General features: G+C 38.4%; 10 protein-coding genes, 1 long non-coding RNA gene and 1 pseudogene across 20 annotated transcripts in view; 4 read left to right on the forward strand and 8 right to left on the reverse strand.

Annotated features, from left to right (window-relative positions):
- LOC147483882 (uncharacterized) overlaps positions 1 to 625 on the forward strand; it is a 6,486-nt gene extending 5,861 nt beyond the window's left edge. For all 4 annotated transcript variants that reach the window (XR_015204442.1, XM_086577178.1, XM_086577176.1 and 1 more), the window contains 2 exons: positions 1 to 30; positions 121 to 625. The exon at positions 1 to 30 is cut by the window's left edge and continues 104 nt beyond it. Coding sequence is in view for 3 of the 4 variants with exons in the window: in XM_086577178.1 (XP_086433304.1) it covers positions 1 to 30; positions 121 to 268 (178 nt within the window). In the remaining variant the exon portion in view is untranslated. The remainder of the gene's footprint in view (positions 31 to 120) is intronic.
- A 17,259-nt stretch (positions 626 to 17,884) lies between these two features.
- Positions 17,885 to 18,841, reverse strand: LOC147483883 (serine/threonine-protein kinase AFC3 pseudogene; annotated as a pseudogene).
- Positions 18,842 to 26,940: 8,099 nt separating this feature from the next.
- Positions 26,941 to 42,421, reverse strand: LOC147483884 (retinal-binding protein). Of its 2 annotated transcripts, none has more exons than XM_086576297.1 (15): positions 42,219 to 42,421; positions 41,943 to 42,070; positions 41,739 to 41,871; positions 40,613 to 40,769; positions 39,934 to 40,012; positions 39,088 to 39,128; positions 38,864 to 38,980; positions 38,649 to 38,729; positions 37,220 to 37,282; positions 37,030 to 37,078; positions 28,543 to 28,617; positions 28,053 to 28,100; positions 27,825 to 27,860; positions 27,668 to 27,742; positions 26,941 to 27,270 (listed from the first exon to the last, which is right to left on the reverse strand). In XM_086576297.1, exons 1-15 carry the CDS (start codon positions 42,376 to 42,378, stop codon positions 27,199 to 27,201), a joined length of 1,314 nt encoding a protein of 437 aa, XP_086432423.1. In that variant the 5' UTR covers positions 42,379 to 42,421; the 3' UTR covers positions 26,941 to 27,198. The 2 variants fall into 2 exon arrangements, with proteins under 2 accessions (XP_086432423.1, XP_086432424.1); XM_086576298.1 differs by having other exon boundaries at positions 40,613 to 40,791; positions 42,219 to 42,418.
- A 5,388-nt stretch (positions 42,422 to 47,809) lies between these two features.
- LOC147483885 (uncharacterized) lies at positions 47,810 to 52,128 on the reverse strand. 3 transcript variants are annotated; one of them, XR_015204684.1, is made up of 7 exons: positions 52,013 to 52,128; positions 50,157 to 50,702; positions 49,990 to 50,052; positions 49,766 to 49,841; positions 49,590 to 49,670; positions 49,138 to 49,208; positions 47,810 to 48,145 (listed from the first exon to the last, which is right to left on the reverse strand). It is a non-coding gene; the product is annotated as an uncharacterized LOC147483885 (long non-coding RNA). The 3 variants fall into 3 exon arrangements; XR_015204683.1 differs by having other exon boundaries at positions 50,142 to 50,702; XR_015204682.1 differs by having other exon boundaries at positions 49,990 to 50,702.
- Positions 52,129 to 66,073: 13,945 nt separating this feature from the next.
- LOC147483886 (uncharacterized) lies at positions 66,074 to 67,189 on the reverse strand. Its single transcript, XM_086580032.1, has 2 exons — positions 67,011 to 67,189; positions 66,074 to 66,669 (listed from the first exon to the last, which is right to left on the reverse strand). The coding sequence occupies exons 1-2, from the start codon at positions 67,120 to 67,122 to the stop codon at positions 66,164 to 66,166; spliced, it is 618 nt and encodes a 205-aa protein (XP_086436158.1). The 5' UTR covers positions 67,123 to 67,189; the 3' UTR covers positions 66,074 to 66,163.
- A 1,228-nt stretch (positions 67,190 to 68,417) lies between these two features.
- LOC147483887 (uncharacterized) lies at positions 68,418 to 71,019 on the forward strand. The gene is made up of 5 exons (XM_086580031.1): positions 68,418 to 68,701; positions 69,144 to 69,371; positions 69,740 to 69,958; positions 70,099 to 70,188; positions 70,585 to 71,019. Exons 1-5 carry the CDS (start codon positions 68,510 to 68,512, stop codon positions 70,795 to 70,797), a joined length of 942 nt encoding a protein of 313 aa, XP_086436157.1. The 5' UTR covers positions 68,418 to 68,509; the 3' UTR covers positions 70,798 to 71,019.
- A 2,109-nt stretch (positions 71,020 to 73,128) lies between these two features.
- Positions 73,129 to 76,605, forward strand: LOC147483888 (C2 calcium/lipid-binding plant phosphoribosyltransferase family protein). The gene is given in 2 exon segments (XM_086576388.1): positions 73,129 to 74,888; positions 74,891 to 76,605. Coding segments are annotated over 2 exon segments (3,126 nt in total). The 5' UTR covers positions 73,129 to 73,276; the 3' UTR covers positions 76,405 to 76,605.
- LOC147483889 (blue copper protein 1a-like) lies at positions 76,543 to 77,497 on the reverse strand. Its single transcript, XM_086576390.1, has 2 exons — positions 77,255 to 77,497; positions 76,543 to 77,008 (listed from the first exon to the last, which is right to left on the reverse strand). Exons 1-2 carry the CDS (start codon positions 77,421 to 77,423, stop codon positions 76,698 to 76,700), a joined length of 480 nt encoding a protein of 159 aa, XP_086432516.1. The 5' UTR covers positions 77,424 to 77,497; the 3' UTR covers positions 76,543 to 76,697.
- Positions 77,498 to 80,951: 3,454 nt separating this feature from the next.
- LOC147483890 (uncharacterized) lies at positions 80,952 to 82,651 on the forward strand. Its single transcript, XM_086579669.1, has 3 exons — positions 80,952 to 81,738; positions 81,932 to 82,419; positions 82,469 to 82,651. Exons 1-3 carry the CDS (start codon positions 80,952 to 80,954, stop codon positions 82,649 to 82,651), a joined length of 1,458 nt encoding a protein of 485 aa, XP_086435795.1.
- A 26,491-nt stretch (positions 82,652 to 109,142) lies between these two features.
- LOC147483891 (blue copper protein 1a-like) lies at positions 109,143 to 110,080 on the reverse strand. The gene is made up of 2 exons (XM_086576389.1): positions 109,814 to 110,080; positions 109,143 to 109,591 (listed from the first exon to the last, which is right to left on the reverse strand). Exons 1-2 carry the CDS (start codon positions 109,980 to 109,982, stop codon positions 109,272 to 109,274), a joined length of 489 nt encoding a protein of 162 aa, XP_086432515.1. The 5' UTR covers positions 109,983 to 110,080; the 3' UTR covers positions 109,143 to 109,271.
- A 4,071-nt stretch (positions 110,081 to 114,151) lies between these two features.
- Positions 114,152 to 115,098, reverse strand: LOC147483892 (blue copper protein 1a-like). Its single transcript, XM_086581514.1, has 2 exons — positions 114,804 to 115,098; positions 114,152 to 114,603 (listed from the first exon to the last, which is right to left on the reverse strand). Exons 1-2 carry the CDS (start codon positions 114,970 to 114,972, stop codon positions 114,284 to 114,286), a joined length of 489 nt encoding a protein of 162 aa, XP_086437640.1. The 5' UTR covers positions 114,973 to 115,098; the 3' UTR covers positions 114,152 to 114,283.
- Positions 115,099 to 115,815: 717 nt separating this feature from the next.
- LOC147483893 (5-methyltetrahydropteroyltriglutamate--homocysteine methyltransferase-like) lies at positions 115,816 to 120,034 on the reverse strand. 4 transcript variants are annotated; one of them, XM_086581510.1, is made up of 12 exons: positions 119,849 to 120,034; positions 119,156 to 119,509; positions 118,978 to 119,065; positions 118,609 to 118,736; positions 118,128 to 118,519; positions 117,878 to 118,041; positions 117,675 to 117,755; positions 117,413 to 117,579; positions 117,217 to 117,322; positions 116,817 to 117,067; positions 116,531 to 116,732; positions 115,816 to 116,439 (listed from the first exon to the last, which is right to left on the reverse strand). In XM_086581510.1, the coding sequence occupies exons 2-12, from the start codon at positions 119,503 to 119,505 to the stop codon at positions 116,071 to 116,073; spliced, it is 2,298 nt and encodes a 765-aa protein (XP_086437636.1). In that variant the 5' UTR covers positions 119,506 to 119,509; positions 119,849 to 120,034; the 3' UTR covers positions 115,816 to 116,070. The 4 variants fall into 4 exon arrangements, with proteins under 4 accessions (XP_086437636.1, XP_086437638.1, XP_086437637.1 ...); XM_086581512.1 differs by having other exon boundaries at positions 119,156 to 119,512; positions 119,849 to 119,966; XM_086581511.1 differs by having other exon boundaries at positions 119,702 to 119,942.
- Positions 120,035 to 144,179: the final 24,145 nt, after the last annotated feature.

Raw genomic sequence — 144,179 nt, forward strand, 5'->3', positions numbered from 1 at the left:
AGGAGTGTTTTTCCTCTTATTTCACATCAGGTACGTTCAAGCTTCTGATCTTCTTCTCTAAACTACCTACCCTTTCTTTTATATTGTAGTCACGTGGATTCTTCTCATTCATTGTTACAGGAGGACCAATGGTAGAGAGAAAATCAATGAGATAAGTGTACCTTCGACACAAGTTGGGAAGACAAACAATTGGGGGACATCCAAAAAAACTACAGAACCTAGGGGTAGGTCTGGTGGCATTTATCCTGCTGAAAATCTGAGGTTTTAGGAATTATAACCAAGAAAAAGATAAACGTGCAGGTGAATACAGGTTTAGGTGTATACATGTATATGGCAGAAGATAAGTTTATATGTAAACTAGGGAGGTACCAGTGATATTAGACTATTAGTGAATGGAGTAGGATAGATTTATTGGATTAATACAAACACCTATAATGCAGCATACTTTTTGTACTATCACAAGTTTGCACTAGAAAACGTTGTCCACACTACTGTCGAGCAAGTCTGTCGTTGGAAGTTTACTTCTAGCTGTAGATTATATGAATTTATTATTTAATGCATGTAAAGTATTTCACATGTCAAGATGTCTCATAATAACTAATACCAACAATTCGATTCGACAAAATTCTTGGAATTTGATTGTTTTTTCTGATAATATCTAACTTTTGGGGAATCTGACCTATCAGCAATGTCGATATGGGCTGTGCTTGGTTACCAGCAACAATTTCCAGGTCGTATTGGACTGAAACAACTAATGAGAGTAAATGAGTAGTGGTACACTACTTAGTAGTTTGAAACAAGATTCAAATGATATTGCGTAGGAATTTCGAACTAGCAGGATTTGAGTCAATTAATAACTATTTATGGTATTTGTGTTAGTGAACAAATGTATTTTTTTTTGTTTGATGATTAGTATTTCCATTTTTATCATGTATTTGATGATTTTGAAGAACCAATAATTCTCAAGTTTGGCATGGAACTAGCTTGGTGTTTGATACCGTTGAGAGTGGTAGATTCAGTCAATCTTAGTATTGTAGAAATGTAATAGGCACGTTAAATATTTTTTCCAAAAGGTTTTGATTGGTTTTTATTACTCATTTTGCTCTTGATTGGATTCTATTTACTGATTGGGTTTTATTTTTTTATTTTTAGTTTTGAATATTGAATCCAATAACAGGCAAATCATTGCAAAGCTTCTGTCGAGATTTTACATTTTCTATTTTCTATTTTGTACAATGTTAGTCTAACAGGTAAGTTTGTGACTTTCATTCTTTAACAAGTCAACTATTCAATGATGATCTTCTAAATTTAATCCCTTAATGTCACCTCTAACAGGTCTGTTATTGAGTTTGATTAAAAATGTTGTAACAGATAAACAGGATGGTCGTCATGTGGAAGGTTTCATGACCATGAACCAATGTGAAATCCAACCGCTGATTGGATTTATAGATGCTATTATCACTTGTGAATTTTAAAATCTAAAGTAATCTATTTCACTGCCTTTATATGTGTTAACTACAAGTTGTGTTTTCATCATACATAGTATTTTTCGTAATGAATTAGGTTTTTTAATTCTTTAGTTTTCTATGTGCTATAGAGCAAGAAAGCATGACTTAGTGACTGACTGACTGCCCACTTTCCGATTGCGTTTTTATTGTCAAATTTTGTTTATCTTTTTGTTTTGTGTGTTGGTATAGCCCTATAGAGCAAGAAATCATGACGCCAATCTATTCATTTAGGCTTTGTTGTGAAGGTAAAAGAGAGTTAGTTGTAAGTAATGGAAAGTAGAAAATGACGTCATATATATATTATACAACCAGTATGTTTGTAGAAAATCATTTTTCATTTGCCGGCCTATGGTCATTAAATGATTTTTGTAATACTTTACAATCAGCATGTTTGTTTTTCGTAATGACTATATAAGCTATATTACTATATACAAAAAATTACAATCAGCATGTTTGTTTTTCGTAATGATTTGGAATTTAAGTATTCTAACCATGGGTCCCAAAAAATTACTGCTATGTACAGTCATTGACACTCATTGCATGAATATTCATGAAAAGATATAAAACTATTAAATGACGTATTAACATAAGTTTATAAGAACCAATCCTAATTCTAATGCTAACGTGAGATTTCTAGACAATTTTCATCATATGAAAGGAAACAAGACATTTATTACTAAATAAGGACTAACTATTTTTTATTTTATTTTTTTTTTGAATTTTTTTAGAAAGAAAGAAAAATGAATAACTTGAAAGTGCCTAATTTTTGCAAAATGTTTATCTCCCACCCCCAAACAGATGGATGCTTTGTCCTCAAAGTATCAAGAGAGATAGGGAAAGAAATTACCTGAGAAACGTGAGCAAAAATTCGGCTGAATCTCTATAACAAAAATTACAGCATGCATGCAACAAGAAAATTGAAAATAGCACACCAATCAAGAAAAACAACCAAAATACACACACATATATAGACATAATAATTTAGGTCGTTTATAGTCGATTCCTAAGACTTTTATCAAATATAAGGGTTTGTAGAAACCCTTATCATTCGCACCAGAATGGTGGAATGATTTAGCAAATACTGATTATTAAGCTAATATGTTGAACAAATAAACTCGCGTCGTTGATAAACATTACCTTACCACCCATCAGGCCGGTACTAAATTGAAATACACGAGTTATTTGGACGAAGGAACCGACGCTTACAACTATCTCTCCAAATAGAAGAGCGCGGTTACCTTATTGTGGTGTTACTTGAATGTAACGGAAAATGAGTCATTTAAAGTCAGATACTCAAGACTTTATGTTGGGTCTTTTTAAGTCAGATTCCCGAGACCAGATATGTCAGATTCCCCTAGACTATGCACACCCCCAAACAGGATGAAACTGGGGTGTCATATTTCTATATCAACTATTAGGTAATAGTTGAAAGATTTGGGGGTTTAGCGAGTACCCCCAAAAAAATGGTATTTTTACATACCCGTAATAGAAAAAATTGCATTAGAAAGTGTCCTTCATGAAGCTTAGATTTGTAAAATAGGACAACTAGCATTTTGAAGATGTTAGGTTGAAAGATTGGTCTCAATAACGGAAATGATTGATTTATCTCTTGTATGCAAGGGTAAAAGTTTGTTACTGCTTAGGTATGTCTACATTTTGAGTTACCGAGATGGTAGGAAATTTAAGCATGGAGGAGATTCCCTTAAAGTATATTCAAATACCGATATAAAAGCATGTTTTCAAAGTTCATTATTTTGGCAAAGTTATTAAGCATTCATTAAAAAATGAATTTTAATCATGCTCGTTAATTCTAAACAGGCTGTCATATCATTTCCAAAATAGGTTAAGATTGATTATTTATTTATTTTTTTTGTTTTTTTTTTTTTGTTTTTGTTTTTGTTTTTGTTTTTTTTTTTTTTTTGAATAGCCTAAAAATGTTTGAAAATTGCATATAACCCATTGACAGGAGATTCAAGGGAGAGATAAAAGATAACGTACCTGCCCAAGTTGTGCTTACACGCACTTGGGTCGAAGATGACTTGAGTGGTCATTGATCCGTTGACATTCGGGGGTCAATGTCACTCACTGTTATTCGAAAATTATTACATACAAATAGAAGCCCACAGACTAGCCGAAATGAGGCACAAGGCAAATAAGTTACAGAATTTGCCTTCGAGGGCTTGATTACACGAATACATTTACAAAAATATAAACAAACAACTAAATTATTTACATGAGCTAAAAAAAATCTATAACTAAATATTTAACACTTAAGTAATTAATTTTTTTAATTTTTTTTTAGGTGTGGTGCTAGGGCAAATGGAAATCAGTGTCCACAGTCCATATGCTTTCGGCACAATCAAACGTGGGATTAGGCATTAGGTGCAGTCCCCAAATCATTTAGTCCAAAGTCCGTTTGGTTTTTAAGCGTAAGTCCTAAACACACACACAATATTATTATTGATTTATTTACTATTTACATATTATTATTATTATTTTATTTCTTTTTTATTATTATTTCTTTTTCATCTTAATTGCTTCGGATAGGTGCAACCACAAAATTAACACTCACAACTACCACGTAGACTTTTAGTATTGCTTCGGTCACCTGCTCAACATTATCACCGTCACTCTAACTTCAACAAACACAACTAGTTTCATGACTTCCATCATCATAGCAACCACAAGGCAGGTGTACGCAGCCGGAAGGACAAGGCCCAACAGTAGAGCACTAGGCAGTTCCTGCACCACCAAAACAGCCATCACCTCTAGCAAACCCAACCACCAGCACTTCGCCAAAAAATAACCACCGAACATAACCAAGCAATCAGCACGACACTCCATTCGTATCCAGAAGAAGAAGAAAAAGAATGGAGTCGGAATCGTTCTTGAAGCAGTGCTCGGAATCGGGAGATGCAGCATACAGTGCGCTCAAGTCTCCCCTGGAGAAACTCGAAAACCCGAGCAGCAAAGCCGAAGCTCTCATCGTCTGCTCCAATATTCAGAAGCGCTTCCAAGAGGACGCACTCCAGTGTTTCCAGACGTACCATCACAACCAGCAACAGACATTCAAAACAACACCCAACCACCGTGAGTCACCCCATACAGCACCACCGAAACAGCACCACCAACATCAGCCATCCCCAACTCACTCATATTGAGCCTCGACCTCCATTCATCGCCCAACAGCACCTTCCAACCACCGTGACTTCCAACTCGCAACCGAAATCAGCACCGTCTGCTTCAGTTCAAACACCACACCGACCGCCATTCGCAAGAACACCTCCAGCAAACCCAACCACCTTGTCCAGGCGCCTCCTTCTTCAATTCAACTGCAACAAACACTCAGAGAGGAGACAAGTCAGAGAGGAGATAAAGAAAAAGAAAGAGACGAACAGAAAAGAAAATAAGAGAAAAAGAGACACAGAGAAGAAACGGAGGAGGAGAGTGGAGAGAGAAAAGAAAAATGAAAAGAAAGAGATGGGTGCGGTTTTTTTTTTTTTTTAAGGCCCAAAAACAGGCCCATAACCACAAAATGGTTGATTTTGTGGTTTTTTTTTTTTCTGGAAAATAAAAAAAATATGGAGAGGAAGAAGAAATGAATTTGATTGATGTATATGATCAAATTAATTATTTTGCTAATTTTACTGAAAACCTTGCCCGGCCATTGATCCGGGTACAGTAAAAACAAATTAAGGTTTGTCATTTTCGTTCACATTTCAATAAAATTGCAAAATATTTCATCTTAATGATTTTAATAAGTTTTGTTGTTTGATAAGTTCATTTTATTCTTCCTAGAACTCATAGACAAAGTCTAATAGAAAAAAACTTGATCCCTAACATGTATGGCTCATCTCTAGCTTCATACACGTCTTGCAAGTGGAACCAAAGATGACTTATCTCTCTGGCTCATCACTTTGATCCCTAACTAGACACTTACACCAACTATCATTTTGGGATAGGATGTAGGTCTAGTTGTTCTTCCTAAACAACTTACCAAACCAACAACGAAGATTTTCCCTCACATGAGTTTTATTAACTCCCCAAACGGATATAATTCTCACTTTCGGTGAGTTTACGCTCTGAGATCACATAACTAAAGTTTTATTCTAATTAACGAGAAAATAAAACTGAATTAAAACATTTTAATTAAAAACGGAAATTAAATTCTTCATTACACTGTAGGAAAGCGAAGAAACTACTCTACTCCTCTTGATGGAATGCTAACCATTCCATGAGAAAAACTAAAACTAGACCACTTTCTATTTATAGTTGAATGGGCCGGTCGTGATCGAATCTCAAATCGATCCAACGACTGAGATTTGATCACTATTCAAACTTTTGACTTTAAGGAATAGTAATCACTATTTGACACTATTCAACATTATTTGACACTATTCGAAACTATTCATCTTTTGACTTTACAAAAAGTTAAATAATAAAAATCTAAAATATCTACGTCGTCTTGATGAATAGTGGCGTGCTTGGCTTTTTATCTCGATTTCAAACCATACGTCCATTTTGTAAAAGCAATATACCGTTGTGTAGAGTTTTCTGCGCGATCATTTTGATAGGTCATATGCTTCAATCGGAGTTAAATTAGGAGGCGGAAGATGTCACTATTTGAACTTTCTCGATTTTGATTGTTACAAGTCGGGTTTGACCAAGTCTTGACCCAAATATGACTCCTTTGGCTAGCTTCGGGGAACTCAAGTTTGGATTCTTCAACTTGTTTCATGGTTCTCTCGAGTCCAGGAGCTTTTTTTTGCAGATTGGAGCTTTAAATGAGCTAATACTAAAGATTTCAAGTCCAAGCTTTATTCTACCATTTCATGTTAAAACGCAGATTACGTGTGTATTTTATCGTTATTTGTTGAAACCCTCGTGAAAACATGAAAATACAATTAATTTACATTTATTAAACACATAATTGACCCAAATGTAATGTCTCTGCGGGGTTTAAAACACAATTTTGGGTACTTATCAAGTAGACTCCATAGAATTGAGTAACCAAGATCGAACAAGCTGATCATTGGAAACCCAAATTTTCATATTCGGCATCATCAATGGCAGGACATACCTTTGCATCATTAATGAATCCTAATTTCCTCTTTCCACCAAGCGATAGCGAAACCTCCCTAGACCAAGGTATAAAGTTCGTTCCATTCAAGAGAACTGATGACAGCTTCCAACCAGGATTAGAATCAGTCTCTATTGTAACAGCAGACTTTGGGTTTGGATTTGGATATGACATAATATATTGTGTTTATCTAGATTGATTTAGAGAGAGATTAAGCGCTCCGCTCTGATACCATGTAGAATTAAACACCTAATTAAAGAGATAAAACACAATGATTTATAGTGGTTCGGTACCAATGCGACAACCTACGCCCACGAGAGAAGAAAGAGATATTATTGCTTGGTTGATTTTGTTTTTGTGTTACAGAGATGTTTATATAGCACAACATGAGTGCATATTCGTGTCTATTGTTTCCAAAAGAGTTGGAGACTTTTCTTTATAGAAAACATACGAATCTGGCAAATCTCTGTCAAAACCTACTAGGGCGCGCCCCGCGCTCCAATTAGCCTAGCTCAAGGCACGACCAGCGCTCTTGCCTTGATCGACCTCCAGTACTTTTAGTGTGACCCGCGCTCGACTTGGCCTTGTCCAAGGCGCGACCCGCGCTCCTCCCTTTCTTCTCCCACAGATTCCTACCTTGATGTTGTCCCATCTGTAATATCAAACGAAGAGAATCAGCAGTTACTAACACCGGTAACCGATAAAGAGATTTTTTCTACTCTTAAAAAGATGGGTCACTTCAAATCACCAGGTCCTGATGGATTTCAGGTAATATTTTACCTTAAATACTGGAATATTGTGGGTGCCCAAGTATGTTTCATGGTTAAATACTTCTTCTCACATGGTACTTTTGCTCAAAATATAAATCACACTTTTTTGGTGCTCATCCCTAAGCTGGAAAATCCCCTTACACCTGACCAATTTCGTCCAATCAGTTTAGCAAATGTTACTTATAAGATTATATTGAAGATTATCTCAAATAGAATCCGCCATCTTCTCAGTAAGCTGATTGGACCAAACCAAAGTGCTTTTTTGCCAGACAGAGATATTCATGACAATGTCCTTTTAGCTCATGAAGCTTTCCACTTCATCCACTCTCGAAATAACAGGAAAAAGAGAATATATGCTCTTAAAGTTGATATGCAAAAGGCATATGATTGAATTGAATGGAATTTTCTAAAAGTGCACGCTGTATTGTTGAGATTCGGTTTCCATGATGATTGGGTGGATAAAATAATGTTATGTGTTTCTACGGTGTCTTTTTCAGTTTTACTTAATGGGTCTTCTTTCGGGTTCTTCAAGCCAACTCGTGGACTTCGACAAGGAGACCCACTGTCTCCCTATTTGTTTATCTTATGCTCAGAGGTCTTATCACTCTAGCTTCACCAAGCTCATGCAAGTCAGCAACTCACTGGCCTCAAATTGTCTCGGCAAGGTTGTTCCTTATCACATTTAATGTATGCTGATGATTTATTGTTGTTTGGGAAGTGTGATTTACAGTAAGCCCATACCTTGAATGCTGTGATTGATAAATATTGGGAATTTTCTGGTCAACAAGTAAACCGTTCTAAGTCACAATTTATTCACAACAAGCACCTCCCTCGACTGTTCAAGAATGCTTTATCCAGGATATTAAAAGTTCCAGCAATGACTCAGTTCCCCAATTATTTAGGGGTTCCATCTTTATTGGGGAGATCCAAAATAGATAAGTTTCAACCTCTTATTGAACGGTTTCAGTCTAGACTTGCTGGCTGGAAAGCAGAAACACTTTCAAAAGGAGGAAGGCTAATTTTATCACAGTCAGTACTATCTGCACTCCCGGCATATTTGATGGCTTGCACTCTCATTCCTGCAGGTGTGCTTGATCAGATGGATCGCACAAGACGAGCTTTTTTATGTGGGCATGATACAAGTCAACATAAATTCCATTATTTTAATTAGGAGCTCGTATGCACGCCCAAGTCTTACGGAGGTTTGGGACTATGCAATATCCAACTGCAGAATTATTCTTTGTTAGGTAAGAAAGCATGGCAGATAATTGAACCTAATTCTATTTGGGCCTCAAATGTTAAGGCTCGATATTTTCCGGCGTCGTCATTTATGCTAGCTAGATTACCATCGACTACATGCATCACCATGTTTAAAAAATATTTGGAAGATGAAACCTATACTCAGTCATGGTCTTATTTGGAAAGTTGGTGATGGCTTGTCCATAAATGCATGGAAAGACAGGTGGATACCTTCTTTAGATTCCAGTTTCACTCTACCTCCAAGACCACCAGAATGCATGTCTGAAAGAGTGGCAGACTTTATAAATCCCCAAACAAGACAGTGGAATTGGTCAGTTGTGTCAGCTGTTTGGCCTCCGGGTATTCTTCCAAAAATCCTCTCCATTCCCCTCAAGTTTCAATCCCATGCAGATAGACATATTTGGGCGCCACATAAGTCTGCCAGCTATATGGTTAAATCTGCATATGATCTACTATGGCAACTTAAGAACAGAGACAGAAATGAATTTCCGTTGACAAAGTTTATTTGGAAAATAAAACTCCCATTCAAAATTCGGTTCTTTCTCTGGCAGTGTTGCAAAGGACTTGTTCCTACTTCTGAGTTACTCGCATCCAAGGGTTTCGTTGTGGATAGCTCGTGTTCATTGTGTAATCATGGTGATGATTCTCAATACCATATATTCTTGCAATGCCCTTTTGCACGGGCTATTTGGCTTCAACAGCAACTACATGCCTTGGTAAATATTCAAGCTCTGTCTTTCTCCCAGTGTTTTCAAAATGTCATGAAGTCTCTTCTATCCTTAAGTAGACACCAAACAAATGATTATATCATCAGGTTTGGAGCATCTTTATGGTGGATATGGAAATGTCGAAATGAAAGTCGGTTTGATGGTTCTCAACCTGATACAAGACGTACTCTATGTTCGATTAATGCACTAGTATTGAATGTTTAAAATTGGACTACATATTCAACGAAACTCAAGAACTCTTCTTCCAGTATTTTGGAGTTTTCTAAGGAATGGATGGACAAAAATAAATACAAATGGGTCTTCGTTTGGTAATCCTGGTCCCAGTGGAGCTGGTTGTTTATTTCAACGAGATGATGGTTCTTTCATTTTGCAGGGTCTGTACCTATTCCTTATGCAACATCTTTGTTGACTGAAACTATTGCTATTTGAATAGCACTACGCTTAGCTTCACAACTTAGAATTCCTCTAATAGTTGTTGAAACGGATTCCAGTTTCCTATGCGATCTCTTTAATCATCAAAATAGCCAAGTTCCATGGGAAATTAAGGAAATTGTGGAAGATATATGGGAATTGATAAGTGGAATTATGTTGCGAATAGGACAATGCGGAAACAACGTTATCCACAACAAATAGATCAATCCTACACAAAGATCAATCCTTCTCACTAGACAAGACTTCAACACCCTCCAAGTAATATCCCAACACTTCTCAATATCAAATAACAAGCATATAAAGTAAAATAATTAATGTAAAGGAGAACAAACCACAAAACACGGATATATTGTGGTTCAGCAATTTGCCTACGTCCAGACTGCGAGTTCCAAGCTTTACTAAATGTCCGGAGTAACAGATTACAAGATCTCTCAATTAACTCACAAAGAATGAATACTCAACTCACAAAGAATTACTCCCTTATAATCTCTCTCTTTCTTGGTTTTGGTTAGGTTAGGTTTTTACAGAAAAAACCTATATTTATACTGTTTCTGAAAACTTCCGAAATTAGTCAAATTAAATGTTTGAAAAAATGGTGGAGCGCTGGCCTATTAGCCAAACAAAAGTCGGCCTGAGCGCACGCCAAAAACATTGGAAGTCGCCAAAGACATGGCGGCGTCTTGTTCCCTTGTTCAGATACATAGGGCGCTATTATACCAAAAGAGAGAAAAAACGTCTTTTTTCTCTACATTCTCCACCTCGGTGAGATTTTAACACATAAAACCGAGTCAAACACATCCAACAAGAACACATCCATCCGAAACTTACAGTCAACCGCCCCGAAGGGCTATGCCCATAAAGGGCTCTTTCAAGCATGTAGGATTTGGAGCAAGTCCAAACAGTATTAGAACTTAACTCCGATGATAACCTTTGTCAGCATATCAACAGGATTGTCATGGGTGTCCACTTTCTCAAGTGCTACATCACCATCCTCAACGACATCCCGTATAAAGTGATAACGGACATCAATATGCTTGGTCCGAGCATGATGAACCTGGTTCTTTGCCAAATGAATAGCACTCTAACTATCACAATACAAAGCAACACTGTTCTACTCAAGACCTCGAAGCCATAGTGCCTCTATCACTGCCTCTGCCACGCCATATACTCTGCCTCAGTAGTAGATAGAGCAACTGTAGCATGTAGCATATACCTCCAACTAACCGGTGCACCATGCATCATAAACACATAAACACATAACCAGTAGTCGATCATCGACTATCTAGATCGATCACCTATATAATATGAATCCACATACCCATTGATATAACAAGTGTCTCCACCATAAACTAATCCCACATCCAAATTAAAGTACCCTTCAAGTACCTCAATACCCATTTCACTGCTTCCCAAGATTTGTCATATACCTGCTTACAACACTAACTGTCTATGAAATGTCTGGACGTGTGCACACCATAGCATACATCAAACTGCCCACGTCACTTGCATAAGGAACATGAGCCATATATTTTTGTTCCTCTACCGAACTAAGAGAGAACTTAGCTGAAAGCCTAAAATGCCCAGCTAAAGGTGTAGAAACCGACTTTGCATTCTCCATACCAAAATGAGAAATTACTTTCTGAAGGTATTTCTTCTGAGATACAACTATCCGTCGCTCCTTCCTATCTCTGTCAATCTCCATGCCCAATATCTTCTTGGCTCCACCTAAGTCTTTCATCTCAAACTCAAAGCTAAGTTGAGATTTCAACTTGTCTATCTCCACCATGCTTTTGGAAGCAATAAGCATGTCATCCACATAAAGCAGGAGATAGATGAAGTCATTACCACGAAGCCTACGAAATTAAACACAACAGTCATACTTACTTCGGGTGTACTCATGTTGCATCATGAATGTGTTAAAGCGTTTGTACCATTGCCTTGGTGATTGCTTTAAACCATATAGTGATCTATTCAACTTGCACACATGATCTTCTTTCTCAGCAACAACAAACCCTTCAGGTTGTCTCATATAGATCTCTTCCTCTAAGTCCCCATGCAAGAAAGTAGTTTTCATATCAAGTTGCTCTAACTCCAAGTCGAAGTGAGCAACTAAACTCAATAACATACGAATGGAAGTATATTTGACCACCGGGGAAAATACCTCATTGTAGTCGACTCCTTCCTTTTGTGAGAAACCCTTTGTTACCACTCGCTTTTGCCTTGTACCCGATCGCCGTCGAGTCGAAAGGACCTCTTTCTTTCTGAACACCCATTTGCTGCCGATAGTCCTTTTGCCCTTTGGCAATAAAACTAGGTCCCATGTGTGATTTTTATCAAGAGACTCCATCTCTTCTTGCATAGTAACCAACCAATCTCTGTAATAAGCATCTCTAACAGCTTCCTTGAAACTATCTGGCTCATCATCTTCGATATTCAGTGCATATATCACTAAATCCACATGACCATAGTGTTTCATCGGCTTCTCATGCCCATACTTGTGCACTTCTTTAACTTATCTCTTTGGCATAGGGTCAGCCACTACAAGTTGCGGATGCTCTTGCTCTTGCTCTTCTTCCTGTTGCTGTATGGTTCTATGATTTGGTACCTCATCATGAACTAACCAGTCATCTACTGCATTAGACAACTCAAGCTCAGTAGCTTGAACTTCTATAGACTCACCATTCTGCCCAACTCTTTCCAGCTTACTGAAAGATACCATAAAAGTCTCATCAAAGGTAACATCTCTGCTGACTAGGAACTTGTGGTCTTATAGACACCACAATCTATATCCTTTTACTCCATTTGCAAAGCCTAAGAATATGACTTTCTTAGCTCTAGGATCTAGCTTACTTTTCCTCACATGGTAGTAAGCAGTCGATCCAAACACTCGCAAAATACTATAATCAGCTTGGTTACATTACCACACCTCATAAGGTGTCTTGCAATCTATAGCTGGAAATGGTGACCTATTATACAGGTAACACGCCATGGACACTGCATCTGCCCAATACTCTTTGCCTAGACTAGCATTAGATAACAAACATCTCGCTCTTTCAAGCAAGGTTCTATTCATCCTCTCTACTATTCCATTCTGCTGAGGCATTCCCTTGACTGTCCAATGTCTGGCAATTCTCTGTTGCGCACAAAACTCTTGGAAAGGCACATAGGTATACTCTGTACCATTGTCAGACCTTAGTGTCTTGACTTTCCTATCTGTGTGATTCTCAACCCTTGCCTTCCACTTCTTAAATGTCTCAAACACTTTATCTTTCGTTTTCATCATATACACCCACACATAGCAAGTATGATCATCAATGAATTAGACATAATAATGGTTACCTCCCTTTGAAGCCACTCTGGAGGGTCCCCAAACATCCGTATGCACATAGTCAAGTATGTCTGTTGTCGTGTGCTTGCTTGACTTGAACTTGAACTTGACTGACTGCCATAGATTCCATAGATGCAATGCCCATACCCCATGCCTTCTTCAAGTCCTTCAAAAACCCTCGCTTGCACAACTCAGACAAACCCTTTTCACTTATATGCCCTAGTCGCATATGCCACATCATAGTACATTCAGAATCATCACTACATGCATGTAACCACTGCTACATCGTCTATCACCGTACTACCCATCAAAGTATACAAGGTTCCATGTCTTTGACCCTTCATAACAACTAAAGAACCACTAACAATCTTTAAGACTCCACCTTCTCCACAAACTTGTGGCCTTTGGAATCCAATGTACCAAGAGAAATAAAGTTTTTCTTTAGCTCAGGAACATGCTTCACATCGGTTAAAGTCCTCACTACACCATCATGCATCTTGACCCGTATAGTTCCAATTCCTACGGTCTTACAAGCAACGTCATTACCCATCAAAACGGAACCACCATCAATACTCTCATAAGAAGTAAACCACTTTCTATTCGGGCACATATGGTAGGAACATCCGGAATCAAGAGTCCACCTTTCTGCCATATAGTCTTGTGTGGACACACAGAGACTCACATCGTCCCCTTCAGAGCCTGAAGCAAAACTTGCCTCAACTTTAGGCTTACCTTTTTTCTTAGCATTGTACTTGTTATCTTTCTTCGGTGAGGAAAATTACTATGTAATGTCATTTTTCATCGCAATTGTGGAATTTCACATGTGTCAAATGCTTCTTTGACTTGGACCTAGAATTCTCATTGCTTGTAGAAGCCTTTTCATGCATGCGACCTTCCTCTTGCCACTAGCCCCTGTCCTGCATCAATGATATTCTCTACACGTGTCTTCTTCATCGACTCACAAGAAAGAAGTGCACTCGGAACTTTGTCAAGATCAACATCTTCTCTTTTCATAAATGTAGTCATTAGATGCTCATAGGTTTCTGGCAAAGAGAATATTAAATATGTCGCTTGATCCTCATCATCCATCTTTATGCCAACATTCAAATAATCCGCTAGGCGTCGACGGAACTCACTAACGTGCTCTTGCATTGTTGAACCATCCACCATCATGTACCGATAAAGACGCTTCTTAAGGTACATCTTGTTCGTCATGCTCTTGGTCATATACATAAATTCTAGCTTTAGCCAAATACCGGCAGTGGTATTTTCTCCCATCACACTATGCATGACCTCATTAGCAAAACAAAACCAGATTGATGAACAAACCTGTAGATCGAACTCTTCCCAATCATCATTACTTATACTCGCAGCCTTTTAGTTAATCCCCTTTAAAGCCTTGTGCAAACCTTGTTGGATAAAGATGTCCCTTACATGGACTCTCCAAATCCCAAAGTTATTATTCTCATTAAACTTTTCTACTTCAAACTTAGTATTTGACATCTTGGGATCCATTTTTCAAGTCACACACAATAACCTAAAAAAACAATTTCACTTCGGAATTTTATCGAACACCTTGTCTACACAAATTTTGAGCACTATGGTTCTTTACCAAAACTCAAAATCCTAGGTCGTATACCTCACTTTAATACCAATTGTTGTGAATAGGACAATATGGAAACAACACTATCCACAACAAATAGGTCAATCCTATACAAAGATCGATCATTCTCAGTAGACAAGACTTCAACACCCTCTAAGTAATATATCAACACTTCTCAATATCAAATAACAAGTATATAAAGTAAAACAATTAATGTAAAGGAGAACAAACTACAAAACACGGATATATCGTGGTTCGACAATTTGCCTACATCCACACTGCGAGTTCCAAACTTTACTTGATGTCTAGAGTAACATATTACAATATCTCTCAATTCACAAGGAATGAACACTCAACTCACAAAGAATTGCTCCTTTATAATCTCTCTCTTTCTTGGTTTTGGTTAGATTAGGTTTTTACAGAAAAAACCTATATTTATACTGTTTTTGAAAACTTCTGAAACTAGTCAAATTTGTGCTGAAAAATGGTGGAGCCGGACGCGCCCTTGGCCAAGCAAAAGTCGAGCGGGGGCGCGCCAAAAACATTGGAAGTCGCCAAAGGCATGGCGGCGTCTTGGCATCCTTTGTTCATATACATACATAGACGCGCGGCATTTTAATACCAAAGAGAAAAAAAAACGTCTTTTTTCTCTACAAATTCCACAAACTTTGATTCAACATTGTTATCGTGAGTGTAACTCTGGTGCAAATTGTCTTGCAAGAATGGGATCGGCACGAGCTCAACAACAAACAGATTGGTCATCCTCTCATCAACTTCATAATGAAGACTATCAATTTCTCCCTGTTTATAGTGAACTTTGGTTCTCCACACCTCCATCTTTTCTATGTAATATACTTAGTATGGACGCTACTAGCAGTGTGTGTAGATACCGTTTGGTGCAATTAACTAATTAATAAATTAGTTTGGTTAACAAAAAAAAAAAAAAAACTATTTGACAAGATAGAGTCTTCTTCAAGCTATATAATCATTTCTCTGCTGGGGCATTCATATGTTCTTAAAGCGTTATGAGGAGCCGGGGGGCCCGTGGATACATGCGCTCACCCTCAATTTCTTCCAAAAATGACTACTATATATATGAAAATGATTTTGTTACTAAACCCTCACTGTAACTAACCAAAAATAAAAACCCCCTTCCCCTAACTAACATAAGAAAGCTCTCCATTTCTAATTTTATGTATTTTGAGAAACAACACTTTTGGCAAGTGTTTTTTCTTGTTTGGAAAAACAAAAAAGATGAAAGAGAAAAAAAGAGTAATAACATTCTCAAATCTCAGTCCCAATAATTCATATGTATGTTTATTGGTATGTTTTCTAAACCTTAATTCCCCAATCTCTTATTTTTTTAGTTTTTTTATAATAAATTTTATTAGTTATAATTCAATTTTGTACGTAATGAATTCAATCCATCGATTACTTGAGTCCATTACAATTTTAATTTGTTGCATAAAATTGTAGTAAATTTACTTTTGAATCTACTTAAAGCATTGATTGGAATTTCGGGATTAAATGAAAACGAAAACAATTAAAATAAATGCTAAAATGACCACAAAAAAAATGTACTGGTGTCTAAACATGTACAGTTTAAAACAATGGTGGGATCATAAACCATGTTGGCGCAACAAGCTAGTTTGAAAATCCAAATTTTGCTTACCCACTATATATTTTTGAGAAAGCGTAAACATGAGAATTATATTCCCAATCCAGAATTTGTAAACACTTTGTAAGTCTGTAACACCATTTTTTGTTATTAATATTAATTACCCTTTAGCCAAAAAAAAATGTCTAAACATTGTATAATATTTTTTATTGCGCCTATGTGTTTATTTTTTTTCCTAATGCCTTTTGGACAATTTTTCTTACAGTTCTAAAGAATTCATTGTTTTTTTCATTTGTGGAATTTTAAAGTGGTTTCCATAAGCATATATATTTGTAAGAAACATATATTTGTAGGCACTTTCTTCTTAAGTTCCTAATTTTCTAAAGCTAAATATCCGTGTAATTTTTTTTCTCTCCTAAATCGATCTATTAAGCAATCTAGTCTTTTGTAATTCCAAAATTTACATATCTTTTGTGATGGGATTCGAATTGTGTTTTTTTCTTTTTAACTTTTAAAAAATATGCAAGGGAAAACAAAAATTCGACAAATTGAGTGTTATCTTATTTTAGTTTTTATATAGTGACTAGTTGTGGCTCACCCTCACCCAATTTCCTGGCTCCGCCACTGTCTGAAAGCCTTTCGGTTTCTATAATTTATTTGCAGAACTTTACGAACTAGTGTGCAACTTGTAATTGCTAGACTTTACGAACGACTTTAGAGGTATAAAGACTATAACTTGAAACAGTTCTGTTCTAGTTCAAAACTATCCACTGTGCAAGCTTAAATTTACATGGAAAAGTTTACAAGTAAAACACGCAAAGCGTAATTATAAGTTTGTGGCATAGGTACCAAACCAGTGAACCACTTAGCAATTAGCAGCAACTTAGCATCATATAAAGCTGCCTCATTAAGTATCGCCTAAAATTCCATTGTTCATTTTTATTTCAGCTATGAGAATTGGATCACAGTTACTTTTTCTGAAAATATATGTATGTATTGAAAGCCAAAAAAGAGATAAATGCTAAACGTAAGATAGTCCCTAATCTACATTCATAAGATAACTTAACACCCAACACAAGTCTTCAGCAGTAAATAATATGTGACCTTTGAACACAATGAACAATGTAAAATATCCAAAACCTGACACGTACTCCTCCGATCTTGTTAGAAGAAATTTAATTACTGTAATGTCATCTTACAACTATACCACAAGAGTATGTGTTGAAAATCCAACTTAAACAACCATTCTCGTATTGTTTCAGGAAGTTTGTTGAGATTTGCGGCCATTTAAGTACCATCCACATTGTACATTGCTGTAGGGGGAAATCTTCTGGAATGAGTACGTAACACCATTCTAGTACTAAAGATTTCAAACAACTGCCTACACCTACCAAAAAAAAAAAAAAAAAGACCAACAAAACAAAAATCAGAAAATCAAAAACCGACTCCAAATAGTTGAGAATGGCTTGCCATCATATAACGTTTCATCCTATACCAAGGTTGTGTGCACTCCAGATCAATATGAAGGATAAATCCTTTTAGAGAATTAAGTTTGGTTTAGTGAAAGAAAGGATGCTCAAGCGCTTGGCGAGCTGTAATACGTTCTGATTGATCAATGTTCAACAATTTGTACAATAAGTTTACAAAGGTTCTATGGTGTCGCACATGTTCGTCAACCAGAACTTCTAGATAATCAAGTTTTTTTACAGTTCTAATACTCTCTCTTGAAACTGCTCTTTCAGGCCAGTTCAACCTCTCCCTCTTGAAATACTTCTTAGCACCACCTTGACTACCTCTTTCTGCCATGTGCGTCGGTAGAGGTCCCAACACCCTTTCCATCATAGCTAGATGTTCCAAGTTATCATGTGTATTGAACAATGATTTTCCAGTGCACAACTCGAAAAGTATGCAACCAACACTCCATATATCACAAGGATAACTCCATCCTAATCCTAAAATCACCTCGGGCGCACGATATTCTCTTGTCGAAACAATAGAACTATGGTGTTCATCCTCAAATATAGAACTACCAAAATCAATTAGCTTTATCTTACTCTCCTTTGGTTCCCACCTTCCATTGTAACGGGAAGAAATCCTTACATACTCAGAAGACACAAGCAGGATATTCTCTGGCTTCAAATCAGTATGAACAAGTTTCAAATCATGCACGTATGCTACAGACTCCAAAAGTTGACGCCCAAACTCCTTAACAAGATCTATATGATATGGACAACGATTGTTTTTACGTTGAAAATCATATAAACTTGGCCCAAGCTTCTCAAAAACAATACATACGTGGTTGTTATATTCAAACCAAGATCGAATCTGGACACAATGCATATCACTGTCTTCATGCTTACCAAGAAACTCAAGTATATTAATTTCCATCATAGCTGCATCCCGGTATTTAGGAATACTACGAACAACCTTAACTGCTACATAATCTTGCCTTTCACGATCCCAACACTCTAAAACTTGCCCAAATGTACCTTCACCCATCTTGTCCAGGATTTTATATCTTCTAGTCAGATTTTCTCCAAGATTAAAATCATAATGACCTTTACCATCTTCACCCGAACGTGTTCTTTTTCTAGATTGACTATCCATATCTTGTATGCAAAAACTTACTTGTAAAAAAAAATATGAAATCGAACAATAGATTCTGTACGTCTACTGTAATGCGACAAGTGATTTAGGTTGGGCCTTTTTCCACTTATATAGCGAAAGTTTTTGAAAATAATAGTTGGAGTTCGAAATGGAAACCAAACCCAATTAGGAAAGAATTACGGATCCGGTTTTGACACTTTTGAAGTTTTGAGTCCAATCCCAATTGGGAAAGACATTTCCTTTATCCTATTATGTTGGGGACCCAAAAAAAACAATTATTACAAATGTGTTATTGGTCCCAAAAAATCCAAAAAAAAAACAATTATTACACGTGTGTTATTGGTCCTAAAAAATTGAATTCTAAAACCCCAATCTCAAACCACCAAATGGAGTGGTTTATTGTATGGCCATAAACCCAACTATATGGCTTAACGACATTTTGGGACTAAGTCCCCAAACGACTTAGTCGTTTGTAAAACGATGTCTTGCCTCGAGTGCCAAAAACATAACTTTATATTTTTTTTTAAATTCAAATCTCAAACGGTGTGACCATATCGTTGGGGACTTGAAAAAACAAAACCAGTTTTGGGATTTTCCCAATTTTTATGACCCGATAACACCTTGTAATAATTTTTTTTTACTTTTTGAGACCAATGGGGTCTCTCAAACCATATACCGCGGGGACTTAATTTTTATCCAAAACGGTGTAATAATTATATCGTTGGGTTTTTTTAGCCGCAATGAACAACCTAGCCCCAACGTTTAAGTTTGGGATTTTCCAATTCAATTTTTTATGACCAATAACACACTTGTAATAATTATTTTTTTTTTTAAGACCAATAGCACACTTGTAATAACTGTTTTTTAAGGGTCTGCACAACACAATATGGGTCTCTCAATAACAAATACCTTTTTTTTTTTTGCTCCCAACTGTCTTCCAGTAAAAAAAGGAAATAATGAAAGAGTGTACTCTCGAGCCTGTTCCATCTTCTTTTCCAAACGTCTTGGGCAGGGACGTAGGGTAGCCACTAGCCAATGATAAGTGTCCCAAAGTACCATTTCTTTTTAAGGTCTATTTGTTGAAGAAATTCTACTGTCTATGAGCATAAGGCCCAAAATTTCGATATCGGTTCATATATCGGTGTACTCAGAAACCGATATATATCGAATATATCTATTTTTTTAGTGACCAGTCTAAACTATTTAAAATACTAGCCATGCAGCCCGACCTGTGGCCGAGCCTGTTATTCTTAAACCCATCATGTCTGGGCCTATATTTAAGAGAAGCACTTTGAAGTTTAACATATCCATATCCAATAACTAATCCATATCCATATCTATTAACTAATACATATCCATATCCAATAACTAATACATATCAATTAACTAATCCATTGTTTTTTGGAATTTTTTTTTTTTTTATCCCATGCGTACATTTGAAATAATGAAATAATGCGTAGCTTTGTTTTTTGTTTTAGCATAACACATGAAAGGACAATTTTAATTTATATTAAATTAGAGAGCAGGCCAAATTCAGGGTTAGTTTGGTAAGAAGGCAAGTAATTATTTTTCAAATAGGGACTATTTTAAAAACTTTGCTGATGTGGTTCACTATGAGCATTTTGGGAGAAACGGATATTAATATAGGTAGGACCCGACCTGTGGCCGGGCCTGTTATTCTTAAACCCATCATGTCTGGGCCTATATTTAAGAGAAGCACTTGGAAGTTTAATATATCCATATCCAATAAGTAATCCATATCCATATCTATTAACTAATACATATCCATATCCAATAACTAATACATTGTTAGAAATTAAACCGATTTGGAGAAAACACCACACTAACTTAACATTAACTTAACATGTAGATTGAATAAAAGAGAGAGAGAGATAATTCTTATTCCTTCAGGTAAAAACTAAATGGGAGGAGGTTACCTTTATATACAACTAGGTAACCTCCTTACTAAGATAAGGGATTAACATGATAAACAGTAAGATAGAGGATGATCAGGATAAACATCAAGATAGAAGGTTATCAGGATAAATACCAAGATTAGGATAACACATATCAATGGTGGGCATCCACATAAGCCCATGGATTTCATAACACTCCCCCTTGGATGTCCACCATTCTTGTGGAAATTATGGTGGATGCATCTTTTGTAGCATTCTTCTGGATGCTCTATAATTATCCAATGACAGTTGCCTCATTAAAACCTTGCTAAGGAAAACCCAGTGGGAAAAACCAAAGTGAAGGGAAAAAGAGTACAACATTACTCATAATCATTGTGACTTGCTTTATACTGCCTCATTAAAACCTTTACTAGGAAAACCCAGTGGGATAAAACCTAGATAAGGGAAAAGAGTACAGTGCATATGTCCTGGGACACATTCTTCCAGGATGCTCCCCACTTTCTACTACTCCCACGATAAAGACAAGTCTTTATATGGTGTGGTGGTGAACTTCTCATGCCGATCCCATATACAAGCTTGTATGCTTGGTAGTGATTTAGTGAAAAGATCGACAAGGTTGTCAATTTTGGAACGAACTTGCTTTCGACCTTAATCTGCTTCTCCTTTTGAGTGTAAAAAAATTTTGGCGCAATGTGTTTTGTCTGTTTCCTTTTATAAATCCTTCTTGAATCAAACGCTGCATTATCCTCATAAATAATATTGGGAACACTTGTTATAGAAGGTAATTAACAAGAACTACTTAATATGCCCAATTAATAACCTTAGCCATACACATTCACGACTAGCTTCATGAAGAGCTAAAATTTGAGTGGTCGAGGAGGAAGTTGCCACTAAAGTTTGTTTAGTGGAATGCCAACAAATAACAACATTACCACTAAGAAATACATACACGTTTGGGAGTGACCCTTTCGATAGATAACCAAAGACTGCATAGCCAACTAGATCATAGTCATTAGTGGAACCATAAGAATAAAATAGTTTCATACCAGTTATTCCATAAAAATATCTCAATATGTGTTTGACATCATTCCAGTGTCTTTTAGTAGGCGCTGAGCTGTACCTGGCTAACAAATATACAGAAAAAGAAATGTCCGGTCTAGTGCATTGTGCTAGATACATTAATGCACCAATTGCACTCAAGTATGGTACTTCAGTACCCAAAACTTCTTCATTTTCTTCTTTGGGGCAATATGGGTCTTTCTCTATATTCAATGACCGGACGACCATTGGGGTACTTAATGGATGTGCCTTGTTCATATGAAAATATTTCGAAACATTCTCGGTGTAATTAGTCTAGTGGACTAATACACCACTAGAACTTCTCTCAATCTGCAAGCCGAGACAAAGTCTTGTTTCCCCAAGGTCTTTCATCTCAAATTCCTACTTTAGGTATTGAGCAGTTATCTCGAGCTCTTCCGGAGTTCCAATCAAATTTATGTCATTCACATAAGTGGCTAGTATTGCAAATCCATTTAAGGATTTCTTTATGAAGACACATGGGCAAATTTCATTGTTTGCATACCCTTCCTTAGACAAATATTCACTAAGACGATTGTACCACAATCTTCCGGATTGTTTCAAACCATACAATAAATGTCTTAGTTTAATTGAGTGCGTACTCCTTGATTTTGCTTTCACAAAACCAAATCCTTCGGGGATTTTCATGTAAATATATTTGTCTATGTCCCCATACAAGTAGTCACCACTACATTCATGAGTATGATTCTTCATAATCAATCCTGTGTTTCTCAAAAACCTTGTGCCACAAGACGTGTCTTATATTGAAAATTTCATTTTTCTCGTTTAGTTTCGAACAAACACCCATTTGTAACCTTTAACACCTTTTGGGGTTTGTACTATAGGTCCAAATACACCACGTTTATTGAAAGAGTTTAATTATGCTTGAATAGCAAATTCAGTTGGCCAATCTTTCCTTTGTCGACAAAACAAAACCGTGGCTCATTTATTTTTCATCATTGTCCTATGATGTTCCAATAGCTATACCATAGCTAAATATGTCATCTATGACAAGTGCTTTCCTATCCCACAATTCACCTGAACATGCATGGAATATTGAGATCGATCTCTTTATTTTCAGGTAAAACCATATATAGGCATTTCAAATTTTGGATATTTGCACATTTTCATTATTTGTTTATGGAGCTCCGGCCATTACGGCTATTGTTTGGACAAGATGGTTCCTCGGTTCTCCTCTCACAGGAGCACTCTCTTTGGATCCTATAGGTCTACCACGCTTTTAGCGTCTGATGGATTCATTTGCCATGCCATGTTTGGACCCGTCCCAAATGGAACATCAATTATGGTTCACATTCATGGTTACTTTTACCATATCATTAAATGCTTAGGCATTTTCTTTGCAACCGCTTGCAAGTGTATCATTCTCCTTATCTCTTAATGAGAGCAGGGGCGTGATCCAAGTTGCTTCACGTCGCCCTTAGAGCAACCATTGCTCTTCTCCCCTAACGACGGGAATACTATCTCATTAAATTGACAATTATGTAATCTGGTATCTAAGTGAGCTTAAAGGCTTCCAACGTTAGATATGATACACAATGTCTTTCTCATTTATGGGTATAGTCGACCAAACATATATCCATAATACTTTTCTCCATTTATATATCCATACATTTCAACATAAAAGCAAAATAAATTTGTAAAGATTGATACTAGTGCATTGTGATAGAATAAATTCAAAATAAGGAAATTCAAAATATTAACGACAATCCTAGCCTAGACTGTCCATGAATAAAACAATATTAACGGTAAACGTTCCATGAATTGGTAATAAAAATATAATTAACTAAATAAATCATTCCAAAGATGAAAGTTTGCTCATCAAACTTTCCCATTCTTGATTGGTAGTATGACCATCTTCCTCGTGATCATACCTATCCTTCAGGGATTTCCAAAGACCTACTGGGTCTTCCTCTATTAGGTACTCATTCTTTAAGTCGTCATGAATATGATGATGTAGGAATATGAGAATTGTGGCCTTTAACATATATGATTTTAGAACTTCAAGTTCTTGAAAACAAAATAGCTATAAAAATGAATTGGGCCTACATAAATGACCACTGTAATGGGCCAAAACTGGACCAATCCTTATGGGTTGGACCTGACCAAGTCGATATAGTCAACCAGACGATTTTAGAACTTCAGGTTCCTAAAAATTGAATCTTTGGAACTTCAGGTTCTTAAAAATATATATATATAGATTTTGAAACTGCAGGTTCCTAAAAATTCGACTTTAGAACTTCTGGTTCCTAAAAATTAAATCTTGGAACGTCAGGTTCCTAAAAATAATAGATCTTAGAACTTCAAGTTCCTAAAAAAAAATAGATTTTAAAACTTCGGGTTCCTAACAATTTAATTCTTAGAACTTCAGGTTCTTAAAAAAAATAGATCTTGAAACTTCGGGTTCCTAATATATCGTAAAACTTTAGGGTCTGCATCATTGTTCAGAAGTGTCTTTCTATTCCGAATTTTGAAACTAATGTTATAAGATGGGTTTTATTAACTTAAGACCCAGAATCAATAAAACATATGGGCTTTGACCTTTAAAAGTTATTAGGCCCTTTATCTAGCAAAATATAACATGTTGTCATCGTCTTCTTCACTGGTTATTAGGCCCTTTATCGAGCATTATTGTTGTTGTTGTTTTTTTTTTTTTTTTTAATAATCTGAAGATGGTTATTAGGAATAGTTTTCTACATTGAAACATATGCCGGAGATCAGAAGAGTAAAATCTCTTTTGCTCTTTTTCATTGATAAAGCTACAAAAGTCAAATATATTATACAACAACCATGACAAACTTTAACACTGTATCAAGAAAACCAGCTCACTATCCTAACCTGAGTTTCTAGTCTTCTACTATTTAATCAATAATTTATTCCATTCTTATACTAGATGACAAGGAAAGTAGAAATTAAGTCATCGACACGATGCTAAAATTGATTGAATAGCGAGTTGCAGTGGCACCTAACAATCCATAACTATTTTCTACTCGCACACACAAGCACTATATCACCTGACACACTCAATATCAACTAAAGTTAACACATACTATACTTCGTAAAGGATAAGAAGAATCTATCTGGCCTTCTCGATTATTTGCAATCAATGATTATTTGCAATCAATAATACAACATATGCCCAAATTATTTATCAGTATTCAATAAGAGTGGACTCCTGCATTTCAGGAACCAATTCGAGAAGGTATAGTTGATTAACAGTAAAGTAAGTATGTTCCCAACAAAGAAATAAAAGAAGGTCGCGAATAGATTAATAGTCGTGAATGGTAAAAATTTAAAAGATAAACGCCAACATAACATACCCGTGACTTAAAACTTTAAATTCGATAGTAACGAATTTAATACCAAAATACGAATTTAAATTCAATAGTATCGATTACAATTTATAACAACAAGTTAAACACATACCTTTAATCGTAAGTAAAACACATACCTTTAATCCAAAGCTAGAGACTATCGTGCTGATAACGTGTTAGAAATTAAACCGATTTGGAGAAAACACCACACTAACTTAACATTAACTTAACATGTAGATTGAATAAAAGAGAGAGAGATAATTCTTATTCCTTCAGGTAAAAACTAAATGGGAGGAGGTTACCTTTATATACAACTAGGTAACCTCCTTACTAAGATAAGGGATTAACATGATAAACAGTAAGATAGAGGATGATCAGGATAAACATCAAGATAGAAGGTTATCAGGATAAATACCAAGATTAGGATAACACATATCAATGGTGGGCATCCACATAAGCCCATGGATTTCATAACATACATATCAATTAACTAATCCATTGTTTTTTGGAATTTGTTTTTTTTTATCCCATGCGTACATTTGAAATAATGAAATAATGCGTAGCTTTGTTTTTTGTTTTAGCATAACACATGAAAGGACAATTTTAATTTATATTAAATTAGAGAGCAGGCCAAATTCAGGGTTAGTTTGGTAAGAAGACAAGTAATTATTTTTCAAATAGGAACTATTTTAAAAACTTTGCTGATGTGGCTCACTATGAGCATCTTGGGAGAAACGGATATTAATATAGGTAGGATTAGAAATATTAGATATATCGGAAATATAATATCAGAAATATCAAAAACATATCGGAAATATATTGAAAATATCGGATTTATATTAAAAAATAGTCAAAAAGTCAACCGATATATATCGATTATATTGAAAATATCGATTATATCGGCGATATAAAGTTTCATATCGGAAATTTTGATATATATCGGAAAAAAAAAGAGTTTAATATTCGGTAGATATATATCGAAAATATTGATATCGGTGTACCAATTTACCGAGATATATCGGCGATATTTTGGGCCTTGTATGAGCATTTGTTTACTTTGACTGCAACAATCTCTCTGCACATTTGAAGTTCAAATGTGAAATATCTCTTCTATTGCACTTGCTAAGATTGACAGCTTAATTTGTAATTATTCAGTTTAACCACTATATAACTTATGTAATTTGGAACAGGAAGAAAGTTGTAATCAATAGCTCTTGCTTTAGCATTTCCAACAAGAAGCGGCGACAATAGGCTTTGATTTCCAATGAAGAACCAAGCATCCTTTTATCAAACAATCAATTATGGTTTGGGCTTTGATAATCTATATGGGCATGACTAGTCTTCGATGTGTAATACGTATATTAACATGTTCATATCTTAAATTCTTAATACTTATAGCCTAGGTAGTTTAATAACTTTTCATTGAATTGAAAGAAAAGTGTGGTTCAACTTGCTCGACATTGCTGCAATAAGTTTGCAATATGCTCATAATATTGTTATGCTATGACGCCGCTCATTGTTCCTTCAAACAGTCCCTATTCCCAAAATATATGTAATCAGCAATCCAGCGTCATACGGCCAGATATAGGCGTAGTATCTGGTCGTGGCATCATATAGACACGATCACATGCTACAACCACAGTTCAATATTAGAAGTCCTAAATTAAAATAGAAACTGAAATTAGTAAAAATACAAATACATTTATAGCCCAGGGAACGATACCAAGAATGTGAATAACCTTTTTAACTTCAATCATTCTCCTAACAGCACCCCAGAGGGCCAGAGAAAACAAATATAATACATATAATGCGAATTTCTTTTTTGTGTAACCAAAACATTGAATGCATCAGAAATCTTCAATAAACTCAAATTATCCTCTGATGGTTGGGAACAAATTCAATCTAGAAGCCTGCAGCCGAATCGTTGACAGGACTTCACTCATTCTTCCTCCTCGTTCAACTGCACTGGCTCAGCTACCGGGGGTATGCAATCCACTTTGTAACGTAGATTCTGTCAAAAATTGGAAAAGTTTATAATGTTGGCGAATTTCTATTCCTGATTGAAATGTTAAAATACAAAGATTATTTGGTCTTCACTGAAAGTTCTCAAGAATTATGCCTAGTGTCATCATATAGCTACGAACAATTTTGAGAGGAAGACACTTTCTGTCTGAGAATATTCTTTCTCACTCATAACTTGTACACAAATCCCTTGAACAACTCACCCCATGTTGTAGACCTCTGTATGTTTGGCACACTTATATCTATGTATGTATGCCTAGTTGTATGTATATGATGCATGTATAAATGTATCCAAGGTGGTTAAACATGTAAGATAAAGCACAATATGTCAATATTCTACTAGCACAGACAACTAATAACTAAAGGCCTCAATTAGTGTCCAGTACCTTTTTAAAGAAGGATGAATAAGAATTGTCCCAAATTAGTTTGTAATTTCCAGCGATGACTGTACAAAAATTCCCCTGGGAGGCAATGTACAAGGTCAAAATATATACAGACGTGAAACAATATGAAATTAATGAGGCGCAAAAATAAACAACTCACCTGATTAGAGTCGTAACGCCGATAGGGTAAGATCATCTGAAACCAGAAGTTACCCAATCAAAAAATATGAAAATATTGAAAATCAAGAAGTTCTAATAAAACTTATGAGATCGCTAGTGTTCATCAACGATCAGAGGAAAACTAGAGACGTGTTATTTTCAAGCAAATCAACAACTGAAAAAAGAGTTGTAAATTCTGGTTTCAAGGGCGAATAAGTAGACCACTTACATTAACTTCCCCAGACGGACTAGTATACTCCATGCTAAAGCCCACATCCTGTTCACAACAAAGTCCAACTAGTCAAAATTTCTGACAATTTGACTAACATTCAGTTAAAATGTTGTCAACCATAATACAAAGAGGAAATATTCCCAAGCACATTGACACCAAAACACATGTCGGTGTCTGACACGGTGACCTATACGAGGTAGGACAGAAAACCATTACCATTCTTTAGTTACACCACTAATCCTTGGTTCAAGACCTTAGTAAGTGCCTCCTTACAAATAATTAACTATGGAAGTGGAGTATCACGGGGTCGTAACTATGTTAATGGATTATTTTCTTAGTCATTTCTATACCTAAACAACCCTAGTTTGAAATTGTAAACAACGTATCCAATTGTCCGACACAAGTGTCCAGGCGTCTGTGTCAGTCACGAATTTTTTAAGAATAAATGATATATAACACAGCAGCGAGGGGTATTTTGCGACCATACCATGTTCATTTTTCCCTGTGCCAATGAAAAATCCCAAGCAATATATGAGTTCACCGATTCCACTGTCAATGAGACCTGCAAAGGACAAGAAATCGAGAAACGTAATGATTTAAGATAACAGATGCATCTGATTCCAAACCCAAAGACATAAGATCATGTTGCAGCAAAAATAGAGATGACTGATAACTGTAATGAGACTCACGGCTCGATGGATAGAGAAAGAAAGTAACTTAGTCAGACCCCAGACTTTTTTTTTTGCTTGGAAATAGGGATAGAGAACTGTTAAAAGTTAATAACTCAATGCAAGATATTAAGTTCAGATCTATGAATGGGATGAACTGATGGAGAAGCTTTCTGACCATAGGCCGTTTCTTTGTAAATGGTGTTACTGGCGTAACAAGAGCAGAGATTCAGAAAATCTGTATAGATTTGATAGTCTTAATGGTGCCGTGGGAGCAACGATGAAGGAATTTTAAGTTTTTATGAAGTTGGTTTAAGTCGTTTTGAGTTTTGACCTAGATGAAGGATACATTTCCATTTTTTACAGAAAGCCTTACGGGTTATACAAGTAGGAAGGGTGGGTTCAGGTACAATGACCCCCTAGTCGCACCTACTGAAGACAACCTCCGTAAAGATTAGGAAATTACTAAGTTTCTAACTGCTACTAATGGACTTCCCCATATAACACCCCTATTTTTATTTTTATTTTATTTAAATATATATAAAGTTAAATAATAATAATAAGGGTGTTATAATATACACACCTTAAAAGAATCTCGTCTCGAGATTCTAGGAAAGAATGTAGATTCACCAAACAAACACTACGCCAAACAATAAATCTTTACAGAGTCTAAAGTTAACAGATTGTATTTTAACAACTAAGTACGCCAAACAATAAATCTTTATAGAGTCTAAAGTTAACAGATTGTATTTTAACAACTAAGTTTTAAGAAATAATCTAAAACACAGTATAAACATTTATTAAACACGTCATTTACAACTTGCATCTAGAATTCAAAATAAGCATATATCATAAATGAGATATAGATGGATACCAAAGTATACACACCTTACATGTGGACATACGTAAATTAAAACCACGTAATCAGAATCACCACTTTATACGAAAATGCAGAATACCAAAATTCAAAACGGGAACAAAACAAATTTGAAAACAACAAGAAAACTTAACACCACAAAAACACTCCTACTACCCATTACCACAATTTGATGATCACCTAGACCTTCTTATTCTAAAATAATCTAGGCTTTGATACAAAACTGTCACATCCCGAATTTCCAAATAATTAAAATAGAGAATTATTCAAAATATAAATATCTCAATCGTCACCCTATTCAATCATCTGAAAATCAAGGGCTGAAACGAAAACCTAATATTAAAATCAGAGATCAAAAGAACAACTCTTCATTCATGAATTCATAAATTACTAACCAACTCTATTACATCTGTTTCAAATCAAAACTTCACATTTCATAAAACTTAAACCAGTAAGACTCCAAGAGCGAATCCAAATCAAGCATCGTCATCCACTGCATTTTACCATCTATGTTTCCAAGTACACACCCACGTTGCAAAACAAAGCAAACATAGGTCAATTGGTATGAGTAAGACTAAATATAAAATAGCAATACGTTCATATCTTTCGAATAAAGAAATATACTATTTCAATCATTTCAACTTGGAAGACAATTTAGTTCTGTTTTCTCAAAACAGCATATAGTTTCTTCCCAAGTAAGATTTCAATCCCAATTTACATTTCCAAAAAATCTCATATAACAGTACTCATCATTCTCACTTTCCAAAATAACTCATAACATAAATATCACCTGTTAATTACACATACGATAACTTAATTAAATATGAGTTTGATACACCTTACCTTTATGTCAGTCAAATTTTCATTCATAATCAAACCTCATTTAAGACATTGAAGTCTAATTGATAAAACATGGTTTGTCTCGCATATTTGGAGAATATCACTTATCATAGCACTAACCATGTCATTCATTGAATATTCAATGAATACCTTGGGTCATTCCCGCCACATTCAAGGAATACCTATCACAACACTAACAGGTCATTCACGACATATTAAATGAATACTTTGAGTCATTCCCGCCACATTCAAAGAATACTCATCACAACACTAACAGGTCATTCATGGCACATTCAATGGACATCTTGGGTCATTTCCGCCACAATCAAAGAATACCCATCACAACACTAACAGATAATTCATAACACATTCAATGAATACATTGGGTCATTCTCGCCACATTCAAAGAATACTCATCACAACACTAACAGGTCATTCATAGCACATTTAATTAATACCTTGGGTCCATTCTCACCACATTCAAAGAATACCCATCACAACACTAATAGGTCATTCATGGCACATTCAATGAATACCTTGGGTCATTCCTGCCACATTCTATAAATACCCATCACAACACTAACAGACCATTCATGGTATATTCATTGAATACTTTTTAAACAACTACAATAACATACACAATTAAATATTAACATTGTATACGTATAGTTATCACAAAAACTAATATATAATAATATAGTGGCTTCACTTTTGCTCAAAGCTGCTTATGTATCTAAATCTTTCAAGATTGGAATCAAGCATTCATAGTTCTTATCAGCCACATAGTCAAAGGCAAAGAACAATAAGAATTCATTTCCCTTTCATACCTCAATATATATATATATATATATATAAAACTCAAACTTTAATGTAACATGTCACGTATTATAACATACATTTATATTAACATTTAATGTATATGCAACAATTATACTTGGAATATAATACAAATGTGAAATTAAGCAATCAAGATTTAAGACACCCATATATCTAAGTACAATCATTTATCTCATTACAAAAAAAAACTAACTAGAGCTCTCCTTAAAAAAAGAAAACATGGTAGGTTATCTCGGTAACTTGCCAAAATAATAACTTTTCATACAGTCATCCAAATGATGCACTACTTAATTATTTGACAACTAGGAATCTAGGATATTTACACTTACATTTTCATGTAGAACTCGAAGTCTCAACTTCAGCCCATCTAGAAGAAAGCTTAGGTCGAAAACGGTAAAAATTCTAATTTTCAGCAAACTAGATTTCTGACGGACTATCTTCCGAATGACACAACTTCCATAGGTATCCAAATGCAACGAGGCTTTTTGCGTTTAAAAGCTAACACACAAAACTTACTTTCTTATATTTTACAAAAATACTCAATCTCATTCTAAATGTGAAAAAACTAGGCTCAAACACAGTGCGCAGAAACTGATTTATGACAGTCAAACTTCCAGACGCCATAATTAATTCCACGGCCCCGGAATGTGACGAGGCCAATTGGGTTGGACAAAAGACTCTAAAAACTTACTTTTTCCTATTTTCCCGAACACCTAACTTTCTTTCCAACTATATAAAAATTGGATTGTAATACGGTGCACGTAAACTATTCCTGAAGAGCAAATTTATGACACACAGACTTATGGAGCTCATCTTTCTCCACACACCCAAATGATCTGATCATTGGATGTGTTTCTTTTACATGTCTTATATCTACCATAAAAATTTCAAATAATTGGAATACGGAAAAGTCGGTCAACTAGCTGTTTTATATCAGCATGGCAGATTGAGAAGAAAACAAATAGTTCACTTCATAAAACCATAATATACATGAAATACCAAGAATATTCAAAATCAAAGTATAACTTAAGAATTCCAACAATGATTAACCAACAGATACAATCAATTTGGTATATTTATCTTAAATCAATCAACAGGAATATAGAATAAAAGAGAGTAGAAAATAACTCATTAAACCAAACATTTATGATCAAATCAATTATTGTCGATGTCATCATTCCAATATCTAGAATAAACACATAACTAAAATAAATCATGGTAATCAATCAAATTTTATATATAAAGTTTAGTCTACTCACTTTTTATTAACCGAACCGATAGATTACGAAAACAAAAGAATCCGAAAAACGAAAATCGATTGTCGGGGCGTTAAGTGATTGTCTTCTTCTTCCACTCTTTTGTTTTTACTCTCAAACACTCTCAAGCAGTAGGCTCTTTTTTATTTCTCTCCTTTTTCTTTTGCACGTCCTTGTTTTTCTTTTGTATTTTCTTTTTTGAAAAACCCACAAGAATAGGAAAAAGGGAGCAAAAGAGGGTTCATTTGTAACCACTTCTCTCTCCCCACATTTTGTCTCTCTTTTATTTTTATCCTTTTTATTATTATTATTTAACTTTATATATATTTAAATAAAAAATAATAATAAAAATAGGGGTGTTATAATATACACATCTTACAGGTCTAGGAAAGAATGTAGATTCACCTTAAATAATAATAATAAAAAAGAATAAAGATAAAAGAGAGACAAAACGTAGGGAGAGAAATGGGGTTACAACTGAACCCTCTTTTGCTCTCTCTTTCCTATATTGTTCTGGGTTTTTCAAAAAAGAGAATACAAAAGAAAAAAGAGACGTGCAAAAGAAAAAGGAGAGAGAAACAAAAAGTTTTCTTGCTTGAGAGTGTTTGAGAGTAAAAAGAAAAGGGAGGAAGAAGACAATCACTTAACTCCGACAGTCGACTTTCGTTTTTCGGATTCTTTTGCTTTCATAATCTATAGGTTAGGTTAACAAAAAGTGAGTAGGCTAAACTTTATATATATGATTTGATTTATTACCATGGTTTATTTTAGTTATGTATTTATTCTAAATATTGGAATGATGACATCAACAATAATTGATTTGATCATAAATATTTTGTAGCAAATTCATGCTTTAATGAGTTATTTTCTACTCTCTTTTTATTCTATCTTCCTGTTGACTGATTTAAGATAAATATACCAAATGTATTGTATGTGTTTTAATCATTGTTGGAATCCTCAGGTTATACTTTGATTTTGAATATTCTTGGTATTTCATGTATACTATGGTTTTAGGAAGTGAACTATTTGTTTTCTTCTCAATCTGTCATGCTGATATAAAACAACTAGTTAACTAACTTTCCTGTATTCAAATGATTTGAAAATTTTATGATAGATATAAGACATGTAGAAGAAACACATCCAAAAATCAGATCATTTGGGTGTGTGTGGAGAAAGATATGAGCTCCATAAGTCTGCGCATTAGAAATTTGCTTCAAGAACAGTTTCTGTGCACTGTATTACAGTCTAATTTTTATATAGTTGGGATGAGAGTTAGGTGTTCAGGAAAACAGGAAAAAGTAAGTTTTCTGAGTCTTCTGTCCAACCGAATTGGTCTCGTCGCATTCCGAGGCCTGTGGAATTAATTATGGCATCTGGAAGTTTGACTGGCAGAAAACAGTGCGTCATAAATCAGTTTCTGCGCAGTGTGTTTGAGCCTAGTTTTCTCAGATTTAGAATGAGATAGAGTATTTTTGTAAAACATAAGAAAATAAGTTTTGTGTGTTAGCTTTTCAACACAAAAAGCCTCGATGCATTTGGATAGTTGTGGAAAGAGTTGTGCCATTCGGAAAATAGTCCGTCAGAAATCTAGTTTGCTGAAAATTAGGATTTTTACCGTTTTCAACCTAAATTTTCTTCTAAATGGGCTGAGGTTGGGACTTCGAATTCTACATGAAAATAGAAGTGTACATATCCTAGTTGTCAAATAATTAAGTGGTGCATCATTTTGATGATTGTAGGAAAAGTTATTATTTTGGCAAGATACCGAGATAACCTACCATGTTTTCTTTTTTAGGAGAGGTCTATTTAACTTTTCTTTTTGTAATGAGATAAATGATATAGTTGAATGTTATAACACGTAACATGTTACATTAAAGTTTGAGTTTAATATATATATATATATATATATATAATTGAGGAATGAAAGGGAAATGAAGTGTGCAACCTTAATGCATGAATTCTTATTGTTACTTGACTTTGACTATGTGGCTGATAAAAACTACGAAGGCTTGATTCCAATCTTAAAGATTTGGATATGTAGACAGCTTTGAACAAAAGTGCAGCCACTATATTATTATATATTATATATTAGTTTTTGTGATAACTATATTTGTACAATATTAGTATTTAATTGTGTATGTTATTGTGGTTGTTTAAAATATATTCATTGAATGTGTCATGATTGACTTGTTAGTGTTGTAATGGGTATTCTTTGAATGTAACGGGAATGACCCAAGATATTCATTGAATGTGTCATGAATAACCTATTAGTGTTGTGTATCCCTTGAATGTGACGGGAATGACCAAAAGTATTCATTGAATGTGTCATGAATAACCTGTTAGTGTTATGATGGATATTCCTTGAATGTGGCGGGAATGACCGAAGGTATTCATTGAATGTATCATGAATGACCTGTTAGTGTTGTGATGGATATTCTTTAAATGTGGCGGGAATGACTCAAAGTATTCATTGAATATACGATGAATGACCTATTAGTGTTGTGATAGGTATTCCTTGAATGTGGCGGGAATGACCCAAGATATTCATTGAATATGCCATGAATGACCTGTTAGTGTTATGATGGGTATTTATGGAATGTGGCGGGAATGACCTAAGAGCATCTCTAAGTGGTAGTATCACCTGTCAAAATCTTCAAATTTGAAGAAAAAATTCGGAATTTCCCAGAATTCCAACTCTAGGTGGTAGTATATCCGGTCGTATCACATGTCCGTTCACATTTTTGTTCACAAATTTGGCAATTTGGATGCGGATGCGGATGCGAAGCGACATTGGTAATGTCGCACGCCATTGCAAATGTCGCCTAAATTTTTTTTTTATTTTGACAAGCACCACGCGCCAGTACCCGCGCCAGTACTAACGTCGTGCAAGTTTTTTTTTTACTTTTTCAATTTGGTGCGATAGTGGGAATGTCGCGTGAGTTTTTTTTTTCAACTTGGGGGCGACAGTGGTAATGTCGCGCGACAATAGTACTAGCACGCGCCAGTACCAATAGCGCGCGTGGTAGGGTCTACAATTGCATTTGTGGTCGATATTTGCGACCAGTTAGAGTTGGTCAAAATTTGCGACCAGTTTCTTCAAATTTGAAGAGTATACTACCACCACCTAGAAATGCTCTAAGGTATTCACTGAATGTGTCATGAATGACCTGTTAGTGTTATGATAAATGTCCCCGAATATGCGGAACAAACCATGTTTTATCAATTAGGCTTCCATGTCTTAAATGAAGTTTGATTATGAATGGAAATTTGACTGACATAAAGGTAAGGTATATCAAACTCATATTTAATTAAGTTATTATATGTATAATTAACAAGTGGTATTTATATTATGAGTTATTTTGGAATGTGAGAATAATGAGTACTGTTATATGAGATTTTTGGAAATGTATATTGGGATTAAAACCTTACTTGGGAAGAAACTACATGCTGTTTTGAGAAAACAAAACTAAATTGTCTTCCAAGTTGAAATGATTGAAATAACATATTTCTTTATTTGAAAGATATGAACGTATTGCTATTTTATATTTAGTCTTACTCATACCAATTGACCTATGTTTGTTTTGTTTTGCAATGTGGATGTGTTCTTGGAAACATAAATGGTAGAATGCAGTGGATGACGACGATTGATTTGGATTCACTCTTGGAGTCTTACTAGTTTAAGTTTTCTGAAGTGTAAAGTTTTGATTTGAAACAGATGTAATAGAATTGGTTAGTAATTCATGAATGAAGAGTTGTTCTTTTGATCTAGTTTGATCTCAGATTTTAATATTGGGTTTGATAATATGTTATTATGTTTTCGTTTCAGCCCTTGGTTTTCAGATAATTGAATAGGGTGACAATTGAGATATTTATATCTTGAATAATTCTCTATTTTAATTGTCTGGAAATTCGGGGTATGACACCCGGGTCCTTCACATCTAGGTTGGTGCACACTGCATTTTTTATTTTCCTAAATAACATATTAGGGAGTTTACCACACTTCTTCGGGTCAGAGTTTACGATTAGCTGACCACAAGCAGAGTTTCCCAACTTCCTTACTTCCAATAAATAGCAGATGTGCATATGATTGGTCAGAGTGTAGGGTGCCTACATAAGATTACACGACTCAAAATGATGAAGTCCTTCCTACTGTACTTAATTAGTAACTCTTGCTCACTTAAGAAAAGGAAAGACACTGAGAGGCAGAGAGGGATAGAAAAGGAGAGAAAATTAATAAACCATTCACTCAGCAAGAATATATAGACATAGCTTACACAAGGAGTGCAGTAGTAGAAGTGAGTACATGTCTAATGTATTTGAAGCGGGTTGATTGGATTAAATTCTTATGATCTTATCATTTATATGTATGCCTCTTATCAGTAACAAGTACTAACAACAACAACTTTTTGTAGAAAACAGTACACATGAACAAAAAAAAAAAAAAAAACTTCGGGCCCAAAAAATACAAAAGAGGCTACATTATGAATAAAGCAAACCTCAAACGTTTTCCCAGCAGGAATAGTGGTCTCTTTGTAATCAGTTTCCCTATACAATAATTACAGTAAGCAAATTTCAATTGATCATAGAACTAACAAAAATTTGATTCTGATGGTTACTGTGAAAAAAAATAAAATAAAAAATGTAAGGAACAAGTGAAACCCAACCCAACCGAAATATGGAACATACCTTACATCCACACCACCAACATCCCTTGCTGATATAAAGAAGGGAGAATTTGCAAAGACCTCACTATAAAAAATACACTTATTAGTGAATAACATATACCACTACAATAGAATACCACATAAACCATAGAATAGTCTTTGAACAACCATAGAATATACTGGGACACGGCCTTTTCCACAAGATGAGACAATTGTTGTTCATGGAAACATTTGTCATAACACAAAAATATAAGAGAACCATGAACACTAAATGAGCAATAGGTGGTTTGCCCTCACAGGGAGTGTATCTATTTATAATTAATATCATTGTTTAAAAAGGCAAAAGCAAAATAAAATAAAATAAAATAACCAATCCTCTTAGAGGCTTAAGCCTCAAAGGCAACTGAAGTGTAAGCTCTCAACGTCCAAAAAGGTGCACTTACAAAATCCAGAATATATAAATAAGTTTTTATGTTATGAAATACAACATGACATATGAATAAAAAGCTTATAACAAATTACACCATATAATATGAATAAATGAATTACATACACTTAACAGAAGTTGATCATCTTGCAATTCCTATGCCTCTGTGCGATTTTAGTCGTGAGGCTTTGGGGCAATCCTCACGAAAGCCTTGATGTGTTTTTTTTTTAACATTGAATAAATAGTTTGTATAAAACTAAGTTGATTGATGGACCACACTCTGTGTTACACAGGTACTTCAAAATGGAAGTCGTACCCGTGCAACACAGGACCACAGTCAAGTGTCCATAAAAACTGCTGACTCAAACTGTAGATCAGACTACTAATAATTAATAATATTATCCTCATTTTCATATGTTCAAGTTTTAACTAACATCTTTTTTTCTTTTTTTTTTTTGGTAAAATGCATTCTATTTATTCATTTACCGAAAGGTACGAAAAGTACAAGTAGCAGCCGAGTCATTTAACAAAAGACTAGTTACAAACTTAGGTGGCCTATCACACCAAATAGAGGTAACACCCAATTGCATATGTGAAAGCGTATTGGGTAAGTTTTCTCGAGTAACCATGGGATTCGACCACCAAGCTTGATCTGATGCCTAATTAGATCCCAATTTTGCAAAATAATCTTTCTGAACCTATAATATAAATATACTTTTCCACAATTGAAACTTCTCACTTTTGTACAATGTTATAACGAAAAGTCCCCTTTTAATAATGCAAGTATATTAATAGCATGCAAGTGCACATCTTCCTCTCTTTTTTTTGTATTTTGTTTTGTTTTGTTTTTTTGTGCTAAGTGAGAAGAAGTTCTATAGAGAGAAAAGAAAGGAAAAAAGGGGGAGGGGGGTTAAAAAATTTATGGTACACATTTTAGAATTTAGTGAAAAATTTTCTATCTAAAAATTAAATGAGGAATTGAAAAAATAAGGAGAATCTTCAAGAGGAGAATCGGATGATATACCCAATAAACTTGAGAAATCTTTCCATCTCAGAGGTGTAAACATCCACTGCATGCACTAAGATATCAACTTTACTCTTTTCTCTGCTCAACGAACAAAATGAACAATTAATGAAGTAAATAAGTAGATAATAAAAACAGGTGAGAATACATTGTCTACGAATTAACTGACATTAAACATTACAAACCATGAAACAAATCAAAACAAGATTCCTCACAATTTTTTGGCTTCAAACCGGCCCCAAGCGAGGACAAGAAACAGTCGAATAGCAATTGCCATCTTTGTAAGACTGTATAAAGATGGCCCATAACGTTCTCGCTGCTCCTCCATAGGCCTAATTATTGATAGTTTTAGTATCCATTCAAAGATTGCAAATACATCTTAAAGCGACGCTTGACATCGTATCTTATTTTAAGAGATTAAAAAAAGAGGAAAATGTACCCATGATCATCATTTATTTGCCGTATAAAATCCAGTAAAACCTGCATGAAAATTAAGTATTTAAAAAGCCAAAAGCCATTCAACTCTAACAGCCAAAATCCACTAAAAAGGCACCATAAGGTGCAAGTCCTCTCCCTAAATAACAAAGAGACAACCATCTATCTTAATGATCGACATAAATACAAGGTGATTATCGGGTACTCGCATTAGCATGCCCACCCCAGAGATAATGATATTTTTTTACTTCAAATTCTTGAAAAATTGTGTCAGACAGACACGTGTTGGACACAGTTGTGCATATGATTTCATACTAGGGTTTTTTTCTATACCCTAAAAAAACTAAGAAAATACTCCATTATATGTCACTTTCATAGTTATTTCTTTGTACTTTGTATGGAGGCGCTTTGTAAGGAATTGAGCCCACGAATTAGTTGTGTAACTAAATAATAGGAATAGTTTTCTTTACAATTAGCTATGCTCCCGTGTCCTACGACATATATGCCGCCGTATATACGTCGTCGTGTCAGGGTTCCGTGTCAAACACTGACACGCGTATCCGTATCAATGTGTCTTAGGTTTTTACCTATAAATCACCTTAAACCGATATTTTAATATAGAGAAAGGAATAAAAGTGCGAAAGGTAGAACACATCTTTGGTTAAAAGAACCGTCCAACATGCCACCACATGATCAGAGATCCATGTTTGCAATCACAAATGCAATGCAAAATGGAAAATATCAATGTTTTTCCAGTAAAAGGGGGTAGGTGTAAATGGAATGGATGCCCAACTACTGATGATAATCCAAAATTAGGAGGCAAGTTTTCTACACAAAAGAGTGTGCACACCTGTGGTACTCCAACCAAATACTTAACCAGTGTCTTATATACACCAGTTGCAGAACCAAGCTGGGCTAACTGCCTCCTCCTGAAAGGGAAACATCCATCAAAACACAAACCGTTCAAAGGCCATGTCATAGTTGCAAACTGCAAAAGCGAACTAATTTCATGTCTTGGCATTAAATGGTGTACGTTAATCAGAGGGTGTTGCAAGAGCTTCCAAAGAGAATTTCAAAATTCAAATAAAGCTTTTCTGGAGATTTGTGCAATTGAATCCAATAAAAATAATATACTATCAGAATCGAAAATGTATATGAGCTGAAAATTAACACTGCCAAAGAATATCACTAAGATGTACTACTTGAAGAAACACCTTTATTGAGAACTCATATCTACTTTGGAGTAAAGAGAAAACCATTGGGAGCTCTACTATAATCAAGTCACTCCTGTGATCACTTACTTATCAATTCAACACCATTATCGCAATATAAAGTTTCAATTTATCCTCATACGAACTGTAACAGAACTTGACCCTGTCGACCAAGTCGGACAAACTTGAGGTGATTTTGGGTGAATGAAGAATCAACCTCGCGCATCTGGACTTGGAATTGACACTTGAAACTACAAGAGCAAGGAGCTCATTTTCCTGATTCCAGTCAAATGCCAGAGTTACAAAATAGGAAATCACCTTTCCATTTGTTGCTTCCACAATAAAGCATATCGTTCACGAATTCCTCCACCAGAGTTGACCACAGCATCAACCTCAGCCTGCTTATTTCTCTCTGAACGGTCTCTTTGCTGTCTAATTAGAGTACCTCGGAAATCTTGAGGCATGTAAGTCATAACTGCAAATATATTACAAACCCCCTGATCAATTGTCAAGAAAATATCTTAGCAATGGGCATAGGTATTAAGTGCCAAAATACAATAAGTCCTAGCAAAACAAAGCTAATTATTATTATTATTATTAAACAAAGAAACAAAGATAAGGTGTTTTGTATTACTCATGTAATCATGTTATTAAGAATGTCCGGCAAAACACAACCTCACCCACCATTACATAAATTGCTTTTACAAAGTCAAGAAATGACATCACTGTTATGCACACAAAAGAAAATTAATCAAAAAGTTGCTTACAAACTTGTAATAAATCTCCTTTTTAAGCAGTATACATGCTTGATGCTTCCAGGATCATACATATTGAAATTTAGTAGAGTCGTGTTTCTTTGGCTATATCTGTGTTCACGCTAAATAGGGAGACTGTCAAATGATGGGATGGTATAAACTATGGACATTTCAATTATTTTCTGCTGAAAAGCTGAACTTACCGATCGAAAGCATCATAGAAAAGCAAAATGGTAGACCAGTTGAATAAAAGGGAAATTACACCAATAATTGTTTGAGATACAAGTAACTTGAACATAGGAATTCATGGTGAAGCTTATGCTCTCTATGGAATGTTGCATTTGGAAAGCAAGTGCAGAGCATTCAAACAGACATCACAAACTTGGAGGAATTGGTGCATTGTAATATAGTTGCTTTCGGTGTTTTCAATGTCACTTGTCAGCAAAAATAAGAAAAAAAAAAATACAAGAAATACCTACTGGATATTTACAAGTTAGGTATTCTATTGCTCCATATACTAAACTTAGGGGCTTACTCCCCAGGATAAAATCTTAGTTTAAAGTAAATAAGTTTGAAATGGTGTGGCATGGTAGCAGCAATTTATACATCATGGTCTAAAGTCGAAACAGAAGCACAAAGAGTAACTTAAAGGTGCAATAGAAGGAAAGAGTGGAAAACTAAAAACAGACCTGTGTTAAACACATTATCGGAATTCTTGGTGTGGAACACTTCCAATACTCTCATAGTTGTTTGCAGTTTACTCTTGAGATCTCCGAGAATCGTAGCTATCTCAATGTCTTCAGGTGTGGAGTGTTGTTGAAGCTGCATGGTTTATCAAAGTAAGTTATTAAAGCTGTATATGTGTCATCCTAAAAACAGAAAAATAAACATACTGATTGTGGCCAATTTGGTTTGTCCAATAAAAAGAGTGTTTCTTCAATATGCTCTCTATTCTTCCACATGTTTTCATCTATTTTATGCGGAGGCTCGCAATCCGCTTCATGTGCCAAAACACTTTCGTCTGGGGACAAAAACATAAACACTTTGAATACACATAAAAAATAACACTTGCTTTCATAACTACTACTCTTGACTCTTAACTGTATTTCTGGTGGATTTAATAAAACCAATGTACATTTTAAAAAAAATCTCAAAAAACATAAAATTACCTGGAGTGGGTGGGATTTGGGAGATGAGATCTTTAGAAAGTGAAATAAGCTGGGAAGAAAGTTGAGAAACGTCAGAGGAAAGAGGGGTGAATGGGTAATTGTCATAATAATTTGACAGGAATGCCCTTGTTATTGGAACCAATCCCTCTGTCGAAGCCATTTTTCATACACAAGAACTAAATTTATATTTATATATAAATAGTGATCCAGATTTTTGAGTTGATGAGAAGAAAAATGAGGCGACCGTGTGGGTACCACCACACCATATAAATAATTGGGCTTTTTTCTTGTAATGATTATTTGGGCTTTAAATACAAGCGCAAGCCCAAACCCGAGCAGGTAGGTTGGAGTCATAATAATCTAAGAGTCCTGTTACTGACAGACCCTGATTTGTGTTGGGTCTGCCAATTGTGTTGGGCACAATTTGGAACTATACACCCCCCAACCAAAATCGAGTTACCACCCTTCACCTTTCGTCAAATTCACAAAAAATCGCAAACAAACCTACCAAAACCAAAAACAAAAAATTGGCTCATCGAATTCACAAAAAAAAACCCTACCAAAAACCAAAAATAGCGCGGGTGTTCTCCCTCTCAAACAAGCTTCTTCTTCAAACAAGCTTCTTCTCGCACTTTCAAACAAAGGTTTTTTCATATTGTTTACTCGTATTTGATGTTTTGTTTTCTTTATATGCAGGTATGTTGATGTTTTGTCTTCTGTTTTGCATAGTATGCAAGTTTAAAGTCTCAATCACCCGATATTCATTTTTGAAGACTTAATATCGCGTGTTTTCTATTGCAAATATTTTTTAGATTCTAAATGTTGCGGAAAATATGGTGTGGATTATTTTGGACTAGTTTAGTAGGTTTCTAAAGAGAAGAAAAAGAACATTGTTGTGTAAGTTAATGCGGTTCTTCTTGAAGATGGATGAGCAATTTCATCTCATTGTTTGATTAACCTAACATTCTCTCATTATGTGAATTAAAGAAAGTACTTTGTGGAGGATAATATGTCAATAAGGCTCATTGAGTAACTATTTTTATTGACTATAAGAATTATATTACTGGTTAGCCTTTTAGATTTGTTTGTTCACACTGTCTATATAAGAAGTAATGAGGACAAGTTTCTTAGAGTCCTGAATGTTTCTGTCTGTACACATAACTCAATAGCAAGCCACAGCGAAATCACCATGCTTTACCCGGTGTGATATTATTCTTTAGCTTATTATAGGACCAATTTAATTGAGAAGATCAACCTCCGGATGGACCTTTTACCTTGGTATTAGGATGAAATGTTTGGAGTTGGGAATATATTTCCACATCTGACTTAAGCGGATATATAGCAAAATCTACTTGAGGGTCCATATGTTAGGAGGCAATAGTAGTTACTTCCTTGAGAATCAGGCACACAAGGTTGTGATATATGCAAACTACCCTAGCCCACGCCCCCACCCCCACCCCCACCCCCACCCCCACCCCTGGAAGGCAAAGCTTACTCGTTAACCTTTTTTTCTATTTACCTTGACTGACAAAACAAAAAGATCTCAGGATAGCAACTAGAATAAGTTCCTACGGCCACGGCCATACAGGCTACATTGAGTGGGCTTGATATGATTAGGATCTAGCTATTTGTTTATGAGTTTTCCTTATCAATATTAAGTGAGGAGGCATGAGATGTGAATTTATCATGAGTACTGTTTTGATTTTCCCCTGAGTTTGCTCATTCCCTCAAGTACGGGAAGTTTACTTACAATCTCTATAACCACAGCTTGCTCATTTTGGTCAAGTAGTTATCATATCAAAATACTTTTATTTATTTATTTATTTTTCCAATTTACTTATTATTCATTTATTTGGGTATTTTGTAATAATGCCTCGAACAAAGAATGTGAATGTGAAGAATATAGCAAAAATTGTTTTCATGGGTGCTAAGAAGTTGTTAGGTGGGGGGAGTAGTAGTTCGGGTCGCGAGGAGCCTGAAAAAAAGAGAGAAAGGGCAACAACCACCTCGACATCAAATCAGGTAGAGGGATCGGAAAGTGGATGATCCCAAAGAATGTAGTAAGTGGTGTAGAGTTAGGGAATCAAAAGAGAAGAAAGATTCAGCCCGAATGATGTAGATGTAGATGTAGATGTAGATGTAGATTTAGATGAAGATGTAGATGTAGATGATGTAAATATAGATCGTGGAAGAGTGTAGCTGTAGGTAATGGTGAAGAAGATGATAGTGAAGAAGATGACGAAGAGGGTGTTAATGATGTAGAATAGGAGAATGACGAGGAGGATGAGGAGGAGGAGGAGGAGGATGACGAGGAAGTCCCTGTACCTGAACCTCCAGTGAATATTGTGAGAAAGTCCAACAATGACTTGGAGTTCCAGAGAGGCATTTATGGAGGTGGCCCTCGTGTGTCACATATGTTGTATGACTATGCGGTGCACATGGCTCGCAATGTTTGGGAGGGGCAGGTAATATTATTATATATTGTCTATTAATATTTAAATTTTGTATTATGAAACCTTGTGCATACATTAATACTGAGTTTTTGTTGTTTTAGGCGGAGCGAGGGGTGTTGAAGTGCCATGGACACCTAAACAAGTTGGTACAATGGGATATTGTCGGAGAGTGTTCAGACTGTTATAATTTTCATGTGGAGCTTCAAAAGACCGGCTTATGTGCTCTGGTCTTAGGTGTATACAGGCATTAGGATCCTGTGTTGGTCTCTGCGTTTGTGGAGAGGTGGCATCCAGAGACCAACACGTTTCATATGCCGTGGGGAGAGATGACAATCACGTTGGACGATGTTTCCCAACTCTTAAGAGTTTCGATCAGAGGCAAAAAGTAGTGGATCGGGGACACCGATTTGACCACGAACGGAAAAAATACTCCACCACAAAGGTCTTGGCATACCCATGGACAAGATAGATGCGGAGATGAAATCCAATAAGTTCACTTCCAAAGTTAGGATGGATTTCTTGATGAAGCAATTTGCTAGGAAGGTAACGGATGAAGATTTACAGGGATGAAAATGGGGTTGTTGTGAAGAAGGCGTCAACCCAAAAAGAGTTGCAGCTTGCTGTGAGAGCTTATATGTTATTTTTCTTTGGATGTACTACCTTCACCGACACGTCTGGAACTGCAGTTCCCGTTTGTTATCTAAGACTGCTTATGAAATTTGCCGAGATCAGAGACTACACGGGTGCAACCTTTTACCGGGCTTACTTGTACAAGGGTTCTTGGGACTGCCACAAGTGCCAAGGTGAAGGGTGTTTCAGGCTATTTCACTCTCCTACATGTATTAGTTTTTTTGTTTTTCTTTTCAATGTCAATTTTATCTATCTATTACAATATTAATTGGGTGTCTATATTAATCTAGGCATGGATTTATGAGTACTTCCCGGTGTTCAAGTCATTCCCAAACGATAACTATCAGTTGAGCATGTCGCGATGCTCATAGGTACTCAGTTACTCAGTCTTTTTATGCTAACACAACAACTGCATTGAAGCATACCCGAGCGAAGATTGATAATATTACTTGTACCGATGTAAGCATTTTTGTATATAAATAGTTTTATTTATTAATTGATATTATTAGTATGTGGTTAATGATTAATTTCCTCAATCATATGCTATTTGACAGGTTGAATGGTATCCTTATGCTGGAGTTCGAGCTACACGGCCGGTGGATGAAATAGCATTTTTTGAGGGATTTATATGCTTTATTGATAATGTCGAGCAGTACAATGTTTCGAGGGTTGTGCGTCAGTTGGGTCATATGCAGTTTGTACCCTCAGATCCCCCAAGACCAAAGACCTCGACGTGAACTACTTCTAGACGCAGGTACGATATGAAATTTAATATTGTGGCTTCCTACTGGAGTAAATGACAGAATCACTTGATACAACTTGAACATCGAGGACCCATTCCGTCTTGTCCATGGGAGTGTGTTAGTAGATACATGAGTTGGTACGAAAACAATAGTCATATTCGAATGATAAACCGTGATCATTCAAATCACTACTCCCTACAGAGTCTTTCATATCATAATCTGATGAGTTAATACCTTACAATGTTAGTTTTTGTTTTTTTTTTTGTTTTGGTATTTTATAAATGTATATACTAATGTAGTTTTTCGTTTTGGTATTTTACAACACCCCATGGTCGATAAAGTTTCTCGCTTGCTCAATCAAGGCCTGCAATTGGGTGGGACTGCGATTCTAGACGATGCATGGAAACGAGTTCATGGAGGCATACAATTTGACCCGGTGCAAGTTCATTAGCGGACGATATCGTGAAGGAGCATAGGTGAAGAAGCAGCTTGAGCATTGATCTCAACTCTGGAGTTATAGTTTAGATTGTTTTTGTTGTAAAGAATGACGTTGTGATATCTGTTCCCAAATACTTGTTTTTGTCGTATGTTATTTCAAAATATTATTTGATGTTATGTGAATTTGGTTTTGATGTTATGCGATTCCATTTTATGTGTTTGGTTTTGAATTTGGAAGTGTTAGAATTGTTGGAATATGGAATTTGGAAGTGTTAGAATTGTTGGAAGTTGAATATGGAAGTTAAGAAAAAAAAGAAATCAAGGTTCGGCAAATTTCAGTCCCAAACGACATTGCCACACCGGTCAAGAGGCAAAAAAACAGAAGTTTGTGATTTTTCAAAGTTCAAATCCCAAACGACATGGCCACACCGTTTGGACTTAATCCAAACGGTGTGGCCATGTCAGTCCAAACGGTGTGGCCATGTCATTTGGAACTTAATCCAAACGGTGTGGCCACACCGTTTAGACTTAGTCCCAAACGGTGTGGCCATGTCGTTTGGGACTTGAACTTGGAAAAAACTTAGTTATGTTTTTTTGCCTCTTGACTGGTGTGGCCATGTCGTTTGAGACTTGAACTTGGAAAAAACTTAGTTCTATTTTTTTGCCTCTTGACCGGTGTGGCCAAATCGTTTGGGATTTGAACTTGGAAAAACATAGAGTTCTATTTTTTGGCCTCTTGACCGGTGTGGCCACACCGTTTGGACTAAGTCCCAAACGACTTGGCCACATCGGTCAAGAGGCCAAAAAACAAAACTTTATGTTTTTTCCAAGTTCAAATTCCAATAATACAAATCATTCAAATCAAACAAACACACATCCATCACTACACCAAAAAAGGCGTTTACCAACAACTATATCTGTTACTTATATTTTTACTAACGGTTATATCCGTTAGTTCTGGAGCGACACTGTCACTTAGGCCAAATTTAGTAACGGATACAACTGTTACTTATATTAATTTTAGTAACGGTTATATCCGTTACTATAATTCTTTGTAACGGATAGTCAACTTTGGCGCCGCTTCAGTTACTTTTTAGCGGGAAAACAATTTTCGTATGTCACGGATATATCCGTTAGTAATATGTGTCACTTGCTATTAATAACGATTTTTGTTACGGAAATATCTGTTACTAAACTTTTGTTAGTAAAATAAAATTAATTTTTTTTCCCCGGTCAAAATTTTTCCACCCTGCACATCTAGCTCTAGCACATATGAATACTCCATCTTATAGAGATAACACATCCCACAAACTTAACTAACATATAATAACAAGAAACAAAAACATTAATCAATTAAACATTATTATAAAAACATAGACGTACCAATCCAAATCCCAATTTACAAATCAAACTTATATAGAAATGACTTCAGTTAACTTAATCTTGGGATGTCTAATATATTGTCATAAAAGATCCCATTGTATTGGTCATCACTGCTCGTCTGTTATTGCTCTCTCAAGTGTTCCTCAATCAGTTTCAGGGGTTCACTTGATGAACTGCCCCTGGCCTTGTCTAGCTCATTTATGTGCTGCTCAAGCCAATGTTGGTCAGAACATTAATCCGTCTGTATTCAATTGGTGCAATCCATAAGCACGAGCAACCTCTTCATGAGTACATGCAACATACAAGTAATCGATTAAGACATATGCAATTAAAGGAATAAAACCAAGTAACAAGTGAATAACATGAAAAAAAAAACATCTAAATTCAATACTAAAGGAATAAAGACACAATCCAAATCCCAATTTACAAACCAAACATAATTAAAAATAACTTAACATAATCGTATCCATCTAAAGTTACATGACAGGAGAAGACAAACACTAAAAATGTCACATTGGTCTCAACAATACAGAAAAGGGCAATGAAACATAAGGGAACCAGTGTCCTTGAACCTAGAAACTAAGCCACACAATGGAACTACGGAACTAGTGCCTGTCAAATGGATTCTCTTGTGATTCAAATGTGAATATATTAATATAAATATAAAGTTACACAATAAAGTTTCCACCATGAGGAACAAAAGGGGATCTTACTACACTTTAGGGAAATCTAAAGTATAACTGATCCAGATTTTCCAATTTTGTAACAAATGTTGGTCTTTCATCACTCCACACAAAATCATACGGATTCTCTTGTGATTCCACTAGCATATTTGCAAGAATCAAATATCTACCACAGAGGAGACAAGAAGATGGCACAACATAAGGGAAGATCAACTTATGACAACAATATTGTCTTCCTAGAATGAAAGTAGCAAATTTGGAAAATGGAATGCTAGAGCACAAAGCCAAAGTGCAACAAATACTTGTAAACATTCTGGACTACGAGATAGCTTGACCTGTTTGTTGGCTCACACATATTTAGTAAATATTTAGTAATTAAGTAAAACATTAACATCCAGATGACACAATTCAATAGTAAGTATAATCCTTAGCCACTTAATACAACAACATACCCAACATATGAGGAATATGATAGGAACAACCGATTCCTATTTTATGAACCTAGCATGCATCAAATGAAAATGACATTCTTTTTAACATAAAGGTAACGAAGTTGAAATTAAATAGCTAGATGGGAAAAAAAATTTACCAGGGATTTTACTAATTGCTCCAAATATCTCTTCATTATCCAATTTGGTTGTTGCCATTTGCACCACAATCCTACATACAAAAGAGGGCTTGATTATGTATAACATGGTAAATCATGACATGTAACGAATAAAAATAATTGTAAACTGGAGAGTTATTTAATTTTCTACTAAACATGCCATGTACTCTAAAGGTCCAAGCCATGACAACACAACCACATAATTCAAAGTCGGGATACAAACCTAAGCAACCCCAATATATTTCCAACTCATGGCAACACAATGACATTAGGCAAAACGCAAGCGCAAATCCCATAGAACGAAAACAACTAAGTTCTAATGGTTCTTTACTAAGTCTATTTGCATGAAACATGCATAGGATCGGATCAGGAAGAGTAAGCCCAATATCAAAACAAAGTACAAGAGAAAAAACCATGTTCCAACACAAATTCACCTTTTGTATCCCATGATACATAAGACTATATCCTATTGCTGATCGGGCAGTACTTGCTTCTCCATACGTCATCTATTTGTCCTTTAAGTACAAAGTATAAATAAAAATTAGGATAATGAAATTTCAATTATGAACTTAGAAACAAAAAATGCAAAAAAATTGGAATGTAAACATACTCTCCAACTGTTCTGTTCCGTCCACCCGAATTCATGTGCCCAAATTTTGTTATCTTGGAATGTTTCAACTGCGGGCCTATGTTAACAATAGTATAGACAGTGTTTTCAAAGTTTCAATTCAAGTAAATGCAGTAGTAGATAATTATTTTGAGGAAAGATCAATGGTATAATTAAACTAAAACAATTTAGATGAGTAACTGAGAAGAACAAAAGAATATACTCACACAAAATTGTCATGCAAAGTTCCAATTTCAGAATGGTACTAACAAGCTTCAACGAAGAGCATGCTAATTTAAATCAAGAAACGATATATTAACCAACAGACACAAGGAAACAACTAGGAGCTATTAGTTAAAAACCTAAAAAGTAAGCTTACCTTGACATGTCTTACCTGTCTTTCTGTGAAATTAATCTTTCTTGTAATTATTGCAGATACCAAAATCAGTACAGAAACAGAAACATAACAATCAGCAAATCATTCAGATTGAACTTTAATGTAATTATCGTAGATACCAAAATCAGTACAGAAACAGAAACATAACAATCAGCAAATCATTCAGATTGAACTTTAATTACGTGTTGCACAAAGTAATTTGCATTTATATGTTTAATTTTACTTCAATTAAAACTTGACATTCATACTTCCTTTCACTTCTATAAATACTTAAAAAATCCCAACACAATACTTGGTGGAAGACAGTTATTAAAAGTTCATCCACCCATGAGTGCACACATGGGCTTGAAGTGTCATGTCAATCAATTGTTTAACCATTAATTAAAAAATCACTTACGAAGAAAGAAAAACACCAAACTTCATACTTGCATTTCCGTACCGCATCCTCAAAGCAATTTCAATCATGCAAGCCTTTTGTAGTCTCCACCAAAGCCTGCCTTCGTCATGTATGCCGGGGTTCAAGATTTAAAGGGTAGACTAGACCTGAATATGTATTTTTTGAACATGGCTAGTTATTTATTAATATATAGTACAAAGAATGTCCAAGGGAGAAGAGCATGTTAATTATCACCCCTAATCAATTATAGTAACAACTTGATGAACATATAAATAAATTCCAGTAGTTTTGGTGTAGTGTTTTAGCTGATAGATTGGTCATTGGTAGGGGTGGTTTTCACTAACCAATAACCAATAAGCAATAAGGGAATCTAGCTAGCTTACTGCCTAGCCATCTTAGCTTTTTTATGGTGCATATCTGCAACTGCCTTTCTCTCGTTGTCATCTGATAAACTGTACCAAGTAAAAATGAAGTGATAAAACCACTTACACAAACAAAACAAAAACTGCCTTGCACTAACAGCCCCCGCTTTGCCCGGTCAGAGATATAGTAGCTCGGAATGGAGCAAAGAAACTCAACCTTATTTTTAAATTTATTGAACTGAAAGGCACGACAATTCATAATAGAATAAGCTAGTGGTATTCTTACCTAGGAACTAGAGCAGACGTAAAGAAGCAGATAAAGATTGTTGCGTCTTCGTCTTCTATTACCTTCTAGTCAATTAATGGCAGTCCTAAAAGAGATTCTATTACTTCTAAGTTCATTTTATATGAACAAAGACAAATTCCTCCGGATGTCAGACACGATCGAAGGAATGATCAAAGCACCCTAGCTGACTACTAAATATGTCTCACCTAGAGTTCGACATGGAAAGGTCAATGCCTGCCCGACTGCACCCGAGGGTTGTTTAGCACAAAATAAAGGATGCCAGTAGAACCCTATAGACATTAGGATGACATTGCAAAAGATTCAGCCATACAAATCACTTTCGAGTCGACAATTTTTGTTATTTGTTATCTTATTATGTCTAAGTAACAAAAATTCCTTGGCAAAAACAATCCCATGAATATTTTGAAACATGATATATAAACTAATAAGATTTCAAAGAGAACGAGAATGTGAATAACAAAAAGTAGAAGAGATGGAAATGACACCAAAAGAAATTGAACATAAAGATATAGAAAACAAAAAATTAATGCAAAAATTTTAACTACAGCTAGATAGGTCTATAATATATTAATATCTCAATTTGGATAATTGAAAATAATGAGAACCACCAAAACCCCCTTTTGTTATCTCTGTGGAGCCTACATATGAGTAGAAATAACTATTAAAACTCATGTTTCAAGAAAGGAACCAGAAAAGTAGCAAGCTTTTGGTTTTTAATAATTTAGTTATATACTTTGAATTGTGAGAAAGCAAGCGTAAGGACTTTAAAAGTGAAGAAGAGACATACCACTCAAGGAATTGTGGGCTGAAAATGGCAACCACCAACATGAACTACTTGTGAAACCAAACCCAGTAGACCAATACATCTCATTTAACAAACCAGAGCAAAGCTCCTTATCACCTGCATCAAGGGAAGCAAACCCAACTAGCCTCAAATGTATCAGTGTGAAAATGAACTTCAAATGTAATCCCCACTTCTCAAAATAAAATAAGACTTCTTCAGATTACAAACAACATGAATCCACTAATACATTCACTTCAATCTTATTTACAAAGTAGGAAAGGCCAAAAACCAACCAAACAATATTATCACAATATTTAATTTTTATATAATATCTTTTTGGATAATTCTCACAATGATTACTGTGATATGTTAAACATCACCATGATTATATAGAAACTGGAGTATATAGTTAGACAACACCATGTTGTAACAAAGTTTTGATCTTTTCAAACAACTTGTAAACTAAAATTCTGAACAAAAACTCATATCACAAAAAAAAAAAAATAATAACGCATCTTCGGCAAGAGAAAACCCCTAAATTTAATAACAAAAGCCCTTCAATCCTACATTCCATTAAATTCCTCAATCAAACCATACAATCCCGAAATTGCGAAACAACAAAGTAACAGATTTCTCAAGTTACGAAGAGAGTTAAGGAAGAGGGAGAGGAGCGTGCCTATGGTTTTCGAAAAAGATGTCGTCTACATCTTCAAGTGATAGATCTGGAACCCAAACTTTGAAGAACCGAGAGAAAGTCGAGCTTGAGGAATTTGATCGGGCAGAACTTTAATTCTTGACCCTGCCTTCGCCTTTTATTTATTTTCTTCTTAATTTATTTTATTTTCCATCACGGTTTTCTAACGGAAATAATTGTTACATAATATTAGTAAAATCAATAATAAATAATCTCAAAAACAAATAAAGATATAGTAACGAATAAGTCAATAGGTAACGCTTATGTCCGTTAGGAAGTAGGTAACAATTATATCATTTACAAATAGAAAAAGGGGGCTGTTAGTAAATGACCCTTATGGTGTAGTGCATACATCAAATTCGACCAAAGAATACCATCAAATTTAAGAAAATTGTATCAAAAACCAAATTACAATTCCAACCACATGAACATTAATTATATAGACTTATTCCTAGTCAACATCTATTATTGGTATTTCGGACCCATCATTAGTGTGCTCGTCTTCCAATACTAAATTGGGAATGTTCAATGTCGTAAATTGCGCTTGTCTTGCTTGTAATGTAGTATCCCAACTATCTGCAATTAAGTGTCGAGCTCTACGCCATCTTCGCATCGGTTTTGGAATCGGACAATCATCAACAAGTTCAACATGGACAAAATGACATCCATGTACGTAAGCGGTACCCAACACTTTCTTTACTCTCTCAGGATTTGCTTGGGTTCTCAGTGGCAAGATAAGATGGCAGTACGTATTTCCTAAATGTATGAGGACGACATTAAATCTCGAAGCAAATAGATATCCAACAAAAGGCATGGTCATCCACTTATTATAGGGTGCCCAACCACATGTATGAGAAATTGTAGGTTTCACAAAACTAATCTCACTGTGAGTGTATAATGTACAGTATAGGGGGAGGTTGTCATTAAGTTCTTGTAACAACTCATTTCTCATCCACGACCACTCTTCCTGACTTCTTTCCAGTGCAATGCACATTGCTCTATACCTGCAATTGCCATCACCCACAGGGTCATCCACTTTAACAATATATTTGTGCAGTTCTTTTGGAATATCCAAACTGTAATGTTTCGGCCCCCTCAGGATGCCAATGTCTAACTTTTGAGGTGATTTTTGAGAAGAGTTATTCCGTGGTGTGGTTGTTTTAGGTGGTAAAGGTGATTTTTTAGAAGAGTTATTCCGTGGTGTGGTTGTTTTAGGTGGTAAAGGTGATTTTTAAGAAGAGTTATTTCGTGGTGTGGTTTTTTTTTGTGGCAAAGGTGGTTTCGGAGAAGACTTCTCTGCAGGTGGGTTTGGAGTAGCATATTTCGATGGTGTGGGTGTTTTATGAGAAGGCTTGGAATTTGGCATTATTCCGATTGTCATGAGGAGACCCACTTTTCATGCTCACATTGGGAATGTTCAAAACCAGATGAATCTTGCTTTGAAGAGTTCTCATCCTCAGTTAGAAGCTTTCTCTTGCAGCTACCCTTAGGCTGACCTTTGGTTTTCACCTCCTCATGAGGTGGTTCTAGCCATGTACTTTCTGGCACAGTAATCTCCATAAGTTTCCTAACCATAACCCTTTGCTCTTCTTCAGAAGCCATTTCATACCTTTTCATAAACATATCCATCGAAGGTCTACAATCGGGACCAACACCCACCGACACACTTGGAAAAACAGATAGAGTTTTCCAAAAGGGATCGATAGCACTCAAAGATATGGAACGTTCTTGGTTTTGAAGTTCAATGATTTCGTGAGCACATGGCAATCCATGACTGGTGCACAAATAACACCCACAAATGAACTCAGAGTTCTTAGCAGCACGACTTACACGGGTATCTAGTTCTTCATAAAACAAGAACTTCATATTTTCTTGAGACCAGGTTTCTGAGTTCACGAAATAAAGGAATCCGGTGGTGGTGCTGGGTTACAATCAGACTCTTCTCAAACGTACCTCTAATCTTAGATAGCTGGATCTCTAAAATCGGTGGATCAAGTAAAACATACTTAGAAAATCATGTTTGTTTGTGTTTCCTAGAACACGTTTCACTTGAGCATGAGACCCTTCGACTCTATTGGTCGTTGTACTCCCAAAGCGAATGTTTTGATCTGTCTAACAACATACGAATTGATCCTTGTAAGGTAACCAAGTCTCTCGCATATAACTAACAAAATTGGAGTACTCAACCCTATACTGTTTTTCCAAAACAACAATTCTACGGTTGAAGATATCCTCAGTCCTCGATTTCACTACAGTGTTCTACAGAACTTCATATTTTTCAAAGTTCAAATCCCAAACGACATGGCCACAGCGTTTGGACTGAGTCCCAAACGGTGTGGCCATGTCGTTTGGGACTTTAGTCCAAACGGTGTGGCCACACTAGTAAGTTTTTTTTTTCAAAGTCCAAATCACAAACGACATGGCCACATCGTTTGGGACTCAGTCCAAACGGTGTGGCCAGACCGTTTGGTGTGCAATACAAACGACCTAGCCGGGTCATTTAAGCTTTCGAATTTTCTCTATCCATCATTGTACACATGAATAATTACTACATGAATAATTACTACATGCATAATTACGTTTAATTTAGAATTACCTTATTTTTATTAAATGCATCATCATCTATTCCTCTATTTTCTTCACTTTGAACTTGTTTTACATTTTCTTCTTGAATGGGGTCACTTGGAACTTGTTCTACATTTTCTTCTTGAATGAGGTCACTTGGAACTTGTTCTACATTTTCTTCTTGAATGGGGTCATGATGCATTACATTTTCTTCTTCATCTTCATGTTCTAAAATGGGGTTGGGCTCTTCCATTAGTGTTTAGTGTTAGTGTTAATTTTCTTTATGGTTTAAGGGTTTAAGGTTTTTGATGGTGGAAGAGAGGAGAATATAAGAGAATCGAAGAGAAGGGCTGAAAAGATTGCAACAAGTCAAATTCACTTTGGTTTGGGAGGTGCCCAACATAAAACAACTTTTGGGGCCAATGACACATTTGTAATAATTGTTTTTTTTTGGGTCTGCCCAACATAATATGGGGTCCGGCAGTAACAAACACTTAATCTAAAGGGCTATTTAGATTTTGGGCTACTTTTTAATGGGATAATTTGCAGTTGGTCACCAATTGACCGTTTATTTGCATTTAGGCCAAAATTGACAGTTATCTATCCATATTTTATATATTGACACATTTACCTTTAGGACCAAACTTTAATTTACAGTTAAACTCACTATACCAAAATAGGACATACCTAACGGTCAAAAACCGTTACTAAAAATATTTGTAACGGTTTTTTAAATCCACATTTTGGGCGTTGCTAATTCGTTATTAATATTCGTAACGGTTCAGAACCGTTACATAATTATTTATTGTAACGGTTTTTTCCATAACTAAAAATATTTGCTAACGGTTTTCTTTGCTCAATTGTGTTACTTTTTTGTAACGGTTTTATAAAGTTAGTAACGCTTTTTTGTTATTCTTGATTTATAAAATTTGTAACGGTTAATTTTCTTTTTAGTAACGGTTTTTGTTTGCCGTAAGTGTTACTCATTGCAAAGATTAGATTCTACGGTTTTATACCGTTACAAAACTATTCCATATGTAAAAAATAATTTTCCCCAAAACCACCATTTTTGGGAGACTCTTGAACACCTCAGATAAAGATGCCCCCACTTATTGGGTATTCTGTCGTCCATAACATAAACAAGAAATCTCACAAGTACATCCAATCACATAATCTTTTATTAAAATAACATCACCAAAACCTTTTTCATAAATAAGACTTGCCACGAATGAAATACACATTGTTTTCCAATAAATGGGACTTGTTTTAAACTCAAGCTCTCAAACGTCATTTGTACAGATATCCCACCTTCAGTAGTTGCAAGCATCAGGGGATGACTTTGGGATGGTATCATCAGAAAAGTCCCTTTCATCATATACACCAATAAAAATAAATAAAAGATAGTCAGGCAATAGAAAACAAATATGTATAGATATATACTTATATCCTATTCTTAATTAGTAGCTCCTTATACTTAAACTACGGAATTCAGAAAAGAGAGTATGATAGCAGACTAGTAGCAATAGAAGCATAGTATAGACATGAAAGTTTATGTAACGCCCCAAAACCCTAGAACCTTGTCAGACACCTTGACGAAAGACATAAAAATTTCAAGTGAGTCTCCTTTGTATTTTCAACATTTCATAGATATAAAATCCTGTCATAACCTGAAAATCAAATAATATACTTCCATAACATATATTAAAACCTCGGACCTCGGTTGTAAACCCAACTACTCAAATATATATTGATTCATAGAACCATCTACTTAACCATCTCGACCAATGCCAGTTAAGTCAAATAACCAATCCTCGAATAAAAAAGACACCATAAATTATATACCAAAATTAAAATGAAAACAATATATACATCACTTCCACTTATATCAGTGTTATACACCTCTATTAGTTCCAATCGAGATACCACACTTGAATATATATATACATCATACTTTCACACTACTCACATACCTATCTTCCAAAACAAAACTCGTGAATATTCCAACATCCGCATACAATTGTCACATATGAAACGAAAGAAAACCACACAAGGACCTTACCTTTCATTAACTGCTAGGTCTCCCTCCTTTGTTGCTTTACATCTACGTTCCTAACGCTAAAGCTAGTTCCTCACTCGAGGCATTTTAGTTCCTTATTCCTATAACAAAATAACTGAAGTAACATATATACGCGATTATACACAATAACTACATTTAACATTACTTTTACCTTTAACCAAGTTAGTTTCATAGGGTAGACATAATACAAAAACCAAATCCAATCAACACAAAAAGTCGAAACCGGACATTCACTTGATCAAAGACAAAGTTCAAACCATGCTTGCTCGGTCAAAACCCAAAATAATTTACACCAAAAGAAATGACACTATCATGCTAGCCTATTCATGATTATGCAAGTACAAGGTCAATCTAAATCAAAGTCTCTACACGAATAATATACTCACCATGCCATGCTTGGATTTCTTTTCCCGAAAACTTTCATCGCAAATCACCGCACACCGATAATACATAATTTCTATGTATGCATCATTATTGGTTTTTAAATAGTTCCCTTAAGAAAAGCTAAAATCAGCTCAATGATCCAAGAAAAAAAAGCACTACACCAAGTATCATCATAATAGCATCCAAATACATAGTGCAAGTAATAAAAGCATTAAGATTTTAAATCTACTATAAACGACTAGAAATGTATAGTAACAATCTCCAAACATAACAACTATACCTTGAAAGATCTTTCCATTTATTTCAACCTCATATGACTCCATGACCTCCTGGATTATTGCAGCGCCGACATCACACAAACCTATATCTATTTCAGCTTCCTTCAGGATATAAGAGAAACACCACATAACAGATATGATGTATGGACATTAATGTAGAGCAGAATAAATTACGACACATGAGCATATTGTTGTCATTAACCTTAATAATTACCATCCATAATACTAGAATATGCAATGCAGTTTACTTTCAGAGCTAGAAACTTGAAGAAGAAAAGGCACTACATACTAATTCCAAGTTCATATATGTATTCATTGTGCAGTGATACATCTAAAACATATAAAACAGAAATGGGTTGAGTGGTTAAGGTTTTATATATTGAAATGTTAGTTGCTTTTTTTTTTATGTAACATTAATTAAGTAAATATGCAAGGATGAGATGATTCTTTAAGTGTTCAAGAAGAATTCATTGCAAGATCAAACATTATCAACCAATGTAGAATTGTATGCAAAGACTGTAAAGAAATGGGATACCTTAATTCCAGTATTGGTCATTTGGTTGCCTCTCGCGATGCCTTAAGTAACGGATCAAACATCGGATTAAAGGCTACTGTAAATGCCTAATCAACTATATGTCCTGGAAACATTAGGAATAGAAACAATGATATTTAATTTAAAAATAAAATATCTAATTGCCCAAAAAAAAGTAAAACCCCTAAATACATGTTTAGCCTTCCTTTGATTAGGTCCGATTAGCAACAGAAGAAAACTTTTGCCACATAATCCCCGATGGATTTGCTACAAGAATATAGCCTCACCTCAATTAGATGAACTATGAGAATTAATAATGGATGTCGACACATAAAAAGTATAACATCTCATATAGAAAATAGAATGTCTCATGAGTTCTTTGTACTACGAAATTTTTTGTACTTCAAAATTTATCTTTTTAATACAATTACCCTTAGCAAAAAAAAAGAATGTCTCATGAGTTGTTTCCTTGGATTAGTTTGGGATGGTGTCAAATGGATTTCAATATGATAAGTTAACGAAGTAGTTAACAAAGAGAAACAACCAGATGCGAAAAGTAATTTCAATATGATAAGTTAGCTTGGTACATGTCTGAGTCTCCACGACTCATCAGGCGCAACTTTTTAGTCACACGGCTTTAGTTCCTTTTGGAGGAAACTTACTAATAAGCCTTTCAAATAAGGATCCAAGGGGGCTCCACGTCCTAGCCACCACTCCAAAGGAATGGCGCCAACGATGTTGCCAAACCGGAAAATAGGAGTTAAGAAAGTAAAAGCCAAAGACAGTCAGATCTAGTGAGGAGCTTGAGTTAAAGGCTGCAGAAGTTGAAGATCAGTTATTGTGCAAGGGTTTAATAAAACTATATATGGTCACCACATAACGCGGTATGGCCTTAAACTGCTTTTCATCACACGTTCTTAAAAGAAGGACAACTTACTTGGACTGAATATCAAAACAAGGATAGTTACCAATCAAAAGAATATAAATCTTGTATATATATATATATATGTGTGTGTGTGTGTGTGGGTATATGAAGAACGTGACACGTATTAGTCTCTAGTCTACAGTATATACACTTTACTGAATTAAAACCCAAGAAAGCAACAAACATTTACTTAATCAAAATCAAATCTATGAGTCTATAGTAAACAAAAGATCCATATGCAAATAATGAAGAATAGCTGGCAGGTGAAAAAAATAACAATAAAATTTTTAATGGCTCTCATGTTTGAACTACTAAACTAAGGAATCCCGTACCCAATGAAGTAACAACGCAATAGGTGAATGTAGTGGGAGAGACCTCCATTTATAGTAGTCCTTCCAACATCTCAACTGTATTGAGATTGGAATTACTGGTTCTGCATATTTATTTCAAAAATAAATTAACATGTTATTTGTGACAGAACCATAGAAAAAGTAAGAGATAAAATATACCACAGCAGGGGCATGAGTCACTGTGAAGGCTCCACTCATCATCAACCCTACCAATATAATAACACTTGTGAATACAAGGGAAGAAATAAAATTAGATGTATATTACAAATCTTCTAACACTCTAGATATAGTCCCCATGAGGAAATGTGTACACATTTGTATTTTCATATCTTCCAACAATGCGTACCCCATTTATTTGATCAATACATTTGCTTATGATAGTTTCTTTAAAACTGCTTGGCGTGACTAACTTGAAAAAGAGACCATGAGTACGTGCATCAAATATTAGTGGTACTGTGTTATAGACATCAAACATAAAAGTACGTGTGGGCATGTGGCCATGTGGGAGCACTAGACGAGGCAGTAGTCGAGCCATAGTTTCTCTCATGGGTGGGTATGATTGTAACCACCGTAAAAAGCTTTTTCTTAATTTCTTAATCTAATACATGGTCAATAAAATATTGATTTTTTGAACTAAATGAAAACCTGATGTTCTTTTGATTTTACAAAATGCTACCAATCATTTCTCCTCCTGTTCTAAAACAAAGACATTATGGATATTTGTCTAGATTGCCAGTCCCTAAGTCCCTTCATCACTGTCAGCCCGCCTGTAGTGATTTTGTCTCCCTCCATCTCACCAAAATGGTGGTCCAAATACAAAAGGAAAAATATTGTTCAAAATTGCGGTGCTTACAGCTTCAAAAAGGTGCTTTGAATCAATTCTCATAAAACAGTCCACCAAATCCTACTTTAAAAACTAAACAAAAAATACACAGTTGATGTCCTTGCCTAAAGCTAGTACAGTGGACATTCTTCACGGTGTGTATGGATTCCATGAAACTCTATGAATAGTTGACATTTGGATTGGTGAAATTCTCAACTCAGTGATAAAAACTGAGAGCAAGTCCATTAAAATAACCTAGAGAAAATGCCTAAGTGATAAGATATGATTAACTCTTGTTCTTTCAAGCTATCATGAAGTCAACTTTCCTTGTTATTTATATGATTTGAGCTCGGCCTACATTTTCACTAGTGTTTACTTATACTAGAATATTGCTCCAACTTTGGCATTCGCTTCGCACTACGGTTCCCACTTTCCCATTCCATCCTAAAGTAATCACCATACGGCAATGACAGATGGTACATGCAAGCTAGCCCATTAAGGATGCCCATTCATGTTCATAAACTTGTTGTAAACATTAAATGTACAAATCCATGTGAATAAAACGTGAGCGATAAGAATTGTTAACCAACCTTGAATAACAAGATGAACTTGACCCGAGCAATTACACTCGTATTTCCACATTCCTACTTTATGGAGACTCCTATCCATAAGAAACGAACGACTCCTCCTCTTTTCACATATCTACTACAGACATAACAAAAAATTAAAAAATTAATCCAATCCATAACAAGTGTGTGTGCTCAATCACATGATCATATAATTACCTGGACCGTTGCTTCCTTAGAGAATGTAAACGGGAAATCATGTAAGACATCGACACGTCTCATTTGTTGTTCTAATCTTTCACATTCTTCTTTATGTTCATTCCAATGTGACACCTGTACACCAAATGTTTAACAAACTCATTACAACATTCCAATAGTTCATTTGTGTTATTGAATTTATATGAATAAAAGACTGATGAGAAGTGGAGCAATAAGCAACAAATTTCCATTAACCGATGGCGCCTCGTCATTTGCTGCTCCGATCTGATGTCCTGCAATGTTCTTTGCTTCCTTTTTCGCAAGACTCCATTTTTTTTTTTTTTAGTGGGAAACTGCAAAACCACTTCAACACTTCAGCTAAAAACTTTTGTTATATTGAAACAAAAACAAAAATTTGAGTTCAGAAATTGAGGTAGTGAACTAAAACGAAAATTGATAAAATAGAGAGAGATACAAAAACTTGAGAGAGAGATGAGGGGGTTACCAAAACTTGAGAGAGATGCAACTCTTGCCGATTTTGAGAGAGATGCAGCTCTTACTGTCAAATCATTCCCACCAAAGTCTCAATTTCCTTTTACACTAGGTTAGGGTTATGAAAGAAAGAAATATTGGGCCGGATAATGAAACTACTGGGCGGGATATTGATATATTGGGGGCGTGGGCAATCACCTTCTCTCTGAAAAATCATCTACGACGGTCACCGAAACCAGAAAAGACAACTTGTCTCGTCTCGTATTTGGGACGAAAACTAATGTCCTTGAGTCAACCTTAGTCAACTTGAAAAACAACTGCGACGGGTTAAGACAATTTAAGACGGCAATTATCGTTCTTAATTTAAGACGGGGTATATAGCCTTAAGAGTGTGTCCTATTTCTTGAATTCAGGTGTAGTAATTGTTCCACATTAAAGAAGTGTAAAACACACAAGCTTAAGAGAAGAAGCAATTTAGGCAAAGTGAACTCTATTTCGAATTTCAATGGAAAGGATTTTTGGGGGTGGGAACTGTTTTGGGGTATAACCCCAACTCTAGGAACAAAAATAAAGTTAGATCTAACTACGCCAGCCATGAATCAATACTTGACTAAGTGAAAGAAAACAAATATGAAAGCACTTACTTTGGCCACGACTTAATGCCTAAATTCAGCCAACATACAATACTACAGTTTCATTCAGATGGATCCCTTCCACCTACAAAGGCTGAAAAACACCATATAGGCAACCCCATCACCATCTTCTCCATCACTCCATTAATTAACTCTCTCCTTTCAAGTGTTAGCTTTCATAAGGAATTAACTAGACGAGTCAAAAGTAATTACAGCCTCACTTTTATGACCTAAACACATAGAATGTGAAGCACATTATCTGGCACAAGTTAAGCATCTAGAAAACACGTTTGAGTCAAATCATTAAACATGTTGCAGATGTAAAGGGAGAACAATCCGCTCATAAATTTAAATAAGTATCCCCAATCAAAATTGCATTAAGCAAAATCTATCAAAATATATGATTAAGTAACCCAATCAAATATGAATTTGTAACAAAATATTTCAATCAAAATATAAGCTTGAAAATAAAAATCTTATCATTAAATGATATGAAAAATCTTTAATAAAATAACCATCACTGAATCTAATAACATACATTCATAAACTCGGCCAACCACATACCTGTTAAGTTTAGAAGATACCCACTTGTGGAGGATGGGTAGAAAATTTTACACTTTTCACCAAGGTTCCACTTCTCAGCAAAAGCCCTTCAATATTTAGCAATGATCATAGCTGACCTGCAATCATAAAAGATCAGCAACAACACCAAATCAAAATCAAAACGGACAGAGGAAAAAAAAAATTGAAACCAAGTATATTAAAATTAAACAACTCTGGTAAGTGTTTTGTCTGACTAAGAGATCAAAACAAAACAAGATTTATGGCAGTTAAGAAGAAAACTTAGAGCTCTTCAACAACTAACACAAAACCTTAATACACAAAACCTTAATTCCAAAATTGAAAATTTGAGCGACAAAATCGATAGTTCTTATCATAAACACAGTAATTCGTTTTCCAACACATCCTCTAAAACCCTAAGTATGCAAAAACAAAAACGAGAATTTAAACGAAAAGGAAGACGAAAAAAATCCAGATTTTCACAATGTCTAAACAAATAAAGAAGAAAAGAGAGATGATCAGAATAAAGAAAGAACCTTTATCTATAAGACATAGCGGTCATGATTTGAGCAGCCCTTTATTTGATAAACTGACGAGAGGGAGATGAGCATGGGCTTCAGACTCATTAGGCTTTAGCTTTGGAATTATGTTTCTTTTTTATTTTATTTCTAATTTTTGACGTTTCCAACGGCAAGCATGTGTTAGTATACCGTAAGAAAATAATTAAACTAATTGTTCGATATTCACAAACGGAAAACTATGATTGCTTACGCTTACCTACCGTTAGCACACTACTAACGGTTAGAAACCGTTAGAATGTCAAAATTATGTGCGTTACAAAATCACCCAAATGGTGTAGTGACTTTAGGGCCAGACCTTAATTTTGAGATAAGACTTGGGCATTTAATAAAATCCCTAAATTTGTTCTAATTTCGATTGTATGCTCTAATTATGATGCATCTTTCATGTAATTGATAATTGACCCTAAATTAGGAATGTCCATCTTGCCCGAAACCCGGCCAAAATCTGAACAAAATACCCGCACCAAACCCTACCTGAACCCGACAAAATCCGAACCCGAACCCAAACCGAAATACATAGGATAGGGTTTGGTCACACTCTCTAAACCCGGACCAACCCGAGCCCGATACAATAATTTAGCCCTAAACCCGTTAAAAGGGCTAAAACCCCGAAATCGAACTCGAACCCCAAATCCGATTTCAATTGCAGACTACTAATCTCATATAAAAGAATGACTTAGATAAATATTTGGATTATGATCTCATTCATGTTTACAATGATGAGTTATTTTATATATTGGATTATGAAAAAATTTATGTCGGGATTTCCAATTTGTTCAGTAATTACACGTGATCATGTGTCTATAGTTCATTCTGAATCCATATATTTTTAAATCATATCAAATAATTATGTCCGAGTATAGGTGATAATTACTTTTAAATTCATTAGAAGTTTTATTTTGTTTGAAAGATTAGTGGCCGGATAGCCGAAGGAGGAATAAAATGTAGATATATATTTCAAATAAAGTTTTTTATTGTATTTTTTTTTCATTTATACCGGACTTTATCCTACTAGAAATCCTACTAGAAACCCGAACCCGAGCCCGATGGGTACTCGAAATATAGGGTTAGGGTAGGGTTTGGTCACACTTCTCAACAAAATACCCGACTCCGAACCCAACCCATTGAAAACCGGTCCGACTTTTCATGTTCAAAACCTGAAAAGTCGAATTCGGGCCGGGTACTCGTTTGGACATCCTCTACCCTAAATACAATAACCAACTCTATATTGATATAAAATTAGCTGCTAATTGGGGTGCACAATTTTATGTTTTTGATACCATTAAACAATAATTTTAGAGTGTTAATATTCTCCTTGTTACGTCTATAAACTCACCCTTAAAAAATTATATTATCTATTATACCCCTTATATTCTTCCACCTCTCCCATTAGCATAAGTTCACCACCGCTTCCTTGAAAGTTAAAACTTTTTAATTGGATAAACTGGCCACTCAAATATCCACTCGATCTCTTTTACAAACATTTATTATATTTTAATTTATACCTAATGATAGCAATTGAATCAACAATAGATTGTTCAACCCCATGACTAACACTGGTAATAAATTGTACGAGGTGTTCTCCAATCGATCATCTTTATATAGATATAATAATCTTGTTCAAATTTAGGCTTGAGATAGTCAAATTTGAACAATATCTTACAATTATTTTAGTATAAAAACTAATAAAAAGCAAACACCTTCTAATCTCTAAGTATAGGAATTGAATTATGACAACCTCAAATGCGTTCATAATAATATTCGTGAAATTTCATTTTGCTCCTACTACAAAAAAATTGTGTAATGATCGAGACTATTTAATTCGTACAATTATACAAAAATTAATAATATGCATCTTGTTTTGCTTCCACCCATCACTTTTGGGTCGTATTTGCGTGTGTATATTAATTAACTTGTTTTTTTTTTCGATATTTTTTTAAATTAACTTGGCTTAGATGCATGATGTAAGTTGGTTAAGTTGTGGTCACAAAAAGATTCTTATATATATGACCATTGAATCAAATCTTAGATTTTGTGTGTTTGACTATTACTTAGAATTTTTAGTATTTGGTCATACTATTAATAGTAATATTTGTGTTTGGTCCACAAATAAGTCACGTGTATAGCATGTGCAGACATTTAGCCATTTTTAGAAAATTATAGATGGAACAAGACGGTCAACTCAAAATCAACGCAGTCAACCGTCAATTTTAGCCCAAATACAAATAAACGATCAATTGGTGACCAATTGCAAATTATCCAATTAAAAAGTGGCCAAAAAGTTAAATAGCCCTAATCTAAACTACTTTAAAATTTGCGACCCTTATCTACAGTCAACAGTGTTTTAAGCAAAACGCACAACGTCTAGTAGTGAGCAAAATAAAAGAAGAATTGCTTAAAAGAACACATAGGAAAGTTCAAATTGTATAATTTTTCGATGAGATTACACATTTATTTTAGCGTTTTAGAATGAAGATTTGATAATATAAACAAAGACTAGTTCAAATCTTCTCCTGCAGGGGACCTAAGTTTATGTAAACCATAAACCCCGAGAACAACTACAACAGCCGCGGTGATTACAATACCAGCAACCAAGACCTTATGCTTCCTTAAACTTGAGCCCAATCCACCAAATGTAGGCTTGTAGCTTTGTACCAAAGATTGAGTACAGATTGGACCATTCACTTTCCCAGGCCCAGTAGTAAGACTACCCGATACTTGGTCTGATTTCTTCTTCTCATTCATTGTGTTTTCATCAGCTGGAGCTACTTGTTTTCGTTCTCGTTCATCTTGTTCTATGACATCGCTAATTTTATTTGGAAATTTGACATAGAGAAGTCCTCCAGCGAATTTTGCAGTAATTTCATTTGTGTTACAATTTTGTGGCGCACTAAATTCCTTGCGGAAGCGACTCCATCGGTTACCCTCGATGGGACATTCTCCACTGATTTTTAAGTTGCCATTAGTGTCTATTTGAATCCTTAGGTGCTCCTTTCTGAAACCTGTAGACATTACAAGATTATATAATGCTCATTGATGAGGTTGAAGAGGACAAATGTTAAGTGAAATCTTGTTAATATAAGCCTTTTTAATGTTGCAAATGATGCAGCCCATAAACATTGGGCTGGATATTTATTTCCCCGTTCGGAATGCCTAGCAACCCAGTTTGTGAGTGGTATTGCATGTGCTTAGTGATATGCATGATTCGGTCTATGGACATTTGTATACTGTTCTAAAGTGACATTGAGTTATACTAATCCTGTTTGGTTAAAATTTGAAATTAACAAAAGCTAGCTTATAAATCTAAATTAAAATTGACAAAATCAGGGAAAATAAAAATTACCGGGAAGGTGGATCACAAAAGTATCAACATCTTCTTCTCCTACCCAATTAGATGAGGGTTGAAAATCTTCATAGGAGCGCATAAGGTTATTAGGTAGAGACCAGGTTGCCATAATAGAATACTTTGTTGTTGTGTGTTTTTTCTTGTTGAGATGTTGTGATAACTAGGGATGAATAAATGAATTCATATCTGAAGGGTTTATATACATGCATGCATGCCTTTACAAATGAGAAAGGAATTGGAAATCCTTTTGGGTTTGCTTTCATAGAGGAATAATTATATTCTTACTTTGGTTTCTTAGTGTTTGAGGTGTTTCACCATACTTTCATGTTTGCATCTCTTAATATCCTAGCCATGTAGAGATGGAACACCTCTTGCATGGGCAAAGTGAAAATTCGGTATGTAGATTTGTCTTTCAATCAGCTCCACAACTTCATTGTTATTTATCTCTAATCACAGCTAAACATTCGGCTAATCAAAGATTTAAGAAAATTTTGGTACATGTTATGTGCTGAAGTTAAGGAGTTCTGCCTTCACAAAGAAGCTGGAGGCTGGCATAAACACAAGGGTAGTGCTGCTGCTGAATAGCCTTACAAGTGTGGCATTGGGCTCTATTAACTTAAACCCACTTCTTTTGGGCTCACACTCCAAACAGATTCTTTTGTTGTTGTTGTCTTGTTGATGTTGTTGAGGTGTAGTTGTTGACTTGTTGTCCTCATTGTGCTTATTATTATGGGACATGAACACCAGATGCTGTATCCAATCCATTCCCATCGACTTGTGGTCGCCCAAGGAAACTCGAATTTCAGACCTCCTTGAAAGTGTGGTGCACCTTGACCAACTCAGCTAGAGCTGTTGTTACCTTTTTTTTTAGTACTTCAGAGGATTAAAGACAAATTGTAGAATGAATTCGACGCAAGTCAATTTGAGAGTCTCTTAAAGGGTAATTTAATCAGATTTTTAAATCTATGGTGGTTCACTTTGATCTGCTGGTGTGTGGGAATGTATGTGTACGTGAGTTTGCAGTGACATATTTAATTTCTTGTGTTTTTAAGGTTGCAAGCTGGGACAAGGAGACAATAACCTAATGCATGCATTGTTAGGTGAAGGTCATCGAAAAGTTGAAAAAAGGGGAACCCAATTCACAGTCATCGCTTATTTGGAACCCACGAAGAAATTTCATTTGTATACAACAAGACACTCAACTTTTCTACAAGAAAACAACTTCTTACACATCATACAACACTTAATTGGTTAAAAGCTGGTCTTCAAACACATATTTGGTTAAGATGAGGTCTTCACTTTTTCTGATAATGGTCCATTGTGTATAGACCACTCTCTTATAGTACGTTGAATCTGACTCAAAGGTACAAAAGTAAAATCCATGCCTTGCGCAGCAAGGCATATGTGCTTCAGTGCTTGTTATGAGTTGTGACTAGTCTTTGCATTACATGTGCTCTTAACTTTGACCACTTGCATTCTACAAGGCAAATAATTCAATGATGAGTGGTGAAAGTTGGAATATGGATTGTGGGGAAATGAAGGATTCCTTGGGAGGGCTTGATAAGTTGGTTCTGCCTCCAGCTTGCAGGGAAAGTCTTGAACAGATAAGAGAAACTCACAAAGAGATGAATGGGGAAGAGTTGGTTAAACTTCTGGGCAAGATAGATTTGAGTGACCAAAGAAATGAGGTTGGTTCTTTATTTAATTTCTTCTTCTTTTTCCCATCACTTAGTTGCATTTCTTAGTTCAGTTTTTCCCCTGAACTATTCTAGTCTGAACCCTTTGGCCTCTGGATGAGAAGCATTGCAAACGATGGCTGAGCCTTCACGGGTGTTTAGTGTTTGAGGATGTGTAGTATAATTATGTTTTTGAGGGTTCATCTTAAAATGATGAAATGATGGCTGGAGGTGAAGTTTTGTTTAGAATCGTGCATTCTTAGTGCCATCACTTTAATAGTCGGCCTCCAACCAAAACGCGACTAAAATTTATTGTAATGGGCACACGTCTTTCTTAATCTTTGATCTGTGAAATTTTTTATTGATTTGTGTTAGAACTGGTAGCAGATGTGCTATATAATTACTAATTAGCAATTAGCAATAATTCTAAATTTCTAATGTTCCTGCTGTGTAGGTTGGCACACTTGTGTCTCTATGGTTGCTTGACCCACATCAGAGAGATGCAGTTACAGCTAGAAATGCATTTGAACATGGGGATACCAACTATAAGTCTCTCCTTGAAATCTACTGTGGTAGAAAATCAAGCCATATTCTCTTCATCAAACAAAGGTACCAGACTATGTTCCGAAGGCAATTGGATCAAGACATTATCAATGCTGAGCCTCCAAGTCCCTATCAAAGGGTAAGTGCATTTAAAGCCTTTAATTACAATTAGATCAAAGTATTGATGTTCATTATGACTTATGAGCACTCTTAGCATAATCTTTATCATGTGTTCTACATTGAGATCGGAGTTTATGTTGTACTTGCTCGCTCACAGCCCCTAGATGATAACTTTGCAAAATCTCACTGTTGGCAATTAAGCATAATCGTATGGACAATGGTGTTATCACCTGTCACTCTTAAGTTCCAACCCATTTGAACCAAAAAATGTGCTATTAGTTATTACCTGCCAAATCACATGTAGTCCGTAGTATGATTAATTGTTATGAACGACGTGGATTCGCAGTTACAACTGATATGATGGAGATGGATTAATTGGTATTGTAGATGCTTATTGCAATGGCAGCATCACACAAGTCACACCATGTGGACATCAGCCAACACATTGCAAAGTGTGATGCAAGAAGACTATACAAAACAGGGGAAGGAAGGCCAGGAGCCATTGAAGAGTCTGTTGTCCTAGAGATATTCAGTAAGAGAAGCATTCCACAGCTTAAGATTACATTCTCTACCTATAAACGAATTTATGGACATGACTATGAAAAGGTACAACATTTCTAAGTTTTCCTTACAGTTCCCATTATTATCCTTTTATATGAAGTAAAATCATAAGCGGCATTCATGCCTATTAGCATAATACCAGTTTCCCTTTTCTTTTCTTCTCAACCTTATTTTTCTCTTTGTAGTCCCTTAAGAAGGAAGTCAACGGAGAACTTGGTGATGCAATTAGAAATGTTGTCCAATGCTTATGCAATCCTGCCAAGCATTATGCAGAGGTAACAATTGTATGTTGTCAAATGCTTATGCAATCCTGCAAAGTAATATGCAAAGTTAACTATTGTACAGTGAAATGCTCAAGCAATTCCCCTAGTAGAATGCATGCATAGTAATATTGTGCGTTGTCAAATGCTTATTTGCTCCTGCCAAGTATTATAAAACAATGGTAACTATAAGGGCAGCCGGATAAAGTCCTTATATTCTAGATCTCTCTAAAATGTTGAGTATAAAATGCCATATGATTATGAATTACTGGCAACTCTCACTTTTTATGGACAATAGACAGATAGCTAGACTTAGATCTTCTATACCATGAGGCCATGGTCTTAAACTTGCAACCTCATACTACAATAAACTTGCTCTACCATCTGAGCTAATTACATAATTTGTTTTAGATATTATACTCAAGCATCAAGGGCAAAATAGCGGATAAAAGTGCATCAGTACGGGTGATAATGGATAGAGCTGGCATAGACATGGATGATATTCAGAGGGTATTCAAGACAAAGTATGGCATGGAACTAAGGGATGCCATTTACGAAGGAGTTGCAAGTGGAGACTGTAGAGATTTTCTTGTTGCCTTAGCCAGCATGCGCTCCTCATACTGAATTGCTGATTGATGATCTGGAGACTGACACTACTTTTTGAAGATCTTTATACTATGTTTAGAAAAGAGAGGGAAGCAAAATGCATCTTCTTAAAGAATCTTTTGTTTGCTTCTCTAGATCTTTGAGTGAAATATATGTAATTTGGAACGCATGACTAGGTAGCATAGTTTGTTTAATTGAATTATATATCCAGTAAAGTTTGCAAACAAGTTGCTAATTAAATTGTTTAGGGAGATTGTTTCTTCTTTCAGACAAATACTTATATGGTTTGGTCGATCTTTGCTCAAACATCAAAGAGATGGCAGAGCAAGGAGCAATTCTAAAGGGTTGCTCCCACCATTCTTTTGATGAAAAAGGTCTCAAAATGATGAATTAAACTTTTTGGTGTTTCTCTGTATATATTGTTATATAAAAATGTTAAGATTAGTAAGATTGACGCAGAACCTAAGTCCAAGTGAAACAAGGAAAATATGATATTGTACCTCTTGTTGGATTTAACCTGCATTTGGGCGGTGAATGAAAAAGCTGCTTCAATGAGTTTGCAACAGAGGATGAGTTGTCTGGGAAGAACACCTGGCGAGAGCTGGAGAAAGCCCATCAGTGAATTTATTGGAGAAGTGTAAGATTGATCACCATACGTCCTACATGAATCCTCCCTGTGAATTATTGCTAGAAGCGTCTCCAACTTTCAGTTTCTAGTTCATTCCCATTTTCTGCCCACTGTGGTTCAGAGTAGTAGTAGTTGACTAGTTGCATATATGGAGAGTATAAAGAAATTGTAGGTCAGCACGTACTTCAGACAACTACTCATCTCATTGTGCGTGTAAGGCTTCTTGCATACAGGTGATTCTTGCATACTGGTGATAGGTAGTAGACCTCACATGCATACAGATGATATTCAAAGGGTCTTTAGACAAAGTTGGCCGGTCACAGAGCTAAGGGTGCCATTTGTGATGGCACTCCATGTGGACATGTAGGGATTTTCTTGTTGCCTTGCATTTATGATCTTTGTAGCAATTACACTCAATGTAAAGATGTTCCTGTGTCAAAATTCAAAAATGATAAAGAAAATGCTAAAGAATTGAAGTTTCTTCAAGAAAACCTTCTGTTTGTGCTTTTGGAACACAGTCCGGATTATAGGTAATTTGGCAAGCTTTTCTTCACAGAGCTTGTACAGATTCTGATTTGATCTTTCCTTTTTAGCTTTACATTTCTTGCTGTTTACCACTGAGCTTATAAGCAGCTTAACCACTGCACAGCATAAATGCAGCACACAAAGTAGGAACAATTTCAAAACCCACCCATTGGAGGCCTTGGTTGGTCCTATGAGGCTCCAAACCAAGCCTGAACCACAATTAAATCTTTGCAGATTCACGGATTAATTGGTTGTTCAAACATGAAACATGGTCTAAGATCAGATTCAGCAAGTGGAATGGGAGTGTTCGACTGTTCGAGTGACTGAGCTAGAATCATCTTGGCTGTCGAAAGGCATCCAACTTTTCCTTTGCAGTTTGCATGTAAACCTTGTAATCTGCCAATACAGCTAGTTGCTGATATATCGATCATCAAGATTTAAGGGTTTGGTATCGAGATTTTGTGAAAGTACTGAACTTCTCTCTAGCTGGTGCATATCAACTTGCTAACAATAATAGTTGTGGGATGATTAACATGAAAGTGAATTGGTACTCGTTTGGACCTCTATTTGAAAGTGAATTGGTACTCGTTTGAAAGTTGATTACCAATAATATCAACTTTCAAAAGTTGTGAAAGATAAGCCAATGGTCGGTGACAAAAGATTGATAATAATGGAAAAAGCATACTACATCTTACATAAAGCATACTATATCTTACAGACATTTTCTTTTCTTGTATTTTAATTTCACACGGAATGCATCGTAGTGTAACAAAAACACTCTAACTGGAAATTAATTTCCCCACATAATAATCAATGAAACGACAAATTAGCTAAAAGGAAGAAAAAAAGGATCGATGAAGGAGAATTCTGCCTAAAAGAGTACTACACTATGGACGTTAAGATCCTTGAGAACACACAAAACATTTCCCGACAAAGAGAAATGGAGCAAAGACTATCAAGTCATGCAGAAAATAAAAACAAAACAAAAGGAAAAGTTGGTAGAGAATCTCTTACAAAAGTTGTGTATATAATAATGAAAAAAAAAGTTGTAAAAGAGGGTGTTTTACCAATACCAAAGCCTGCCTTGCACATGAAGTTAAGCACCTTTCCTTATCTTTCTTCTGTTAGCCACTCACAATTTTCACTTTCTTTCTCACACTCATTCTATAAACTCAAAACTTCTCCATTTTATTCAAACTCTTCATTCTTCTTTCTTCCTCTATAGCTCCTCTTCTCAAATTAAATTTTTCTATGCTCTTTTGATAAATTTCTCATCACTCGTAATTATATTGCCTTCAAATTCACAAGTCCTATTTAATGTGATTCATCGACGCTCTTAAAACCATGGGTGTCACTCGTAAGCTAATTGTTGAAATTGTGGATGCGCGAAGTCTACTACCAAAAGATGGTCATGGAACTTCTAGTCCATATGTTGTCGTTGATTTTTACGGGCAAAGGAAACGTACTCGTTCTGTAACCCGTGATCTGAACCCGGTATGGAATGAGGTTCTGGAGTTCAATGTTGGTGCTCCATCAGATGTATTTGGTGACATGGTAGAACTTGATGTGTATCATGATCGGATTATAGGACCAACCCGAAGAAACAATTTTTTGGGTCGGATCAGATTGAATTCGGCTCAGTTTGTTCGAAAAGGCGAAGAAGCCCTTATTTACTTCCCTTTGGAGAAAAAGAGCTTTTTCAGTTGGATCCAAGGTGAAATAGGGTTGAAGGTCTATTATGTGGATGAACCGGTCCGTCCCCCTTCACCACCGGCTCCACCTCCTCCGCCAGAAAAAGCCGACACACCAGTACCAGAAGCTGAACCGCCAAAGACAGAAGAAGGGGCTACACCGCTGAACCCAGATCAATCTGAATCCGATTCAAAAGCTAACGAAGACGCTCAAAAGTCCGACACACCACCGGAGACTAGTCCTCCGCCTCCGGTAGAAGCACCACCACCCACGGAAGAGCCAGCTCCGGCGGAACCACCGCCGCCGGAAAATGTGGAGAAACCGTCAGAACCAGATCAACCTCCGCCAGAGTCAAGTGCATCTCCGGTAACCTCGCCGCCGGCGCCGGCTCCACCAGATGAACCTGAGAAACAGTCGTTTACGGAATTTGAAGCAACACATAAATGGATCCCACAACCAGAACCAATGGCCTCAATGATTTCTAGATCCACGTCAGATATAAAATTAGCCGGATTCAGTGCTGCCCGGCCTATTTCTCGACAAACAACATCCGATAGTTTCTTCATGGGAGATTCATCAAGAAGTATGCCAATCGAACGGTCCACATACGATCTCGTGGAAAAAATGCACTATCTATTCATCAAAATAGTCAAAGCAAGACAACTCCCAACAAACAACAACCCAACGGTCAAGATCTCAATTTCCAATTGCCACATCAAATCGAAACCAGCTAGAAAAACATCGTTTTTTGAATGGGACCAAACTTTTGCATTCAGCCGCGACACACCAGAATCCCTCTCCACTATGGAAATCTCGGTTTGGGACCCACAATCATTTCTTGGTGGAATCTGTTTTGATGTCACTGAAATACCAATAAGAGATCCACCTGATAGTCCATTGGCCCCACAATGGTATAGATTAGAAGGTGGTGGAGCCCATCATGGTGATTTAATGCTTGCCACGTGGATTGGTACACAAGCTGATGAAGCATTTTCAGAAGCTTGGAAATCAGATACAGTAGCTAATGTGAATAGCAGATCAAAAATTTATCTTTCACCGAAACTTTGGTACTTGCGAGCCACGGTAATTGAAGCTCAAGATGTTTTACCATTAACGGCGTTAAGAGAGTCAACGTTTCAAGTCAAAGTCCAATTGGGTTTTCAAATACTGAAGACCAAATCCACCGTCAGTCGTGACGGTTCTCCGTCATGGAACGAGGACTTGATATTTGTAGCTGCTGAGCCATTTAGCGATCATTTGGTATTCTCCTCGAAACTCGCCTTTCAAAAGGAACAGCGGTTTTGGGTGTCACTGGAATACCACTCGCTTCGATAGAAAGGCGGGTCGATGACCGGAAAGTGGTTTCCCGGTGGTTCAGTTTTGAAGACTCCAGTGAAGAAAAAAATAGTTATAGAGGTAGAGTGCATTTACGAGTTTGTTACGATGGCGGGTATCATGTGATGGATGAGTCAGCTCACGTGTGTAGTGATTTTCGTCCGACTGCACGACAACTTTGGAAACCGCCTGTTGGTACGGTTGAGCTTGGGATCGTCGGATGTAAAAATCTAATCCCGATGAAGACAATCAACGGTAAAGGAACTACTGATGCTTATTCGGTAGCGAAATATGGGCAGAAATGGGTTCGGACGCGAACCATATCCGATGCATTGGACCCTAAATGGAATGAGCAGTATACATGGCGAGTATATGATCCATGTACGGTTTTAAGTATTGGAGTTTTTGATAGTTACGGTGGTCAAGAAACCAATGGTTTAAAAGAAGCCACACGGCAAGATTACCGCATTGGTAAAGTACGGATACGTATTTCTACATTACAAACGAGTAGAGTGTACAGAAATACATATCCGTTACTTTTATTGACACCAAGTGGGTTGAAAAAAATGGGTGATATTGAAATTGCAGTGAGATTCGTGCGTGCAGTCCCCACGCTTGATATTTTCCATGTGTATACGCAGCCTATGTTGCCATTGATGCACCATATAAAACCACTTGGCGTGGTACAGCAAGATTTGCTGAGGAATGCGGCGTCGAAGGTAGTAGCGCAACACTTGTCAAGATCAGAGCCGCCGTTGCCTCGTGAGGTTGTGTTGTATATGCTCGATGCAGATACGCATGTGTTCAGCATGAGGAAAGTGCGTGCAAATTGGTATAGGATTATCAACGTGATTGCTGGCGTGATCGATGTCTTGCGGTGGATTGAAGACACGCGTTCTTGGAGGAATCCAACGGCTACACTTTTGGTCCATGCTTTACTTGTGATGTTAGTTTGGTTTCCTGATCTAATTGTCCCAACAGTAGCATTTTATATATTTGTAGTAGGTGCATGGAATTATCGGTTCCGATCAAGGGGCTCATTACCACATCTCGATGCAAAGATTTCACAAGCCGATGTGGTTGATCGAGATGAGCTTGATGAAGAATTTGATACAATGCCAAGTAGTAGATCACCTGATATAGTACGTGCGAGGTATGACAAGCTGCGTACACTTGGGGCTAGAGTCCAAACTGTATTGGGTGATTTTGCTACACAAGGAGAGAGGATGCAAGCACTGGTGACTTGGAGAGATCCACGCGCGACCGGAATATTTGTGGGGTTATGTTTCGTAGTGGCAGTAGTTTTGTACTTGGTTCCATCCAAAATGGTGGCCATGGCATCGGGATTCTACTATCTACGCCACCCGATGTTTCGTGATCGAATGCCATCCCCTGCTTTGAATTTCTTTAGGAGACTTCCATCATTGACTACTCAGATGATGTAATGCTACTAAAAGGTCTTATGCATCTTCATATATTAGTTTGAGTATTTTGTATTAAAAAGCCTAGTTGTAGGCTTGCTGTCTTAGTTCTTAACTGATTTTTCCGATCCAAGCCTACATAGTGTACAAAGGCCAAATATGTATGACTTGCAATTCATCTTCCTTATTCATATATATTGATAGTATTAAGTTATTACAACACAAGTAGGAGTGTAGATAATTTACACCCTTTATAGGAAGATTGTATCTTCAAACAATGAATTACACCTTAGTTAATGTTTATAAATCAAATCTCATCACGCGCTGAACATCACAGCAATTGAAACCATGGCTGCAATAAGAACTTGATATCCTGATGCAAAGATTCCATTTGCTGCATTTGGGGCAGGGGCAGGAGCTAATGCAGGTAGAACAGTGATGGCAAGCTTTTGGCCTCCCTCACAATGTGTGGCTACACCACAGAAGTACCACTTATTTCCTGGTGCCAAAAGTGTAATTACGTCTTTTCCTGAAATTAGAGCTTCGTTCTTTGGTGGGATAGCGCATTCCTTGAAGACAGTACCATTCACTTTGAAGACATTGTGAGATCCGACTTCGTAGTTGAAAACTGCAAAATTTTAAAAATTAGGTGATCTAGCTAGGGTGGTTTTGGAAGTAAAAGTTTGGTGATCTAGTTTTAGAACTTATGAAATTATTAATATTGAGTAAGTTAGCTTAGCGCGCAGGCACGATAATTTTTTGAAGATGTCGCTGCTTGCTAACATTCAGTTATTGAGCCTCACTCTTATATTGTCATTTACGGGTAATGAATACGACTATGACTGTTCGAAGTATATAAGGGGAGGTAACTTACGAAGTGAATCGCCAACCCTGAATTCCTTGTCTTTGGCCCATGCTACATAATCAAAATCATTGGTCCAACCAGCAGCATCTCCAACAACAAATTCAGTTGCCAATGCAACTGAAGGAAGAACAACAGCAACAATTGCAAGTGTGACTAAGAATTGCTTAGAAGAAGACATTGGAGTTTGGTTGGTGATTTTCTTGTAAACTCAATAACAATCTCCAATGTTTTTTGAGGACTGAATGCTTATTATAACAAGGCGCCCTTGGGGTCTATTTATAGTATGTAATGTTTTGGTATCTGATTAAATAAAAAGAATTGGATAATGAACCAGCAAATGCCGGCACATTCAAAACCGTGTCCAGATATTTAACTTGAAGTTCATGACAGAAATTTGTAAACTAAAAACCTTTGGTGATAGATTTCGACCATAGGAAAGTAACAGATGATGTTATATACAACTCTCAATGTAATCCAATGGCCATTTCATGGTTTGGGTGTCTCCGCTTTCACATGCCACGGACAAATTTTTGTTTTGTGAGGAGGAACTGTCGAGGAAACTTTTGTTTTTCATTTGATGGTATCAACAGGACCTGTATTATTTTAATTCGAGTAGAATGTTTAAAGAATATATGTTTTTGATTACGTAAAATATTCCTTTTGAATGGAACTATAATTTAAGGCCCAATCAGGTACAACGTTTTTGTTTTGTTTTGCTTGTGCATTTATGGTTACTAGTTGCTACCATAGGTAGACCAAGGACGAAAGCAGGTATTTATGGACAAGGTGGAAACAGTTGGGTCTACTCAAAATGGCGGTGATAGCCTTCAGACTAGATTCCCGGGGTTTCATTTTGGAACATATTGATATGGATAAATGAGACATTTCTGCTATGGGAAAACTTGAATCTGGATTCTGGACTCACGCTTTGGAAAGGTCGTCAAATAATGGGTTAACTAAAATAACTAGTATTACCCCCCTACTAGATTGATCGTGTTTTTTTTTGTGTGTGTACTCAGGGGAGAGACCCTAATTTCCCCATCTAATTGGGGGAAATCCTAATTGGCTAATCTAGTAGGGGGGTAATACTAAAAAGTCCTCAAATAATTAGCTGCAAGTTTCTTCTCTCCTCATGGCCTCAAGGGTGTTGCGTTTGTAAAGTCCAGTTATTCCTTCTTATACTAAAGTTGTATGCCTGTATTTGGCATTGCTGAACAGTTAAATTAAGAAGCTTGAATTTGATTTTCTGGACAACAACTCCCCCAAGTTTGTCGGAATGGAGAGAAAATATATTGTATGCTAAAAATCGTAGAGAGAAGCACTTGACAACCCCTCACAATTCACAACTTCTGTTTTAACTTTCAATTTTATCTAAAAGACTCCAATAATGTAGATCCATGCAGTTTTAGATATTAGTTGTGTTGTTGAACTGTACGTGATATGTAACGAGGAACTTGTAAGTTGTAACTGCTCTCGCAATCACCAAATAATCAAAATTTGTGATCAAGGTCGCGTCTTTGAGGTGTGTGGACCCTCATAAATGGTCCACATGGCATTACCTGATCCTCTTCTTTTGTGGCCTCATTGGATCGACTTGTGCAGTGAGACATCCAACTCGACGGAATGCTCAGCAGCACAATGCCGCTAGGGACCAGTTGGGCATGATCTCTGGACATGACACCCAGACTGGACCCTACATATCTGCAGGCCTAGTCCTAGTTCGTAGCCAGGGCCCAACATGGCATGTGGGCCAAGCCTCACTATAAGCCTGTAATCAGATGAAAACAAGGCCCAGCCAGACCTGGCAGAATCTGGAGATTGGACTCTATCCAATGTAATTGAAAATTAAGGATAAGGATCTATATCCAGAGATCCTCTATCCAATGTAACTGAAAACTAGGATAAGGATCCATATCCAGGGATTCTCTAGTTTTCCGGATTGTTACATAATGAGGAGTTTTCAGCAACAGAACTACATTGAAAAACTCCACACTCCAGAGATTTTTTAGAGACTTGATCCCTCTGGGGTATGTAGGCAGCTACTGAACTACAAAGTGGTTCAGTCTCAACAACTAAAACATTTTTTCTTATGCAACAAGTTCAACAAGGTGCGCGAGTTCTGAAATTGTTTTCCAAAAGGTGGTGATATTCAGAAGGTTAGTTTTTGTTTTAAGAGTGTCTGGGTAGATCAGTTTTTGCCCCGACATCTTTTGGCGCCGTCTATGGGGAATCAACCCATGACTACGTTCTTCTCTTTTATTATATTGAATATCACGATCAATGGCTGCTGGTAGACCCAAAAGAAATCAAAAGGTGGCTGACACTAGTCAAGCTCCAAAAATTGCACAAAATCTGCCTCCCCAATCTTTGAGGCGGCCTGACACATAGTTTCTTTGCGAGATTCATGCTCAGAAGAAGAAGTATACGTGTTAGATTCCCTCACAAAATCTGGACGCCCAACATGAAGAAGAAGATTTGGTGGAGACCCTGCGAATTATTGTTCCAGCAGGGGAACAAGATGCAACTAGGGATACTCGAGTCGTCACACGCAGAGACGGATTTGCATCTGTTGGGGCAAGACCATCAATGCTGCCTCAGCGTCTGCAGCAACGCCTTGGGCCTAGGTCGGGTGCTATTTCCACCCAATCTGGACCATCCATATTGCCTAGGCGTTTGCAAGGCCGCCTTGGGCCTGGATCAGGCCTTTAGGATCCAAGCCATAATGCTCACCCATCTGATGAAGAAACTCTAATGTTTATCTTGCTTAAGCTGACCAGAGAAAACAATCAGCTTAGGAGAAATGACGACAAAAGGCCTAGGGAAGAAAACTCTCAGTAGGAATCTTCCGTACCAAGGGAGAGTAGGTCTCAAAAGAGGAGGCATCATCCAAGGAGCCACGCCTCCAGCAGCACCCAAAACCACAGAACTCCAATTGTGGAGCGTTTAGGTGGTCCTGACACTGTACTAGGACAGGTTCGTAGCCCACAGCGTCACCAAAGCATATCAGTGTCAAGATGTTCCCAGTACCCCAAGGAACAATCACTGTCAGTTCCCGAATATTCCTCTGCGGCTCAAATCGATCTGGAGCGTGACATGCAACACTCTCACAGTCCGGTACTACAAAGAGGACAATACAGACCAGCTCGAGGTAACAGAAGATTTGATCGTAGTCCTGGAGGTTCAGATTCCTCAGAATACGGATACAATGGTTCGAGGAACACTCGCCGGAGGACTAATGGAGGTTATCAGATGGTTGGAGATAGAAGCGGTAGCCAACAGTGGGCCAGAAGCCATAGAACCAGAGCCCTCCACAATTCTGTGGGTGGTTACGCTCGAACCAGAGAGCTAAACCCACATAGGGTTGAAGCAAATTTCAAGCAACGTAGGCAAGACTCTGTTGAGCCAGGCTGGAGCCCTGAAAGGAGAAACCGTACCCACAGAGTTGGCACAAACAATGTCACTCTGCAGGAAAATAGTGACAACTTGAATGAGCAGCGAGTCCAAGAACTCATTAGAACTGCCATGGATTCCAAAGCTACTCGGGAAGATAAACGACATAAACTGGCAATCAAAGGACTTGAAGAATCTCCTTTTATAGATGAAATCGAGATTATATTTCCCCGGTTCTTTCAAACAACCTTCAGTCCCAACCTACGATGATGTAGATGGTTGTCCAGATGAGCACTTGATGAAGTACAGATCGTCTATGGCTCTTTTTAATAACAATGATACGTTGATGTGCATAATGTTCCAAGCTACCCTTAGCGGAGAAGCTTTGACATGGTTTAACGAGCTCCATCCTCGTTCAATCCATACATTTCCGCAGCTCGCCGACAAGTTCTCAAAACATTATCGCTACAACCGGAAGACCATAAAATGTTATGGAACTCTTTTCAACCTCCACATGGAGAAAGGAGAAAGCATTCGAGACCTTGTCAGAAAACTCAGGGTGCTGCTTAAGGAGGTCAGCAATGTCCCAGATGACGTTGTTGCGCAAGCTTTCAAAAATGCTATTTCTTTTGATAAGTCTGGTTTATACAACTCACTAACTTTGAAGCCTCCAGAAACAGTTCAGGATTTGCTGGTGCGAGCAGAAAGGTATGCTACTGTTCAGGAAGATTCAAAGTACAAGCATCAAGGGGATTTTTCAAGTGATAGAGGAAAGCAGGAACAACAACATCGTGACAAAGACATAAAGAAACATAACAAAGATGCCAAAACTAGCGTCTCACAGAGTCAGAAGCAAGATGGCCGCCCAAGCAAAGATCTTACTATTCCAGAGCTCAGCGACAGTCTCTTAGAATTGTATGACAAGCTCAAAGGAAAAATCTCCAAGCCGTTCCTTATGAAACCTGATACTGAGGGAAGAAGAGATAAGTTAAAGAAATGCAACTATTTCAATGATTTCGGCCATACTTTGAATAATTGTTATGCATTCAAGAAGGAGATCTCTAGAATGGCAGATGGGGGACAGCTGAAGGAGAATCTAAAGGGTAGTTAAAAGCTGGCGCATGTAAATCTGATCGAGCACGATGTGATAGCTGTATGTCATGCTCAGGTGGCTGTATGCTCATCCAACCGTGAAAGAAAATGGAGCATGAAGCGCAAGATTCAAAAAATTGGTAGTTGGAATCAATAAAAACGATATCAACTTTAAATCTGGGTTCTATGCTGAGACTATTGTAGAAGGAGGACTAACTTTTACTAAAGAAGATGAGCGAGGAGTCTACTATCCTTATAATGATGATGTGGTGATTACAGCATGGGTTGGCATCCGCAGAGTCCAAAGAATTCTGATAGACACTGGCAGCTCTGCCTGTATCCTATTCTTTGGATGCTATTCTGTCATGAATCTCGACGATGATCTTATTCAAGAAGATGATACTCCAATTATCAGCTTTAATGGTGCTCCAGCTAAAAAGGTTGGTAAAATTAATTTGCCAGTCACAGTAGGTCCTAAGGTTGTAGGAGTTGACTTTGTTCTGGTAGACTGCCCATCCACATATAATGTCATTCTAGGTAGAGATTGGCTTCATGCAATGTATGCAGTGGTGTCCACTTATCACCAAGTTGTTAAGTTTCCAACAGCAGAGGGAACTTGTAAGATCCGAAGTGACCAGATTGCATCCCTGAAATGCCATAAGCATACGATGGATGATTATAAAAAGTCTAAGGTCAGAGGACACCATTCTCAACACTGAGCAGAAATAGCAATTACAGCAGGGCTGGACTAGAGCACCAATGAGGGCAGCCAAAGCACCTCGGGAGGCACCAACCAAGGGACCTCCAATAGTTGATAAGCTGAAAGAAGTGCAGATAGGAGAAGAAGAAAGTCAGACCACCTTCATCTCTGAAGAACTTTCTAAAACTAGAGAAAGAAGCTTTGGTGGCCTTATTGAAAAGTAACAAAATTATCTTTGCTTGGAATCCAACAGATATGCCCGGAATTGACCCCGAGCGTCGCTTGTCACAGATTAGACATCTACCCAAAAGTCAAACCGGTAAGGCAGAAACCACGGAGAATGGCCCCAGATAGGAAACTCTTAGTGAACAAGGAGATTGGCAAGTTATTGGAGGCTGGATTTATTCGACTAGTTGAATACCCAACTTGGGTTTCCAACATTGTAGCAGTACCAAAGAAGAATGTGAAGCTCAATAAACTATCTTTTATGGATGCAAGCTCAGGATATTATCAGATTGTATTGCACTATGATGACCAGGAGTATACAACATTCATCACAGACAGAGGCCTATATTGCTATGTTGTTATGCCATTCGGCCTAAAGAATGTTGGGGCCACATACCAAAAACTTGTTAATACTATCTTTGCTGATCTTATTGGGGTTATTATGGAGGTTTATATTGGCGACATGGTGGTGAAGTCCAGTGAAGAATGTGATCATCTTGCTGACCTGCAGAAAGTATTTGATCGACTAAAGAAATACAAAATGAGGCTTAACCCTGCCAAATGTTCATTTGGCCTATCTTCAGGCAAATTCTTAGGGTTCATGATGACCCGCAGGGGAATTGAAGCTAACCCGGAACAAATTCGAGCTATTCTCGACATGCCACCCCCTACCTGCATAAAGGAAGTACAGAGGCTCTTAGGTCGTCTTGCGGCTCTCGGTCGTTTCATATCTCGATACTCTGATAAATGTAGGCCGTTCTTTCAGATTCTAAAAGGTGCATCCACCTAGAATGAAGATTGTGAAAAGGCTTTCTCTGAAGTCAAAGCTTACCTTACCTCTCCCCCAATTTTGGTTAGTCCAAAGACTGGAGAACCTGTAGGAATTTATCTTGCTGCAACTGACTCTGCAGCCAGTGCAGTCATTTTTGTTGATGATTTTGAAGAAAAGCCAGTTCATTTTGTTAGCAAAACACTAACCGCAGCAGAAAGTCGTTACTCCAAAATTGAGAAAGTCGCGTTGGCCTTAGTACATGAAGCTCGGCGGTTGAAGCCATATTTTCAGGGGAGAACGGTGAGGGTTTATACTGAATATCCTCTACAAAAGACCCTCGGCAAACAGGAGGAATCAAATAGGCTGATTGAATGGTCGAGTTACCTCAGCGCATATGATATAGTTTATGAGCCAAGGACTGCAGAAAAGGGGCATGCTCTAGCCTCTCTTATGGCAGATTTTCCTATGGATGACATCCAACTGAGTCCAGAATTAGCAGAAATAGAACAACTTTTTGATCATTTTGTTCAGTTCCCTGCACAAGCTGAAGAATTTTCACCCAGTACATCCGATTCTGGGGGCGAGCGCATTCTTGATAGTAATCAAGCTCTCTGGACCATCTTCACCGACAGTTCAAAAAATGCATCTGGATCTGGTTTAGGTTGTGTACTTATCTGCCCAGAAAGACAGAAAATTGAAAGGTCAGTTAGACTAGGCTTTTCGGCCTCTAATAATGAAGCCGAATATGAAGCTGTTATCTATGGTATGAATGTCGCACTTAAGCTGGGAGCAAAGAACATTCAAATGCTAAGAGATTCTCGCTTGGTGGCTAATCAATTTGGTGGTACTTTTCAAGCAAAAGATGAAAGGATGGCAGCATATTTGACAGTCATTCACCATTTGGCTGTGCAATTTGACAAAATCTCCATCAATCAAAGGCCAAGGAATGAAATTAGGCACGCTGATGCACTAGCTTATCTCTCTGCAGTTGTTTGATAATGGTAAAAAGATAGTTTTTACTAATGAATAAAGCGATGAAACTCTAAACGCAAGTAATACTACAAACTTCACTTATACTAGACTTATCAAAGATATTTGTTTTCTACTCTCGAATCTATTGAAGTAGAGTTGGAATAGAAGATTCGTTCCACTCTTAGTTCTTTAGCATTCAAGTTTCCTACTACTATCAATCCTACCAAAGCCAATGAGAGAATTACAAATTATACTACGATGCAAATTTAACTAACAAGATATGAATAACTCAACTACGAAATGCTACGAGAATACTAAAGTTTGAATATAGAATAAGAATTAGGGGGGAATTGAATCCACCTTGAATCCAACTTAAGAAACTAGCATAGATTGTTGTAATCCAATTCTTACGTTCTCACGGTAAGAATTGGTCATTCTAATCCCTAATTATACATGACATTTCTACCAATTCATAACTAGCATGTGAGGAAGTCCACCCATTCTCATGGCGAATCAACTTCCTTCTAGAGTGGAATAGACTCTTACAACGATTCTACGCTATACAATCAAGTTTTCATCAAGGCTTCACCAAACCCCTCTAATGGAGGTTTAGCCTTGATTCATCAAACTATCATTTCCAATTGAATTAAAACTAGACATCATATAAAGATTCTAATTTTACTAAATTCAACTAAACAACAATTGAAATCTAAATTAACAACTAAGAATTTACTGAATAACAAGAATTGGAATTAGATTTAAACAATATTAAATAACAAAATCGAATTTAACAAGAACTAACTATTTTATTTATCTAATCAATGATAAACAATGATTCAAATACTTAATCTAAAACAAGGAATGAAACTAAAACATGAAATGGAAACTAATTAATTAACTAATTCAAAACTCAAAAACTAGATCTAGAACTAAAGTTTAATGGCCACTCTAATGGCTACCTTCTAAACTAAACTAATTAATACTTAAGAGCTAAGTCTTGTGTGTGGAAATAGAGGAGACCAGATCCACATTTTCGTCATAGGCTGAGGGTCCATGTTTTGGGCTGGAAAATCGAGCCCAAAGCCCAATTTCTTTAGTCCACAGGGCCCTTTTCAGCTGGCTTCGATTTCAACAGGCTTTTTATCTACTTCTGCTCATCTGATTGGGTCAAGGTTTGAACCATTGGAAAGATCTTTCCGAGTCGGTCATTTTGATATAAGGTACGCCCAATTCCAAGGCCTGAGTCCAAAGATACAATCTTCGGAAGTTCTGCTGACTTTTATGTGTTGTTTCTGCCCGTCTTGGCCTTTAATCCCATAACTTCTTAGCAACCAACCCTTTGCTCCTTTATATCGCCAAAGTGGCATATTTCTGCACATAATTGAGTTCCATGCCTGAAATACATAAAAGCATGTAATTAGCATCAACTCTTATTTATTACTCTCATAATTGATCTAAAAGCATTATTATTAAGGGGTTAAAACTACAGTTTTGGGCTCTTATCACTGTCCAGCTAGATGAACCAAGAGAAATCCAGATTGATTTCCAACAAGAACCGAGCATCAATTTAAAACCAATGAGACTTCATGAGGCATATGTTATAGAGTGTAACATTGCAAGTCTGTGTTGTTAACACTCGACGAAGAAAAAGAGAATAGGCGGATCGTGCATCTTCAAAATCTAAAGATCTAGTTGATGCTGAGGATCGCTAGACTTTGGCATCCTTATGCAAACAACTTAAAAGAAAGCATCCCACATTCAATGATTCAGATCAAGGAATGAACCTTGGTAACCTTGGCAGTATTGGGGGCGACCATGAATATACTGGGGGCGACATCATCCCCACTCAAAGCGAGAAGTCTGAATCTGAAGTAGAATCTGAAGAGGAAACTCTTGATGATTTGGAGATAAGGGACTTAGAAATCTTGGCACTAGAAAAATCTGATTGGAGGCTGCCCTTCATCGAGTATCTGAACTCGGGGAATCTCCCCATAGAGAAAGCTTTATCTCAGAAGGTTAAGCGAGAGGCATGGAAATTCGTAGTATTGTTCACTAAAGAAAGAGTCGTTCGACTTTACAAAAGGCCAATGGGGTTCGGGCCACAGTTAAGATGTCTTACCCCAGAGCAAGGTGAAATGATACTTAAAGAAATTCATGCAGGTGTTTGTGGGAATCACTCGGGAGGTAGCAGTCTTGCCCATAAGGCTTTAACGTAGGGTTATTGGTGGTCGTACATGCAAAGAGACGCAAAACGAATCACTCAAATTTGTGTGTCGTGCCAGAAACATGCTAAAGTTGGAAAACTACCAGCCACATAATTGCACCCAATTCTCAGCCCTTGGCCTTTCTCAAAATGGGGGCTCGACATCGTGGGACCTTTGCCTAGGGCACCTGGAAGAGTTCGTTTTTTGTTGGTAGCTACCGACTACTTTACAAAGTGGGTCGAAGCCACAACTTTGGCTTCAATAACTACTGCTGATGTAAAGCGATTTCTGTGGCGTGATGTTATCTGCAGGTCCGGAGTACCTTCAGAATTAGTATCAGATAACGGTTCCCAATTTGGCTCCACAGAGATGCAACAATTCTATGGGTCTATGAGCATAAAGCACAATTTTTCTGCTCCTTACCATCTTGAAGCAAACGGCCAAGCAGAGGCTACTAATAAGGTAATCCTAGATACCCTTAAGAAAAGGCTTACTGGAGCTAAAGGAAACTGGGTTCGTCAGCTACCTGCTGTCCTATGGGCATATAGGACTACTCCTAGAAGGTCCACAGGTTTTTCACCATACTCTTTAGCATATGGTGCAGAAGCAGTACTCCCACCAAAAATCATGGCGCCAACAGCCAGAACTGAAGCAATAAAATCCGGGGTTGAAGATGAAGTATTAGCTTACGACAAAGCTCTTATTGATGAACGCCGGGATATAGCTCTTCAGCAATTAGTCAAATATCAAGAAAACATAAAGCGCAGTCATGAGAGAAAACTCAGAGAACATGTCTTCAAACTTGGCGACTGGGTGTTAACCCGTAAAAACTCAACTAGATTACTCTAACTTTATTATTACGGTTTATCAATATTTTATTTCCTACTCTCACATATAGAATTATGCAATATATATAGAGTACGAAATTGTTCCACTCTTAAACTAGCAAGGCATAAGTGAATTCAATTAATCAAACACAATGAACAATGGTGAGAGTAATGAGATGTGAAATTTCTATTCTATGATTATACGATGGATTCAAATAAATCTAAATTAACTAAACTAATAAAAATAGGGTTTTGATGGAAGAGAAAGTTATAGAGAAGAGTAATCAATCCACCTAATATCATTATACTATCATTCCCAACACAAGAACAATAATAACAAGTCATAATTTAATAACTAATTTAAACTTTATAAATCTAATTTTCACAATAGTCTAAGAATCAAAATGAAGATAACCTAATTTATGAATTTAAAACAACTAAAACTAAATAAGAATTTAATCAATAACTAAATTGAAATGAAAACTAATACTTTATTCTAAAACTAATAGTGATTATAAATAATAATCTACTTTGTTCTAACACTAATTAATTGAAGATAAAAACTAGATCTAAAACAATCTATTCTAACTAATTAATGGAGTCTAACCTAATTTTCTAATCTAGATCTAGGTAAACTTCAGAGTTAAGTCTTCTCCATACAAATGCAGGAGACCAGATCCACTTTTTCGTGCATGGGCTGAGGAGCCATATTTTGGGCCGAAAAATCGAGCCCAAAAACTAATTTCTTTAGTCCACAGAGGCCTTTTCAGTTAGATTTGACTTCTATGGACTTTTCACCTACTTATGCTCCTTTGATTGGGTCAAGGCTTAAACCATTGGAAATCTCTTTCCGAGTCGGTCGTTTTGACATAAGGTAGGCCCAATTCCGAGGTATGAGTCCAAAGATACGCCTTCTAAGTTCTCACTGACTTTTATCTTGTTTGTTTTACTGCTGCGTTGACTTTGACTTTTCAACTTTGACCGGGCTTTAAAAAGGTTTTTTCTCCTTTAATCTTGGTCTTTTATCATAGAACTTCTTAGCAACCAACCCTTGCTCCTTTATCTTGCAAAAGGGATGCATTTCTGCACATATTCGACTCCAATGCCTGAAATACACAAAAACACAATAACAGTACTAACTCTTACTTATTAATCACATAATTAGTTTAAAGCAATATTGTTAAAGGGGTTAAAACTACAGTTTTGGGCTCTTATCAAACCACCCTTAAATAGCATTTTGCTTGTCCTCAAGCAAATATGAGAAATTAGAATAAGTGACCAAAAATGGAGTTCTAACTAATCTTGTTTTGCTGAGTGCGATTGCATTGACCATATGCAACAAGGCCTTAAACCACTAGGAATTCCCTAGTGGACGAGTTATAGCCTCGTGGGAGTTTTCCAGTGAAGGTACTCATAAATTTCATCTATACTGCAACGACTAAGAAATAAAACTATTGTTTCCTTATTTATGTCTTAATGATATATACATCTCACTAGTATTTAAACAAGAATGATCAAACTTTTATACATCTCACATGCATAATAATCAAATCATCTTAAGATAAACAACTATACAATGAACTATGATATGAAATGCAATGGCAGGTCCGTTTATGAAATTTTTGGGTAGCGTGCCTAAGTAGGTTCTCACAAGGAATGTGTCAAAACACATAACACTATGATTTTTCCACTCAAGTTTGCTAATTCCAATGTGCAGTGGGCACACATTTCCTCACAATCTCAATGACAATCCAAGGAAGCCGAGATCAATCAAACACATATACTACTTACTATCACATCAACCTATTCCTAATTGAGCTAGAGGTCTTTATTAGGTGATACGGGGCACATGTATTGGTTAAAGAAGGAAGGAAATGGATATTCAAAAAGACAAGTCTGAGAAAATAGGTCTTCATATTATGTAACTAGAGAAAACCTTGTTCTTTTGCTTCTACACTTTGTTTCCATCCTTAGCCTTTTTATTTTGGCTTTTTGACTCCTTTTATTCTATTTTTGGAGTTTTTATTTTATTTTATTTTTCTTTTCTTTTCTTTGGATGGAAACTTCTTTTCTTTTTCTTTTCTTTTCTGAAACACCTAACTAATTTTTGTTTACATTTCTCTTCTCTTTTCTTCACTCATCCCATTTTTCAGACTTATCCAGATAAGTAGGCTGATTTTATTTTTTCTTTTGTTTTATTAGGTAAAGGATTTGTGGTTTGTGAAAAGGATAATGAAAAGCTCAGTGGGGCGGACTATCGGATAATAAATTTTATATATGTGTGAATTTCTGGCTATATCGATCCAAAGAGGGCCTAAATTCTCGCTTAGGATATGGTGTGGTGATCAAGCAAGTGGATGTGTGATTTCTCTACTCATAATTTACTTCTCCCTTGTGTCATCACTCAGATATTTCACTCTTATGAAGCTTTTAGGCTAGATGCTCACAGGATATGTATTAAGTACTCTAACCTAGGTCTCAGAAAAATACTGCCAAGTACAATCAAAAGATACTCATACAAGATGTTCATGAAAAGATACAACAACTATTACCTATATATTAATCTATATTTCAAAAATTAAATCCTAATTTAAGTACTACGTGAGATTTCTAGACTAATATCATAATGGAGAAGGGAACAATACTATTATCACTAAGTGCCTAGTATAAACAATATTTATGATTTTTAATTTTTTATAAAGAAAAGTGCGTAATTAACATCCTAAAAGTGCCTAATATTTGCAAATGTTTCTATTCCACCCCCAAACAATCGAACGCTTTGTCCTCAAAGTGTAAAGAGATAAGTAAAGAATTTATCATAGAAATGTGACAAAAATTGGCAGTACCTGTAACATAAATATTGTAAAGATGATATGATAACATGAAGCACAAGTAAACTGTTCGTACTAAATAACACAAACTCTACTGGAGTAAACATGACAGGCAAAGGGTGGCAAAAAGATTTGAAATGAAATACCAAAATATGCCACCCCCAAACAAAATTGGAAAACTCTTTTTAAGTTTGAAATTTTTTTGTTTGGCCTATACTCCAAAAAGTTGGTATTGTACAAAAACTTGGGTCTTTTAAAGTCAGATTCCCTAGACTTAATGTGATATATATGTATTAACATGCAGTTTTCCATATATCAATAATCTAAATAATTGTGGATCTTTCCATAAATAGTTAACATGGAATGCACCATCAAACATAATTAAGCACCAAGATTTCCTATGGCATGGCTTAGTAGAATGGGAGTGAATTATGATGAATCTAGAACCTAATCGAGCATAAAGTTTCTTCTTTTTCTTTGAATGAAAAGATGTCTAAGTGAATGATCGTGAGAAAATGGATGGTTGTGGAAGATATGTAGGGTATGGATAAGTTTTAGATTGAAAGAATGGAAAAAATGAGTGCATGGTTTTAGCATAAAACTTATTGGTGGCATGGGTTGGTATTAGCACACATCTGAAAATGAAAGTATCAGGTGGCTCTTTAGGTAGTTCTTGAGAGGGTGGATCATCACAGGCTCTTAGAAACTCGTCGAATTCCTTATTTAGGTTGTTCGCATCCATATAATTATGGTATTCATCTCCATCTTTGAGGAATTCATCTATCTCGTCTATTGTGAGGTTTACTCCATCTCTTGTAGTGTCGGAAGGCAGGGTGGAAAATTCTATCACTAGTTCAGTTATGTTCAAAGAGTTAAAATTGTGATCTTTGTCTTCTTCCATAAGAGGGGTATATATCTACTAGTGTAGGGACGAGATTGTCACACCCCGAATTTCGACAGAATTCGGAAAAACATTATTTGTTCCCGACTCTTCGATCTCCGAGGTGTGACGCACTCTCAACTTCCAAAAACCCATAAACAGTTTTAAATATGCGGATAATTAAAAACCAATAAAAATTTCAATTAAACAAATGTCCTCTTCATTACAAAAATTTACAAATAAGATTAGGTTACAAATCTCTTTTCAATAACTCCTTATTTAAAATTACAAATGAAAGTATAAATACATTGTCTAGACTGAAAATCTATATCACCTTAAGGGAAAACAAAATACATCCTGAAATGCAATGCTAACGCTAACCACAAGCAGCAGCCAACCTTCTTCAACACTAAACCTGTCAAGACTTATCAACTATGTTCATTTAATGAACACACCCGATAAGCAAACATGCAAATCGGGCCAGCATTATAAAAATGCTGGTGTGAGTAGCTCTAAAAACAACATATACTTATACAAATATATACATAATCTATACGGCAGTTAGTTCCTCCACCGAGGCGCCTTAACTTTCAATGACTAAAACAACATCCTTAAGTACAATAATTTAGGCAGGTAGTTCCTCCATTGAGGCGCCTTAACTTCCCACTAACCACACAACAACCTATACGCATAATAAATAAGGCATGTAGTTCCTCCATCGAGGCGCCTTAGGTTCAACTAAACAAATAACCAACATATTACCATAATTAGATTATTTCAGGCGTTCTTTGCGTGTCCCTAAAATCACGTCGTATCTATGTCTTACCTAGTTTCCCTGGCTACCACAATCGCTTCCCAACGCCGAACATGTACATCCACATGCCTCCCCTTATATAATGTACCACTCCGTGCGTAACCACCTGGCGGGATGCGCGCACACTGTAAATCCTCACACGGAAGCCATTATATAAGTAATGCCCCTATTCGGCATAAAATATCGCGCGTCTCGTTCCAATATTTGCTTAACGGAATAATCAAGCCACTATTAAATTCACGATTGCCCAACACATGGGTCAATCAATATCTCATATATATATAACATCTTATATATCAACATCTTATATATCAAGCCACTATTAAATTTCACGATTGCCCAACACATGGGTCAATCAACATCTCATATATATACAACATCTTATATATCAACATCTTATATATCAAGCCACTATTCGGCTACGATTGCCCAACACATGGGTCAATCAACATCTCATATATATACAACATCTTATATATCAACATTTTATATATTAAATACGCCCACACAGGGCAGATCACATGAGTTGTGGTAGTCAGGTTCTAGGATTTTCGTTACGTAATTTATTCAGGTGTCATACATTAATGACTCATAATCATATCTACTATATCACGTGCAGGTCAATTGCCTTATTGCACTATGCCACAATATATATAAATCTCTCAATTATATCTCATAGTCACTTTCATTCTTTCACGTGCCAATATATTATTGCACTACACCACAATCCCGTGGGCAAATATTCACCGATACTATATTAGCATCTCACATATAAAATAATGGAGTGTATATACATTTCTCCAAGATATTGCATTAATATAACTATCCCAGCATATTATATCATGTCACAATGCTTCAACGTATCGCATACATCTTTATTATAACGTATTAGGAATATAATGTCTCCTAACACCTCAATATCGTCACGTGTCAAAAATACACAACATCAATGTCAAATATTTCTTAGATAATGACAACCAAATATATACTAGCTTCCACAGCATTTTATTACTATATGTGTCCATATAATATACACATAAAACGTAGCACAAATAAACAGTCCACAGTCCACAGTCCACAATCAAAGCCCAATATATATATGCTTTACACACTACTCACGTCAAATCTAAATTAGATAATGACAAACCAAGTTATACAATCTCAACAATATTTTATTACTATATTTATCCATATAATCAAATATGTGAAAAATTGGAAAAGTCAACATTCCCAGTCAACGGTCAAAGTCAACGGTCAAAGGTCAACACATCATGGTCAAGGTCAAACTCAATATGTCATAGTCAAAGTCAAACAGTCCTGGTCAAAGTCAATAGGTCCTGGTCAAAGTCAATTCATCATTGTCAAAGTCAAACTGTCGTTTCCGTGTTCGACAGGTTTAGAGTCGTAGCCATGGTTCATGGCTAAGGTCAAGGGTGCATGGCTCATGGGCTCATGACCAAGGTCATGGTTCGGACCCAACTGGCCAAGCCCAAACCTTAGAACCCGAAAGTCTAAACAGTGAAAGATCCAAAGAGATATATTTTAAGTCCAATGGACTGGTCCCAAGCAATATTAGAAACGGGCCCAAAAACTTATACTGAACAGGCCCAAAACACAATTGAGTTCGGTCCAAAAATACAAATGGATTCGGCCCAAAAATAAAACAAAGAGAACTGGCCCAACATAACTAATGTGGTCCGAAAATTTAACTGAAATTTCGGCCCAACTACCACTGAAATTTCGGCCTAGCCACTAAAACAAAACAAGGTCGGCCCAACTAAAACAAAAATCGGCCCAAAACAAAACTTAAGGTTTTTGGCCCAAGGCCCAAACCGAAATTCAGTTACTGTTCATCTTCTTCCCTTCTCTCCTCCACCAAAACCAGCCACCACACACCTCCACACACCACCCATTTTTAACTAGGCGGTTTTAATCCCTGCAGAAAACCCAACAACATTAACAAAGCCAAAAATCCCAACTCTTAACTCCACCATCTCCTCCAAATCTAGATCTAAAATCGCGACCTCCATTAATGGCTGGTTCAAACACTCCCCCACTTCACAACACTCAGTCCCATCACTACAAACCATTCAATCCATTCAAATACCCAAACAAAATCCAAACAACAAAGTTTAATTCAAACTGGCGATTTCTGGCCGCCATTAATGGAGCTTCGACAGCTCCCACCTATCGCAGCACTACACTAGCTACTTCAATCATACATCAACAACCAATACAAACAACAATCACCCACCAAAACAAAGCAACATAGTATAGAAGCAGTATGATTCATGGGCTGGCGCCTCCATGAACGCCTGTTCATAGCGTCCACACAACCACAAAAGAGTATAACCGAAAAAGAATGAGATACAAACACTTCCAACACATAGACAGGACCACTTGTTTGGTTTTGGTAGCGAGGGCTTTCAGCCGCCATTAATGACCAAATCGCCTCAACAAGATCCAAAGATATAACAGTTCGACAGTTTAACCAAAATATAAAAACAGAAACCTATACACCGATATACGAAAACTATAACTTTCGGTGAGATAGCAAAATAGCTACTCACCTGTATGAACAGCTCCTACGAATTTCTCCGAGTCCGAGCCGTCGTGCTCCACCCTCCAGAAATCCAGCTTTCATGCTCTGCCTCCATTTTTAATTATTTTATTATTCTCTGAACCCTATTTTCTAGAAAAATGTGTTTATATACTTGGGTCCGAAACCCAAGCCCAACACCGACTCGGGCCCAAAACCAGGCCCACGTATCCCGAGTCCGATCCGACGAATTTTGAAAATAAAATAATTTAATTAATTAATAAATAGAAAAAATACATATTTAAAAATACGGGCGTTACAGAGATCGTCGGAAACAGTAATGTAATATACAAAACTCTCAATAGACTTAACTTCACCTTCTACAGGAAAACCTAGTTGTCTCTACTTTTGTCTAAACATGTTAACTTCCACAGAAAGATTTCCAAAAGAAAGAATCATTGAGCCATCCCGACAATTGATTTGGGAATTGGCGGTTGCCAAGAAAGGACTCCCTAAAATGATGGAAATGGAATCATGAGCAACTTTTGTGTCGAGAATAACAAAGTCGGCTGAATAGTAAAATTTTTGAACTTTAACGAGAATGTTTTCAACTACACCCTTGGGATACTTAATCGAACGATCGGCTAACTGCAAAGTCATTTTGGTTGGTTGAAGTTTTGTTAGACCTAGTTGTTTATATAAATAAAAAGGGAGTAAGTTAACACTCGCCCCCAGGTCTAATAAAGCAGTTGTTATGGAGGTATCACCTAACGTGTATTGTACAGTAGGACGACCATGGTCCTTGTACTTAACAATTCCGTTATGTTCAGATAAAGAAGGATATTGTTCAGTTAAGAATGCTTCGTGGGTATGTTGGTTTTCCTTTTCTTGGTGCACAACTCTTTTAGAAACTTAGCATGTCCAAGTAGACTTTTTATAGCATCTAGAAAAGGTAGGTTTATAGTCAGATTTTTAAACACTTTCCTAATCTCATCAAAATTCTCGTCATTTTTAAACACAACTAGTCTCTGGGGATATGGTGCTTTATCGCTATATTTAGCAGAAGGGTTAAAAATATTATTAGTCTTTGCTTTATCTCTAGCCGTTTTCCATCCAGGTGTCCATATTGGAACCTCTACAAGTGTAGGGTCTTCAATTTCTATTATTTGGTCTTGTAATGTTTTCCCTTTTGGTTGTGGTTTAACTGGTACTTCTACAGTTGTAGGGTCTTCAGTTTCTATTATAGTATTTGGTATGGTATCATTTTTAGTTTGCGGGAGATCTTTAGGCATAGTCACTTGGTTATCAACTACTGCATACCTAAACGAAGGGTAGTAGTGGCTCACTTTATGTAGTCCCCTTGGTTTATATTACCATTACAGTGAATACTGTTTTATTTCAAAGGCGGTGTTTGTTGACTTATGATTAGACACTGCTTGACCTGGAAACATGCCGGTTTGATTATTATTTTGGTTAGAAGACATGTCAATAACCTTTTGGCACAAAGACTGCATCATTTGCATAATTTGTTTCATCATATTAGAGTTTTGATCATGCTGATCTTTCATCAAGTTGGAGTTTTGTTGCATAATTTGATTTTGTTTCTCCAACAAGGTCACTACTACTTTGTCTGTAGATGGTTTGACTGGAATTAAAGCTTGTTGAGCGTCCATGTCTTGATGTTGATAGTTGTGGGTCATGGGCACTAAACCTCTATTCTTGTCACCTAAGTTTCCTTGTCCTTGATGTTGAGTTAACTGGTTGAAGTGTGATGGTTGTGGTGGTGGTTGTACATAGATAAGAGGACAATTGAAGTTGGAATGCTCAAGACTAAAACAGACATTACAACGAGTAGATTTAATGTTCATGATAGGAGTAGGTTGTTGTTGAACAGAGATGTCATCTACCTTTTTAGTGAGGGCATCGATAAGAGTTTTAAGCTCAGAATCAGGTTTATCCTCAAAAGAAGAAGGAGTGGAGCGGGAAGAGTCGTTACCGCCCCAATTGTTGTTCCTCTTAGATTGATCTTCTAAGAATGTATAAGCCTCCAAGGCTCCTTTACTAAGAAAACTACCCCCGGTCATGATATCTAGAACCTCCTTATGACGATGTAAAAGCCCCTTGAAGAAGGCACGAACAAGCGTTTCCTTCGCAAGATTATGATGGGAGCATTCAATGAGAAGATCAGTGAAACGATTCCAGGCCTCTAAAAAGGATTCATGAGGATTCTGGAGGAAGAAATGAATCTTTTGAAGCATTTCATCTGTCTTCAGTGGTGGGTAAAACTGTTCCATGAACAATTGAACAAGATTAGCCCATGAGTCCACAGAGTTTGGCGTTTGGGTAATTAACCAAGACGCCGCCTTGTCGGCTAGGGTGAATGGAAACACCCTAAGTTTAACTTGATCTGGACTTACGCTAGGATGATGGAATGTAGTGAGAACTTGGTCTATCCTACGCATATGCTGGTAAGGCTTCTCGTGGTCTAAACCATGAAAAATTGGTAACAAGTTAAATATATTAGGGGGAATTTGAAAATCCCCCACTAGGTCTGCAAGAATGATGCACGACTTAGGGCCATCGTTTAGGGCTTTATAAAAATCAGAGAGAGGAGTCTCTTGTTCTTTAGCCATTGATGCAGGTGTAGTGTGTGAAATTCTAGATAGGCATGTGGTATTTATGTCTACGAAAAGCAAACCTGATTATACTAGAATTAAAACTCCTCTGACAGAAGAGGCGAGGAGTGGAAGAAGGAGTACCTGAATGCCTCCTTGCTATGCGTTTGAATAGCGTCTTGTGTACACGATCTCAGTGTTTGTATGATGTTAGAAACACTGAATAACTTGAAGAAATGAAAATTTGGACTGACCTATGAAAATCGGGCTGCTCCAGAAGAGGGCGCGGGTCGCGCTCTGTCTAACTCAAGTTCCAGGTGGTTGAGCATGGGGCGCGCTTGGAAATAGATTACCTAGGGCGCGGGTCGCACTCATGCTTGCCACAATGTCCAGGCGGTTGAGCGCAGGCCGCACTTGGAAATAGGCTATCTGGGGCGCGGGGCGCACTCGTGCTTGACACAATGTCCAGGCGGTTGAGCGCGGGGCACGTTTGGAAATAGGTTATCTAGGGCGCGGGGCGCGTTCTAAAAAATTTGAAATTTTTACAGTAGTTTACTAAGATGTCTATCAAGTAGCCTGTAAAATTACAGATCAATCGGAGCTATGAAAGTCCTTCTACTGCCCTTCAAAGTTTGTGAAACAGTTTTCGGACACAATACAAACAACCGAATGGTTAACCAATCAAAACATAGACAAAAATTGCCAAAATTTTACTGGAGACTTCTGACCGATCATGCATATTCCTGTAAAATTTTTAGAGTAATTGGAGTTCTAAAAACCCTCCTTATCGGCTGTTGTTCCAGAAATTAAGTGTTTGCAAAACTGCAGAAACACACTGGAAACACTCCACTAGTTAGGAGGTCAAAACAAATAAAAAACTCGTCAAATTTTTACTGAAAACTCTTGACTTAGGATAGATACTCCTGTAAAATGTTTATAATTTTTAGAATAGCCTAAGTAATCTTACTTGTCTGTTTTTCAAGAACTTACGATTTGAAAACTGAAATGCAGCACTGTAAATATCGTATTAGTTCACTAGGTAAAACAACTAGGAAAAATCTGATAAAATTACAGTAAATCAATAACACCTTAAGGATTACACCTGTAAATTTTCAGAATTTTTTGAAATTTACAAATACCTTTACTGCAGTGTTTTACTCTGTGAATCCGTAGCCCCTATGCCTAAAACAGTGAACAGTTCCAAAAATTCAAGAAATAAGAATGAAAAATTAAAAGGGTGGGTGGGTAGAGAATGGGGGATTGCCCCTTGGATTCAAGCAATTGAATTCTTGTCTTGAACGAGATTAAGATGGCAGCGGCGCCATTTGATAACCCGTAAAAACTTAACTAGATTACTCTAACTTTATTCTTACGATTTATCAATATTTTATTTTCTACTCTCACATATAGATTTATACAATATATATAGAGTACGGAATCGTTCCACTCTTAAACTAGCAAGATATAAGTGAATTCAATTAATCAAACACAAGGAATAATGGTGAGAGTAATGAGATGTGAAGTTTCTATTTTATGATTATACGATGGATTCAAATAAATCTAAATTAACTAAACTAATAAAATAGGGTTTTGATGGAAGAGAAAATTATAGAGAAGAGTAATCAATCCACCTAATATCATTATACTATCATTCCCAACACAAGAACAATAATAACAAGTCATAATTTAATAACTAATTTAAACTTTATAAATCTAATTTTAACAATAATCTAAGAATCAAAATGAAGATAACCTAATTTATGAATTTAAAACAACTAAAACTAAATAAGAATTTAATCAATAACTAAATTGAAATGAAAAATAATACTTAATTATAAAACTAATAGTGATTCTAAATAATAATCTATTTTGTTCTAACACTAATTAATTGAAGATAAAAACTAGATCTAAAACAAGCTATTCTAACTAATTAATGGAGTCTAACCTAATTTTCTAATCTAGATCTAGGTAAACTTCAGAGTTAAGTCTTCTCCATACAAATGGAGGAGATCAGATCCACTTTTTCGTGCATGGGCTGAGGAGCCATGTTTTGGGCCGGAAAATCGAGCCCAAAACCCAATTTCTTCAGTCCACAGAGGCCTTTTCAGCTGGATTTGACTTCTACGGACTTTTTGCCCACTTGTGCTCCTTTGATTGGGTTAAAGCTTGGACCATTGGAAAGCTCTTTTCGAGCCGGTCGTTTTGACATAAGGTAGGCCCAATTCCGAGGTCTGGGTCCAAAGATACGGCCTTCGGAAGTTCTGTTGACTTTTATGCACTGTTTCTGCCCGCGTTGACTTTGACTTTTCAACTTTGACCGGGCTTTAAAAAGGCTTTTTCTCCTTGAATCTTGGCCTTTTATCATAGAACTTCTTAGCAACCAACCCTTGCTCCTTTATCTCGAAAGGGGCGATTTACGCATTATTCAACTCCAATGCCTGAAATACACAAAAGCACAATAACAGTACTAACTCTTACTTATTAATCACATAATTGGTCTAAAGAAATATTGTTAAAGGGGTTAAAACTACAGTTTTGGGCTATTATCACTGGGTCCTTAGAAAAGTCAAGAATTTTGATAACTCGAGCACGGGTAAGTTTTCTGAAAATTAGGAGGGGCCATTCATTGTAGATAGGTTGGCATCTAAAAGTTCTTATTACTTAAAATCTTTAGTTGGCGATGTCATGAGTAAAGCATGGAATGCTTCTCATCTTAGGAAGTTTTTTAAATAAATGATGCACTGAAATCATTTAATAATGCCGTGAAAATCTTTCACTGGCAATGTCAAGCGTAAAGCATAGCTTCTCATCTTAGCAAGTTTTTCTTTATGTCATGTACAAAGTCATTGAATAACTACTGAGTCCAATGATCATTTGCTGTCATTCATTATTTGCCTCATTGAAAGTTAATGTAATACTCTTGTTAACAGTACTATGAATTTTTAGCACAGCTACACTACAAAAATCCAGGTTCAAGCGCACATCGCCTGGTCAAGTTCGGACTGGTGGTTAACCCCTCCAACTAGACACTGCAGGTTCAAACCTAAGAGAACCTAGCTGGTATAGACGACTTTGTGATCGAATCTCTATCAATTTTACAAAACCCGGTTCAAATGCTCAGGATGCCCGGTCAAGTGAAAAGGCCTCATTTTTGCTTGCAAAAATTCCAAGCTCCAACATTTTTGCACTTGGAAGTGCATAGAATACTAAATGCACACTCTGAAGCCCAGCTGAATGGCATCAATTGTCTAGCTTGGTACAAACCAGAGCGTCCCTCTTGCCTGTTGAAATCCTTATAATTGACTGAGGTCGGTGATAAGGCAAGTGCTGCGAGTGCGTCAGGCTTGAAAAATGTCCCGTACGACTAAAGTATCGGGTCCAGGTATATGGCATTGACCCTCTTGCCTGGCTTTGGCGTGAAACACAAATCCCGAAGTTTAAAAAGCCAACATACAGAAGCGCACTGTGTGTTGGTCCGAGTAAATGGCATCGACCCACTGGCTCGGTCCTATTTGTGAACTGGGTAACTCCGAACTTTTAGGGCTTTAAAACCCAAGTCTTTGGATGCAATCTATCCCTCGGAAGCGCCGAAGTTTGGATAGAGAACATCGCTTGGTACGGTTGCATGACATTGATCCTCTCAACCGAAAACAATATGCATAGAATCAGACTCTGTGCATTAACGTCATCTCTGAGCTTCATAGCAAAAAGCTCAGCCCAGCTACACTTCAGGCTAACTGGGATAATCTTTTCTGAAACGGTCCAAGATAACACCTTCAAAGCTTCAACTATATGGACTTATTTATATCTGAGCATTACTACAAAATTGCTCAGTCCGATTACGCTTCAATCGGGTCATTCTATAGATGCAACTCACTATCGTTTGATATATATTCTGAGTATGGCGACATGCTCAGCCCGGTTGTATCTATTCAACTAGGTTATTCTACTATGGAATTCTATTGGTGAATCGCCAAACATCAATTCATTATCAATTCTATTTCCTTTTACATTATGTTGGTAAATATACCCAATTTTACCAGTATACACAGTAACTTTCTTATTCAACACTACACGTGAATCGTATCCACATGTAGTGTTGGGGGGCGGTAGTATATAGCTTTGCTAATATTCAGACCAATACTTTTCAAGTTCTATTTCATTGTCAAGCCGCTGTTGAAGAATTTTCATTTTAGAAAAGTCCATGGCTTCAAAATATCCTTACAGGACACATCATGGTAATTCAAGATAACTAAAGTGCAGGAGCCTTTGAAATATCCTTACAGGCCACATCACGGTAATTCAAGATAACTAATATGCAGGAGCCTTCAAAATATCCGAACTACAAACGGAAGATACATAATAAGAAAAGCAAAATGTCAAGCCGGGCTAGTCGTAACCCCGATTCTTGAGCGGCGGCGGCTCCTCAACTAGATGCCAGTTTTCCTACACCACACGACCTGTATTCTCCTCACTTAGACGACGATCACTTTCCATAGCTCGTACAACATTCTGGGACTCCCTGAGCTTATCCACTAAAGTAATCAGTTCTAAGTCTTTAGACACAATCATCTCATCACGAGCAGACAATGTTTCTCTAAGTCGATGACATTCCTCTAACAAAGTGGTAATGTGGTCTCATGAACGTTGAGATTCTAGCTCAGCCTCGGCACAAGCCTCACGAAAAAGGGTGGAGGACTTAATCAAGACCTCCTCGGCATGCTGAAAAGATAGTAAAAATGGTACCGAACTGGAACAAGGGTCTTTTCTAACTCTTTTAGTAGAGCAATTATCTGCAGAATTGTCTCTCACTCTGTGGTTCCCTAGTGACTAGAGACATGGGCGAGTGAGCCCGTACATCATCCGGCATGATCGGGAATAACATAACGAGTACCCCCTCCATTCACATCGGCACTAACATGGTTCTGCTCAGCGACGACACCAGAGATGGTGACCTCAACAACACCCTCAACATGTGGATGTTCTATAGAGCCTCGCATAACAACTAGAGAAGGTGGAATAGAAGTAGACTTGGAAATGGTGGCTCGTGGAGAATGCAAACCCGAGCTGCGGAATCTCAAGCTACGATCAGGATGCCTCGTGATAGTCGGTGGAACATTGTCTTCGTCAGAAGAATAATAGATGTAACACCGACGCCGTGCAGGATTCTCTACCCTATCACCTATGTCAGAATTCTGAGCGCCATCACCCAATGAGCCAGGGAGGATAATATCTGAAAGAGCAATACGTGGAAGCCTCCTCGATGCCATAGGTTTAACACGTACTTCATTTCCCTTTTCTGAAGCTCCAGCAGTGTCAGGCATCACAGACTGAAGAGGATGAACAAGGTATGCGGCAACCCATGCAATGATTGTATCAGGGTAACTCAAGTCCCTAATAATCTCTGGGAGACCAAACAAGGTTTGAAGGTTATGCTGAACCGCATTTTCATCAACTTCACTCACCACAGCATCAGAAATACAGGTATCTGTTAAAGAAAGAACTAAATTGAGCTACATAACAAAGAAAACTGTGGACGAAGAAGATAATTTCTTAAGAAGCTCACCTGAGAAATTATTTGGAACATCCATTCCACGGCCTGCCCAGCCCTGAACTCTGTAGGCTGGTGTATGCCATGTTAAGTAATGAGTGGGGGGATGGGTGAACTTCCTATCCGAAGAAACAAAGTCGACGATGAAGAAAGGAATGTCCTTCAAAATCCTTTTCTTAGGCCTGAGCATAAGATACATCTCTGTTGTTCCAAATCTGATGCCATAAGATTGACGGATGTAGCAGACTCGGCTCATTACCAAGTAAAACAGGATCATCATTTGTCTAGGTGCAAGCCCCCACCAATTCAGCAATCTAGACATCACCTTCCCCAAGGGAAGTCTCAGACCATACTGTAGCTGAGCATAAGAAATGACTGTTTCATTTTCAGCAACCAGGAGTGCCAAGTCATCATGCTTATGTATAACAACACTCTCGGGTATACCAAAACTCTTGTAAAGGCGTTCAGGATGGAACAGTGAAGGACCCCGGTTGAGTTGTAAATTGCTTCTAGCAGTCCACCTGAGCATAGGCATAACGTTGCCAGCAGTGGCTTGCTCAGTTTTAGCTTCAGCATCATCCTCACCGTTATCATCATAATCAATATCGATGAATGGAGCCCTACAAGCAAACATGTCATTGGTTAGAGTGAACATGTTCTCAACATCAAGCAAGTACCATGTACTCTCTAAGTCTATGACAAGTCTATGAGAATCTTCCAAAAAAAAAAAAAGTTGATTGGTCAAAGTCAAGGCTGATTGGTCAAAGTGTAACGCCCGTATTTAAAATATGTATTTATTTATTAATTTATTAATTTTTATTTAAAATTGGTTGGATTAGATTTGGAATACGTGGGCCTGATTTCTGGGCCCGAGTCTGTGTTGGGTTTAGGTTTCAAACCCAGATATATATTCATATTTTTCTAGAGAATAGGGTTTTGAGATAAAAATAAAATAAAAAATGGAGACGGAGATAAAAGCTCGTTGGCTAGAGCGTTGGAACGCGACGATTCGGACTAGGAGGAATTCGTTGAGCTGTTAATTAAGGTGAGTTATTTACGTTTTTTCTTTTTCATAAAAACTAGAGTTTTAGAATAAAACATTTACTGTCAGAGTTTTTGTTCTCGCTCAGTTTCTGTTTTTCCTATGTCGGGTTATTTTTCTCATCCTGCTGGAATTCTTGGGACTGGTTAGATGTTAGTATAGTTATTCACTTAATCATTGATGAAATCCTTAATTGAACTGTTGGAGCTCTGAAGAGGTCGTTAATGGAGGCCAAAGCTATAACCAAGAAATCGCCAGTAAAAATTTATGTGTGAACTATTAGTATTGTGTTTTTATGTTGATTGAAGATTGGTGTTAGTAAGGGGATGAATGTCGGGTTTAGAATTGTTGATGGGTGCTATTGGAAGCTTGAAGCTTCGACAGGCGCTAATGACAATGCTGTGGAGGAAGGGTTCGATACAAATTATATTGTAGTTGTTTTGATTGACTTGAATGGGTTGTTGGTGATGGGGTAGTTCGTGTAGTGTGTGTGAGGGCAGTAAATGGGAGCTGTCGGAGCTTGTAGAAGCCGTTAATGGCGGCGAGAAATTCTAGATCTAGTTTTGATGAAAAATAGTAATTGAATGATGTGAGGTTTTTGTGTGAATTAAAGTTATAGGGGTTTTTGTTGTGAGTATTTTCGGTTAGGTTGGAGTGCTGGCCGAGTGGGGATTAGTGGTGGCTGGTGCTGGAGGAGAAGCTGCTGGCGCTAGAGGTGAGGAATCGAGTTGGAGCTTTCATTAAAGCTATAGGGTTTTTGTTCATGAACAAAACCATTGGAAGGAGGAGGTGAGGAGTAGTGGCCGGCGTGAGCTAGTGCGGTGGAGGAAGAGGCTGCTAGAGCAGCTGAGGGAGACGACTTGGTTGGGCTTAGGTCGGGACCAAGTGGGTTGGTTTTGTTTGGGTCAAAAATCTATTTTAGTTTTTGGGCCGGTTTAGTTTAAGTTGTTTGGGCCAAAACAAATTAGTTTCCTTTGGGCCGATTTCTAATTTTATGTGGGTTGGTCCTTATGTCCCCAATTGGGTCAGGTTGAATAAATAAGTTGGTTTAGACTTTTGGGGCCGGTCCTAAGGTTTGGGTTTGGGCTTAGCTAGTTGGGTCCGAACCATTTCCTTAGTCATGAGCCCATGAGCCATGCACCTTTGCCCTTAGCCATGAACCAGGGCTATGACCCTGAACCTGTTAAACATGGAAACGACAGTTTAACTTTGACAATGACGTGTTAACTTTGACCATTGACCGTTGACTGTGGAATGTTGACTTTTTCCAGTTTTTCACATATTTAAGAATATGGACAAATGTAGTAATAAAATATTGTCGAAAATTGTATAACTTTGGTTGTCATTATCTAATTAAGATTGACGTGAGTAGTGTGTAAAGTATACAAATATGGGCACGAAACAAGAGGGGAATTCTTATAAGACTTAGATATATACGTTTTTTTATGAAAATTAAACTACACATGGACTCAGATTCATGGACTTTAGTTGTGGGCTTTTTGATGGTTGATCAGTTTGACCTTACTTGTGATTTGGACTCGAATAATTATGCGTGCCTTTGATAGAGAATTGAGTTCACATAAATATATTGAATGAATACATTACATGATTGATTACTATTATGAGTTGCTACTTAAATGAATGGTAGTATTTATGAAGGCTTGAGATATTCCATATGGTGTAGTGCAATATATAATTGGCACGTGAAATAATAAGTTTCGAGATTTGATATAGAGATATTTGGATATCGTGCAAAGAATAGTATTGGCACGTGATAATGGGGATTGTATTATAACGAGAAACGTTGAGCTTCAGTACAATTAAGTATACTAGCATGAGATAGAATAAGAATTATTCTGAGATATAAATGTATGACACCTGAATAAATTACGTAACGAAAATCCTAGAATCTAGCTACCACAACTCATGTGATTTGGCCCTAGTGATGGGCGTATGTGATATGATTGGCCCTTCTGTCGTTTCAGTGAATCTGAATGGCCCTTCTGGCGTAGCCGAATAGTGGCTTGATTATTCCGTTCGCAAAATTAGAACGAGATGCGTGATATTTTATGCCGAATAATGGCAGTACTTACATAATGACTTTCGTGTGAGGGTTACCTGGTGTGTGGCATCCCGCTCAGGGTAGTTACGCACGGAGTGGTTCATTATGTGAAGGGAGGCATGTGGATGTACATGTTCGGCGTTGGGAAGCGATTGTGGTAGCTAGGGAAACTAGGTAAGACATAGATACGACGTGATTTTAGGAACACGCAAAGAAAGCTTTAAATAATATAATTATGGTAATATGTTGGTTAATGATATATCTTTAGATAGATGATTGTATATGGTTTTACAGAAGGGTGGGTCAAACTAATTACTTGTGTAGAGACGACCCACTCTGTAATTGAGCATGAAATGCGGTAAGTATAGAATATGTTTGGCTGGTTATTAGTTTAGTTAGAACCTAAAGCTAAATGGAGGAACTAAATGCCTTTTATTATGCGTATAGTTTGTTGTGTGGTTAGTGGGAAGTTAAGGCGCCTCAGTGGAGGAACTACCTGCCTTACTTATTGTAGCTAAGAATGTCGTATTAGTTGTTGGAAGTTAAGGCGCCTCAGTGGAGGAACTACATGCTTTAATTATTGTACTTAAGGATGTTGTATTATTCATTAGATGTTAAGGCGCCTCTGTGGAGGAACTAACTACCTTATTTATTGTGTAAATATATGTATTAGTATGATTTATATTTTAGGACTACTCACACCAACATTGTTTATAATGCTGACCCGATTTGCATGTTTGCTTATCGAGTGTGTTCATTAAATGAACATAGTTGATAAGTCTTGACAGGTTTACTGTTGAAGAAGGTTGGTTGCTGCTTGTGGTTTGCGTTAGCGTCGCATTTCAAGATAGGTTTTGTTTTCCCTTGAGGTGATATAGATTTTCAGTTGAGACAATGTTATTTGTATTTTCATTTGTAATTTTAAATAAAGATTTATTGAAAAGAGATTTGTAACCTAATCTTATTTGTGAACTTTTGTAATGAAGATGACTTTTGTTTAATTGAAAATTTTTATTGGTTTTTAATTATCCGCATATTGAAACTGTTTATGGGTTTTTTGGAAGTTGAGAGTGCATCACACCTCGAAAATCGAAGAGTCGGGAACAAATATTGTTTTTTCCGAATTCTGTCGAAATTTGGGGTGTGACACAAAATCAACGCTGACGGGTCAAAGTCAGACGTGGGAAGACCATCCAGCCTCAATCATTTGTCCAAAGGGGGTTAAGTGGTCCATCCATGACTAGGGTGGGTACACTATCATTCTTCATCTAGATTACATGCTTATCTAGAAGCAAATCTGATGGTAGATGGGTCAGGCCAGACCGTGCGGCATCAGTGAGGAAAAACATGGAATCATTATCTCTTATTTCTACTTACGGAATGAAAAATCAAAAGGACGAAGAGGAAGGTGTTGGAAACGAATTTCCGACCCTATACCTTGGATTTTCAGCCACACCATGGCCTCCATTAGTCCTCCTTAGACGCCGAGACTTCCGACGAGGTAGATTTATTACATTATGTCCGCCATGTCGCCCACCACCACTATCAATCCTTTTACCTTTATCTCCATTAACACCACCACTTCCTCCATTAACAGCCCCATTTCTAATCATTTTATTTTCACCCTCATCACCTTTCATGTCCCTTGAGATTTTCATTGTGTTTATCATGGAAGTCTAAGCCTTTGTGAAGAGATGAACATACCCCTGAGAATTCTTTTTTTACTTTGGTTTTTGTTAAGTGAAAGTTTTCACTCCAAGTAACCACTGGACAATTCCATTAGATGGATATCATTTCCATCTTCTAAAAATAGAAATATCCTTTATCACTATTTTTAAGTTATGATAGGGGTATATTTTGAGTTTTGACCTTTATCCATCGGACAAAAGCTTATCGGATATATTACGGTATTTTAAGGGTATATCAACATCGGAATGCTTGTTCGAAAGAAACGTTATCGGATTCTCTTTCTCCTCTTTGCCACGTGGCTGCTCCGCGTGACAGAGATGGGGCGATGTGTGGACCCTCATAAATGGTCCACATGGCATTACCTAATCCTCTTCTTTTGTGGCCTCGTTGGATCGACTTGTGCAATGAGACATCCAACTCGACGGAATGCTCAACAACACAATGCCGCTAGGGACCAGTTGGGCATGATCTCTGGACATGACACCCAAACTGGACCCTACATATCTGCAGGCCTAGTCCTGGTTCGTAGCCAGGGCCCAACATGACATGTGGGCCAAGCCTCACTATAAGCCCGTAATCAGATGAAAACAAGGCCCAGCCAGACCTGGCAGAATCTGGAGATTGGACTCTATCCAATGTAACTGAAAATTAAGGATAATGATCTATATCCAGAGATCCCTCTATCCAATGTAACTGAAAACTAGGATAAAGATCCATATCCAGGGATTCTCTAGTTTTCCGGATTGTTACATAATGAGGAGTTTTTAGCAACAGAACTACATTGAAAAACTCCACACTCTGGAGATTTTTTAGAGACTTGATCCCTCTGGGGTAGATTGAAAAACTCCACACTCCGGAGATTTTTTAGAGACTATCCCTCTGGGGTAGGTAGGCAGCCACTGAACTAAGACTATCCCTCTGGGGTAGGTAGGCAGCCACTGAACTAAAAAGTGGTTCAGTCTCAACAACTAAAACATTTTTTCTTATGCAACAAGTTCAACAAGGTGCGCGAGTTCTGAAATTGTTTTGCAGAAGGTGGTGATATTCAGAAGGTTAGTTTTTGTTTTAAGAGTGTCTGGGTAGATCAGTTTTTGCCCCGACACTAGGTCTCCAGCCGGTCATCCCTGGCGTCCAGCTCATTATCTAGTCCGGCTAAGAAGAATTTAATTAAGTGAGTGTGTTGAGTGAAACCAAACACATGGAACGTTAACAACTGTACATTTCTGATGCCCTTCATGGGGTGGGGTGTGGAGTTGTCGGTCACCATACACAACTCTTCTAAATCAGATATATATGTAATATATGGTGAGGCCTCAGTGCCTGAAGAAATATAAGAATCGTATTATAGATTCCTAAATAGTAAATATAAGGTTGTCATTCTCATTCATTTGAGGGACTAAAGACGTTGCCTCGCGGCTGAGTATTGCCAGGTCAATGGTTATTGTCGTCCTTTAGTTGTACTGAACTACATGCTTGGTCTTAGATCACTGTACGTCCATTAGCTGCCTTTCAAAATCTTTGGTATTTTGGTTCGACATTTCTGTATATTTTAAGTGGTGTCAAGCGGCAGAGGTGAGCCTCCATGAGCTTTCAGTGCTCCATGGAGATTTTTCATTTTCCAGATTCATCAGCGTCTACATCAAACTAGCTAGGGAAGAAAATAAGGGAACAGCAATTCACGACGTTACATGATTCTATGAACAAAAACAATTATATTGATTACACAAATGCCACAGGGAAAAATGGGAGCATGAATATCACCCACAACTGCAAGAATAAATAATCTTAAAACAATTAAGGAGTCACACTATGGTAATAATTTTAGACATATTGAATCCAAACAACAACAGAAATCATGGCTGCAATAAGAACTTGATATAGGGATGTATAAATCCCATTTGCTGAACTTGGGGCAGGTGCAGGAGCTTCTAATGCAGGTAGAACAGTGATGGAAAGCTTTTGGCCTCCAAGCGTACAATGTTGGCCAACACCACAGATATACCACTTGTTTCCTGGTGCGGCAAGGTTAATTAAGTCGTTTCCAGAATTTAGAGCTTCATTAACTGGTGGGATAACACAATCTTTGAAGGATGTACCATTTACTCTGAAGACATTGTGAGCTCCAACAGGGTAAGTGAAAACTGCAATGATTTAAAAAATATTTTAGTTATATTCATGTAAGCCCAATATTATATTCCCTAAAATGTGGCATTTTTTTTTAATTATTTATGTAATAGCCTAATGAGCAAGCTATATATTACATAAGTGTATCTAAATATTGTGATAGTATTTGATAAAGAATTTTCAAAGTTCACACGAATAAACTCTAAAAAAAATGTCAAACAATCAATGAGGTTGCTTACGAAGTTTGTCGCCAACCCTGAATTCTTTATCTTTGGCCCATGCTGCATAATCAAAACCTTTGGTCCAACCAGCAGCATCTCCAACTACAAATTCTGTTGCCAAAGCAATTGTAGGAAGAACAAGAGCAACAATTGCAAGGGTGACTAAGAATTGCTTAGAAGAAGACATTGAAATTTATCTCTGAATGGTGATTTTCTTGTAGACTCGCAATAAACTGCACTGTTCTTTGAAGACTAGATAGATACAGTTGCTCAATGCTTATATAAACAAGCTAGGCACCCTTGGGGTCTATTTATAGTGCATCTCTCCCTTATAAAACAAGTACAATTGCATGATGAACCGGCAGCAGCCGGCACATCAAAAGCGTGTTAAGGAATTTGATTGAGTACATTGTGACGGCATCTGTTTCAGATTAAAAATATAGGAAAAGGACCGTACCAAATGTTCCTTCTGTCTGCGAGTTATGCAAGTTTAAAATGTGCAGTGCCACTTGGCGACGTTATTTAAGCCAAGGAGAGACTTTTAATCTCTTATTTACAGATGTCAAAGGCGCGCCTGACTTGTTTCATTGTGAAATTCAAAATAACCATTTTCACTTCATACTGGATTTTGATCTGAAAGTCACATCACCAAATTCATTTTGTACTGATACTTGGAAATATGAATTTTCACAACAAGCATCAACCCATGTGTTGTTTGATGAACATATGTAATAACGGACTTGCAACTGCTCTTGGAATCAGCTCGATAAAAAACTGATAGCTTTGGCCCCTCTTGTTGTAGCCTCCAGCCTAGGCTCCCAGCGCAGTATATCGAGTCTTGCTGTGAACAACTTAGTAAACCAAACACATGGAACGTTTACCAGAATACATCTCTGATGTCCTTGGATAGTGGATACTCCAATCTAAGTTGAAATAAAAAGGATCCCGCATCGTACAGAACATGAGAGAAGGCGTAGCAGGTCTCTTCTGGATCAATAGGCTGAGGCCGTGCCTGATTGCCTGAGGACATATAAGATGCATGTGTATTTTAGGATCCTACTGATAAAGGTTGTCATTGTCTTTTGTTGAACTGTTGAAGTATAACTCCATATATCTTCTTTCCTTTAGGCTCTGTTTGGCTGCAAGAGATGTTGTATTACTTAACTATGATTAGGTGATACAAGTCATGAGATGAAATACTTGTGTGTCTGCCTCTTATCCTGTCACATGTTTTATTTGGCTACTGTTTGGTTGACATTCACACCTATATACTCATTTTTTATATTATACAAGAGAAAAAAAAAAAATCATATACAAAAATTACAAATAAAAACTTAAAAACAAATAAAAACTCATAAAAAAAAAAAAAATTTTTAAAAAGAAACTTTAATTAAATATTGAATACATAAGCACCCAATTGATTTATACAAAAAACATCCCCTAAAAAAGAAAAGTCCCAATTTGATGAATAATGTGAAGATTTAAACACCACTTTTTTGAGGAAAAAAAAATTTTAATGTGAGAAAATAAAAAAGGCGGAAAGAGAGAAAATACATAAGGTTTATGGTTCCATTACTATGATTTCCATGAAGGAGAGAGAGAGAGAGGAGGAGGAGAAAAAGATAGGGAGAGCATTTTTTATGTGTTTTTATTATTATTTTTTTTTCTCTCTCTTGGATAGAAAACACGTTTTAGCGAATTTGGACTTTTCCTTTGGATTTGCTTATCCACACTTTTGTGTTTCTGCAATTCAAGGAACTTACTAGAGTATCCACGTTTTAAATAGACCAAACAGTCAAAGACCTATACAAGATAAACATGACTGCCACGTCACCAATTCCTGAATATGGACTCTCTATTCACACTGCCAAACAGAGCCTTAGAGTTATATCTTCCTTCCTTTAGTGTTATGTAACAAAGATATTCTATCATATTGTATATTGTATATCTTCCTTCCTTCCTGTTGATTTGCATATTGTAATCTTGAGTATCAATAAATATGGCCTATGTCTATTAATCAGATAAGCCTTTACCCTATACAATTTTTTTCATTCCTAAGATAAAGAATCTCTCTAATCAAACAAGTTAGCTAGCTAGCTCAATTTTAGGCTAAGACTTGAGAGGCAGAATTACTCAAGTCGGTGTTGGGGAAAACGATACCAATCAATCTCTACTAAGATCACTTGTACTTGGACAATCTACTATTCTAATAAAAAAATCTAATCTTTCACTACAACCAACAACCACAATCTTAATCTATGATATAACTATCACAGACAGCCAATAAAAATATAAAGCAAGTAAAACATACTACAACACAAAGATGTATCATGGTTCGGCCAATGATGCATACTTTCACAAGAGCTAATTCTTTTATAAGTATGGAAGTGAAGATTACAATTACACCTCTCAAGTCTCTCCACTTTATTAGATCACTCCTCTTTCCTTACAAACTTTTCTCTTTGTAAGGGGTTTTTCTTAATTTTGATTGCTCTCAAAATTGGGTTTTTTCAAGACTTGTTTTCCAAAACCTTGTTTATGTTTTTATATATAGTAAACTGCAATCTCGCGGTTACTGTAGAAAATAGAAATTGACGAGTTTAGACATGAACGTGGGTGCGCTCTCGGCAAGGCAAAATCGAGCGCGTGCGCGCTCTCTTATTTTCCTCAAAACCAAATGTCCAGTAACTTTGTTTTGTGAGAGGCTGAAAAAAAAACTATCTTCTTTTTCACGGCAAGGGTGCGGACGCGCCTTGGTCACGACCAATCTGAGCGCGTGCGTGCTCAGACTCCTTCACACGAACAATACTTCTTTTCTCCTTCTTCCTCATGTGAAGGATAACTCCAATAGTCGGGTCGGTGTACTTGTGTTTTGATTTATCAAGGACACAAACCAGGTTTGTTTACCCATTTATACGAAGTTGTATTCCAATTAACTTATGATGGTTTTATGCTGGTACTACGAAGTGAACGCAATGCTGATTGCAAAGACACTTCTAAGTTTCGCTTGCTCGTTCGATTCAAACATCCCCCAAACTCGCAGTTTACTCTGTACTGAAATTTGAAGGTACAAATTTCTTCGCTTTGGAAGTTTCGGTTGCACTATAATCAATTGTGCAGAGGTAGGAATGCTCGTTCCTTGGTAAATATATTGCCGAGTGGAAGCACTGGACTTAAATTTACATAATCTATCTAACAAAAAAGAACGGTGTGGGGCCCGAAAGGCCCTATCCAACGGCTCAAAATCTTTTTTAACAAAATATGACATGGCGAATCCAAGTGATGTAGGGGCTTGTGCAATTTTGTTAAAACACTCAGTATCCATTGGATCTATCAAGAAAGTCAACAATTACAGCTGGACTTAAACACTGGGTTAGCCCATATACGGCTTATAGATAATAGGAAATTCGGCCGGCATTGATTGGGTTTTCTGGCGCCGAAGGCGCGACGAGTGGTTCAGTGCCGTACGGCACAGGCAAACCCTAGTTTTGATATAAAATGCAATGTAATCTTATTATCTCTCTGTAACACATTCTTTTATTCGTAATACTACCTGCAAAAAATTGATGTAAAATGTCGAAAAACAGTGTGGGTGTATGACTGTATGAGGCCGGGTTACGATCCTGATAGTGAAGACGTTGCCATGTGGCAGAGTATTGTGTAGTTATTGGTTGTTGTAGAGAAATAAATGCTTGATCTTAGATCTATCTCTGTCCTATAGGCTATAGCTTCCTTCCAAAATGTTGGTATTGTTGGATTTTCTATATTTCTCAGGTGGAGTAGATGTGACGCATAGCTAGTAAATTCATGGACGGCAAAAATTCGATACGTCAATTATTCGCCTAAGATTCGAAATTTTCAACAATAATACTTTTAAATATTTGGTCCAATAAAACGCTAATGGTAAAAATACGATATACGTGTTTTAAACGAGTATAATACGAATATATTTTTTTTAAATTCGGCTATATATTTTACATTTAAAATTTTGATATATAAGTAAATAACGTTTTTATTTTTATTTTTACAATTTTATTCATGAAAAAATAATACAAATGTCATTTTATTCGCCAAACCTTTTAATTCGTGAATAATTCGCGAATAATTCGGCAATTATAAGCCCGACCCAACCAATTCGCGAATTAAACCGTATCATTCAAAAATTCGCCGAATTATTCGTTTTATTCGCCAAACCTTATAATTCGCGAATAATTCGTGAATAATTTGGCGAATTACTAGCTATGGATGTGAGCCACCATGGGCTTTGAGTGCTCCAGGGAGATTTTTCCATGTTTATTTTCCACATACTGCAGCGTCTATCGACCAAAAGGACCAGAAATTTTCGCCACGACATCATTCTATAAAAAACAATTATATTGATAACACAGCCATTACATTAAAAATGGGAGCATGAATATATATAACCCATAAGGCCACAACCGAAGAATAAATAATCTTAAAACAATGAATCACACCATGGTTATAATTCTACACATATTGGATCAACATAGTAATAGAAATCATGGCTGCAATAAGAACTTGGTATGGGGATGTAAAAATCCCATTTGCTGAACTTGGGGCAGGTGCAGGAGCTTCTAATGCAGGTAGAACAGTGATGGAAAGCTTCTGGCCTCCAAGTGCACAGTGCTGGCCGACACCGCAGATGTACCACTTATTTCCTGGTGCTGCAAGGGCAATTACGTCGTTCCCTGAAATTAGAGCTTCATTAACTGGTGGGATAGCGCAATCTTTGAAGGATGTACCATTCACTTTGAAGACATTGTGAGCTCCAACAGGGTAATTGAAAACTGCAATGATTGAACAAATTATTTAGTTATACTCATGTAAACTGGAAAATATACCTTCACAATAATAAGGTATTTTTTTTCAATTATGTATTGCCTAATGAGCTACTACAGAAATGTATCTTCATTGATAAATGTTTCACAACTCATAGGATTGAACTTTTTATTTGGAAAAATAATTGTGAAATAATGTGGTCTCTTACCAAGTTTGTCGCCAACCCTGAAGTCCTTGCCATTGGCCCACGCTGCATAATCAAAACCTTTGGTCCAACCCGCAGCATCTCCAACAACAAATTCAGTTGCCAATGCAACTGTAGGAAGAACAATAGCAACAACTGCGAGGGTGATTAAGAATTGCTTATAAGAAGACATTGCAACTTATCTTTGATTGATGTTTTTCTTGTAATTCGCAATAAACTCTGATATTCTTGAGATTGAATCAGTTGCTTAATGCTTATTATAACATGGGACTCTTTGGGTCTATTTATAATGCCATATGTGATATGTTTTGGTTCCTTCTGAACCCATATGAACATAGAGGAGAGGAATGCATGATGAACCGGCAATAGCCGGCACATCAAAAGCGTGTCAAGGAATTTGATCGAGTACATGGTGACAGCATACGTTTCGAATTTAAAAATAGGATATGGACCACGTGTTTTTGTTTTTTTTTTTGTCAGCGAGTTATGCAAGGGCCACTTGGCGATGTTATTTCACACGAGAAATTTTTTGTACACAATCCTCTCATTTACAGATGTCTAAGGCATGACATGTTTTCGTTGTGAAATTCGATATCACATACTCATTTTGCTTTGTATTCGTTATAACAATGTTTCCATTACATATCGGATTTTGCCTTGCAACTGACATTGTGAAACCCATTTATAGTGGTACTAGGAAATAGGAATTTTCACAACAAATACTTTGCTGCGAAAATCACAATACAAAAGGTGCCAGGAAAGTAATGTCGCGTGGGCATTTGACAAAATTCAAGTCATCCTCTTTTAAAATCCATTCTGAAACTCCACGACATTTCTACTCATTCAGGTGCAATAGTTCCAATACCTGAGACAATAGATTTTCCGTTTTCTGACTTTTCTCTAGGTTTTCCTTTTGCTCTCTCCATGCCTGGGAATCTAATGTGAGCAAATTCATTTTCACAAACGAAAAAATAGATCACCACAAATATCTATGCAAGCACAGAGACAAAAAATATGAAGATTGTAAAATAGCATTTCATTAATCATATCATGGAGATAACATGGCAGTTTCTTGCCTATGTAAAATAAGGAACACAAAATTCTCAAAATTAAGTGAAAATGACTAAGGAAACATAAATGCTCAGCGAGCAATTTGATAAACTACAGTACTATCACAATGCAATCCAAGTTATTAGAGAAACAGAAGCTAATTCCATTTTTTCCTTCTCAAATGTGGAAATCATCAAAATCAGAAGTAAAGTGAGCCTCTTCACTTAGCACTGGCTAGCTCAGTGCGTAGGAGCTTGGCGGCCTCAACCATGGCGGTTAGAGCAGGCTTCACCTCAGCATACTTGCGGGTTTTAAGTCCACAGTCAGGGTTAACCCAGAGAATGTTGGTTTCAAGAACTGCAAGCATCTTGTTGATACGATCAGCAATCTCCTCTGTTGAAGGGATTCTAGGAGAGTGGATGTCATACACACCAGGACCAATGCCAGCACCATACTTCACACCCTCTCGGAAGACTGAGAGGAGCTTCTCGTCAGATCTGGAGTTCTCAATTGTTATTACATCAGCATCCATGTCGATGATAGAGTGAATGATATCGTTGAAGTTGGAGTAGCACATGTGGGTATGGATCTGTCAGTTGTTAAAGGATTTTTATTAGCCTACAGACCAACAAAGTAAAATCTAAATTACTGAGGTTTGAGGGTGCATGTGGAATACAAACCTGGGTAGTGTCTTGGACGCCAACATTGGTGATCCTGAAGGAGTGAACAGCCCACTCCAAGTAGAATGCTTCCTCTGACTTCCTGAGGGGTAAGCCTTCTCTGAGTGCAGCCTCGTCAATTTGAATCACAGTAATACCAGCCTTTTCAAGATCTTCTACTTCGTCCTTGATTGCCAACGCAATTTGATAGCAAGTCTCAGATCTGAGCATTTCCAGATTTTATGTTAAAAAACAGTATATACAATCAAGATCAAATGTAGTAGGACTTCTTACACGAAATATTTACCTGGGTTGGTCATTTCTAACGAAGGACCAGTTAAGAATAGTGACAGGACCAGTGAGCATCCCCTTCATTGGGCGAGCAGTCATGCTCTGAGCCATTGAAGACCAGAAGACAGTCATGGCTTTGGGACGGCTGACATCACCATAAATGACAGGAGGCTTGACACAACGTGAACCATAAGATTGCACCCATCCATTAGCGGTGAAGGCGAAACCAGACAATTGCTCACCGAAGTACTCAACCATGTCGTTCCTCTGCCCCAGAATTAAAAATATAGATATTAGAGGGCTATCATAACTCATTTTGCAATGTAAAAATGGAAATTATAAGCTTATATATAAAGAAACTAACAGCAATTCCTGTCCAATAAATCAATGGCTGGTGGAAAGCACCAAGCACTCACCTCAGGCTCTCCATGGACCAAGACATCAATGTCAAGCTCTTCTTGGAGCTTAACAACTTTGCTGATTTCCTCCTTGATGGCACTGACGTAATTATCCTCGGAGATCCTAAAAAAGTAGAGACAGTCAAACCATAAATTTAAGTTTGTCACAACAAATCAATAAACAATTCTTACAAAAATGTTGTTCCACACTCACTTCTTGGCTTTGTATTCACGGCGGACTCTTCTAAGATCTGCAGTCTGAGGGAAAGACCCAATAGTGGTTGTTGGAAGGATGGGAAGGTTTAACTTCTTCTGCTGAGCATCCAACCTCGCACTCACATTTGTAGACCTACGATGGTCAGAACCCTTCAAAGCAGCAGCCTGCACAAACACGAGAACAATAACAGGGTAAATACCAGGATTATTTACCATACAATGATGATACAGGCAAAATAGAATAATCCTTTAACACTTACAGCTTTTTGCACAGCCTTGTTGTTAACCCTTGGGGAGGATTTCCTTGAAGCTTGAGCAGCAGCATTAGCAGAGAAAAAAACCTGAAAATATAGCAATACATATTGAGAAAACAAAACTACCAAAACATGCCACACCACTAGATAAGACACTCATAGATCTAAATGGGGATGCCCGGAGCAAGTGACCAGAATAAGTTTTATACCTCATCCTTTTGGCCAGCCAACGCCTTCGCCAAAGCATTCACTTCAACAACCTTCTGTGCAGCAAATGCCATCCATGATTTTATTTCATCGTCCAACTTAGTCTCATTGACCAGATCGACAGCAGTATGGAGAAGTGAGCTTGAAGTGGAAACGACAAGCTTATCTGCAAGAGGAATACGAACAACTCAAACAACACTTCTCCTCAAAATAAAAGACAATATATGTGATGTTGCACGCAATGAGGAATACCTTTGCCCACAATGCCCTGAAGAGCCTGAAGTGTGCTAAGAGAAGCAGCGAGATCATTAGCCCAAATATTCCTTCCATCAACCAAGCCAGCAAACAGGTATTTTCCTGATGGGAAGCCTCCTTTAATCAAATCCAGGGTCTTTGCTCCACGAACCAAATCAAATCCAAACCCGGTAACAACCTTCAAAGAGGTGATAGTCTTGTATGCTTCAGCTGGAACATCAGCGAAGTAGGTCTCGATAAGAACATTTAGACCAGATAAAGTTGCTTCTAGTTCGGTGTAAGCCTGAGTAAATGCTTGTAGTTGGTGAGAATCAAGATCCTTCACAAGAGTGGGTTCATCGAATTGAATCCAAGAAGCACCAGCTGCCTTCAATTCAGCCACAACTTCCCTGCAAAGGATTGTGTATCATATATTAGCATACTCATTTCATCAAGCATACATCAACATATAGACTTCAAGGGTGCTGTCAATACTTACTTGTAAATTGGCAGGATTTTCCCGAGAAGGGACAGAGGCGAGAATGATTTCTCTACACCCTTTGCGGGCTTAGAGAGCAACAAGTAAGATACAGGGCCTACAAGGACTGGAACGGTATCAACTCCAAGCTGCAGAGATAGAAAGGTAAGAGTTTAGCAGGTTCTACAATTTCCATTTTAATGGAATATAACAGCGCAATGAGCTCTTCTAATATGGTGTTAGGTGTTATAACCATTTCAATTATACGCAAAAATTACTACAGTTAAAATATATAACAAAGCCCAGACTAATTGAAAGACCACAAATGATATGAATGGAAACAGTAAAAGCATGTTAAGACAAACTGTAGAAAAGCCCCAATGAACATACCGCCTTGGCCTCCTTGTACTCAGTTACTGCCTTGTGAGAAGCATAAGTGAACTTGGTGTCGGGTCCCAACTCAGGAACGATGAAATGGCTGCACCAATATAACAAAGCATGTCAAATAACATTCAGAAATGACAGTAACTTCCTATAGCTTGAAATAGTGAAAAGAATGGGCACTTACTAGTTGGTGTCAAACCACTTGGTCATTTCCATAGCAGGTACAGAGGCATTTCCTCTAGCCATGGAGAAGTAAGTGTCAAAGCCAATCTCACCACCGGTCCAATTGTACCTTGAAGGAACAGCTCCGAGCAATGCTGTCGTGTCAAGTACCTGGTCATAGTATGAGAAGGTGTTGCTGGGGATATACTTGATCCCAGCACCGGACATCTGTTTCCAGATGGACGATCGAAGATCAGCAGAAACCTTTTGTAAATCCTCTGCACTGCTCTTTCCATCCCAGAATGATTCCAAAGCAAACTTGAGCTCTCTCTTTGGCCCCATACGAGGGTATCCAACAATATGTGATGCCATTCTACTGCTTCATCAATAAAATTTTAACACCATTAGACCAGATCGAGCACGTGTCTTATAAAAAAATATATAAGTAGCATAACAACAGATCACAAACACTTTTACAGTAAAAAAAAACAAACTGTCAGGAACAAAATCGAAAAACAGTGACCAGATTCATGATCTAAATGCACGAACTCAAATAAGTTATACTCACCAATAAAAACTATACTTTATAAACAGAAAATGGTAGCAGACACCGAGAGAACGAGAAGAAGAAAGGAGAAATGAGATGGGAAGTAAATAGAAACAGAAAAAGAGTGAGGAAGGGGAAACAGAAGGAAGAAAAAAGACGACGGCTGACCTTGTTCTACGGAGGAAGAATCGGTAAACTGGTAAAGACTGTTTTTGCTTTTCTTCCTTGAGAGAGAGAAGAGAGCGGCACGAGTTGAGGGGTGAGAAGTGGGGTCTTATTTATAGGACTCTGGGGCTTTGCATTGGGAAGAGGAGTGGTTGGTGGATCTAAACAATTTGTTAAATTATTGAAAATGTTTTCATTTGCCTATTTTTATTTATTATAATTATTGGGTATGAACCGGATCCAGATCCAGACCCGGACACCAAGTACACGTTTATTACTTTATTAGGGAGAGTGTTTTTCAAGTGGGATTCCAAATTTTACAACATTTACATATGGATACAGATTGACCCGACCACTTACTATGCCCATTTTATATGGAATAATACGTTTGTAGAGGTCTAGAGGAGAGAGAGTTGGTGAGCGTAGTTGTTGGGGGAGTGGTGATGGTCCACTCCATTCGCAACAATGCCAAATGAGTATACAACAGTAACCTCGTTCAATGCCAAATTTTTCATTCAACCTTTATTTAGAAAACATTTAAATATAAATAAATAAGTAAAAACAATTTTAGTTATTTTTTATCAAGAAAAACAAAAAAAAAAAAAAAAAATAGAATTGCTTACAAGGTTAATTACTGGCGACAAACAGTGATTTAACTATTATAAGCTCACATGCCAACGAAACACTCAGTGCTAAATGGAATCAAGTCAGCAATTGAAATCACATTCCTCATATTTCCGGTATTTATTTTCCTTACTCACATTTCGTCTGTTTTCAATGGAAAAACGTCATAAATATGAAAATACTACATTGAAATCGTGGAGCACTGTAATGTTTCCTCTTTAAATCGAAAAAACATTACATTGAAAGTCTGGAGTTCTAGACCCAAACAAATTTTGATTTTCAATGATGAAGTAATGGTTATCAGTATAAGATAAATTGCTAAATAAATAAGCAGAATCCAAATGTTACTTACTATTGGTGGATGAGTGGATCCTATATGCAGGTAAATTTTATATACAACTATACGTTTATACACCATTTTTTCATTATAAATTTTTGCAAGGATATATGATGTAAATGAAATCTGTATGCCTTTGACTCCCGCTTCACTCTTTCAAGGAAAGTAAAAGGGTTGACATTGCACGATCAGTAATTCAGTACTGAGATTTAGGGGGACATACAAAACAGGTGTGATGAATAAGTTCGTGCCGTAGTGGTATTTTATTAACCTGCAAACAGGCTTGCAAAGAAAATGTCTAAGCCATTCAGCTGGCTCTAAATAACTATCACTTAAAGAACTACTCGTTCCAACTTCCAACAACTAAGATTGCTTGGTCCGACCACTTGTTAATCATCATTGTCGTGTTTCAATCTGAATATTTTTGAGAAAATTTGAAGATTGGAGAAATGCCCAAATGGTCACGGGGTCAGAATATTCATTTGGATGTCATAGATAGAACTTGGAAAATGTAGTAGCCATATTTAGAGATGTATCGCATAGTTACTGGGCCAAGAGATAAGACTCAGACCATAGTATGTATTGGGCCCAGAAAATGGGCCCAGGACTAACTATTCTCCATGAGTAACCCTAAGAAAGGGATATAAAAATGAGGTGAAGGGAGGAGAGAAAAAGGATGAGGGGGTGGAGGTGAACTACGGTGGCTTGATCCCGTGATTGGTACGTAGGCAACCGAATTGGTGCAGCCGATCCAAAAGAGAACGGGAGTATGAGTAAATTGTGATGTCGCGGTAATTGAGGTGCGACAAATGGCGCCGTCTGTGGGAAAAAGAAATATCATGTGTTTACAGTGTCTAATATTTTTTAGAGCTAGATCATTTGAATTATGGGTACTAGTTGGGGTTTGGGTTCGGATGACGAGTGTTGTGTAATTGGAGATAAAGGGGAAATTGGTTTTATGATAGCCAAGTCTGTTTGTAACTACAATTCGTTGGAAGAGGGACCGGCCATTACATCGATCTGTTATGTTTCCTTTTGTTAGTGAGAAACCTCAGTCAGTCCTTGTAGGAGAAACTGCTTCGGATTTGATCACGATCGACAATACCTATCTTCTCGTTTCCTTTTCAAGTGCCGCCAAGATCGCCACATGTTCACATCAGTACGCCAGACTACCACAACTACTAGTCAACCACCACCACCACCGATCCGATCTTCAAGGAGAAAGTTGAACGACTTTTCGCCTTAATGACATAACTGTTAAGTATGTTCTCCATCGAGTCATTGTCATTTACTGCTATCTTTATCAGTACATGGAACGCTCTTTAGAGAATGGTGGTTGTTTAAATGGATGAGTCTGCTGACACCTCTCACTGAAGAGATTGGCCTTGTTGGTGGTGAAGACATGCTTGTTCTATCAAGCTATGGAATTTGCCTTGGAGGTGGAGTTGGGGAGTCTTCCGACGCTTTCACTGAAGAGATTAGCTGGTAGAGACATGTTCCTTTGTCGTTGATAATGAATGTGGGACGAAAATGGTGATCGTTCTGTTCCTGCACAGTGTGGAGGCGGAAAAATGCGTCCTCTGGTCGGTTATGCCATTACGGTGTCAAATTTGGTGTTAATCATATCTGATTTTACTAAGGAAGCGGGTGTAAAAGGTGATGATATGGGTCGGTTTGGTTTCAGTGTGTATTGGGCTCCACCTTAGCATCCGGTTATATTTATGTGAGATATGGGCCTTCTTTGAATCCTTCGAAATGGCTGGATTTGTTGTCTTTATGGGTTGATTTCATGTATGAGGCTGTATATGAGCCATTTTCTCTTAGTTGAAGTTTGCGGAAAATTGTAAAGGTCTGAGGAAATTATCAATTGGGTCTTGTAATTTTGGTGTTAAAGGTATGAATGCTGTGATTTATAATTGCAGTATGCTTGAACAACTTTCAGTTAAGCGCCTTCGTGGGATAAAAAAAAGGCGTTAGCGATTTAATAGCTCCCGGTGTGGCCGCGGGGTCTTTGAAGACTATTTGTTTGAAGGAACTTTCTAATGGGCAATGTTTTTATCCACTTATTGTCGGGGCAAAAAATTTGTGTTTGGGTGTTTTGAGGATTGGGATGGGTTGTTGGAAATGTTTGCTGAGAATGTTAGTTGTTTGGTGGAAGTTCATGTAGAAAGGCTTCAAGTTAGTGATAGAGGTCTTGGGGCCGCGTCGAATTGTTTGGGTTTGGAGATTTTGCAGCTTGTTAAGACTCCGGAATGCACCAATGTTGGGCTTGTGGTGATTGCGGATGGGTGTAAGCATTTGAGGAAGCTTCATATTGATGGGTCGAAGAGGAATAGGATTGGGGATGAAGGATTGATTGCTATTGCTAGAAGATGTATGTTTCAAAGGCTCGCGCCATCAGTGAATTGGCCTCTGACGAAAATGCAAATCAGAGGGATGCCCGGGCTCTCAGGGTAGAGTTGGGTCTTACTGGAGTGAAAGAGGGACTGAGTGGTCATGTTGTCGTGGAGATGCGTGATCTTGACAATGAACTTGTAGTGAAGCTTGTTGGAGGAGAACTTCTTGGAATAGTAGTTGCGCATTATGTAATTGGACGATTGGTGATACAGACGTTTGTGCTGACACTTTGGTGGGAGATGAAATGCTCAATGAGAGAGCCCCAACCGGCGACAACCCGGTCGAGCCCACGGAGTGGGATGAGCCCTCCGCGGATCAGAGATGCTAGAGATACATGGGGCAATGAGAGAGCCCCAACGGGCGAGAGTCCGAGCGAGCCCGCGGAGTGGGATGAGCCCTCCACGGATCAGAGATGTTAGAGATACATGGGGCAATGAGAGAGCCCCAACCGGCGACAACCCGATCGAGCCCGCGGAATGGGATGAGCCCTCCACGGATCAAAGATGTTAAAGATACATAGGGCAATGAGAGAGCCCCAACCGGCGACAACCCGGTCGAGCCCGCGGAGTGGGATGAGCCCTCCACAAATCAGAGATGCTAGAGATACATGGGGCAATGAGAGAGCCCCAACAGACGAGAGTCTGAGCGAGCCCGCGGAGTGGGATGAACCCTCCACAGATCAGAGATGCTAAAGATACATAGGGCAATGAGAGAGCCCCAACCGGCGACAACCCGGTCGAGCCCGCGGAGTAGGATGAGCCTTTCGTGGATCAAAGTTGTTAGAGATACATAGGGCAATGAGAGAGCCCCAACAAGCGAGAGTCCGAGCGAGCCCGTGGAGTAGGATGAGCCATCCACGGATTAGAGATGCTAGAGATACATGGGGCAATGAGAGAGCCCCAACCGGCGACAACCCGGTTGAGCCCGTGGAATGGGATGATCCCTCTGCGGATCAGAGATGTTAAAGATAGATGGGGTAATGAGAGAGTCCCAACCAGCGACAACCCGGTCGAGCCCGCGGGGTGGGATGAGCCCTCCACGGATCAGAGATGCTAGAGATACATGGGGCAATGAGAGATCCCCAACAAGCGAGAGTCTGAGCGAGCCCACGAAGTAGGATGAGCCCTCCACGGATCAGAGATGCTAGAGATATATGGGGCAGTGAGAGAGCCCCAACCGACGACAACCCGGTCGAGCCCGCGGAGTAGGATGAGCCCTCCGTGGACTAGAGATGCTAGAGATACATGGGGCAATGAGAGAGCCCCAACAGGCGAGAGTTCAAGTGAGCCCGTGGAGTGGGATGAGCCCTCAACGGATCAGAGATGCTAGAGATACATGGGGCAATGAGAGAGCCCCAACCGGCAACAACCCGATCGAGCCCGCAGAGTGGGATGAGCCCTCCGCGGATCAGAGATGCTAGAGATACATGGGGCAATGAGAGAGCCCCAACCAGCGACAACCCGGTCGAGCCCGCGGAGTAGGATGAGCCCTCCGCGGATCCTCGTGTCCAAACAACGCGTGTGGGCAGGCAGAGCTGTCCCGGACTGACGTGTCCGAAGCCTCGAGCGAGATAGGATCCGTGGACCCTCGTGTCCAAACAGCTCGTATGGGGCAGGCAGAGCTGTCCCGGACCCTCGAGTCCGAAGCCTCAAGGGGGATGAGCCCTCCGCAGACATGAGATCCGAGTCAAACATGGGGGCAAGCTGAGTTGCCTCTCATCAGACTTTCCACTCCACAGCAGAGACAGCGGGGGGGATGAGCCCTCCGCGGATATGAGATCCGAATCAAACATGGGGACATGAGATCAGAACAGAGACAGCAGGGGGGATGAGCCTTCCGCGAGCCGGAGTTCCAAACTGCAATTGGGAGGGGACGAGGTCTTTTATGGATGAGATATCGAGGTCCATGAGTAAGGGCAAAGAGGATGAGTCCCTTGGCGGATACAATGTTGAGTTCTACGAAAGGGTGAGACACTCCGGGCACATAGTAGTAAGTTATGTGGAGGGGAGCTTATGGCCGGGACGAGACACTCTATGGGTATGGTAGTGAATTTTGTAGATGAGAGTGGATAGCTGGGTTGAGACACTTCGTTGGCATGAGGATTGAGTTTGAAGAGTGAGAGCGAAGGAGATGAGACCCTTCGTAGATACACTAATGAGTTATATGAATGAGAACCGATAGAGTGAGACACTTCGCATATACCGGTCCAAAGAGCGTGAGTACATGAATATGAAATGTCCTGAGGAGAAGAAGACTACGTATAGTCACAGGACACTGTGGATTAGGGGTGGGCAATGGTCGGGCTAGCCCGGCCCTAAACATTTAAAAGCCCTTTAGATATTAAGGTCGGCCCGGCCCTAAAGTCAGCATAAGGTCAGGTCGGGCCGGGTCACAAGTCTAAATCTTAAGCCCTTACTATACCCTAAGCCATCTTTAAAGGCTTTAGGGCCGGGTTTTAGGGTTGGGCCTATATATTTTATTCGTTTTACAAATGCCATTTTTCAGACAAAGGTTGTTTTTTTGGTTTCTGTGTTACAAATTTCTGCTCTGTATTTCGCTTTAATGGTGTGGACAAAAACCTTTAATTCTAGACTTGACTTGGATGTGAATAAAAATATAATTTATAAGAAGTAAGTGGGAAAATAAATTAAGAATAATAAGTTATAGACTTTGATTTGATGATCAAAGGAATAAAGTCTTATTTTTTTATTAGGCTAATGCTCATTGTTCTTTATGGCTGCTAGATAGGTTTACAAGTTTTTGTTATATAAAACAAGTTATTGAAAATACTCTTGGGTGTAAGTGATAAATTACAAAGGACAATGTTATTTTAATTTAAAATATTTAACAAAGGGTTGGACAATTATGGTACGTGTATTTATAGTGAAAATGTGAAACTATAACTAGGGTTGAATTAGGGTCGGGCCTATGTTTCATAACTTTTGCCCTAGCCCTGCCCTAGAAGGCCTTAGGGTCGGGTCGGCCCTGCCCTAAACTCTGTGAGGGCTTTAGTTGTGAAGGCTTTATAGGGCATAGGGTCGGGTCGGTCAGGGCCGGGTTAGGGTCGTTAGGGCCAAATTCCCACCCCTACTGTGGATATCTAAAGTTCAAAGAGAGACAAGAAAGTTTGAGGACTTCTCGGGTCCGCCGTCGTCATCGCCGCCGAATCCGAGAGGGGCAATTATAGTAGCCATATTTAGGGATGTATCACATAGGTACTGGGCCAAGAGATAAGGCCCAAACCATAGTATGTATTGGGCCTAGAAAATGGGCTCATGACCAAACTATGCCCCATGAGTAACCCTAAGAGAGGGATATAAAAAGGAGGTGAAGGGAGGAGAGAAAAAAGAAGAGGGATGGAGGTGAACTACGGCAGCTTTGATCCCGTGATGGGTACGTAGGCAACTGAATTGGTGCAGCAGTACAGCTGATCCAAAAGAGAGCGGGAGTATTAGTAAATTGTGATGTCGCGGTAATTGGGGTGCGACAGAAAAAATACCATCTCTAGTGCCTGTAGGCAGCAGCACAGGCGTGGTACAACTGCCCCACAGTACCATAAAATCTGTACAAATTTTGGCGTCAGAACTCGAGAAGTGTGAATGTGTGATTTAGTGATTATGCGACCTCGGCCAGGTAAATTGCGGGAAATGCACCAGTACGTGGCAATTGTCTTCACCGTAAAGGGAAAGGTATTTTGCATTTTCGCTTCATCGTTTTAACACTTGTTGCTTTTCAGTAATTGCCTGTAAATCACTATGGAAAAAATAAAATAGAAAAAGGGTTATCAAACAGGAATTAAGCATGAATTTAGACATAATTGTAAAGGGGTATTTTAGTTTTCTCCTAATTATAGTAGAAGAGGTCGAGATGGGTTTGGACTTTGGATGGGACCGAGGTCGCTGTGAGCGAACTGCCTACGTATCTTCTCTTGTTCTTCCTTTTGTTGGGGAGAGAAAGAATCAGTCCGGACGTAGTTCCAAAGAGATGGTATTTATAGGATTCTCAGTGGAGATCCTTCAGACACGTGTACCCTTTGTGTACAAATGTAGGGTAGAGATCGTGAATGAGTGCTGGAGTGGTTTTGGTGTGAGTCATACTCTGATTGGGAGTTGGTGCGGTAGTCCCTATTTCCCGGTGGTGGGAAATGCAAATAAGATTTTGGCAATGATTACATCCGGTGGGCTGCTAAATCTCGCCTCGCCAAGTGTTCAGATCAAGTATCTTCGCTCGCATTACCACCTACTTGTGAGAGTCGCCGAAGATCGGTCTTGAGGTCGGTGCTTTGAGGTCGCCAGGCTTCGCCGTCGCAAAACACACCTACTTGTAAGGAGTTGCTCACAGATCGGTCTTGGAGGTCGATGCGCTGAGGTCGCCAGGCTTCGGCCCCGCAATGTTCCTTAGTGGGGATATTGCTCCCTACTACCCCCCGATTAGAATGGCTGGGTTCATGCAGCGACCGGCGAGAGAAGACGAACACTTGGGTGAAGCATGAGCGAGCTATGGAGAGCGCTCGTTTGGGATGCCGCCGAAGTTGAAACCGGTGGGAAAGAAATTTTTGTGTGTTCTTGCACGCGACGTAATCATAGCAGTTTGAAAGGAATCGTGGTCGCCGGGTATTCGGAAGCCGTGAAAAGACAGTTCCTTGACACGTGCGTGGGCTATATCATAGGTCGTGAATCATAACTTCTTAGGAACCGAACAGCGGTTGGCAAAATCAAAATCGAGGCAACCAAAAGGCATTTCCGTGTTTCTTCTTCCGCGAAAAACGCAAGCCGGGGCTTTGCGGTGAGTGCTTCGCTTGTTTGCTTTTCATTTTCATTTGCTTTCTTCGCTCCAGTAGGGTTTATTAAGTTGGTAGGTCGCTGTTAGGTTATAGGGTTTAGGGTTTGGTGATTCGAGAATAAGGTGATATTACAATGTCGGATTCTGATGACACTCGCTCGAAGAGGTACGGAGGTTTCATCGAAATGTGGAGAGTATGAAGAAGAGGATGAGGATTCGCTTGAGCGGTGATGATCGGACCGTAGGGAAGAAGAAGTTAGGGTAGAGGAGGTTAATAGCCGATCCGGGTCGAGGATGAGGTGGCTAGTACGCCGGGTCGAGGAGGGATGACGCCAGCCAGGTGACCTTACAACCCCTAAGAGTCAGAAATCACGGGCCGCCACCGTTTCCTCGAGCCGCGAAAGCAGGCGTATGGGATTAATGTGCCCGACCGGAAATATACCTAACCTAGGTTGAGTGAAAATGTTCAGAGTGAAGGGTACAAGCCTCCGAATGGTGGAGTAATCATATGTGAAGGTCACCGGAGAGCGCTCATGCAGCTACCGCTCTCGAAATTAGTTTGTGACTTCGAAAGTTATCAGGGGAAGTCTCCATGTCGGTTCGTTGGCAACACCGGCGACTATTCGGGTGTTCAACTGCTAAATGCGAGTGGGGAATTCCACATAGGTGTGTCCGACATAATAGAGCATTACGTAATGAGGCGGCCCGGTAATCTGAACTTTAGCTTGCAAAACCATGCCGACGCCAGTTCACAGGCTTTGATGGTGTAAGCAATGAGGCCCGGACGAGGAGGCGGCTGTTGCTAGTGGGCAACTACCGCCCCGCTGGATGTAGGTTCGCGAACTAGGATGTGTAGTCTAGCCGGTGGGTAGGATTGTCTTCCTCTTGTTGTGTTAGTGGGTGAGCCACCGCCGCCTAACCGGGTTCATCTCTTTGTGTTGTTTGCGATATTCCCCGCGGCGGACTCGAACCGATCGTGGGGAGATAGAAAGGTTCGCGACGGTTGAGTCGGGAACAAAAGCGAGCTAAGCTTCCAGAGTTTGCTCATTTCTTTGAGGAAAAAGGAGGTGCCGCGATCCCGAGAAGAGGGAAGGTGCAGAAGGAGCGGGCTCTAAGTCGGACGAAGCGAAGGGTGATGGAGAAACGCATAAGTGATCCGATAACACGGGAGGACCGAGACCGGGCGCTGGCGCCTCGAGGCGGCGGCCCCGTTGTGGAGGCCGCTGGGGTTTGGTAGCTCGAGCTTTTATCCCCGAGGATCGACCATTGATGCTCCCCGGTGGAGTTGAGATCAGAAGCTACCGCTTCCTCCTCGTGGGTAGGTCGGAGAAGAGGAGAGAGAAGTGGCAGAGCCGCAGGGAGCTCGAATGGCTAAAGTGATGCGACATGCCTTGGGGGAGGGCTCGAGTGGAGGAGGTGGTGCTAGCGGTGGGCGCCGGAGTCGGGCGCGTCCTGAACAGTGTCATGGACTTGGCCACCTTTGGTGCGGGATCTAGTCCGCCTCGACAAGGACGGGAACCCAGTCCGCCGGGTGAAAGCGGGCTCCCCCGTGAAGGCGAAAGTGGAAAAGCGGCTGTGAGTGGCGATGAGCTGGAGGCCCAATTTGTGTACCTGGACGAGCACGGAGGGCAGCGAATCAAAAGCGCACCGATCGCGCAAAATTCAGTCGAGTAAAAGGTAGCGCCCGCTTTCTTTGAACAGATCGCTCTGGACGGGAACCGCAAGGAATTGGATGAGAAGGGGCTAGCGGATACCATACGTCGGATGGAAATCGCGCGAATGTCCGTAATGCGTAGAATTATCGTCCGTTAGTATAGCATGTTAACCTCTATTCGTTGCTTTGATCTGTTTATGTGTGCCTTGTGGCGGCTTGTCACCGGTTCCAAAAGTTGAAAGAGATTGCGCAGCCATTTGAAAACAGATAGGAGATCTTTGAAGTTGGATCAAGAGCTGAAAAACGTCGCGGACGCGCGCCAAGATGGAGCGTGATGAGCTCGAGGGTCTCGGAAGGAAGGCACATGAAGCTCGACTCTGTCGAAGATGCTAAAAGACACCGGCCGAAGATCCGGGCGAAGTTAGAAGGAGCGAAAGGTAACGCTCGTGGCCGCATCGTGGAAATTGGGAGGTGAACGATTATACTCTGACCGTAAGAAAATTGCTCGGGGACGCTACTAAGGCGCATTTTACGATCCGATGCCGATTACGGAGATCCGGAAATGGAGTACAAGGCTTTGAAGGAGGAACATGCACGCCGCGACGCCCCGCACTACGCTGGAACAGTAATGAGGAGACGTCGATTAGTGGGGCGATTAAGGTCTTCCTTGATCATACCGTAAACCGTGGTGTCGAAGCCGAACTGCTGACCGATCTGAGTTTATGAGTTTAGAACCGACGGGATATCGATCGGGCGTGGAGGGAAGGCTCCGAGGTTGATGAAGCGTTTGAAAGGCGAATCGACTGTGGTGCCCATGGAGGGCGAGCTGTGAATTTATTTTGTTTTGTTTCTTGTCAGCTTATATGCTGTGAATACAATAGAACTGGTTTCTCTGGTAACCTGGGCAGTTCGTTTTTCTTGTGTTGTTATACTATACTCTTGAGCAAGCTGGTACCCCGTGCTAATTCGGGGTAACCATGCGATGTTAGTATTTGTGTAGCCGGGTTGGATTTCCTGAGTAGTCTCAGCAACCCGGCTAAACAACGATCTCAGATGAGAAAACCGTAAACCAGTCGTCGTTCCTTGTTTTCATGCGGTGCTGGCTATTTGTTTTGCTTTGTGTGCTTGACTCGTTTGCTTGATCATAGCTGATTGTGATTAGACTGCGCATAACAGAACGTGGTAGGTGCGTTGCGGTGACCACTTAGTCCGATGACCGGTAAGCGTGGATGAAATCCCCGCTGTTGGGTTATACCGCCGACGTTGTTCGAATTGCGATTTATTCAAATCGCGGCAACCCGGTAGCTTCACGTCGTGACACGCGTAGGGAGGCGAGGGTTCAGGGACATAATGATGGCGGCGATGGCGTTTACGCCTCAAGGCAATTATGAGGCTCTTAGGAAAAGACGCGTTTCCTAAGGAATATAAACGGCTCTTTACATACCATCGGTATTTGGCCATCGTTGAAGTCCCGCTACGCTTCTCTATCTTCTTCGCTCTACCACTGCCGCGGTGCTCTGCTCTTCTTGCTTCTTCACCGTGCATGCGATTCCTTCTTTGTAAATGTTATTCTCGTTTGAGTAATACCTAGAGTAAGTGTTAACCGGCCATAAATAACTTTGCCGCTAGGTTGGGATGGCTAGATGTCGTGCGTTTGTGAGAAACGCCGCCACTATCAATGGAGGAGATGGAGTTTGAGCCTCATGTTCATGGCGATCGGGGAAGAGAAATGTTGCGAGGGAGAAGCCCGGTCATAAACGACCGAGGATAGATAGTCGCTTCATTGGCGTATCATTATTCATTCATGGGGTGAAACTACCGTCGCTTGGCCGAACGTTAACGAAGTCAAGGTCGCCCGCCATGGTGAGAGTTCGCCCCGCCATGTAAGGATGTGGGAGCGAATTCTACTACCCGGGAAGACGGGAAGAAGCGGATGGTAAAACGCCGGATCAGAAGCTTCCACTCGGTTCCCATAGCGACTAAGCGTTTTGAAGGGATTGTGCTAGATGGTGATAAAGCGTGAGGTTGAGGACGAGGACATGGGGACACTCATCGGGACGATGGATATGGCCGCTTGTTTGGTGAGTTCCCGATAGCTTAAAAGTTTTTCTGGAAATCTTTCGGTGGAGTCCGGTGGTCTAACCGTGTTCATCACGGTTTCTTGCGTGGTATGATAAGTCGAAGATGCCGTCGCGGCGCTCGAGACTAGTGGGAACCCGCGACGTGGAGTCGGGGCGATGCGAAGCGCGTGGGGGTGGACAAGAAGAAACTAGAAGTGATGTCCACCAAGTACCGAACGAATCACGCTGGTACGCCGTATCGGTGGACGGATGTGACCGAAATGGAAAGGGAATTGGCGGTTGTATTTGCTTATCGAAGAAAAATGTCGAAAGGTGGCGAAAGCGCGAAGAAGGCGATATCGAAGCTAGACGCCTATGCCGCCTGGACGAAAAAGTATGACACGCCGAGGTCATTTCGACATCTTTAGCCGACTAGCGCCCGACCGGAAGACAAGCATGTCATTCTTGAGCATTGATAAGGTGATCGCCATCCGACTCGTCGACCGTAAGTTGTGAGAATAGTCTACATTCCTCTCTCTTATAATGAGAGCAAACAATAGCCGTGGTTTCGGGCTTGCCCGAAATTCAGCTTTTTTTGTTCGGAGGATCGGTTTCCGAAAGCGCGCTTCTATATTTTGTTTACTTTGTATGAGAATCCGATCTGGATTTTCTGGGTAGTCCCAGCAGATCGGTGGGCATATCTATTGCAATGCTTGGTCGAATATTGTTATTGGTTGTATTTCGCATGCATGTTATGTGTTCTCGATAGCTGAGTATTTGCTCGTGGAGAGCGTTCTCGCTTTAGTCGATCCTAGAAATATAGGTCCTCGACGTTACAAGAATTGGAGAGGCTATGTAGCCTGTGAGCTCCCCGAGAGAGTATCGCTGCCGGTAGGCGTTCTCGCTTTAGTCGATCCTAGAAATATAGGTCCTCGACGTTACAAGAATTGGAGAGGCTATGTAGCCTGTGAGCTCCTGAGAGCTGTTTGCGCTGAGAGCGTTCTCGCTTTAGTCGATCCTAGAAATATAGGTCCTCGACGTTACAAGAATTGGAGAGGCTATGTAGCCTGTGAGCTCCTGAGAGCTGTCTGCTCGCTGAGAGCGTTCTCGTTTTAGTCGATCCTAGAAATATAGGTCCTCGACGTTACAAGAATTGGAGAGGCTATGTAGCCCCCAGGAGCTCCCCGAGAAATATAGGTCTGTCGACGCTTTCGGAGAGCGTTCTCGCTTTAGTCGATCCTAGAAATATAGGTCCTCGGCGTTACAAGAATTGGAGAGGCTATGTAGCCGCTGAGGTCGCACTAAATACAACTAACCGGAGTAGATAGTATTAGTCGACAAAAACTTGTCTTACATTAATGAAAACAAAAGATTTACAACATGAATGGCGCTTTCTGATAAAATTTTTTTCAAGATAAGTATTCCAAGGTCGAGGCAACATCTTCCCCTCTTGGGTTCTTATCCAATTATGCGCCATTGCCAACGACGCGCGTTCCACGATGTAGGGGCCTTCCCATGTGGGGCTAACTTGGAATCGCCCCCGTCTTTTGAGCACTAGGTCTCCGTGTTGAAAAAACCTAGGATGAACTTCGCTTATTGTAGGAGTTCTTCGAGTTTGTCGGTAAGATCGCGACTCGACGGCAGCTAAGTCTCGCTTTTCTTCCAACAAAGTCGGCGTCTCGATAACACGCGGAGTCGTTATACCCCGACTCAACAAGTTCTCGATCGAGTTGTTATGGTGGGAATTCACGGCTACGTGCCATAACATAAGGAGAATGGCGACTTCGCCCGAGCTTGGGCCGCGGTGGCGGTGAGCCCATAGAATGTTTTCCAACCGGTTTGGCCATTGGCTCTTATTCTTTTCAATCTTTTTCTTCAAATTTTCCAAGATTGCTTTGTTATCGCCTCTTGGCGTTACTCGAAATCGAAATCATCGCTGGAGTAGAGAACGCATGAATGATCTTCCACTTGGCTAGGAACTCTTTAACCTCGCCTTTGAATTGAGGCCCGTTGTCCATTACTAGTGTATGTGGTAAACCAAATCTGGTGATGATGTGAGTCCAAATGAAGTTTCGGACATGGGACTCTTTGACGTGGGCGAGAGGAATGGCCTCGACCCACTTGGTGAAGTAGTCGGTGGCAGCTAGGACAAAGCGGAAGCCAGTACTCTTCTGTGGAATGAATGGTCCCATGATGTCCATGCCCCACATGTGAAATGGCCACGGGCTCGCTATGCTGATCAGTTCGCGAGCGGGTTGGATGATATTGTGGCCGAACGTTTGGCATTTGAGACATTTGAGGACGTATGCTTTAGCATCGATCTGCATCCGGGGCCAGAAATATCCTTGAGAGATGGCCTTGTGGGCTAATGAGCGGCCGCCGGCGTGATTTCCACATTCGCCTTCGTGGATTTCGGCAAAAATCAATCGACCCTGTTCTGGGGTAATGCATCGTAAGTGTGGGCCACCAGCTGATTTCCTGAATAGCTTGTTTTGGACTAAACAATAACGCCGAGCTTGATAAGAGACTGCGGCCTTGGCACGCCCTCCTCGAGGGTCGCGGGTTGGATATAATCGATGATGGGTCGCATCCATGTTTGGCTCAACCGACCGGGCGGAGAGGAAATAGGTCGCTTATCATCAAGGTATGGTCGACTTGGTATGCAGTCGGTCGGCGACTTCTATGAGAACTTGTCGGGAACGCAATTCGGGTCCGGGTAGCCAAATAAGCTAAACCGCAAGTCGGCGGTTCTCCTCGCAAAGAAATGATGTATGTGTACCGCTTAAAAGAAGGCAATAACCGATGAACGACACGAAGATACTTGGAAAGGTTACCTTCGTGGGTAGTGTACTCTTTTTGCAACCCGGCGAACGCCGGGCCATGAAGTCACTAAAGACTTGAGAGCTCTTCGACACCGAAGCTGCGGCCATCATCGTAGTCCCCTAATTAATTAGTTACTCTCGCTTCATTGTTAGAAGTTGCAAAATCAATGCGGACTGACTTTTCAATCATATTTCCGTCAGGGGAAACTAAGACGACTCCGATGCCGCTTCCACCGAGATTACTCGAACCATCCACAAAGAGAGACCAATGCGATTTGACTCCGTTTTTGTGTGCGGGAGCTCGGTTTCTTGTTCCCAACAGGGTCCTCGACCGAAATCTGCTAGGAAATCGGCAACGACCTGACCTTTCTGAGAAGTGCGGGGGACGAACTCTATGTGGTGTTCTCCGAGTTCTTCGGCCCAAACTGCCATTCGAGTGGTCTTGTGTTCTTTGTGAAGGACTTTCTTCAAGGGAAGGTCGGTAAGAACTTTAATTTGATGTGCTTGAAAGTACGACCTGAACTTCCGTGCGGAATACAACAAAGCAAGTACGGCTCGTTCCAGGAAGGAATAATTCTTTTCGGCCGGCGTGAGTGTCTTACTCGTGAAGTAGATCGGCTTCTCATCTCCTCTTTAAAGAGAACTGAGCTGATGGCGAAGTCGGAAATGGCCAGATAAAGCCCCAGTGTCTCTCCATATACTGGTTTGGCTAAGACGGGAGGCGTGGTGAGATACTCTTTGAGAGTAGCGAATGCATGATGACATTGATCGCTCCATGAGAACGGCTCGCCTTTTTTGAGGAGCTGCAGGAACGGTCTACATTTATCTGAGGCCCTTGATATGAACCGGTTGAGCGCCGCGACCATTCCCGACAACTTCTGGATCTGTTTCTTTGTGCGTGGATCGGGCATATCTAAGAACGCTCGGATCTGGTCAGGATTTGCCTCGATCCCGCGCTGCGACACCTGATACCCTAAAAACTTGCCGGAGGACGCCCCAAAGAGGCATTTTTCGGGGTTCAACTTCATGCCCGTCGGGCGATTCCGAGAACGCTTTGTTCTAAGTGGGTGAGGTGATCACCAGCTTTTTTGCTTTTGACCACCATGTCGCCAATGTAGACCTTCCATGGTGTCGCCCTAACATGTCTTGGAACATATCCGCGTGACCAAAGGTTGGTATGTCGCCCCAGCGTTCTTTAGACCGAATCGGGAGGACGTTAAAATAATAAATCCCTTGTTCCGTAATGAACGAAGTCTTCTCTTGATCTGCCTCGGCGAGTGGGATTTGGTTGTACCCACTGTACGCATCCATAAAGGAGAGGAGTTCATGACCACAGTTTGGTCGACCAATTGGTCAATCGCATCTTTAGGCGTGGCCCGATTGACATTTGTGAAATCGACGATAAAAGCAACCGTGCCATTCTTTTTGGGGACGGCAACAATATTGGCAATCCACTCGGTAGTCTACCTTTCGATGAAACCGACTTGCTTGAGTTTTTCGACCTCGCCATTGATGGCTTTTGAAAGCGGGGATAGTCGACGAGGGTCGCTATCGAACCGGGTCTAGCATTGGGGTTCACGCGTTTAATTTGTGGCAAAGCGAGGTTAGGATCGATTCCGCACATCGATATACAACCAAGCAAAACATCTTTATTCATTGATAAGAAATTTACAAGTTGGGATCCGAGTGTATCGAGGTTAGCCCCTACATATACAAACTTCGGTCGCCTTCGTGCCAAGATTCACTTTTTTTTTTACGCCACCGGGGTTTTACAACCGGTGGCGAAGCACTATTTGGCGACTCACTTCCGGAAAGGGCGGAACTATGGTGGGGACGATCCGACCGGTCGCCGATGGTGGAGCCGACTTGTTTCGCAACGCCGTGGGTAGCCACGAACCGGGGAGGGATCCGCCGCAAACACATTGATGGGCGCGGCCGCTATTGGCACCCGGCGGCGCGCCGCATGGCTGAGACGATCTCTCGAACTTTAATCGACGGCCAATCGTCCGAAGTCAAAGCTAGAAGGTTTCGCCCGGTGCATTGAGGACTCGGGGAGCGAGTGCAGGTATTGGCATTGGAGAGAACTTCGGCTTGGAAGAGCCCCCAGCGTTCTGCTTGGCAGTTCGGGGTTGGACTTCGCGACTAAGTCACGCCATTGTAGTAATTGAGGGCTCCCCGTATGGTGGGAAGCAATTCACGGCGATCGCCTCATTGATTGGACTCGGTTACAATGGTACGCGTCCCATTGATTACTTAAGCTCCATCATGCCTCGAGGTCCGGGAAACGGAGGACTTGATGTAAAGTGGATCGATACGGCCGCATCCGATGAATCCAGCCGTCCCGAGGATGGCATTGTATGGCGACTTCTGTGTCGAGAACGCCAGAACCGAAGTATTGCGGGTAATCTTATCCTCTCGAGAGCCCACCGAACCGGTAAGATAATGTCACCAATGGGTCGGCTCGGAGCCATTGAACCCGTAAAAGGGAGCGATTGGGTCGACGAGAACGGACTTAGGGAGGTTCATCTCTTGCATGGTGTGGTAAAATAAGATGTCACAGAACCGCCGGGTCGATCGGACGCGCCGCTTGATCATCCGCTGATTTTGACATGAACGACCAATCGTCATTATGAGGAAGGCGACTTTGCTTAAGTCGGCCTCTGTGAAAGTGATATCGCCTGCGTTGCGACCTGAACCACGCGGGGCGTGAGCTGCCTGTGAAGTAAAATGATAGACTTCCTGAAGAGCGCCGACCCGACGTCTTTTCTCTCGGGAAGAGGTCACGGAATCGTCCGAAAGGTAATCACATGAATAGTCGCGAGCATTGTCACGATCGACGAGTCTTTGCTTCTCTCGTGGCGAGAACGATCACGGGAACGTCCTCTACTGTGAGGACGAGCCTGTATCCCTTGGCGGTGACGGTGAGGTGGAGATCGACTACGTACACGACGAGCCAGCAACTTGTGACGCAGGTCGCCATCAGGAATGCTAATGTAATGTTTGATATAACCGACTTCCACCAGTCTTGGAGATAATGCTTGAGCCCCCAAAGATGAATCGGTTTCATGGCACTTTGCTTTATGAAATGCACAAAAGGCTTTGCCGTCGATCTGCGGGCTGCCCTGATTGTCGGCCGGAAAAATGAGGCGCCGCTTTAATCTTATCCAAGATGTGGATGGAGAACGTGTCGAGACGCTGAACTCTCTGTTGTTATCCGATCGTGCACGAAGCTGGGGGGGGCATGCGACTGGCGCTTTTGCCCCGAGGGGAACGATCCGAGACTTCGCCCTCGCGGCTCTCGCTAATCCATGGAGTTTTAAAGTTTCTTGCAACTTGATGTATTTATCCACGCGAAAGTAGAGCTCGACACGTGTCTCTGGCGTTCCTTCATCAACGACCTAGCTAGGTCGCTATTTCGCACTTTCGGCAAGCATTGGAAAAGGCCGCAGTGGCGAAAAGATTCTTTCAAGCCACTTTCCATGCACGCAGTTCTGCCTTTTGAACCGCCCTAGGAATTCACGAATAGTTTAGAATGATAATTGAAACGAGAATCAAGATCGCCTTCTTCCTTTGTTGTGGGCCGTCTTGGTGGCGAACAAATCGATAAAATCGCTGAAAAGTGTTTATAGAATCGGACTCGATGAAAAGAACCAATCTAGAGCGCCATCCTTGAGGTTTGGCCGGAAATAATCTGCGAATGGAGATAATCGAACTCGGGTGAGCTATAGAGTGCCAAACTCGATATAGCGAGCCACATCTTGACCGGGGCATGTCTTTGCCGTCGCATGGGAAAGCGTGGATAAAGTCGTGGGAGAGGATTTCATCGAGGACCTCTGCGGTGAAACGGAGATCGCGATCGTCTTAAGCATCTTGTGCAAATCACTGGTCGAGTCCTTCGCGGAGGTCCGCCAATCCTTTGGGATAACTCGTTAAAATGGCCGATTAACGCCATTGATCTTGTGTTCGCCCGTTTCCGACTTGTTGTTGCGATAACTATTCACCTCGAGCACGTAAAAGTAGCATTTTCCTCCCCGAGCAAGGAAATGCTCTCATTCGCTATTCCTAAGCGGTGTTCAACTTGATCTGCTATGCTAACCATGCTTCGTGAGTCGGAGAGTTAGAGATGGATGAACCGATCTAAAGTGGCTCTCCAAGAATCCAACCACGACGGCCTTGATGTAAAGGGTATTTTAGTTTTCTCCTAATTATAGTAGAAGAGGTCGAGATGGGTTTGGACTTTGATGGGACCGAGGTCGCCACTTAACCGCCCCTTCTCTTCTCTTGTTCCTTTTGTTGGGGAGAGAAGAATCAGTCCGACGTAGTTCCAGATGATGGTATTTATAGGATTAAGGGGTGGAGATCCTTCGGACACGCGTGTACCCTTTGTTACAAATGTAGGGTAGAGATCGTGAATGAGTCTTTGGAGTGGTTTTGGTGTGAGTCATACTGATTGGGAGTTAATGCGGTAGTCCCTATTTCCGGTGGTGGAAATGCAAATAAGATTTTGGCAATGATTACATCCGGTGGGGCGCGAAAAAGTATCTTCGCTCGCATTCACCACCTACTTGTGAGAGGAGTCGAAGATCGGTCTTGGAGGTCGGGTGCTTTGGTCGTCGCATTGTGCCGTCACCGCAAAACACACCTACTTGTAAGGAGTTGCTCACAGATCAGTCTTGGAGGTCGATGCGTTGAGGTCGCTTGTGCTTCTTCTGCAATGTTCCTTAGTGGGGATATTGCTCCCCTACAATAATGTTGTCAAACATACATCCAAATCAAAAGAAAGGCCAAGCTGATCAGAACCATCAAATTATCAACTGCCCTGTGCCCAATTTTTCCCCAATTTTCCCAATTTATCCATCAACCAAAATTATGTCCAGCAACCAAAATTTCCCAATTTTTAACACTTCAAATGGTGAGTTCACCAATCAGATTTGGAGAAGAATTAAACAACCTCAAATGGAACTATGGAAGTATATTAAAAGATGTCGCAGTTTTGCAACTTTTCATTTATCTGTTTATGCTGACTTTCCAAATTGAAATATGAAATCCTTTCTTTTTCCTACACCAACTCAGCCCACCAAACCTTAGAATGATTTCTTTCAAGTTTCTTCACCAACCATGAAGAACATTTTCTGCCCCTTTTTCACCTACATTTGACTCATGAGAAGTTTTCACTCCCATTTATTTAGTAGAAAGTAATATAACTCGAAAACAGTATATTCGGAAATTATTTTCGTTCAACTTCTCATAATTCCAAAAATATAAATATACACCTTTGTTTATCCAATAAATCAGTGGCTCTCCAAAAACATTGTGCCAATTGTGGTAATTTACCTCAAATTCTATGCTAGTCAACCACTCAACCTGAACACATAGGCCAACAAGTTTAAGAACTTGGGATCAATCAAGTTATTCTAAATCGGTCCAAATTGTACCAATAGTACTATACATCAATCGGCTTCATCACCAATTTGCTGAACATCGCTACCATCGAAAAGTTTGCACTTTGCACAATCTCATTTTGGCTTAAGCGCATGTAACCGGACTTACGTGACCCACGTGTTTCAGTAACGTGGGAAGGATAGTCGCCGTCCACGAGGGAAAAAAGTCCAATTAAAATTTTGAAATATTTTTTGCTATTTATAATTTTATATAACAACTCAGATTTCATGATGTCATCTCCCTCTCTCTCTGTTCTGTAGTGTTTTGTTTTTTGTTTTGTTCTTTTCACTCAAGTGCCAATTAGTCTACGAGGAATGCAAAAAACTGAAAACGGGATGTCCGTGTGGTATATATGCTTTGATATCTTGGAAAACAAAACTCAATTATTATTGGGTATCTTCAACATTCCCGATGGCTTCTTGCCTTTGTGGCTCTACTTCGGTTGAACTGTTCCTCCTCAATTGGCAACGATCTTGTCCGTGGTTTATATGTAGCATATGGTAAGATTCTTCAAATTTTGGTACCAGACTAAAACGCACTTTGTGAAGCTGCTAATTCTATATATTCCTAGTTACGAGAAGTGTTTGGAGATTCAAAGAGTCAACAACTTTCCAAAATGTGTATCTGGTACTCTTAGTCATGCACAACTTTTGACCTTGCGCGATGGAATGATCTTTGTTTAGATTGTCAGATTTGGGTGTGTTGAACATAACTACATATGGTTGAATTGAGAGATGCCACGCAATGGAAGCTGGTTTATTCCATTTAACGGTGAATAATTTGACACAATACTAGCCCTTGTTGAGCTCCCTGGAGAAGCTTCGGATCGGATCTCCAACTGGACCTCTCGGAAGTAATTCACATGTGTGTCAGGGAAGTGGGAATTCTTTGACATGGGAACTTTGCCAGCCTCAGAATTTTGCAATTGGAGTATTGTCCGCGACTTGTTAATGTATTTTCGTCTACTACGTGTCACTGTCTAGAGAGCTTAGAAGTGCTTGAACTTAAATTTTGTGTGTGACCTGATGAGGAGATCTTCTCTGGTACGATAAGTAAAGGAGTCCGTAGCCGGTTGCACAAAATTTTCCTTTTGGAGCTTCCAACATTATTGCATTAAAGATCACTGTTCGTCAACGGTTTGGGTATGTAATTTACTGTAGTTAATATTCCTTCACCTGTCACAAATACCAACAACTCTCAAGCACAACACAAGACTCCTACTGTGCACTAACACAAGTGGTACGAGAGTAGCAAGCACTTCAACTCTAGAAGCAGGGCAACTGGAAGAAGACACACCAGTATCTAGAATTAATATGAATAGTAGTGTGAACAAAGAGAAGGAATTTCGTCATTTTGATGTAGAGAAAAATACTTTCGAGTTGCTAGCAAGTACTAAAGATGAAGTAGACGAAGAGTCTATTGGGGGCGCAATTGATAGAGTGGTAGTTGTTCTAGAGACTCAAAAGCAAGTGGACAAGGAAGCTCAACACATTCTCAAGTGTGTGAACTCAAGGCTCGAGGGTCAGGGAAGAAGATGAAAGAGAATTCACCCCGGCTGTGTCGAACAAAAAGTAAGGAAAGAAGGCCAAGAGAACTAGTGGGTGGAAGCAGTCCCATGTTTCACCGCCAAACACTAGATCTAAGCAGATAAAGTAGCTACAGAAGGAGCCAATGCTACAGAGCTGATAGCTAAGCTAGAGGAAGGAAGCCGCATTGGCTTGAAGTTGGATTTTTCCGACAGTGCATTCTATAGGCTCACTATCTTAAGCCACTTCATACTGGATTGTTAGATAGTTAGATGGTAATGTTTTGGGTGTGGAGTGCTTTTTATAAAGCATTTTGTAGGCTTCACAACCACGTTGTACATTACTTCACTAGAAAAAAAAAAGGAGGTATGTAATTTACTAATTTGGTATCCTTAGAAAATGCCAGAACTAAGGGGCGTCCAAGGCTGCAGATGCTTCCTCTTCGTAGCAGGCTAGCAGCAACATTAATAGGCCGGCTTTTAGAAGGTATTCCCAGTTGTGATCAGAGGTGAGTTAGAATGGTGGGAACAATTGGAGTGGTATGTACGACAATAATGTGATGCACAAGATTTGTTTCGATCGATGCTTGGAGATCATTTAGAAGTTTCCAAGGCTGATTGAAAGAATGTGGCATTATATTTCTATCTTATCAAAGTTTGAACTGCTCAGATGTGTATATTATTCCAGGAAGCAGTTTCTTTCTTGTAAATTTTGCTTATATATATGTTTCAGGCCAAGTGACTGCTATGCTTATATTAGATGATTGTACATTTGCACTTCCATTCTTTATAGATCAATACTTAATTTGAAAATTGATCGAACAATGTCATGTGGATACTGCTTTATATCATATCACATATTACTCGGATGCACATAGTTTGCAGGATAAATTAGCTGAAAACAAAAGTGAAAAACATATTTGGAAACTTCGGAAACTTGCATTATGTATTGTTCTACGAAATCCGTCAGTGAAGACCCTTGATGGCTATATATTTCTTTCTATCTACATATAGTGAGGCCAAATTATGCATTTATTCATAGAGCAATTCTCTCATCAATGTGCGAGGTTTAATATGCAAACCCAAGCCAATAAGCTGTGCTAGCCTGCTAGGTGTATTCTGTGATCTGTGGGACCAAGACGAAGTCCAACAGTCGGTAGCAGTGAGCCGGTGAAGGAATGGTCCGATTTTGTTAGCCAAGCTTTCTGATGTAAAACACTTAAACCCCGCACCACTTGGATTTTGGGCCATCCATCGAGCGTATTCAACACAACGATATTTATTTAGAGTCGTTTTCTAGCATATGAATGAAACGTTGAAGCGAAAAAGTAATCTAAAATTTTATATCCAGTGGCAAATTTGCATCAAAATTTCCATGACACAACGTTCTTAATCCCTCCATGTTATGTTCAGTGGAAGTTGAATCACAACTCAAGTGACATAGTTTTTTTCCTTTAAATCAATTGTAATTGGGTGGATTTAAAGGATAAAGAATGACTATGATTCCTGCACCAACCTCCTACCTATACACCATACCAACTCAGTCCACCAGCCTTTTGAATGGTGTTCTGCAAGTAGCTTTTTATCACCAGCCACGATTACGATGTTTTACTACTATTTCACCTACATTTGACTCTTAACAAGAAATAGCCCTGTCTTCTACTGGAGTCTGGAGCACATAATAGTATACAAGTATACAACCAATCCCGCCCATTTTGTTGTTAGCAAATTGTCGTGTACCCGCTGTCCAAAGCAGAAAAATGGTAGGAATGCATCCAGAGAATAAGAGAGATGGGGAAATTTTAATGCATAACTCAACGTTTCGGTGGTACATATTACATAGTTGTTTTGTTTTGGACAGCCGAAAAACCCAAATTTTGTTAACTCTTTTTTTTTTTAATAGGAGCCAAATTTTGTTAACAACGACTGCGCTTTCACTGTACAAAATTGACAAATGCCTGTTTTCAATGATAGTTGACTGTTGACCTACAAAAAAAATTAGCGCTCTGAACATCATTTTCTTCACAGCTTCTCAAAATAAAGTGCTCCGGAGTGACGTACCTTTGTGTTGTGATGAACCATCAGAGTCATGAAAGATCGAAAAACTCAAGTATAAAATTTGAGAAAGTGTTTTGGTCGAATTTGGGTTCAGTTTAAATCATTGGTAAAGAGATCATAAAAACTAAATGTATACCTATATTTTTATTTAATTTTTGGTAAAATTGATTGTTGTATACTATGATTTCATATAGACATATGTATACGGTTTGGACTTTGGAGCGAGATTTCGGAATTTGCAAAAATGTTTAAGTTCTTCAATAAAATTCATGTATGTGGTTTAGTCATTGGGATTCAGGAGCTTAGCTATTTTCTACCCTTGATATCTTGGATCAATCCATTTGCTGTCTTTGGAAGTTTGTCTAGGACTTTTAGGCGACAAAATATGGTCTGTAAAAAAAAAGTTCAAAATTGTGACGCTTCAGTGCTTTGCTTCTTGTCTTGTAACCTTCAGGGACGTGACCCACGTGCTAAACTCACGTGGAGTCTATGGGACATAACTTACTCACACTTCTCTTCCACTCCACTATATATTCAAATAAAAAATAATTTTTCTAATTTCTATATTCAATAGTTTGTGTTTCATATGTTCATTTAATTTAGTCCATGATGTACTGCCGACACCTTGTATTT

The sequence above is a fragment of the Coptis chinensis genome, chromosome 8 (genome assembly GCF_015680905.1).
Source record: "Coptis chinensis isolate HL-2020 chromosome 8, ASM1568090v1, whole genome shotgun sequence".
NCBI classification, from domain to species: Eukaryota; Viridiplantae; Streptophyta; class Magnoliopsida; order Ranunculales; family Ranunculaceae; genus Coptis; species Coptis chinensis.

Excerpts from the sequence above, each read along its gene's own strand:
- LOC147483889 (XM_086576390.1), bottom strand. The coding sequence starts at position 77,423 with ATGTCTTCTTCTAAGCAATTCTTAGTCACACTTGCAATTGTTGCTGTT. Across the intron at positions 77,009-77,254 it reads CAGGGTTGGCGATTCACTTC|TTTTCAACTACGAAGTCGGA; the intron begins GTAAGTTACCTC and ends AAAATTTTGCAG.
- LOC147483891 (XM_086576389.1), bottom strand. The coding sequence starts at position 109,982 with ATGTCTTCTTCTAAGCAATTCTTAGTCACCCTTGCAATTGTTGCTCTT. Across the intron at positions 109,592-109,813 it reads CAGGGTTGGCGACAAACTTC|TTTTCACTTACCCTGTTGGA; the intron begins GTAAGCAACCTC and ends AAATCATTGCAG.
- LOC147483886 (XM_086580032.1), bottom strand. The coding sequence starts at position 67,122 with ATGGCAACCTGGTCTCTACCTAATAACCTTATGCGCTCCTATGAAGAT. Across the intron at positions 66,670-67,010 it reads TTTTGTGATCCACCTTCCCG|GTTTCAGAAAGGAGCACCTA; the intron begins GTAATTTTTATT and ends TAATGTCTACAG.
- LOC147483892 (XM_086581514.1), bottom strand. The coding sequence starts at position 114,972 with ATGTCTTCTTATAAGCAATTCTTAATCACCCTCGCAGTTGTTGCTATT. Across the intron at positions 114,604-114,803 it reads CAGGGTTGGCGACAAACTTG|TTTTCAATTACCCTGTTGGA; the intron begins GTAAGAGACCAC and ends CAATCATTGCAG.
- LOC147483893 (XM_086581510.1), bottom strand. The coding sequence starts at position 119,505 with ATGGCATCACATATTGTTGGATACCCTCGTATGGGGCCAAAGAGAGAG. Across the intron at positions 119,066-119,155 it reads AAGTGGTTTGACACCAACTA|CCATTTCATCGTTCCTGAGT; the intron begins GTAAGTGCCCAT and ends ATATTGGTGCAG. Across the intron at positions 117,068-117,216 it reads TGGTCCATGGAGAGCCTGAG|AGGAACGACATGGTTGAGTA; the intron begins GTGAGTGCTTGG and ends ATTCTGGGGCAG.
- LOC147483887 (XM_086580031.1), top strand. The coding sequence starts at position 68,510 with ATGATGAGTGGTGAAAGTTGGAATATGGATTGTGGGGAAATGAAGGAT. Across the intron at positions 69,372-69,739 it reads CTCCAAGTCCCTATCAAAGG|ATGCTTATTGCAATGGCAGC; the intron begins GTAAGTGCATTT and ends TTGGTATTGTAG. Across the intron at positions 70,189-70,584 it reads CTGCCAAGCATTATGCAGAG|ATATTATACTCAAGCATCAA; the intron begins GTAACAATTGTA and ends AATTTGTTTTAG.
- LOC147483890 (XM_086579669.1), top strand. The coding sequence starts at position 80,952 with ATGGCTCTTTTTAATAACAATGATACGTTGATGTGCATAATGTTCCAA. Across the intron at positions 81,739-81,931 it reads GCTGAAGGAGAATCTAAAGG|AAGGAGGACTAACTTTTACT; the intron begins GTAGTTAAAAGC and ends AGACTATTGTAG. Across the intron at positions 82,420-82,468 it reads ATGATTATAAAAAGTCTAAG|GGCTGGACTAGAGCACCAAT; the intron begins GTCAGAGGACAC and ends CAATTACAGCAG.
- LOC147483884 (XM_086576297.1), bottom strand. The coding sequence starts at position 42,378 with ATGGCTTCGACAGAGGGATTGGTTCCAATAACAAGGGCATTCCTGTCA. Across the intron at positions 38,730-38,863 it reads CGGTTTGAAGCCAAAAAATT|AGAAAAGAGTAAAGTTGATA; the intron begins GTGAGGAATCTT and ends TTCGTTGAGCAG. Across the intron at positions 27,271-27,667 it reads ATTCATCCTTCTTTAAAAAG|AATCTACGTTACAAAGTGGA; the intron begins GTACTGGACACT and ends AATTTTTGACAG.